We start from the raw sequence: 144179 nt of genomic DNA on the forward strand, positions 1-144179 counted from the left end.
CTAATTGGCTAATGAGATATTTAAAAGTCCTGAGACCTTTACCATTATTTACAAATCAGATTTCAGTTAGGGCTATATAGAAAAAAAAAATATTTCAGGCCAGAGCGTCTCAAACTTCTATGTTCATACAAATCACAAACCATCTGGATATCCTGTCAAAATGAAGATTCTGACTCATTCACTTCAGATGGGGTTGAAGGGTCTGCATTTCTAACAAGTTTCTGGTGATGCTTATGCTGCCGGTTCATGGACCATGCTTTAAGAACCAAGATTCTGGGTAACCCAGTGGTTTACAGCAATAGGGGAGGCTCCTGGGAGGCTCCTGAGTGGGGAGACCACAAGAAGTGTTGGGGCCATTGACTAGCAAGGGAAGGGGAAGCCCTGGACCATGAGTACATGGCTTAGAGAAGGAGGTAGATGCCCACCTGAGGAGTATGCACACTGTCCCTTTCTGTTTCTGCTCTATAAAATGAAAGACTATCTTCTGTTTAAAGAAAATATTCAACTATCAGCAAAAAGTGGGAGAAATATGGGAAGTAGGTGCTGAAATCCTATTATGGTCATCCATGGCTTTATCAGGCTGGGCTACACGGAGTGTGAAAGACCAGTCCCCTCCCCTTCTAGCACCTTCACAAGGATCCTCATTTTCTGGAAGAGAGACCTTGGCTACAAACAAGGAGGCCCATTTCTCAAGAACTTTGGAAACTGAGGGAGAATGCTCTGGCACAGATTGCCTCACACAGATTGCCCCCTCCCAGCTACCTTCTCCTACTCACTCCTTAACTTTAACCCTTCCTGTTGCGCTTCAAGTCTGGTAAGTACTGAGAATACAAAGATAGCTCACAGTCCATGTCCCCCACCTCCCCAACCCTGATGTGTGGCTCACCTTAGTTCTTCATCCGTGGATCACATTGATAAAGGAATGATGGCCTCAGATTGCCTCTCTTTCAAAAATATCATTAAGATGATATCATTAAATATCATTTTGAAAATACCATTAATACATTGAAAATTTATCATTAGAAAATCAATCAAAATATCAGAGTGACTGAATGTATTTAAATATGTTACCCATCCAGAGTCTAGAATCTGTCATATTAGTTCTTAATGTTATTTCCGAAGCTTGAGTTTTGCACAATTGCACATATAAAAATGCTTCAAGAACACAGAGATCAATATCTGGGGGAAAAGTTATGGTTATTTCTTGTTTTTTGCTCTTCACCAAAGATGTGATGGCTAATGGCTTCCTGCCTCCCCTATTAATACAGTAACTCATGTTGGCAGTGACAGGTAGTCACAAGCCCCACAGTGCCAATCTACAGGAGAGTAAAAACATGAAAAGTTGGAAGCAATTGTTGCTGGGCCACCATTCTCAGGCCAGCCTAACCCCAGAGAACATAATTTACTCAAGGACAAGTTGAAAGACTCCCACCACCCAAGAACTATACACTTCCACACTCTGGTAAGGAACCCTTGAGAGAACAGGACCCACAGGAGAGAATTGTAGAAGGTGGTATGTTTGAGGGCCAAGGAGAGAAAGTGAACTCCAGCTCAGTCTTATCCAGAATATTTCTCTGTAAGTCTATGTGGATAGCTATATAGTAACAAAGATGCTTAAATGTAGATTCTTCCTCAGGAAACTATGGGTACCATTTGTCAACTGCAAGAGAGCTAGGGAGGTTACTCCCTGGCTCTGTAAAACAGCACAAATTGTTCTCTCTCATGTAAACTAGCAAGCATTTTCCCCTAATTACCATGCTCTTTAGTAAGAACTATGCATGATATCAAATGAGTCAGGGTACCTTGTTGAGAGTCTTGTTTTATTACAACTTTTAGACTTTGTAGTTAGTATATCCATGTTTAAAAAAAAATTCTTTTTTGATTGGGAGGCCATTAGCCTGAGACAGCTCCAGACCCTTGACTTCCTACATAAGCAAACTGTAACCCAATATAAGCAGCGAAACAAAAACTTAGGCCTAACCAATCAGAAACTACCAACTAATCTCTAACTAGGAACTTTCCATTTTAACCAATAAATATATTTGCTTTGCACTGGCTCTGCAAACACCTTATAAATGTTTCCTCTTCTGGAGCACTGAATTATTTGTGGTCTGGGACTGCCTGATTCATGAATCACTGAATGCTCAAATAAACTCAATAAGATTTTAATGTACCTAATTTTATTTTTTTTAATATCTCCATACCTGAATTTAACAAATCTAGAGGGAAATTTCTATTTCATTGTCAACATAAAATGCATGACAAGGTGGAATGGTCACACATAAAGTAACTATCCAAAGATAAAAACTATAATGACTAATTGAGTTTTGAGAGAAACAAAAGACTGCAATAATCTTAATAAAAATAAGCAAAGTAAAATGCGTACTCAGTGCCACTGTGCTTAATCTCATTTAGTCCTCACCACAAAACTATAAAATTGGTACAATTATTTTCCCTACTTCTCCCTAAGTGAAGTAAAATATAAAGGTGTTAAGTAAGTTGCCTATGGCTATACACTTCCAATGGCAGAACTCAGCTGCAAGTCCAAGCTTTGACTACAGAACCCCAGCTTTTGCCACTCAGATGAATAGATTTCCTAGCACCCATAACAAACATTTACTTCTCTGTACTTGACAGTGAGCTGAGTATTAAATACATTATCTAAAGTATTAACATAAATCCATCATCATATTATTTTACTTCAACCAGTCTGGAAAAAAAATAAGACAATAAAAAAATGAGAAATATCAAGAAGTCTAGAAAATATGAGTCCAAAGAGGAAGACTTTCTTAGGGCTTATCAAGCAGAGCCCAGGGAAGGCAGCACTCTGGTCAAATGGTGTTATCAGTCCAAATAAGTTGGTCTTAGATAGGGATATTTCACATCAAGGCCATTCAACCAAACTCTCTTGCTCTGATACCACGATTGCCAAACTTTCTGGTTATAATTTAATGTCTTATGTTTCCCCCGGCCCCTTACAAGGAAAGAATGAAAAAAAAATTGGCTTTCTCTGAATAAATTAATGAACCGGCATCTGGTTTATACATCAGTATTTTGAGAGTTGGGATAAATCAGATTTGCCCATATGACTAAACTGTCAATGCTGAGTTTGTTGATCTAAAACGTGGTGACTATACCAAAGTACTGTCATCCTGAGACTCTGTTGGTAAGGTGGCTGACCTTTCAAGATGTCATCCCTACTATGTGTCTAATTAAATATATACATGCTCATTCTCTGTGTGCATTAATTCTTCAGGCCTATACAATGTTTAAGTCTAGGGGAATCATCTCTTGACTCCCGGAGAACTGCCATTAATGCAAACATACACAATTCAACAAAAAACATGGATAGGCATGTGAAAGTGAAGAAGTCACCATGCGTTAATTACCTGTGGGGGCACTACAGGGAGTGTAAATTCTGTGGGGAGAATAAATTTGAACCAAAATGATTCATGTTCCCAACAGAGGAAGTAGAATAGAAGTTGCACAAAATCAAGATTAAATAAAAGCCTTGAAGAAAAAGTCAGAATTCTGCGGTCGCCTCCTAATTTCCAGAAAATGCTTTTACAAATGGTCAGGCAACTGAGCATCTGAGATCTAATTGTGTCACGTCTAACAAACTAGTTTGATGTTCCCCTTTTAGAAGAGCAGATGGAGTCGTCTAAAGACTATGAGAAGCCCCTTAAGAATGATGTGACAGTCTGAGGGACAGACTTAAACTAATGTGTGTGTTTTTTTTTAAATAAATAAATGCTTTGATGAATTAGCAGGGCTTTTTCAACCCATATCTAAATGAGACTTTTATCATTCTTTAAACAATGCCAAAGTAATTTTCTGGTTTTAAAGAAGAAAAAGAGCAAGAATTTAGGAAGTTAAAAATCAGTTGATAAGAATTTAGTATGAATGGAACATCAAGGGATGTGGTTCAAGCCATTTTTCTACTGAAATGTCACAAAAATACAGGAAAATACAAAGAGTAATATTATAAAAACCTCTGAATCTACAAGATAGTTTTAACAAATGCTAATATTTTTGTCATACTTTTCTTCTAAAGAGATAAAACCTTACATATATAGTTGATGTTTTCTCTATTCTCCTTCCCAGTCTAACTCTACTTCCTTCTCTCCAGAAGCAAACATTACTATGAGCTTAGTGTGTACCACATCAACAATTACACATATTTGTAGGACAAAAATTTATAGCATTATATAAACATACTATATTCATGAAGTATAAGCAGTATTAAAATAGGGATGGGCTGGGGTTGTGGCTCAGCGGTAGAGCGCTTGCCTAGCACGTGCGAGGCACTGGGTTCGATCCTCAGCACCACATAAAAATAAATAAGTGAAGTAAAGACATCGTGTCCAACTACAAATAAATATATATATTTAAAATAGGGACTGAAAATATACCAAACTTATGTATCTCAGATAACACATATCTCATCCTTTCAAATGCATTCTTAAGGTTGTTACTAACAATGAGAAATTTTAGAAGACAAATTTCAGATACAGTTAATATGAATCAAGTACGGCTGTCACTTCTTCCTGAAAAATAATTAGGATACAAACAAAATTTAGAGCAAAACAAAAAACCCTTTTTTATAGTGAATCTTAAAATCTATATGATAAATTTCAAAGAAGATACTGAGAACAGGAAAGAATTTCTAAGATTTTAATTTCTATGATTTTTAAATGCTACCAAGAAACTCACACTTGATAAATTTAAAATCAGAGATGGGAAACCATTTCAAAACAGATTTCAAAGGTGAACTCAGATACTGTAAAAGACTATGATGGTTCATTGAACTCTTTTTCCATGCATGCCAAACTACTCTCTAGGAGTAACTTTCACAGCTTCAGAAATTAAATTAACTCTTCAAACCCTCAGGGTACTGTTTATTGATTATCTGATGCACAGAAAAAATTATTCTCACAACTCCAGCTATTCCCTGGGCTTCAGGTTTTTCCTCTGTTAACCATATAGTTTGCTAATCACTTAAGAGTTCATGTGGGCTGGGGATGTAGCGCGCTCGCCTGGCATGCATGCGGCCCGAGTTCGATCCTCAGCACCAAATACCAACAAAGATGTTGTGTCCGCTGAGAATTAAAAAATAAATATTAAAAATTCTCTCTCTCTCTCTCACTCTCTCTTTAAAAAAAAAAAAAAGAGTTCTCAAAAAAGTGCTCCATTCATTCACAGAAGTAATTTGGCCACCTAGGAAGTCCAACTAACCAAGTAAGATTCACTCTGATGTTACCATGTCCATGTCACTTCCAGACCACAGAGTGAAAGGTCAATCTGATATACTCAAACCGATTAAAGATATACTCTATTGACTGTATAGTCAGTCCAAATGGCCATTATGATTGGCAAGCAAAGCCAATTAAGTAAAGGATGGCTCACTTATAGGTTTTATGCAGTCAGAGCTTTAGTAAGAATAAATGCTCTGAAAGTCTAATCTTGGTCAGACTTCCTGTGATCATTAACAATCCCTTGGTAATTTTATTAAAAAGAGAGGTATCGATCTTGGCACTCCAGCCAAATTGTAACTTGCAGAATTATAGTCTACCTCCCTACATTCCTTCAAATTAGTGGCATATTCCCTGGGACAACACCTGAGCTTTTAGTAGGATTTTCCCAGACACAAGCATTTCCTGAGAGGCCAAAATAGACCCCCTCTGGCCCTACTCAATACAAAGACAATAGGTTTGCAGAAGAGTCTTTATCCCAGCATGCATGTATATATTTTAATCCTTTTCAGCAAAAGATGTGTCTTTGGTTATTCCATTGGCAGGATCAACTGAACGGGACTTCGACAGATGTTTATTTGCAATGGTCTAGTTTCTCTCCAGATCATTCCAAGAGGGAGAAAGGGGAGGTAAAGAGTGAGGAGCAAAACTGTGAGTTACAACTCCTACTGGAAGAAGAGAAAATGAATAATTAACTTTAGTGCTACTTGTAAACCACTAGTCCTGGTGCTTCAGAAATTAAAGACTGGAAGACACCAGACAATTCCATTATTTTAACCAATTCAGAAATATGTTCTTCTCTCTCTCTCTCTCTCTCTCTCTCTCTCTCTCTCTCTCTCAAAGAAAATATTCTTTACAAGGGTGCAAATTAACATGGCCTCAAGTGGCTGGCCAAGTGAGGTCGACAAGTACCATGACCACAGTCTGCAGTATAGTTGGGATGAGAACCATGCACTAAATGATTTTTCAAGTCATCCTGTCTTATGACTTTGTCAATAGGAAACTAAATAGTTGAGTGTTTTATTTTATTCGCAAAATTAGTCTATTCAGGGAAGAAGAAAATGAGCTGCTGCTCTGGTTTGATACCACGTCCGTTTTAATAAGCATCACACAGGCATTAATAGGTTGACAGAGTTTTAGTTTTTCATCTGCTTGCCTTGGTATGTAGTATGTAGCTCAAGCCCCAGCAAACTCTAGGGAGAGAATTGCTTGTTAATAAGGTTAGAGGAACTGTTATCATGGAAAACAATAAAAATGACCACAGCTCAAAAGCTTAAATGCCATCTAGATGCATTTAAACTACAGCAAAATTGGCTGCAAAAAATACATCTAGTTAACACATGAGCACATATTGAGGTCTAAAAAATCATCTTTTCTCTTTTTAAGCAATACTGACACTCATTAGCACCTTTGAATATAATTTCATGCAATTTAACTTTTTTATTTATAAAACTGTTTCCAGGTGTGATTATCATTCATCCATCACAAGATATATTTTTAAAAATAAAAAATGACAGCATTCAGTTCCAGAATTTATGTATGCTAGTAGAATACTCTAATTATACAACTAAGTAATTTTGTTAATGTAATTTTTTGGGGTAGTAGGTTACATTCTCTAAAGATGTTTGCAAGGTTTTTTTTTTTTTTTTAAAAAAAAAAACATAGTCTGGTATTTTCCATCAGCACTTTTTGTTATTTCCTTGTGGAATATAACTATGAAGCCTAAGGTGATGCTTGGTAATTTTCTTTCTCAAGTTCATTTTTTAAAATCTGCATAACCAGAAACTCCAAGGACGAGAGGAAATATCTTCCTTTCTGCTTCATTGTTACCAGAGAAAACTGTGGCAGCAGAGTATGAAAGAAGTATGGTCCTAAAGTTGAGAGAATTGAGGAAAAATAGAGACAGACTTCATGTACTTGGGAATCCTGGCAAGGAAAGGACAAGTTTCCCCTCAGTACTAAAGAACCTCAGGAAAATATTCCATTTGATATAGGAATACAATCAGGTAGAGATACAATTGCAATTGTTCATTCATTCCATGTTTTTTGAGCACAGGTAATGTAGGTGGTGGAGATTGACTGATGCAAAGATGGCTCTTCGTTGCAACCTGGAGGGGCAGACAGACACACAGGGATTTGCATGTGGTGATTAAGACTGAGTGTGAAAGACGAGCTTCTCCAGGGAATAAATGATGTACTCAGGAAAACATTAGTCAAGCCAACTCTGTAGGAAGATGGTTATGTTAAGGAACGACAAAGAACAAACGGTCTCAGGGATCCTCAGCAGCAGTCTGAGCCTGAGATTCTGTCCACAGACACCCAGTGGTTTCCAGCTTAAAAGTGCCCTACCCTTGGATAGTGAGTGCTCATGGATAAGATGATCTATGGGACACTCCATGCTGTGGGACTTTCTGCCTACTGCATTGTTTATTTTTCCTTTCTCATAATTAAACCTTTTTCTAATCCTATAAGGTAATAATATTTGCAAATGGATAACACCTGGCTATCCAACATGATGAATTTTCCAGGCTTCTGGGGAAAGAGTTTATTCAAGCCAAAAGAAATCTAACACACCCCCAGAAGTAACTTGAGCCCTTCATAATATGAATACATGAGTGCAGAGGTTAAATGTATATTCAACACAGAGAAATCATGAATATTTTTCCCTATGTGTATGTGTGTGTGTGTGTGTGTGTACGTGTAATCAAATGATTCTAAGCTTGTAGGGTGTGCTTTATATCTATATCATATGTTATCCAGATACCAGTTGTATATTATAAGCTGCATATGCAATACCATATGGACACTATAAAATATCACATGTGTTGTCAGGATAATTTTACATTTAGTGCATGATTAAAATGTCCTGTATTATACACCGATCTTTTCTGTGTGTACATGGATTTGTCTAACAAATTGCCTTCATTATCAAATTCAGATAAAAATCAAAGTTAAAGCCTCTTTACTTAAATTTAATAAAAAGCAATATGGAAACGTGAATACAGTTTGTTTTTTCTTCACTAGATTTTTCTGCCATGCAGCATTTAACACTGGTGCAGCTGTCAATACCCATTCATCTGCTATCGGGCAGCTTTTTCCTTTCACTCACTGTGACATTTTTAAAGTGGCAAAAAAAAAAGCTTAAAACAGCATATTTGTCACTTTTTTTTCTTTCTGGTGACCTTTTAAGCACTAGGGAAAATTACTCTATATGTACTAAACCCTTTAATCATTATACATACATTTCACAATAGTGCTTTATATAGGGGTACCATTTAATTAAATTTTAAAAATGTACATTGTACATACTGCTGTTCATTTAATTACTCAAAAATTTAAACATTAAAAAAAAACCTCCTATCTCCAGCTACAGCATCCATGTAATGCAACTGTAATTCAGATTAAAAATCATTTTTATAAGTGAAATTTCAAAAATAAATAATTACGTTCTCTTAGCTTCCAGCTTTTAAATTCACACAACTTGTTACATGAAATACATCTCTTTAATAAATAATAAAGGTATGCTGATGGTGAGGTGTGACAGGGAAGGTTTTGAGAAGGAAGATGTAAGCTTACATCTCACCTCTATTTTGGATCAGCTGTGTGACCTTGAGGTCACTGAGTAGCTCTAATTTAAACCTAGAATCTCATCATGTGTAAAATAAGACACTTCACACCGTGTGACTGTGAGGGCCATATTCGCAAACATTTGTGCATGTGCTCTGAAATCTATAAAAATGAACAATAACAGGACTTCTAGTTCAAAAGTATATTTTATGTTTTCTAGAAATGGTGAACAAGTTTCAAATTCTTACAATACACCAAAAAGAAGCCAAATTTTTAAAATAGGCTGAAATATCAATATTAGCAACAAATTATTTTAAATTACTGTGCTTTCTACATTGGGCATGGTGGCTCATACCTGTAATTCCAGCTGCTCAGGAAGCTGAGGCAGGAGGATTACAAGTTTGAGGCTATCCAGGGCAGATTGGTGAGATACTGTCTTAAAAGAAAGACAAAAAAAAAAGTACTCAGATATGGATGCCTCTGTGGTGAAGCATTTGCCTAGTATGCTTGAGGTCCAGGTTTAATCCCCAACTCTGCAAAAAAAATTATTTTTACATGTCCTTTCTAGAAACAGAAACACTGCTGCACCTGCTATGAAATGGCTTTTAAAATGACCAAGAATAATTGCCAATTTAGTCTCATTTTTATTCTTATCACTTTTAATATAATTATCATGTCTTTAAAAACAACCAGGTCTTTTCACTTCTGCCCTCTCTACACTATGACCTGTCATGGTGACCTGCATGGGTATCAGGTTAGCAGTCCTAGGACAACATATGAACTTCAACATTTACAAGCTCATCAACAAGAATAACTCAGCTCCACAAAGTAACAGCTTTCTCAGCTCTACCAAAGAGAATACAATATCTACCACAGAGGGGTCTTTGTGGCTCATCAATGCTGGGTAGTCAGTCCTGGTATGTAATGAGGCTCTTGGTAAGTGGTGTATATTCCTGTAGTTCTGGCCAGAAATCTCTCACCCTACTTTGTAATGAAGGCAACTTGGTGACCTTGTAGATTCTGCAGTTCAGTAAGAATCCAGGCAGGAATCAAGAGGCAGGTGTCCTTACCTTTCAAGTAATCCTGTTGGAGCCCTCCTCATCTGGCTTTGGCATTCTAGTGAAGCAGGACCTGGGTGGGGCAGCCCTGCCCTCAAGGCCAAAAAATCATTTTGTCTCTCTCCTCCTTGCTCCTTCTTCTCACATTGATAGGGTAGTAGAGAAGCAGAATTGGGGGGTGCCTGTTAGTATAGGACTGCTCTAATAAAGCATGCTATCATCATAATAAAAATGAGTACTAGGATCCTTTGAAACCATTTATAACAGAAAGATTTAGAATGGGAATTTGGGCTGGTCACAAAGAATGAGTAAAATTCTCCAGGCTGTCAGAAATGAGGAGAAAGATTCCTTAACAAAGACATTAAATAGCATGTACAAACCTCAGAGGAATGGAATGCATGAATGGTCAGGTCATTGTGCTGAAGCCTGTTGAGAGCGGGTGGAAATTGTCAGTGAGTGTCTTATTGCACCATCCCAAAGACTGGGTTTTGTCTTCTATTCAGTTAGGACCTAGTGAAGTCTTCAGCAAGGAAATAACATTCAGATTTGTGTTTGTGGAAGATCAATTTAACATTTATGAGGAGTGAAAAATAGCTCCGTAGCCTTTGGAACAGTTTAGGCAAGGAGTGTGAGCCTGAACTCAGGTGATGTAAGGTAGGAAAGGGAACTAGAAATTGGAGCCAGCACATCTTAATAAATGAGTGTCGGGCTGGGGATGTGGCTCAAGCGGTAGCGCGCTTGCCTGGCATGCGTGCGGCCAGGGTTCGATCCCCAGCACCACATGCAAGCAAAGATGTTGTGTCCGCTGATAACTAAGAAATAAAATGTTTTCTCTCTCTCCTCTCTCACTCTCTCTTTTAAATAAATAAATAAATATGAGGGATGAGGAGAAGAGAGGACCTGGGGATTATTCCTAGTTTCCTGTCTAGTTTGACTAATTGGATAGTGAAAAAGACTAAACACAATAAAATATTATTTCAATTTAAAAATGTTTGAAACAATTATACCAGAAGATAAAATAATACAGTCACATGTTTTCACTTAGTTGCCATAAATGTCTGTATTTAAAGAGATAGATTTCATTTATGTATTGTGAAATAAAGGGTAAATAACTATATTCCCATATACTTAAAATCACCTTGAAGCTGGAGGCAGTGTTGCATCCTGTAATACCAGCATCTTGGAAGCTGAGGCAGGAGGATCCCAAGTTCACAAGTTCAAGACCAGTCTGGACAACTTAGTCAGAACCTGTCTCAAAATAAAATTTTTAAAAAGCCAGGGATGTAGCTCAGTGGTAGAGCAACACTGGGTTCAATCCCTAGTACCACCACCACACACACAAAAAAAAAAAAAAAAAAAAAAAAAAATCACCTTGAATGTGTAATAGCTACTAATGCTAGCCATAATACTCTTAATACTCATAATACTCTACAAGCCATAATACTCTTCCAAATTGGGGGATAACTCTCAGAAACATTATATTATGCCTGATGATGTTCTCAACAAAACATATTATAATTTCTCCTTAGCTCACATGACAGTTGCATTCATAGAAAATTCTCTATATGTTTTGGGCTGGAGTTGTGGCTCAGTGGTAGAGCACTCACCTAGCACATGTGAGGCCCTGGGTTCAATCCTCAGCACCACATATAAATGCATAAGTAAAATAAAGGTAAAAAATGTTAAAGAAAAAGAAAATCCTCTATATGATTAAATGGTACAAACTTACTTTGTGTTCACAGGTACAATTGTTACCGCCTTGGCTCAGGAATTTGTAAGCAGCTTTTCTCCACCCACATGTGTGGCCCGTGGGAATATTTAAATGAAAGGACCAGAATACAGGACAAATCTTTGTGTGAGACTGTCCTGTGCAACACCTTAAGATGTTCAGCATCCCTGCCTCTGTGTGCCACTGTAATTCCTGATTCCTTGTGACACCTTAATCATTGAAATGATTAAAAATCTTCCTTGCAAATTCCCAACCATTCCCAAGAGATAATGTTACTCTAACCCCCATTGAGAACTAGCATGCTTGAGGAACATTCCTCTTTTCTCAACTAAGATAGGAATCATTTCAATTCAGAAATTTTTAAAAGTCAACTGACTTAAAAGGAACTTTGCTCCTCCTGAGAAATTCTTTTCAGTGTGATTCAACTCGTGTAATACATACTAATACCCAATCAGTAAGGATGAGAAGGAGAAAGAGAATGTCATATCCACTCTAGTTTTTAGGAAAAATCTCCTCTGTGTCTGAGCGTTTGTGTGACCTTCATCGATTCATGAACTGTCATAGACATTTCTCCTTACCTGTAAGTCGAGTTGGAGGTGAGATGTGAAGAATGGCCACATCTTTAATGGGTGAGTCTTACCCACAGGTTTGTTGGATCCAGTGTTGTGCTGGAGCTGGTTCATATCACCTTGTGAGAGCCAATCTAAATTTTCAGGAATTTTGTGAGCCAACTGACAATATGTTGGAAACTTGAAATTGACTATGGCGATAATATTTAAACCATAGAAATTGGCAAACATTAAAAATCAGGATCTTCCCACAATCTAGAGTCAGTTATTAAACATTTACCAGTACTCAGCTGATTGAAGCTTTCCTCATCCTGAAGCAAAAGGGAGAGATGGTCACTGAAAGGAATTTTACAAACACCCATCATCCTCCATGTCCCCTCTGGCTTCAAGGACTGCACACAACAAACTTAATGCTTGTAATAATGCCAACATTGTTGGTAGTGGACATGCCAATGCTCTTCTTCTGAGACACCCATGCAAATATTTCATTGGTGGAGTTGTCCCTGTGTTTGGCATTGATATAGACAGCTAAATTGGCTCACCTTAAATAGTCAGTTCTAGAAAATTCCAGCACCTCCTTCTGTCAAGGAATGCAATTCAGTCCTCTAATCACTGTAACTACATTTTTCTCAGATTCAACTTGGACATAAACACAGATTTGCTCACTCTTCAATCAATCTGCTACCTCTGCAAATCCAAGCCTGGGGGAAAACCCACCACAACCCCCAAAAGCAACCTGAAACTCACAAATCCCTGAGCCTCAGCTTATGGCCAAAAGGTAGCTGAGAGTTGTCAGCTTCAAGTCCCTAGAGGCTTCAGAAGTCAGTCAAATCTGCCAATTCAACACATTTTGCTTTAACTCAGAACGATGCCAACTGAAGGTGAATGGTAAGAGAGATTTCCAGGGACTGGGAAAACTAAGGAGAAGGCAGAAGAAGGGAATATATAGTAATAGTAGCAATTTCTACTTCAAACAATCTGACAGCACTTTTTCTAGCTATTCTGTGTCCTTTATCCACCTTGACCTCTAAGTTAGGTATTATTTTGGCTACTTTACAAGTGGCAAAATTAGGATGCATAAATAAATCAGCTACTTCCAGGACATTTAGAGAAATGAGAACTAAAAGCCTGGTCTCCTGATGTCTTTCACTCACCCATTTTTACTCTAGATACAAAATTCCCATTTGGTAACATGAAGATAACATAAGTAAAGGATCCCTGGAACCACATCTATGCTTATGTTTTTGTACACATGAACTTATTTTTTTTTAAGTTCAAATAGTCAAACATCCATTTAGTTCAATAGAATTCCAGCATTTAAAAAATCAATACAATCTACAATAACTCCATATGCTAATTGCTCTTTATATCTTCTTTCTTTTCCTTTTTAAAATAGCTTTCTTAAGGTATAATAGGCATACAATTAATACAGTGAATGTATAATAAATATAAATGTAAATGTATCATAAATTTTAATACATGTATATACCAGGAAACCATTACTACATTCAAGAGAGTGACCATATCTTCAACTCCAAAATTTCCTCATGCCCTTTGTGACCCCTTTCACTCCCACCCAACCTTCAGGCAACCATGCTTCTTTGAAAAAAGACAAGCTCTCATTTTCTATTTTTTTTTAGAGTTTTCCTTTATTTTATTTTATTTTATTTTATTTTTATGCAAATTTTTTACATATTTTTACATATAAACTTTTTACATATATACATTTTTAAATATATACATTTTTACTTATATATGACAGCAGAATGCATTACAATTCTTATTACACATATAGAGCACAATTTTTCATATCTCTGGTTATATATATAGTATATTCACACCAATTCGTATCTTCATACCTGTACTTTGGATAGAATGATCATCACATTCCACCATCATTAATTACTCCATGCCCCCTGCCTTCCCCTCCAACCCCTCTGCCCTATCTAGAGTTCATCTACTCCTCCCATGCTCCTGCTCCCTAACCCACTATGAATCAGCCTCCCTATATCACAGAAAACAAATATCTATTAATAGATGAATGGATAAACAAATTGTGGCATATTCATGAAATGGTATTCAGCAATAAAACAGAGGGCACTGTTGGTAGATGCAACAAACAAGCTCTCTTCTCTAACTATAACTTCCCTTTCCTTCCCCTCCCCCTACTCCCCCAGCCTCTGGTAACCACCACTCTACTCTCAACTTCTATGAGATCAACTTTTTATATTCCACACACACACACAAGTGAGATTATGTGTTATTTGTCTTTCTGTGCCTGGCTTATTTCACTTAACACTTATTTCACCTCCAGGACTTGGGGTGTAGCTTAGGGCACAGTAAATGCTTAGCATGTGGGAGGCTCTGAGTTCAGCACCACAACAACAACAACAAAAAAAAAAAAACCAGTGACATCAACTTCTATTCTTGTTATCACAAATGACACAATTTCATTCTTTTTATGGCTGAAGAGTGTTCTGTTATATATATGTACTACATCTTCTTTATCCATTTGTTAGTTGATAAGACACTTAGGTTGATTCCATTTCTTGGCTATTTTGAATAGTGCTCCAATAAACATGGAAGTGCAGATGTCTCTTCTACGTGCTGATTTCCTTTCCTTTGGATATACACCAGGTAGTGGAATTGTTGGATCACAATGTGTCTTATTTTTGATTTTTAAAAGGAACTTCACTCAGTTTTCTATAAGCTAGATTAATTTCTACTCCCACCAACACTGTGTAAGAGTTCCCTTTTCTCCACATCTTCTCCAGCACTCTTGATTATAATCATTTTAAATGGAGTGGGACGATATCTTATTGTGGTTGTAACTTGCATTTACCTGATGATTGGTGATATTAGCATTTTTTATATATTTGTTGTCCATTTGTATATCTTCTTTTGAGAAATGCCTACTTAGGTCTGTTCATTTTTAAATCAGATTGTTTGGTTTGGTTTGCCATTGAATTGTTTGAATACCTTACATAGTCTAGATATTAAACCTAGAATGATGATGTGAAGCATCTGTTCATGAGCTTATTTGCCATCGATATGTCTTTTTCAGTGAAGTCCTTTTAAATCTGCTACCCATTTTTTCTTGCACTATTTTCATGTTGTATTTACATTGTGGATATGCATCCTTTAATAGATATGTGCTTTGCAAATGTTTCCTCCCTAGCCTGTGGCTTGTCGTTTCATTCTTTTAACAATGTCCTTTGGAGAGGACCAGTTTTAATATTGATGATGTCTAATTTATGAATAATTTATAGATCATGATTTTGGTGTCATACCTATGAAGTAGTCCACTAACCAAGGTCACGATGATTATTACTTTTCTTCTTCTAGAAATGTCATAGTTTTATATTTAGATTTGTGATTCAAGTTAACTTTGAATTAATTTTTATATGTGGTTCAAGGCTTAATGTTTGTTTGTTGTTTTGCATGTAAATATACAATTGTTCTAGCACCATTACCTGAGTTGACTCTGAATCTTTGTCCAAATCCACGTATACATAAGCATATTTCTGTCCTCTATTCTGTTTTATGGATTCATTTATTTATCCTGATGCCTTTACATCATCTTATTCAGCTTGGGTTGCTCTAGCAAAGTGCCATAGACTGGGTACCTTAGACCCTGGCCAAAAGAAAAGTGTGTCTTTGGGTGAAATCTTTTTCACGTTCTGTGTCTCTCTCCCTGTGGGCTAGTGAGATGAGGACAGCATCTAGGACAGTGCATTTTTAAGTATGGGTCCCTGACCAGCAGCACCAGTGTCATGGGAAACTTGTTGAGAATGAAAATTGTTGGACCTCATCCCTTATTATTAAATCAGAAACTCTGGAGTTGGGGCCCAGCCCTCTGTGTTTTAAAAAGCCTTCCAAGTGCTGGGCGTAGGTAATGCCAGCAACTCAAGAGGCTAAGGCAGAGGATTTCAAGTTCAAAGCCAGCCTCAGCAAATTTAGTGAGGTCCTAAGCAACTTAGTAAAACCCTGTTTCAAAATTTAAAAAAAAAATTTTAAAGGCTGGGGATGTGGCTCAGTGGATAAGCACCTCAAGGTTCAATCCCTGGTACCAAAAAAGAAAAAAGTCCTCCAGGTGATTTTGATGCATGCTATGCTTGAATATAGATGCAAATCATCAGTTTCCATCTAGTTGTCTGGCTATGCTTGGGAGGAGTCACCCATTCTCCCAAGACCATCTGCCCAACCCTACCCTCTACTGTGTTGGAAAGATAAACTCTTTGTTTGAGATTTTGTAACTTTTGCTTCTTTGATGCACCACCTTAACCTATCTCCAGGGTGCCTCTACTATACTGACCTCCAGTCAGAGAAGATTCTTTCAGATGACGTTTCTCAAAAATGATATCAAGATTATCACTTCATGTTAACTTTTATTTGCTTACACTGAGGGTACATCATAAGAACTGGTAGTACCTTACCTATATAAACTTTGACATTTTTAAAAGTTGGGTAAGTAACAAAGTTATATAACATGCTATATTCAAAGTTATAAACTTATAAATTATCATATATGTTTTAATCAGCTTTGTCACCACTGTAACTAAAAGTCCCAAACAGAACAACTGTAGAGGAGGAAAAGTTTATTTGGGGGCTCATGGTTTCAGAGGTCTCAGTACATAGACAGCAGGCTCTATTCTTTGGGGCTCAAGGTAAGAGAGGACATCATGGTAGAAGAGTGTGGTGGAGGGAAGCAACTCACATGATGATCAGAAAGCAGAGAGAGGGAGAGATCTCCATTGCCAGACTCGAATATATACCCCCAAAGCCACACCTCCAATTCCCCATCTCCTCCAGCCACACCCACCTGCCACTCGATTAATTCCATTAGGTGATTAACTCACGATTGGGTTAAAGTTTTCATAACCCAATCATTTTTCCTCTAAACCTTCTTTCATTTTCTCACACATGAATTTTGGGGGGATTTCTCATATCCAAACCATAACAATATATGTCAGTCTTTAAAAATTATAAAACATATATTTTCTGCCATTTTTCTCTTTTTTGCATAATTTTTTCTAGTTTTAAAGAAAAAATATGAAATTTTTCCCCTCCAAACTATTCACTATCCATTCCATCACGTGAGTCCTTCAGTTGTCAGTAGCTGCAAGAATTACCCTAAAGACTTGTTCAAAGGAATTGAAAAGGAATGAGTAGCCCTAGCTGCTGCTGAAACTGAAAGAATGCTTTAAATAATATTCACAGTTGATTATTCCTCACACAGAAAAAAAATATTTATGACCCAGAAAAAAAATTATATTTTATGGTCATGTACAGAGATAGATCTATCTACATGACCTAAAATACATATATGGATGTATTTTACATGTGCACATGTGTGTAGAGTCTAATTACTCTTGGTGGAAAATTTTCAATAGCTCACCATGAAGGACATTTTATGATGCTTGAATGAGCCTGTCAAACTTGACTCAAGTTCTTCCTAGTGACAGGAAAACTCAAGTGTTCATAGCTCATTCAATATTCTACTTATTTGCTAAGTACCTACTCTGTATCAGGCAGCCTCCTCATTTCTGAGCAGTTGTAATTGTCAAAAAGTTGTAACTCTGGGGCTGGGGATGTGGCTCAGAGGTAGAGCACTCTCCTAGCATTCGTGAGGCACTGGGTTCGATCCTCAGCGCTGCATAAATGTAAAATAAAGATATTGGGTCCACCTATAGCTAAAAAATTTTTTTAAAGTTGTAACTTCTGTTAAATGAACCCCATCACCCCGTAAATAGCTTTATCATGGTTTCATTGCAGATACAACGTGCGCTAGGGTTATAGACATAATAGCCCTCAAGAAACTCACAGTGTCATTGGGGAAGGGACTGGGATTAATAAGAGCCAGGATGTGGATGTACAGAGCTGTAAGAAACAAAGAGGAAGCCTTGAGCTAACTCTGTTAAGGGACTGTCAGAGAAGGCCTCAGAGAGAACATGGTATCAGAGATTCCTAAAGATGAACAGAAATCAAGAGGAAGAACATTCCAGGCACCAGGAAACACATGGATACAAGCAGAGAAGCATTGAAAAACATGGCATAATTAGCTTCAAGTAATTCAGTATGTCTAAAATAAAAAATTGTGAGAAAGAAGCAAAGACAACCGAAAATCAGTGAGAAGCAGATTAACAAAAGATTTGTACACCACAATAAGGAGTTCAGACTTAATTGTCCAGGCAGAGGGGAAGCAGCAAAGAACAATACATGAGGGAGTAACATGATTAGTTTTCTGATTTGAAAGATTTCTCTGACTGAAGTATGACCTCCAACTTATAATTGTTTAACTTAAGATTTTTTTGACTTTATGACGGTACAAAAGTGACATGCATTTAATAGAAACCCTTGAACTTTGAATTTGGGTCTTTTTCCTGGCTATCAACATGCAATATGATTCTCTTGAACAATATTGTGTTGTGCCAATGAGAGCAGCTCCCAGTCAGCCACACGATCACAAGGGGCAAGTACAATGTACTGTGTTACTAAATTATGATGCTTGGTCAGTGACATGTATTAAGTGCATTTCCAATTTACAATGGGTTTATCAGGAACCCCATCTGAAGTTGAAGAGCATTGGTATAGAGAATGAATCAGAGAAAGGAGAAAACAAAAGAGAAAGGAAATGTGTAACATCTGTTAGTTTCTTCCCCATCTTTTCTCCTAGCCTCTCTGTTTCTTTCTCCTGTAATGAAAAATGTGGCTAAACTAAGAAAGTAAAAATGAGGATATTGCCAAGTGTGGTGGTGCATGACTATAATCCCAAACACTTGGGAGGCTGAGGCAGGAGGATTGCAAGTTTGAGACCAGCCTCAGAAACTTACTGAGACCCTGTCCCAAAATAAAAATTAAAAAGAGACGGGTTCTGCTCAGTGGTTAAGCACCTCTGGGTTCAATTCCCAGTACACAGAGAGAGAGAGAGAGAGAGAGAGAGAGAGAAAACATAGATGAATCGAAAAATTTGAGAGATAAGGAATACAATTTTCACCAGGTTCATGACATATTCAGTATGGGGAGTGAGAAAAAGAACTCTACTTTTGCTCTGTGAAGGGAAGACCCTATGACAATCCTTCAATTGTTTGGAATTATTATTGCATTCTTTCCCTCACCATTAAAAAAAAAAATCTCTTCAACCCATGAAAAGTAAAGGACCATTTCTTAGGCCTCCTATTCTCCAGAGTTATTTAGGTATAGAGGGTACCTGATCTAAAATTTCTCAACTCATCAGTTTACTCCACACCTAGTAAATAAATAAATGCATTCCATTTCAGTCCATAGGTATTTACACCAGTTGAGAGATCTCTCTCACTGCTCAGTTGTCAAGAAAATACATTAATGCCTCTAATTCAAGAACAAAAATAAAATACTCAGAAATAAAGTTTAACATTTCATATTTTTGGCACTTAAAATATTCCTCTATTTGTGCTATCCTAACATGAGCATATGACTTGCAAAGTGAAGTAGCCATAAATCAGGCTACTATAACACCCTCCCTACAGACATTTGTCAGGAAAAATAATTAGTATACTGGCGAAGAGAACACTAATAGAACATGCATTTCATTTCAGTTGGTCCTTATTCAACAACTGCAAAGAGTTCCAAAGAAATAGACAAAGAAAATTAGAATTATCATGATCCTCTCCCCAGCCCTAATGATGAAGCCCATTTCTTGATGCTGGCAAAACTCCTGGACCTAATCCTTATTTTTTAACCTATTGATCCTTTTCCATCAGTGGCAGACTTGTTCTGCTGCAAGGGATGGGTTTCCAAATTGGCCTGAGCGAGGCGTGTGGGTTAGAAACAATATTGTCATTGGCCTAATTTTGGCAGGATTTGTGGAAAGTCAGACAACTGTTATGTTTTGGAGTTGTGGGTTAATAGTGCCCTCTGTTTTCCATTTTTGCTCCCAGCAACAGAATTACCAGATGGCCAAGAAGCCACTAAAACAGAAGTGAAGTCCCAATACAATGGAAAAAGACCAACCCAGTAAACTCTCTAACATCTATTTAGTGGCTTAAAATAGCGATCTGAATGATCTAAAGATGTAAGGAGGGAAAAAGAAAAAAAAAGCAGAAACTAAGCCTAAATCCTTACATTCAAAAACTTGGTCTTTTTAGAGAATAAATTTTTCCCAGATTTCAGCACCTTCAAAATATATCCCCTGACCTCCCAAATGTCAAACTGTATAGACCCTGGACCACAAGTGCCTGAAGACTTCAAAGATTCTTCCCATCTTCAGAGACTCTCAGTCAGCAGACAGGGTGGAACTTAGGAGCAAATATTCATAAACATTTTGGTAGTATTTCTCTTCCTGTGAGCAGCCTGAGGTGATTTATGAAAATGGTCTGCTACTTTCTTGACCTGAAAAACCCCACAAAATTAGGCAAATCAGGAGGTTCAAATCTTGGCATTCACTGTAAGAATACCAGTGAAACTGCGCAGGCCATCAAGGGTATGCATATCCAAAAAGCCACCAAGTACCTGAAAGATGTAACTTTAAAGAAGCACTGTGCGCCATACAGGCGTTATAGGTAGAGATGGAAGGGTGTCCAGGTTAAAAAGTGGGGATAGACACAGGAACAGTGGCCCAAAAAGAGTGTTGAATTTATGATGCACATGCTTAAAAATGCAGAGAGTAGTGCTGAACTTAAGGGTTTAGATGCCAATTCTCTGGTCATTGAACATATCCAGCTAAACAAACACCTAAGATGTGCCGCCATATTTACAATGTTCACAGTGGGATTAACTCATACATGAGTTCCTCCTGCCAAACTGAGATGATCCTCACTGAAAAGGAAAAATTGTTCCTAAATCAGAAGAGGAAGTTGCACAGAAGAAAAAGATATCCCAGAAGAAACTAAAGAAACAAAAACTTATGGCACAGGAATAAATTTAGCATAAAATACATGCAATCAAAAGTAAAAAAATCTTTGTAGGTGATGGTGGTTGTGATCACAAACAAGACTAGGTTCTACCTGTGGGAAGAATTTTAAGATGAGGTGCTAGATGTGGAACTGATCAGTTGTGTAGCATTTCAGTTTACACCGGTCCTCTGCACTCACTCCCAAGTTTCTTGTATATCTCTTAGTGGATAGAGGTTACAGTACTGCTAGGGTTTGGATGTAAACCATTTTTGGAATCTTGGACTCTGATGTGGCAATGTCAACATGGTGGAACCTTTAAGAGGTGGGGTGTAGTGCAAGGTAACCAGGTCAAAGGACTTCCCCCTAGTGAATGAATTAATGAATGACCTGGAGTATGTGAAGTCTCATGTGAGACAATTTGTTTTCCTGAGAGTAGGTTGTTACAGGGCAAAGATACCCTATGCACTAGGCCCTTCTGTATGTATCTAATTCTATTTTCAATTTCTTTGCTATGTTGTAAAACAAGCAGAAAAAAAAAAAAAAAAAAAACCTCATCAGGATGCTGGCCCAGTGGCATGTGGACCTTCCAGCCATCAAAATCAAATACTTTATAAAGTATCCAGTCTTAGATATTTTGATACAGCAATATGAAACAGACTAGGACAAACACCTAATGAAGAAAAGACTTAAATTGAGAACCAGTCCTCTTTGGAAACTACCAGGAGGGAAAAAAAAGAAAGAAAGAAAGAAAGAAACCTCCCTCTCTGATTATGTGAACGTGAAGAACTAGTTGGGTACAACTACAAACCAGTTCCCTTCACCATTCATCCTAACCCTGGTTCATTCTCTAAGGCAAGTTCTTTCTCTGCTCCTGGAAGAAATTCTGGGTAGGTGAAATTGTTTTTTTCCAGGCATTCTCAAGTAAATAAAGTCACTTTGTCTGAACAAGAGTCATGTTAGAGCTAAAAGTCAAGTCAAGTTGTAAAGTTTAAAGTTAAACGTTTCCCTTTACGTCACTGGACACCCGTTCTCTCAAGTCTGGCTTTGCATTTTCAACCTTCTCTCAGTTCCTCTCTTGCTTCTCTCCTTCCTCCATCTCACTCAATCAGCTCCTCTCCCTCATGGAAGGTTATAAGTGGAACCAGAGGCTGGGGAGAAGAGGTAAGTTGACAGAGAGAAAGGTCTTGCCTGACCAACATTGATGCAATCTGACCCAGGTTCCCTCTGACTGGTTGATGTATAAAGTTGACTCTTGCTCATGAGATGCATCAAGAGTTCCTTGAAGTGCTCCTGCTATCACTGGAGACCTCTCACCTGCAGAACCTGGTGATTTTGCTTTCAGTTCCTCCCTCACTCCCTTACATCCACCATGTCCCTGCAGCCTTCTCTGCTGACATCTCCTCGCCCTCTCTGCCCACTGCAGGACCTACACCAGTTAAAGGAAGCTTTCTCCTCAGACATGGTCAACATTTTATCCATGGAAAAGACTCCGTGTCTTCCCTTTCCCACCAGCAAAACAGGCAGCTCTGGCCAGAGCTTCTAGCTTTTAGGTGCTTCAATCATTTGTCAGATATCAGTCTCTGGTGTCCCTCACAACAGAGAATCATGTTAGAATTTTCAGTTTATCCCATAGATCTATTTTCCCCAAACTGGGGTGAAGAAAAAGCCACCCCCCATTCCACCTCCATAAGTGATATGTATGAGCAGCATATTAAAAACTCTCTCTAAAAAAACCTTCTCTTTAATCTCCAACCAACATCTCTTTCTTACATTAGAGGCAAATGATCTGCAAAAACAGTTTATCTGCCATCTTCTCAAATGGGTATATGGTACATCTATTGCCTTGAGGCCTTACAAGAAACCAGGATTTGAAGAGACCCATTTTACAATTTGGTGGCTAAATTCCTGGTCATTTGGACTGCCACACCGAGTGGGTCAATGGATTCCCATTAGAGGATCTGAACATGCCATGCATTCAGTTGGCTCTTTGACATTTGAAGTCTGGGCAGTCCAGCAGGTCCCATTTGCCAAGGAGCAATTACTTCTGTAGTGATTAGGTCGGAAATCATGTTGCCTGTTTGAATCAAAAGCAGCTATCTGCACCAAAAAAAAGTCAGACCAGTACAGACACAGAAAAGTAAATAAACAACCTATGTTTCTTCCACCAAGAGCAGTACTGAATTGAATAGTAGTATTAAAGGTTCTGAGAGTATCAAAGATTACAAGCCAATAGTCATAAGAATGCTGAAGAGATTTGTTAATTTTTCCAATATTAGGAAACATAAACTAAAGTTATTGTTATTATAATAGAAAAAGAACAGTAAGATAGAAGGAGAATAAGAGAAAGAATCTGAACTGGAAAGAAAAATCACAAAAATTTAGATATAACAAGGATTATAAAATCAACTGGTTAAATACCTTCATTTTAAATAAAATAGTAACAACAGTACCCCTGCCACTCTATTGAACATTTACTATGTCTTAAGCACTGTATATGTGTTATTTCATTTATTCATCATATATGATTGTGGTATGTTACAGTCCTTGGGTCTTTACTCATTTCCTTCCTATGTTTACATAACCTACTGTGCACAGTACTGGGTAGAAGATATTTCCTCAGTCCATCAATGTTGGGCCTAATCATGTGACTTGCTTGGACCAATATGATGTTAGCACATGTAATAAATAGAGGTATTGGTTTTGGATTGTTCCCCTTTCATTTAACCTTGTTTTGTTTGTAATTTTTTAAATCGTGTAATTTGACTTTTCATCTTTCATTCTTGATATTGGTGCTGGCCCAAAGATCACAAGAAGTGTATAGAGCAGACCTAAATCCAACCTGAAGTCTGGAGCCAAGAGTAACAAACCAATGAGCATCCTGAAGCAGATATGTCCCAACAAAGTTGCAAGCCCATAAGCTAGGAAAACTAGTGCTTGTGGTAAACCACTGAGTTCTGTATATTTTGGCGTACAATATTTTTTTTTAACCAACAACTCATTAAAACAGAGACCAAGAAAAAGAGAAAAGAATTATTGCTCATCACTGGGACCAAATTAAATTTCAAAATATTGCCAGCTTTCCCATACTATTTGTCTCAATTGTTGACACTTTTTTTTTTAAAGAGAGAGGAGAGAGAGAGAGAAAGAGAGAATTTTTTAATATTTATTTTTCAGTTTTCGGTGGACACAACATCTTTATTTCATTTTTTTTATGTGGTGCTGAGGATGGAACCCAGTGCCCCACAAGCGTGTTACCACTTGAGCCACATCCCCAGCCCCAATTTTTGAGACTCTTGTCACAAAAGAAAATTAACAATTTTATTTGAAATGAGTTCTATAAAGAACTATAAAAATTCCTAATTACTCTTTTTGGTGTTTGCTTTTCCTGAAATACAAAGACCCAAATGGACATCTATATCTTAACTCAAGAAATATATTGGCTTTTGGATGGACAAAATTAAGCAGATTGGCAAGGGTTTTTCATGCAAAATGGACCATCAACTCACAGGGCTTGAAGAATATAAAAAGCTTGGCTTAACACCCATTGATGAGACACCATGGAGAAAAATATAATATCTATTAGAAGGCATAAAAGATGACTTAAATAAATGAGACATACCATGTTCATGGATTGTACAAATACATATTTATCAAAACAATGTCAATTGTCTCCAACTTGTTCTACATATTTGATTTAACTTCAATCCCAGTTCAATAGGGTTGTATGGGACATTAATAATTTTTTAAAAATTGCATGTACATTAATAAATGGATAGAGGCATAGATGTGTAACAGCAATGTAATAAAATTTTAATTATAGAATTGATGCAATGAGTTTGAAAACAATATGGCTTTACCCAATAAAATGAATTATACATATGCTTTGTGACCAAGCAAATCTATTTCCAAGCATACATGCTAGAAAAACTTTCTTTTTTTCTGGGGGGGGGGGGGGGGGTACTGGGTATTGAACCCAGGAAGGTTTATCTCTGAAGTACATTCCTAGCCCTTTTTAATTTTTATTTTGACACAGAGTCTTGCTAAATTACCCAAGCCAGCCTCAACCTTCAGGTCCTCTTGCTTCAGCCTCAAGAGTATCTTGGATTACAGGTGGGTACCATTCTGCCTGGCTTAGAAAAACTCTTATTTGTGACATGTGACATATGAATTTCACAGCAGAATTGTTTGAAATAATAAAAATGTAAAAAAAAATAAAAAAGTCAAATCAGTCAGGTGCAGTAGTACACACCTGTAATCTCAGTAGCTCAGGAGGCTGAGACAGGAGGATTGCAAGATCAAAGCCAGCTTCAGTCAGCAAAGGCAAGGCACTAAGCAACTCAGTGAAACCCTGTCTTTAAACAAAATACAAAATAGGGCTAGGGATGTGGCTCAATGGTTGAGTGCCCCTGAGTTCAATTCCCAGTACAAAAAAAAAAGTCAAATCAAAAACAACACCAATGTCTACTATAGTAGAAGAGATAAAATTGTCATTTATATACAATCATGTATCACTTAACAAGGAGGATGTGTTCTGAGAATTGCATATTTAGGCAATTTTGTCATTGTGCAAACTCCCTAGAATATATTTATAGAAACCTAGATGGTATATAGAGCCTACTACATACCAAGTATAGATTGCTTTTTTTTTTTTTTTTTTTTTTTGTAGTTCTGGGGATTGAACCCAGGGCCTTGTACATGCAAGGCAAGCACTCTACCAACTGAGCTATATCCCTTGCCCCTTAGTTTAGATTATATAGATGTATATATACACATTCTGTGCATGTGTGTGTGTGTGTCTGTGAGTGTGTGAGGAGAGAGAGAGAGAGAGAGAGAGAAATACACACATTGCTCCATAGGGTCATAGAGTCATGAGGAACAAAATAATATGAGGTTAAATCAATCACAAGATGTAATCAAGAAACAATGTTATATGTATGAGACACATATAACATGGCATACTATTTCTACTTTTTTTTCTTTCTTTTTTTTTTTTTTTTTTTTGGTACTGGGGATTGAACCCAGGGGCATTTTACTACTGAACTTCATCCCTAGTCCTTTTCATGATTTATTTTGAGACAGAATCTCACTAAGTTGCTGAGGTTGACCTCAAACTTGGGATCCCCCTTCCTCAGCTTCCACATTTGCTGGGATTACAGATGTGCACCACCATGCCCAGCATGTTTCTGAATTTTTCATAAGCAGAAGTACACTCTAAAATAATATTTAGAAAAATATCATTGCAAATCCATAAACCATGAACACAGTCATTTATTACCAAGTAATATATACTGTACATAATTACACGTGCTAAACTTCTACACAATTGGCAGTAGTAGGTTTATTTACACCAGCCTCACCACAAACGTGCAGGTAGTGCATTGTGCTAGGACAGTATGATAGCTACAGTGTTAGTAGGCAAAAGGAATCCTTCAGCTCTGTTATAATCTTATGGGAACACAGTCACACATGCAGGCTGTCATTGATTGAAAGTTTGTGCAATATATGATGGTAATTGAATATAATATAACTGGAATGTATGAACTATGATCCCATATCTCTCAAGAAATGTAATGCCAACAATAAAGCAAAGCACAGAAAAAATAGTGTGAGATAGAAAAATGTATGCCATGTGCATGAATAGATAGATCACAATAAATCCCACTGTTAACGTATAATTATAACACACCAATAAAATATATACAGTGAAAACATGACTATAAATGTTCACAACAGATAAGATTGAATAATACATTATTTAGTGATAGAAATGTAAAAATTAAGTTAGACATTATTAACACAAGAATTATGAAGTAAAGTTTGAGGATGCAATTTGGAATGAGCATATAAGGAGATGTAGGAGTTGTGATAGTGATCAATTTCTTATACTTGTTGACTTGTATCTAAATGTTCATTTTATTAATATCATTGAAACTAGACCTATGCATATTATTTTAGATATGACGTAACTTACTCATTAAAAAAAAAATTTAAGGCAACTACAGAAGGATGTCGAAAAGCCAAATGTGGCAGTAAAAAAATCTAAAGTCTATCAGAGTGGAAAGAAATGAGCTAATTCCTTTAGAAACCTTGATTTTTTAAAGCTCCTCAACCTTAAAAAGAAATAAGCCCATAAAAGGTGGCACACTTAAGCTATTCTGTAATGAATTTGATAAACTTCCCATAAAGTTTAATGTAGAAGCTTAAAAACCACAAAAGATTTCATGGAGACTTGCTTATTACTCTCTCGAAGATGTACAAATTATAGGGGCTGGGGTTGTGGCTCAGTGGTAGCATGCTTGCCTAGCATGCATGGGGCACTGGGTTCGATCCTCAGCACCACATAAATGTAAAATAAAGATATTGTGTCTACCTAAAACTAAAAAATAAATTTAACAAAAGATGTACAAATTATAAATTATGTCATCTGCCCAAGGAAACAAAACAAGGGAGTAGAAATTAGGACCAAGTATCCCTTTCCCTTCCTCCCTTTCTGTCCTTCCTTCCTTCCTTCATCCTTCCCTCCCTCCCTCCCTTTTTCTTCTCTTTCATTTTCCTTCTCTCCCTCCTTCCTTCAATCCTTCCATCTTCCTCTTTATTCACAGAACACTTCCATTCTGCTCTCTATATTGGTTTTCTATTACTGCATAATACAAATTACAAAACGCTTAGCAGCTTAAAACAAAACAATTTATTTTTCCACAGTTTCCATGGGTCAGGAGCCCAGGAACAGACTCACCAGATCAGGGTTTTACCAGGCTAGACACAAGGTGTTGGCCAGGGGTCTTATCTCACCTGAGACTCAGAGTGCTCATCCAAGCTCCTTCAGGTTGTTGGCAGAATTCAGTTCCTTGTGATTGTAGGACTAAGCTACAGTTGACAAACTGGCTGCTGGCTGAGGTTGCTCTCAGCTCCTAAAGGCTGACCTCAGGCCTGGCTACATGGTCCTGTTACAAGATGCAACTTGCTCCTTCCAAGCCAACAGGAGAGTCTCTCTCATGCTTCAGATTTTCTCACTTCATGTAAAGCCTTCAATTAGGTCAGGCCTCCTTTCATAGTCTCCCTTTAATAACACAAATCCAACTGCCTAGGGACCTTAATTACAGCCAGAAGCCACAAATTATTTTAAATGCCTTATGTATAGAGTGACAGGTGGCATCGAGTGGGAGAAAGCTAGAGAAATAAAGGCCATCACATAGGACTCTGTAAGGCACATATGGCATGTGGCCTTTATCCTAGCAACAGTTAGAAACCATGGGAAGATTGAAGGTTCTTAAGAATGACGACAAATGTTAGAATCAAATTTCAAATCTGCAATTTAGAACAATGACTCCAGGGGGCAGTAAGAAAGAGAAAGAAAAATGGAGCCGTTTACTTAAGCATCTACTTGTGGGCTGAAAAGAGAGGCTGTGACAAAATGACTTTAGACGCCACCCATCCAATACACTGTCATGTTCTCAGAAATTTTTTAATTTGAAAAGCATTACTGAATATCTATTGTATGCCTAGAAATAAAGCTTGTGATCAGAAAAACAAGTAACCTGGTCCTTCTCTTCCGGCCTGCCACAAATATACACACATGACTTTTAATAATTCAGTTAAGGCAGAGCCGAAATCAAAATGTAAGAGAGAATCAAATTGAGCACACCAAAATCCGGACCACTTCTTCTGTTGCTTTTGGTGAGTGTAAAACACCATTCTTAAATTTCTTTGAAATCAAAGGGATGCAAGAAACTTGGTCAGTTACAAAGTCATTTTATTCAAGGATAAATTATTCAGGAGAACAACAAACTCTCCTGACCGTGAGATTGAGCAAACCTTTTCCCATGGATCGTCAGTGTTATTTTAAGCAGTACACTAGGAGCAGGAAGAGGTCAAAACAGAGAGTAACCAGCACACAGTGGGGTTTGCCTAAAAAAGTCTCCTGGTGAAGGGAAGGGAGAAGGTGTGTCTGCAGAGAGGAGGAGCAAATACTAGTCATTTATTTCTCTCTTCATATGGTGTTTGATTACTATTCCTTCAGTTCATCAGAGGGCTTAAGGGGTTTTTTGTGATTGGATCATCCCACCTGTATAATAAATTTCCAACTTCATCTCTTGACTGACTTGTAAATCTTGGATCTTTTCAGGGATTAAGTACTTGCTAAATTCATTTATCAAAATTAAAACTAGGTTTTCAGAATGCTGCCCTACAAATCCCAAGAAACTATGAAAGATTAACCTTTTGCAGATCCTTCCAGGCTGAACACCAGTGGGTGACATCAACACCAGTGATTAATAGTAGGTATCTAAGGTCTGGGGGAGAGGCTGACAGACGTTTGCCCCACGTGAAGGCATAAATCAGCTGCTAATCAACCTAAGAGAACACACACCCTGAAACTCTCCATACTAATGAAACCTTTCCAAGTAATATTTACAGCATCCATACAAATTCTCTTTTGCCCTACTACCAGTGGATCAGACCTCCTAAATGTTGTAAAAAAGACTAACACAGCCTTTTTTTTTTTTTAATCCTTATGGGAGCAGCAGCAGCAACCATAGAATGAAACCTAAAATCCAGAGTCAATCAGTCATAGTTTTTCTGTGATGCTGTTTGGAGAAAAGGACGTTAGCTATCATTTTTATGCCAGGACCCTTGCACTATTTGAGTTGCACACAGTCTTGATACTTCTAGAGAAGCATCCTGCTCTTCTGTCTCCTTTCTTCTTTGTCTATTTAGAGTCTGTGGTGCTATCTTGGGGCCTGAGAGGCATTTCATCCAAATATCCACGTTCACACAAAATGTTCCTACACCTTCCCAGTACAATTCTTGACATTTTCTCTTCCCTCCCCTGAGAGACACATGCTGTGAACCTGTTCCTTCTTGCATCTAAAATGGCAGCTGGGCTCATTAATGGTCCCTTCAGATCCTCTACCTCCATTATTCCTCCAATACAAACTCTTTCTCTGTTCATAACAGGCCTGAGGATGCTCTAAATAAAGTGCCACCAAGACTTTGCACCCCACTAAAGGGTACAGGTTGGGCCCAGATGAAGACATAAAACAGCATGTCCCTGCTGAAGTACTCCCAGGTTCCCTTGATTATACTTTATGGAATTGTTCCCTTCAAATTCTCCAAAACAGTCATGAATGAGCTGTTCTTTTTCCCTTGGGGGCCACTTGCTTACAGTACAATCATTTAACTGGGGAATCATGAGAATATGGGTCATATCAGTTGTGTTCATTTTATCAGTCTCTGGTAGAGCTAGCATGACTGAGCCTTTCTGGTTAACCATGAACTGTCAGAAGCAATTTATTATCGTTATCAACAATCTTTACCACAAGTCTGTAAGATATGCTCAGTCACCAATGTCCTGAGAAGACTCAGGCACCGGGAAGTTAATTTGCCCAAGCTACTAAGTGGCAAGACCAGAAGTCAGACCCTGGTCTGTCTGGCCCCAGAGCCTGGGCCACACTCACCAATGGCTGCCTTCTCCCTCCCCAAGGCAAAGCCCTGTGCTGGACCTAAAGGCAGCTGGATGACATGGTTGCATCAGAAAACATTTCTGCCCCACACCCATCTGGGGCTTCAAGTCCAAGAAAAACACATTAAAAACTATTATAGAGCCAAGAGTATAGTGGTGGTTCAACATGGAGATGGGATAGCTAACTCTATTAAGAGGATTGAACAAAGGGTCCCCAAAGGCATGACATCCCAGCTTTGAATGTGATAGAGAGTCAAGACAGTCATACAGGAAATGTACTAAAGCGAAGTGTTAGAAGAGGTCATGGGGCAAGAAAAGCTAGAAGCTTGGTGTGACAGTGACAGAGGCCAGGAGAGTGGATGGAGGAAGGGAAGGAGAGTTATAGGAGAAAAAAGAGGCTAAGCAAAACTTTAATTGCAATGCTCAGAAGTCTAGATATTACTCTTTTGGTAAGAGAGCCTATTATTTTTGAGCAAAAGTATTGCATTACTAAGGTGGACTTTAGAGCTCTTTTAGGAATATTAGCCAAGTCAAGTGTGGATAATGGAGTGCAATGAGGACAAAGACCAAAAGGGAAGTCACCTGTTAGCAGGCCAGGGCAACACTGAAAGCAACACCTACGTAGGTAGAGAGGGTCTGAGCCAACCAATGGCAGTGCAAGTGGAAAGGAGAGGCCAGACGAGACCACATGAAAATTTCTCCATGCCACTTCCCACCATGTGTTTACTCATTAATTTGTTTATCTTCTGTCTTCCTCTAGATCGTAAGTTCTGTGAGGTTGGGGTTTTTGCTGAATCCCTAGTACCAAGAACATTGCCTCCCAAAACCCACAGAAATATATTTAGAATGATAAAAGTTAACATAAAGAAATTTGGAATTTGTTGTGTTTAATAAATCACAGAATGGGATGCCTGAAAAAACTAAAATTTCTAACTTTGAAAAGTGATTGGGGCTGGGGTTGTAGCTCAGTGGCAGATCCCTTGCCTAGCACATGTGAGGCACTGGGTTCAAACCACAGCACCACATAAAAATAAATAAAATAAAGGTGTTGTGTCCATCTACAACTAAAAGTATTTTAAAAAGAAAGAAAAGTGAATGGATGGGGACAGAAATCAGGAGTGTAACACAAAGAAGTTTTGAGGTATCTGCATGTTCTAGACTAACATATGGTTAAGGCTGTTCAAAGTCTGGGACTAGAGCGCAAGTATTGAGACTGGTTTCAAAGATTTTGAATTCACCAGCATACAGTCAGAAATGGCACTACAGTCATGGAAACCACTGAGCCTAGGAGGGAAGAGAGAGAAGATATGAGCAGACCAAACTGTACAAGAAAGAAACAATAGGGCTACCACCAGCTCAGGAAGAAACTGAGAAAGCTAAGAAAATCCAGAGAGAAAGGTGTTCCTGGAAACACCAAAGGAAGAATCTGGAAAAGCAGAGTCTGATGCATTTGGAGATGACGATAGACTTATCAAGCATGTACAGGTAAAAGAAAATGAAGACAAAAGAAAGGACATTTGTTTGAATTTGGAAGCTAAACGATCATTAGAATCTATAGAAAGAACACCAGAACATGGAGCAGGGAACCAAACTGAAGTTGTAGAAACTTACAGAGAAAGAATAAAATTACCACCAGCTCACATGTTAGGCACCAGGTACAGGGCCTGGCAGGTAGAGCGCCCTTCCCCATGAGCTGGCCCATCTGTGCAGGTGTAACTAGCCCGAATCATGTGGTGGCCCCTGGTAGGAATAAAGAAAGGAAGTATTTCAGAAAGGGAGACCAAAATGCAGGTACCAGTGGAGAAGTCAACTTAAGATAAAGGAGAGGGGATAGTAACTGGATTACAGTGTAAGGGGGAGACCAAAAAAAAAAAAAAAAAACTTAAGCAAAAAAAAAAAAAAATTATGATCTGACTCATATTGATAGTTCACTTGAGATTGGAGAAGCCCAATAAAAGAAACAAAGACAGTGAATGGTTAGATTCATCTTAAAATATTTTAAAATTTTAGAAAATTAAGAAATACTTCACTATCCATTTTGAGAGTTGACAGAAATCAGAAAAATCTAGACTGCGGGGAATTATAGACAAATAATTTGTTCCCTCAACAAATAAATTGAAGTGAAGAGAGAGAGAAAGAACAGGAACATATAGAATAAAAACTATTAATAGAGGAATCAACCAATCACAGTAAGTGAGCTTTACTTGATTTCAAAGAGAAAATTATAAAATCATTTTTAATTGACATTAAAGGGTCATTGGAAATTGGAATGTTAACTGGATTTTGTAATAAGAAGAAACTGTTGAGTTTTTGAAGCATAATACTAGACTTTTGGTTATGTTGAAGAGTGCTCATGAGTGACAGAGATGTACAGATATGTTTACAGATGAACTTGTAACAGAACTGGAACTTGCTTCCAAATAATAGGGTCTAGGAAGCAGGAAGGATTGTAGATACAAGTGAAATAAGAGGGTCATGAATTGACAACTCTGAAGCTGGATTTTGGGTACAAAGGGATTCATGATATTCTATTCTGTGCATTTTCGTAAGATTTCAGTTTTTCTATGATAAATTTTGTTTAATTAATGACAAAATGAAATTCCACCCAGTGAAGAACGGGAAAATTGTGTTTGTTCTAAAGGACAGTTAAGGAAATGGAGGAAAACATTTTGAAAGGAGGATACATAAATCAAAAAAAAAGGGATAGAAATTTAAAAAGACGGGAAAGCATAAATACAAACAGAAGCAGCAACCAGAGTGAAAGCAACACAGATTCAAAGACAGACTCGTGAAATTACATTACCACCTTGTGGTCTTTTAGGATATTGCCCCTAAATGCTCACACCATGATGTTTTTTCACACCTGTAGGCATTTGTGGGGGTATGGTGCCCATGCTTGCACCCACTGTAACTGCATTAAAGGCCATACCTAAGCTTCAGTCTGGGGTTTCTTATTTGTGACCTAAACTTTCTTGGCTTTCCTGATATTTTCAGACCCTATTTCCACTTGCTCTCACAGGACTCAGTATTTACTAATTGTCGTCCCAGTGATCCCACTTTATACATTCAGAGTTAACCCTTAAATTGTTATTTCAGGGTTTTATGAACAGATCCTCCGTTTGCCTTGTACAAACCCTTGTTGACCTCTTGTCTTTGGTTTTATCAAATCTTCTTTTCATCATTTTTTTCTCCATCCTGATTAATCTTCACTTTTTACTTTTCTATCTCTTTGAGCATTCTCTTCACCTTTCTCTTACCTCCCCCAACTCCATGGAACTTATCTTTCTTGCAGTATGTGACTAAGCAGCATGTTTTCAGAGAGTATGGCACCATAAGACAGGATAGCAGAATGTGGAACCAAAGGCAATCTGTGGCTAAGGGCCCCACTGTCCAACCAGATAACCCAGTCTGGAACATTCCATCTCTTATATGTAAGAAGTCCAAATAGTATTACTAATACCCATTATTGTTTGTTTTTCTTTTCTTTAAGGAGGAAAAGTTTTAAGAGTAGGGGCTTATGGGTTCAGAAGTCTCAGTCCATAGATGGCCGACTCCATTGCTCTGGACCCACAGTGAGGCAGAACATGATGGCAGAAGGGCATGCACTGTATTGTCTTTTAAATTCTCCCTCCTCTCCATCCACACACCTGTGTGAGTTCCAGCTGTCTTGATCTCTGGTAGGGCTGATGCGCAAGGCTCCTAGCTAACCTCCCTGACACAGGTCAGTAGTACCTCCAATTGACTCTCCACCCTACATGCAGTTACTTTTCCAAAATGTGTGTCTGATCATATGACTCTCTTTAACATCTTGCAGCTCTTTTTAAAACCCACAAGAAAAGAATCCTAAATGTAGACAGTCAGCCTCTCCATAACACTATTCCTGCAACTTTCTAGCCACATTTACTGTTGTTCCCTCAACTCACACCCCCTGCTTCAGCCATACCTGGCTACTTGCTATTCCCAGCAGGGTCACTGTGTGTTCACACTTCCTTATCTTTGTGCAGTTGGCATTCCTGTCTGAAAACCCACTTTTATGCCAGTTAACTCCTAATCTTGGTGTGTCTTAATTCAAACATATGGCTGGCCTCACTACCAAATGAGTGTTCCCCTAGCACTTTCACACCACTGCACATCATATCATAATGATGTATTTACCAAGCTCTCTCTAATCACCTGCCTGCAGCCCCCTTAAACGAAATCATAAGGTAGACTGGACTGTGGCATATTTATTTCAACGTTCTCAGAGTCTTGCACATTGGCCTGCCAGGTGTGGGTACGCAATGAAGATTAGCTGCCTTCTACTCTGCAGCTGTGCACGGGGATCTGACCTGCAAAAGATAAAGTGCATGGTCAGAGCTCTCATGAAGAAAAGAAGGTACCACTAGGGACAAGTATTTTTAATGATAATTAACCAGTATTAGAAAGAATTCTCTCTTGACCTTCACGTAAAACATTTTTCAAGTCTTCTGAAAAAAAAACACATCAAAACATACCAAAAATATATACATCATTAGAACCAGATTCCACTTGTAGGAACTGATACTGAAAAAAATATTTTGATATAAGAATGTTTGTCACCATAGTATTAATATGGGTTAAAAAAAAAGACCAAATGTTTTCTCTGATATGCAGATGCTAATTAACAATAAAGCAGGGAGGGGCTAGGGGAAAATAGAGATACTTTGGATTAGGTAGAGGGGAGTGAAGGGAGGGGAGGGGAATTGGGGGCAAGAAGGATAGTAGAATGAATTGGACATTATTACCCTCTGTACATATCCGATTACACAACCAATGTGATTCTACATCATGTACAACCAGAAGAATGAGAAGTTATACTCCATTTATCTATGATATGTCAAAATGCATTCTACTGATATATATAACTAATTAGAAGAAATTAAAGTATTTTTTTAAAAACTAGGAATCAAAAATGTTCAGAATAAAAGCTCCAAAATGAATTCTGATATGATCTATAGTGGAATTCTGGGCAGCCATTAAAAAGAAATTCAGTTATTCTTCTGAGAGCTTAGAATGTAGCTGAATAGTAGGGGGCTTACCTAGCAAGTGCAAGACTGTGAGTTCTAACCCTAGCACTGAAAAAAAAAAAAAAAGAAAGAAAGAAAGAAAGAAAGAAAGAAAAGCCAAATTCAGGTATAAAACAACTATGGTCAATTTCACAATAGTGTGTGTTAATTCCTATCAGGGACTAATGCAATAGACTTATGTACATAGATAATCAGTACACAGAGATTGAAAGATTGAAAAAAAAATATATATATATATATATACATATATGTTAAAACTAAAGTAGGGTTATAATTTAATCTTTGTCTTCTCCTTAACTTCTGGTTTTCCTCTATAAACAGGTATTGCCTTTAAATAATAGGTGAAAAAAATAAAGGTTATATTTTTAAAGGAACAGGAAAAAGAAAAGAAAGGAGGCTGAGTCCCTGAGGCCATAGAGAAAGGAGAGCAGAGAAAGTTGGCCTGGATTGAAAAGAGCAACCGAATCCTAGTAACAGAGAGACGCATGGAGTTTTACAGAAGGTTAAGCCAATTGGTCACATGTGCCTTAGTGTCAAGTGTTCAAATCAATATGTACTTGAGGTCAGTGTCAGTGAATGGAAATTATTTGGAGAAGAAGGAGGTGGGAGGAAAAGGTGATAATTGTCAATATCATGGGTCAGACTATTCACATAACCCTTTTTTCCTTTTTTGCCCCATCCCCACCACCATGCCTTGCTACAGGGACTTGGAGAATTTTAAATACTTCTCTTATTTGTGCAGAATAGGAAGTATGTCTATAAGAGGAGCACAAGAAGAATATCTATGCCACATGCTATAGCTGCATTATTAGACTTCTCGGCTTCCCGTCCCTGACCAGAGGACAGACGGATTTTTTTCCAAGATCTTGGGAATTTATTTAAAGTTAGATTTCCTAAAAATTTCCTACCAACAAATTTACCCACAAAAATATCCCCAATAAAAAGAATCTCTGGTATCATAAAAATGAATATAAAATATTTGTTTTGAAATTTCTTCTGGTTAGACAAAACAGAATATCAGAACCATAATAGATGAAAGAGGAGGTTGAGGCTGGGTGTAGTGGCACACACCTGTAATCCCAGCAGCACGGGAGGCTGAGGTAGGAGGATCACGAGTTCAAAGCCAGCCTCAGCAAAAGTGAGGCACTAAAAAACTCAGTGAGACCCTGACTCTAAATAAAATACAAAATAGGGCTGGGGATGTGGCTCAGTGGTTGAGTGCCCCTGAGTTTAATCCCTGATACGCACCCCCACCCCCACCCCCCAAAAAAGCCAGTCTCAGCAAATTAGTGAAGCACTTAGCAACTCAGGGCTGGAGATTTGGCTCAGTGGTTAGGCACCCCTGAGTTCAATCCCCAGTACCAATAATTAAAAAAAAAAAAAAGGAACAAAAGAGGAAGTTGAAGGTGATCAAATGGAGACAGCAAGAGTAAGTAGTTTTTTAAAAACTTCAGAGTAGATAAGAAGATGCAGATAAGGGGAAATATTTACTTATTGTTTAAGGAAAGAATAAACTTCAGTATCTTCATATCTTATGAGGAAAGTTATTAAAAGGGATATTTGAATATTTAAAGAGAAGTCACAGAGAGGCACTGGTAATGAATGGAATAAAGAGCATCACAACTTAGGAAGTTGCAGAAAAGTAGATGAGAATGATGTATAGTATTTGCAGAATGCTAAAAGTCAACTTATTTATAAACCAACACCCAAACCATATAACCTAAGTGACAAGCCTACTTGGACCACCACAGGGTCAACTTGTTGCAGAGGTCTTACCAGCTCCAAGCTGGTCTTCCAAACAATCCACTGCAGAGGCTGAAGCAGTATCCCTCCATGTGGAATGTGTTGCCTCTGGACTCAGAGAACTGCTAGGCATGTGAGCACTGCTTCTTTAGTCCATAAGCACAATGAAACATTATGTTTTACTTTGGAGATGTGCCAACATGTTCCTTACCACTAGATCCCTTAAATATTTAAGTCATTGTCCATGAATCTTATTAACATGTTTTTGCCAAAGTCTCTAATATGTTGGCTCTTTCTCATCCTGCTTGATTAGCAGGATGTCATTGAAATATTGAATTAATATAATGTTTTGTGGAATGTCTAGATGGTTTAAATCTATTTGGACTATATTATAGTGGATCATGAGAAACATAATAAAATCTTGGAAAAAAATTATGTCTATTTTCCCTTCTATGTGGAAGAATATAGTTTCTGATCCTTTTTTTTTTTTTTTGTGACTGGGTTAGGAGAAACTTTTTTTTTCTGTCAGATCTTTTTTTTTATTGGTTTTAGTTGATAACTTAGGAAAATTATGTCAGATTCATTGTACTCTTTCCTTTTCCTATCTTTCTTCCCTTCCCTTTATTCCCCATTATCTAATGTACTGAACTTCTATTCTTTCCTCCTCCTCCTCACCAGAGAAAACATGCCACCTTTGGCTTTTGGGGACTGACTCATTTCACTTAGATAATCTCCAGATCCATTTTTTATGACATTTACTGGCAAATGTCTTAAAGTCATTCTTCTTTATGGCTGAGTAATAGTCCCTTGTGTGTGTGTGTGTGTGTGTGTGTGTGTGTGTGTGTATATATATATATATATATATATATATATAATATTTTCTTTATTCATTCATCTGTTAAAGGGCATCTAAGTTGATCCATAGCTTAGCTATTGCGAACTGAACTGCTATAAACATTGATGTGGCTTCATCACTGTAGTTTGCTGATTTCAACTCCTTTGGATATATACCAAGGAGTAGGACAGTGGGTTATTTAATGGTTCCAATCCTAGTTTTTTGAGGACTCTCCATATTGCTTTCCAGAATGATTGTACCAATTTGCAGTCCAACTTGCAATATATGATCGAACATTTTTCCCCACATCCTCATCAATATTTATTGTTACCTGTATTCTTGATAATTACTATTCTGAATGGAGTAAAATATCAGTGAAAGTTTTAATTTGCATTTCTCTAACTCCTAGAAATGTTGAACATTTTTTCATATATTTGTTGATCCATTTATATTTTAGAATAGAAGACACTGAGACAAACCCACAAAAATACATTTACCTCACACTAGACAAAGAATGGTGCTGAGAAAACTGGAAATTTGTATGTAATAGAATGAAATTTAATTCCTATTTCTCAACCTGCACAAAATCCAAGTCAAAATGAATCAAGGACCTAGGTATTAAACCAGAAACCCAGCACATATTAGAAAAAAAGATAGGCCCAACACTCCAACATATCGGATCAGGAACTGATTTCCTTAACAAGCTCCTAAAGTGCAAGAAGTAAAATCAATAATAATAAATGGGATGGCATCAAACTAAAAAGCTTCTTTACAGCAAAGGAAACAAGAGTGTAGAGAGCAAGCCTATATAATAGGAGAGAATCTTTGCCACCTGTACCTTAGATAGGGGATTAATTTCCAGGATATATAAAGACCTAAAAAAAAAACAATCAATAAATGGGCAAAGGAACTGAATACACTTCACAGGAGGAACTTTTTTGTCCAACAATTTACTGCATAACACAAATCTGTGGCCATATGAATCTGCCCTGATATATACACCATAGTGGCATGGCCAATACTATTGAGATCATTACCCAGAAAAATTTGTGATAGTCCACTCTCTTACTTCAAGATCTACTTTCCACAGGGGTTAAACTGACAAATATAAAGGGTCCATCACTTCTTTATTCTTTATTCTTTAAGTCTTTAACAATGGAGCAAGCCAAGCATGGTTGCGTGTGCCTGTAGTCTCAGCTACTCAGCAGGCTGAGGCAGGAGAATGGCTTGGGCCCAGAAGTTCAAAGCAAGCCTGAGCAACATAGCAAGACCTTATCTTTTAAACAACAAAAAGAGGGTGGAATGCATCTCCACCATTCTCCTCAGAATGCAATACTGTTGTTTTTTTTATTGGCTTGAGAGAAGGCAGATTCAGGATTTCCCCATGGTTTTATCCACTCTGTTTACTTCTATCTCTTTAGCCAAGGACCCCATGTGAAAATGACTTCAACTCTGATATGTGAATCCTAACTACTCATTTGGGAACTGGAAAAATGACCATCAGAAAGGTTTGTGGACTCAATGGATACAATAAACCAGACTTGACTGGGACTTCATTTGAAGTCAAATCCTCAAACATCCCCAGCCTAACAGGGAAGCCATGATGATGCCAACTATAGTCATCAACGACAACATGGACATTATGTCTAACAGATAAAAAACTCCAGGCATTCCTCTTCCTCTGCATACAGCTTCAATAGCTAGAGGTCTCTTGGGGAAAGGCCAGTATTATCATTACTGTTTTACTTACTATGGGGATACACTGACCTTTTCCCTGAGGATCTTTGCAAATGGATTCCAGGCTTAAAAATTAGAACATGTTTGAAAAATTGTCAAGTAATTGCAACTTTTTATTAGCAAGACTTCCCTTGGGCTTCTGCTCCTCCATTCTTGCTCTTATTTACATATAACAGTACATGTGTACTCATCTCCTTTGCTGTGTTCGATTAACCATCTCCACCAAGGCCCAGTCCTTAGTTGTGTGTGGCTTAATTTTTTCTGGTGTACCCCTGTCTGTATAAATAATTTGACTTAAAATTCATGGCCCATGTATAATATAGTGATTTATCAATGAATATTTAGAATAATGAGTAAAGAAGAGGCAAATACATGTTTTTCTGTCCAATCAGTGCATGCGAAGATTCCTTGTATGTCCATGAACCATCTCTGTATTTAGCTCCAGCGATGGTCTTTTAATGTTTTGTTTTGTTTGGGGTACCAGGGATTAAACTCAGGGATGCTCGACCACTGAGCCACATCCCCAGCCCTATTTTGTATTTTATTTAGCCACAGAGTCTCACTGAGTTGCTTTTTGCTTTGCTATTGCTGAGGCCGGTTTTGAACTTGCCATCCTCTGGCCTAAACCTCCTGAGTCGTTGGGATTACAGGTGTGCACTATTGGGCCCCACTAATGTTCTTTATTCTCAAATGTACCATTAGTAATTTTGTGTCTCCCATTATAAGGAAAAGGTAGTAACACTGTTATTAATCATAATGCCATGGCTCTTCAAAATCTGCATAAAACATAAATATCTCTTGCCTCTAGCTGCAGTTGTCTCATAACATTCAATGCTTGTTAAATAATTATAATCCTGTATAATATTAGTGGTTTCCATGAATAATGGTTTCCAGTGACTCTCAGTGTTGTTCCTATGCTTTGTTTCTGATAACCATGAATGTAGGTCTTAGCCAGAATATGCAGGAAAATGTGAACAATAATTTGGTCTTGGGTCATTTGAATTTACAATTTGGAGTTTGTTTTTAATGTAGAATAAAATCCCTTCCAACCATGTCTTCTCTTAGAATTTGAGGACATAGTTCGCTACCTTCCTAGAATGTATGGCTCTCTTTTAACATTGACTGGCTGCTGCCTTCCACACACTACCATCAGCAGAGAGGATAGTGAGGCATCCTTGGGTGGCAGCCATGCATGGATTGAGCGTAGCAGGCTTGTTTGTACACAGAATATCTGTCCCTTCATTTGGCTTAAGTGTGACCCATATTAGTCATGAGCAAGAGAAGATATCAATCAGAAGGGGTCATGGCAACACAGAGCAAGAGCCTTAAAAGCCCTCTAGGAAAATAAGTACAGTCACCCTTGTAGAATTAACTGCCTAAGTCTAAAGAGGGAATGGAGTACCCCCAACTCTAGGTGCTGGCAACAGGCAGGAGGACACACAGACACAGAACAAAGGATGACTGAAATCATGCTACTGCCCTTGGTGCTATAGTACCAAGGTAGTACCATAATCAAAACATATTTTCATGAGAAGGCAAGGGCCTACATGGTGTTCAATCTCAGGATCATTAGGCCAGCTGGTCAGTCACTGGTAGCCAAACTCTCTGACTTATTCTGTGTCCAAAATAAGTAAGAGTCATTTCAATATCAGCACATCAGAACCATTCAGTCAGTCCATTGAATTCATTGATTTACTAGAGCCAAGTACCACCTTATGAAAGCCGTAGATAGCCCATATACTCTACTTTGCATTAAGTGACATCATATTAACAACTTGAAATTAGCCACAATTAAAGTGTTTATACCATGGTTTGGCAATGCTACAGGGATTTGGGGGGGGGGAGCACTCCACTGACTTGATCCAACAAGATACATACTGTGTTAACCAGCTAGAGTGTTCCACTCATCTGGCTGGTCTCCTGGGCCTGGGTCCTGGTCACAGGGTTCCAAGCAGGACAACACCATAAACATGAGTCCTTGAGTTTGTTGGAGTATCTGGTTGGTTCTATATGCAGGAGAGATGGTCAAAGAGGAGAAATAAAAACTGGAGCACATGAGGGTCCGGCCTCGTCTTGGGCACTGCCCTGGATGGCAGGCCTATTTCCTGCTGACCTCAACATCAGAGGAAGACTTTAAATTACTGAAAGATACTCCAAAGCAGGGGAGACCATGGCAGGAGCTAAGCTTGTTCATATCTAATGATAATGATGAGTTCCCTGATTTCAACTGATCAAGTTCCAAAGACTTTTATTATTGTTATTATTATTATTATTATTGTTATCTTATTGTTTTGATAACCAGGAACTCCTAGTTTCTGGCAGTTTGGCACCACCATCTGGCCTCTAAACTTCAGGGCACTTATTCCCATTGCTATAAATAAATGAGATTATTTCTATGATAGCATCTTCTACCACCAGCCATGGCTTACAGAGGAGTCATCTCTGAACATTTTGGCTGATGGCATTTCACCAGCTCATTCCCAATGGCCTTGGTGAATGATGTGTCCTTTGAACTGCCCTGTGAAACCTGATTTTATGAGTCTTCTGGCTTCATGTAATATATCTGATCCCAGCATCCACTTTCTGGACTTTATGATACTTTTTTCTAATGTCTGTCATAGCAATCTGATCATTTCAACCTTTCTCACATAGCTCATAGTTTTTGCCTGTTTCTAGGAACCCCAGTGATAGCAAGCTTATATCATCTCCTGTGGGAGACCAACCTTACATGTGACTGGGTTACACTCCCCGGCTGGGTGCTGAGGCGCTCAGTCGCAGAAATGTGGCAGAGCTTTCCCCACCCTTCTTGGGTTCGAGGGTCGGTGTCTCCTGCATGGGTGTGTCTTGCTACAGCCCCATGGGTGAAGCTATGCTCACCTGTTCCTTTGTAACATTACCCCTTGCCCTGTTTAGGGTAGAATCTTCCATGGAAGTGCCTTGTGTGTGTCCCCTTCTTTTACTGTGCCCTTGGGTGTGGCCTACCCAGGTGTCAGTCAACCTGCTGACAGTGGACATCATGAACGTAGACTCAGCCCCCTGAAACCTGGCCCCTTACATCATTTAAATAACTTCTCAATAAAAGGGGTCAGCGTGTGCTCTCGCTCTTTCTGCGGACCCTTAAGGTCAGAGGAGCCTTCAAAGCGACCCCAAAGAAAAAGGTATTTGTGTCTCTTGTGTGGTTATTTCGTGCAGCCCAGTTAGCCCAGTTTAACTGGAGTGACCTTTGAGCCTTTGAGTCCCGAGAACAGAAACCCAGCAATCTCCTAGAGCCATTACTAGGATGTTAAATTGTACATCCTAAGAGAATGCCCTCCTCTCAATACACTCATTTTGTTACCAAATAGACTCACTCTATTACTCAGTTTACCATTGTTTCCCAATTGATCTCAACTGTTCATTTCCTATCTTCAGGGTATAAATGCAATTTAGTAATAATATTCCAATTTGATTATCTTCACATTTGTCCTCTGTTTCTTCTGTTTGAAATTTTGAACTCCTGATTAATCACAATGGACCAATGAATTTCAATTCCCAGCACACCATTCCAGTTTACTAGCAGGAAAGTAGAGTGTATATATTATCATTTAAATTGCCATCTAGTGCCAGGGTCTCTCTGCACCACCAACCAGGTTGGAGTGGTGAGTTAATCAACTCCAATCCTATCTTAATGGTTTGCCTTCTTGGAACTTTTGTCACCAACTGCTGCATATTGGATTTTGGAAAAACAGATCCTAAGAGTTTAGAATCTAAAAGATCTATTGAGGAGTAACACATGTGAAAAAAGTGGGCAGGAGGCTTGCTCGGGGAGATATTCCAGATCATGAGGCAGACCCAAGAAGTCTGCAAGACCAATGAGGCGCTCCAAGGCAAAGAATGCCAATAGCAGGAGCCCCATATTGGGCAGAAATGACCAAGTTACTGTACCATTGGCTATGGGTCACCTGGAAAAAAGTGTGAAGTCAAGTTGAATGATTAGGCAAATCCTGAAAGAGCCAATAGCTGTAGCCTATGAACTAACCATACTCCACATGAAGCACTGTGGGGGTTTTGGAGGATTTTTATTTGTTTCTGGCTTTCATTTTTTAAATTGGTGCATTATAATTGTACATGACAGGACTTATGATTACATTTTTGTACATGCACATAATATAACAAGAAAATTTGGCTAATCTCACTCCCCAATACTTTCCCCTCCCTCCCTGCCTCCAATCCTTTCCTCCCTTTCCTCTACTAATCTCCCTTTGATTTCAAGAGATCCACCCTATCTTTCTTTTCCTTTTTCCTCTCTAGCTTCCACATATAGGAAGCTTAACCTTCTGAGTTTGACTTATTGCGCTTAACATAATGGTCTAGTTTCATCCATTGTCCTGCAAATAACATTTCATTTTACTTTATGGCTGAATAAAATTCCTCTGTGTACATATACCATATTTTCTTTATCCATTCATTCATTGATGGACACCTAGACTGGTTCCATAGTTTGTCTATTGTGAATTGTGCCACTATTAATATATATAGGGGTATTCATGTATCCCTGTAGTATGATAACTTCTTTAGGATAAATACCAAGGAGTGGCACAGCTGGATTATATGGTGGTTCCATGCCTACTCTTTCGAGGAACTTCCAAACTGATTTCTATAGTGGTTGTACACATTTACGATGCCACCAATAGTGTGAAGCGTTCCCCCTTCCCCCCACCCCTCAGAACTGGGAATTGAACTCAGGGACACTGAGCCACATCCCCAGCCCTATTTTGTATTTCATTTAGAGACAGGGTCTCACTGAGTTGCTTAGTGCTTCACTGTTGTTGAGGCTGGCTTTGAACTTGTGACCCTCTTGTCTCAGTCTCCCAAGCTGCTGGGATTACAGGCATGCACTACTGTGCCCAGTTAAAGTGTTCCTTTTCTCCACATCCTCTGCAGCCAGCATTTATTATTACTTGTACTCTTGATGACTGTCATTCTGATTGATGTGAGATAAAAATCTAGTATAGTTTTTATTTGCATTTCCCTAATTGCTAATGATGTTGAACTTTTTTTCATGTATTTGTTGGCAATTTGTATTTTTTCTTATGAAAAGTGTCCATTTATTAATTGGGTTATTTGCTCTTGTAAAATTTTTTGAGTTCTTTATATTCTAGATAATAATTATCTGTCAGAAGAGTAGCTAGCAAAGATTTTCTCTCATTCTATAGGTTCTCTTCACATTCCTAATTGTTTCCTTTAATGAAGCAAATATTTAACTGAAGGGGAATACAAGCAGCACATTTCCAAATCTGCCATAGATATTCATAGATACACAAAAATTGATAAGTTCAAGTACTTACCTTGTTAGGGTAAATAAACATAAGCATGTTTTATAAATTATGAGCATCCAACACAAGAAAAATAAAATGTTTAATTTTTAACTCATTGTAAATTTTACATATGTAATAGAAAGTAGGGAATAAAAAGAAATAGAACAATAAACAATATGAAATACTAAGACAGAACTAAGTTTTAATATAATTACAAAAAAGTAAATTCACCTATAGATGAAAAGACAGAATCAGACTGAATTTTTAAAAAGAATACACAATAATGTCATCTTCAAGAACCACCCACTTGGAGCAAAAGACATAAAAAGATTGAAAGTGAACAAGGGAAAAAGATATACCAGGCAAATATGAGCCAAAATAAAGCTAGGATATCTATAGTTAGCAGTTTTAATATCTGATATGTATGTTATATCTATACTACATATATTTTTTATGAAATTCTTATGTTAGATTTAATAAGAACATTATATACCCTGATAAAAGGAACATTAGAATAACTTTAGAGTAATTCAGCAGTATTTTGTACAAAAAAAATTATATGTACACCCTGTATCAGCAATTTTCCTCCTTGATATATCCTAGCAAATTATTACACAGGACCAGTAGTAGATATTATAATAAGAGCAATGGCTACTGTATCAATGTTTGTGGTGGCAGAGTGTTGGAAGCATCTAAGTGTCCACCACTGGGAGAAAGATGGGTGAAACATGTTGGGTGCACACTACATGTATTTTGCAGCTGACGGAAATAGTACCTTAGAGATGTGTATTTACATAACCACACAAGTTAATCTTTAAAATATAATGACTGTAGGAAAAGGTGAGGATGAGAATGTACTTAATAAAATCAATTATGTGCATTAAAAGATAAGTCACCACAAAACAATACACATATGGTAAAACTACAAATATATACAATGAAATGGTTACTTATGAGGAGCAGGGGAATAAAAATAGAGGATACGAGTAAATAAACTAGAAGTGACCTGCAAGGACCAGCAATAATCATCTGGCTTTAACACAGGAGTACAATTAACTCAGTCCTCAGTTCCCAAGCACAAAAAGTGAGAATGATCAGAACCCACTCCAGTGAAGAATTGCAGTGTACAGAGTGGTTAGTTCATAGGCTCTACTGTTGGTTCCTTCAGGCTCTGCCTTATCATTTAAATTCACATCACAACTTTTTTCCAGCAGCCCTAGCCAATGGTACAGTGACCTAGGCTTCAGGATATATCTGGGCCTAAGAACTGGCTGGATGGGGCTGGGAGAAAAATGGAGGCAGTAAGTTAAGCATGCTGGCAGCAGGGTCTGGGTCAGAACTCTAAGTCTAAGTTGGATAATAATGACAGACCAGAAGAGTGATACTTAGAAAGGAAAGGAAGAGATCTAAGTCCTAGAGGTCTGAAAGAGGTAAAAGGTGAGGGAAGAAAATTGAAAAAAAAAAAAAATACCAGATAAACAAGAAAGTTAAGCCAAATACTGGAATATTAGAAGATTTTACATTTCAGAGGTATGTGTTCAGGCATGACTCTGGACTATGACCATGCAGATAGGATGTTGATATGAAGTAGAAACACTAAAACATGAAGGGGCCAAGAATCTTGGAGGCTGAGTTGTTGCAAGGGGCCTTCTCAAGTACAGCTGAGCTGCATGTGACCTTTCTTGTGTGTTCACAGGGCCCTTCCTCAATGTGTGGGGAGTAGGGAGTGGGTTCTCTGATGCATCTTCTTATAATCACATTAATAAACTCAGGGCCCATATGTCTCTACCTAACCTTAATTACCTCCTTAGAAATCTCTTCTCCAAATATAGCCACACTGAAGGTTAGAACTTCAACATATGAATTTGGGAGGGAATAAACATTCAGTCCATATTGTCAACCAAATGCTAAGGTTGAAAATGGCACCTTATCAGGAAGGGCCTATAAAATATTTCAGAGAGAAAAGACTACAAGAAGTAAAATTGAAAGCCTTAGGATCACCAAACACAAGGTATCTCCAAGACAGTATTCAGATATAGTGGAGCCACTAAGATAGTCACTCATGTACCTTCTGGGTAAGTTGGAAATTTTAAGTAGGAAGCACAATAAAGGGAAAGACGTGATATTCCAAAGTGATAGAAAAATACCAAAAGGGCTTGATTTTTGTATTAAATCTTTCAAAAGTATTTTTGGTTACTGTATCTTAAGAGACTCCAGGGTAATCTTAATCTGATCATTTTCTAAATGAGACAGGCCCACAAACCCATGATCTTAATCAGGAGTTCTTCCTCCTGAAAATGGCCTTTCCATTATCCACCAAATTATCTCTACTCTTTTTGTCTGTCTCCAAAGAACTACTCTGGGAAAAAGAAGAGCAGAAACTAAACTCCATTCAACTGTCACAAAGACTGATGCAATGAGCAGTGCTCTGTTATCTTTCATTTTTATTACAAAAGGTAAATGAACTAATGTTGTCAAGATAGTACCAAGTAACATAGATAAAGGAGAAGAATTCCGTTTCTTCTAACCAAGGAGGAAACTCATTTGTCAAATGTGGTCAAGTAGTTACATGTCCTTTCTTGTTAATCATGTTTTTCTGGTTTAGAATATTTCAAAGGTGGAACTCAGAATCTTTTTGTGGCAGGATTGTTTTAGGTTCTTGTTAATGATGTCACCAAAACAGCCTTTTACAAAGCACCTACACAGCCTTCTGCTTTCATGGAGAGGGAAGCAGCACAATAGCATTTTAAATTCTTTCCACAAATCTCAGAAAAAAGAGAAGTTCGAATACCTTTTAAAATGTGGTAAGATTAAAAGCACAATTTTTCATCAACTAATTACTAAATATATAGTATTTTTATTTAAAAGTCTAATATTTCAACTATTAAGATTCATAAACTAGTTGATAAAATGAGAAATTTTAGTACAATCTGGGATGTTTGATTATGATCATGTGTTGAATTAAAATAATTCAAAAAAAAAGTGATATGTCAAATGAGTTTTAGGCAGATTTTTTGAGATTCTGGTTGTGTGAAGACATCAGAGGAGATAATCCAGTGCAACTGCCAAATCTTTTTTTTTTTTTTTTTTTTGAGAGAGAGAGAGAGAATTTTATTATTTAGTTTTCGGCGGACACAACATCTTTTTTTTTTTGTATGTGGTGCTGAGGATAGAACTGGGCCGCACTCACGCCAGACAAGCACGCTACCGCTTGAGCCACATCTCCAGCCCTGCAACCGCCAAATCTTTAGGGAGGAAAAATATTCTTGCCTGCATAACAAACTAACAAGGACTTTTAAAAAATAAATTTCTGGTAAAAGTCAATAATATGTGGTTTGGGTTTATTGACTTTTATGCATTAAAAGAAAAACAATTACAGGCTTTGGCTGCAACTCATCTAGAAGAGAAAAAAAATCATTTGCTGCTTATTTCAATGACATGGGCATACATTTTTAAAACGCTTATACACTAGTGGGGCTTCAAAAGCTGTTAGGATACTAGATTCTAAGAATACTTAATTCTGCTCACCTCTTGAGGAAATGGCAGTTAGTTAACAAAATATTTACATACTTTCCTCAACTGGGGTACAAATAAATTAAAACTAAACTGTTCGTAAAAGTAGACGGGCGTGGTGGCGCACACCTGTAATCCCAGTGGCTCAGGAGGCTGAAACAGGAGGATCACAAGTTCAAAACCAGCCTCCGGAACAGAGAGGGGCTAAGCAACTCCATGAGACCCTGTCTCTAAATAAAATACAAAATAGGGCTGGGGATGTGGCTCAGTGGTTGAGTGCCCCTCAGTTCAATCCCCGGTATTAAATAAATAAATAAGGTAAAAAATGATGAGACTTATTTCTTACTTACAAAGTAGTGAAGCACAAGTTCTCCAATGAAGCAGCTTTGCAGTTACCAAATCCAATACACAAAAATTTTTCTGGATAACTATTTCCAGACTTTTTAACCTCTGACCAAAATCAAATTCTGTCTTCCCATTTTACTTGTTTTTACTTTTTTGCTTGATTGGAAATATTTCTCAAAAAATACATCAGTGTTTTTATTCATTCAAGAAACATATATCCAAATTTCATTGTGTACCTAAAGTTCTGAGACTATAAAATTAATGTACATGTCAATAAGAAGCATGAAGTCTATGCAGGGAGACACATTCATGAATGAAGAGAATTTGATGAGTCAAGTTTATATGATACTTTATAGTATGAGTTTTATAAAATTAAAACATTTGCTATCTGGCATTTTACAAAAAAATATTTTTGAAGCCTTGCTCTAATCGATTCCTTAGAATATATACTTAAATATTATATTCTCTTGAGTACTTACACAATCAAATCATTTCTCTGACTTTGATGCTTAAAGCTTGACTGGTTATAACATTCCTGAAAAAAGTATTGGTGGTGATGGGAGGAGTGGGACAGAAGGGAACAACTGACCAAGGAGCAAGATGACTTTCTAGAAGTGATACTTCCTAAGAAATTTGAGCAGTCTTAAAAGTTTTAACAGTAAGAATTAGTCTGGTCAAGGGAATGAAAAGAAAAGCATGAATGAAAGAAAGCACAGATATTTGAACAAGATGGATATGTGCCAGACTGTTAACAGATAGATATCACTGTATCTCAAAGTATAAGGCAGGGGGGTTCCGAAGACATGAGGCTGAAGAGGAGATTGAAACCAAACATTGGAATTCTTATTTTAAAGATCCATATTCCTGGGCATATGAAGACTTCAGAGTTTGAAATTCAGATTTTTAAAAGTTAAATCATTGTAGAGGCCTGTGGAAGATAGATTTGAGGAGACAAAACTAATATCAAGATGAATAATAATAAAGGGCTGGGATGAACTAAGTGGTAAAGTACTTGCCTCACATGCAGGAAGTGCTGGGTTTGATCCCAAGTTCCAAAAAAAAAATAACAATAATAAAGAGAATTTTGAAAGAAACCACATGTGGGACAGAAGGAATAATTCCAAACCTATCTTGGAAATTTCAATTAACTTTGAAAGTATCCCAGTAAAATTATTAGACTTGAAGGATAAAGGAAAAAAAATCAAGGTTTACAAACAGAAAATAACAATGATCAAAATCAATAAGGATAAGAAAATTAAGACAGCATTAGAACTTTCAAATCAAAATTTTCAAGGAAAGTAATCACAAGTCAGGAATGTTATAACCAGTCAAGCTTTAGGCATCGAAGTCAGAGAAATGATTTGATTATATAAGTACTCAAGAGAATACAATATCTAAATGTACATTCTAAGAAGAATCTATTAGAGCAAGGGTCCAAAAATATTTTCTGTAAAATGCCAGACAGTAAATGTTTTTTGCAGGTAACTTATGATCTCTGGGCATATTCTTTACTTTTTAAAACAATCTTTAAAAATATAACACCATCCTTAGCTAAAGTGCTAGATTTGGCCCAGAGGCCACAGTATGCCTAAAACACTAAAAGATGTACTTTATCCAACCAAGAGAGAACAAAGAAACTTTAATAAAAGGACCCATGTAATTAAATATGTTCAATATATTTAAATGTGAAGCTAAGTCTAAAACAAGAGTTTAGGCATGGGTGAAAGAACAGTATGCAAATACTCTATGTTCTGACATGAAGAGAAGGTAAATAAAGGTGGAAGAAAGGAAAAGGAGAATAACATTATTGATTGTTCAACATAAATCAAGCTGGAGACAAAGAATAGAATTTAAAACCAAAAGGCAAAATAGGAAAAGCTAAGACAAAAGACTCCTTAAAAAAGTACACATAAAATAAATCACTAGAACAAAAATACAAACATAAATAAACAACAAAATAACAAAGTCACTAGAGGGAAAAAAATGATAAAACATAATACACTGTAATTTAACAGATTAATATGGCCAGAAGTATATCCAAACTTATCAGTCACATAAAAAATAAGAATGGATTTATTATTAAAATGCAAAAAAACTCAAATCTATTCATAGGGCAAAATCCAACTACATGCTGTATGTAAGAGCTGTATCTTAAACAGTCACTCAAAAAAAGCTAACGGGGTGAAACACAGATAAACCAAGCAAACAAAACAATAAGAACATTGGGTTAGAATCTGACATCAAAGTGGACTTCAAACCAAAAATAATTAAATAAAATTAATTCTAAAAGTCACAATATACAATGAAAGCATAAGTCAAGAACCAAATGACACAAAAACAATTTAAATGAAGCAGGAACTATAAGGGTTAGAAGAAAAATTGATAGAACCACACACTGGTGATTAGAGACTTTAACATATTATTAATTCCAAACAGGTTTTGAAGGAAGAAAAAGGATGAAAATCGAACAACTTGATCCATAAAGTAATCCTGAGGGCAGGCCACAAGTCAGAAGTGTGTAGGGCAATTAAAATTCAAAAATCTACAGTCTCACTTGAAATGCCAGAGGACAGACAGGGCAATCATAACAGTTTAGTTGGAAAGTGCATGCCTAGATACCTGCTTAAAAAAACAACAACAAAGTCAGTGCCTTTCAGATCATAATAGAATCAAGAGTCTACAACATATATCAATCACAATGTCTAGGATACAAATCAAAACTATATCACACACACAAAGAAACAGGAAAATATAAACCACTCTCAAAAGAAACCAAATCAATGGAGATGGCTCCTTGGATGACTGAGTTGTTGAAGTTAGTGAATAAGGATTTTAAAGAAGCTATTATAATTAAATTTAGATCTGGTTTCTAAATACTACTCTTCAAAAAATTTCCTTGAAAAATATTGAGAGTTGGAGCAAGGAAGGTACAAAATGAGCCTGAACATCTCATGTTATCAGAAAAGCAAGTGCTCAAAAATGATGTGAACATGTTCAAAAGATATAGAAGCCAACTTGAAGTATCTCCCAATTACAAACTGAAACAATCTGGGTAACACAATCATTGTAATGGATTATAGCCCATTATAATTAGATATCTGAATTCTTACTAATATGAGTAGTTGAATAACTAAATGTAAGGTTAAAACAGGCACAGCTCCTTTGAGCAGAAATCCAATTTATAAATATACAAGGAACAATGGAAACAGAAAATCAACATTAGGCAAACACAATAATTACTGCAGATAAAACTCATCAATAGATGGTAAAAATTGTGGTAAAAAAGATTTGCACAGTTTGAAAGTATTCCCCATCCCAAGATGTTTACTAATTAAAAGGGGAAAATCTGGTAGACACTATTTCAATCAGTAAGGGTAAGTCACTATAGGTTTAACATCTTTAATCTGAAAATCCCAAATCTAGAATGCTACAAAATACAAAGCTTCTAAAGAACATGAAAACACGAGTAGAAAACTCTATGCCATGAAACTTTGTTTCATGTACAAATTTAAAATACTGCACTAAATTATCTTCATGCTATGTATATAAGACCTAAAAACATAAATTTCATGTTTAGATTTTATTCCATCTCCCCAAAATATTTCGTTATATACATGCAAATATTCCAAAATCAGAAATCCAGAACCCTCTGTTTTCAAGCATTTTTCAGAAAAGGGATATTCCACCTGTAGTAATTTACAAGTTAACATCTTTCACACGTTCCTATGATACCGTGTTTTTTTTCTTAATATATTTTTTTAGATGTTGATGGACATTTATTTTATTCATTTATTTATATGTGGTGCTGAGAATTGAACCCAGTGCTTCACACATGCTAGGCAACAACTAAACTACAAACCCAGCTGCAAGCCTATGGCATTCTTAACACACACATATAGTGTATAATTTCAGTAAGGATAAAGGAACAAATATGGATAGCAAGGAAAAACTTCGCAGTTGAATAAGAGATATCAGTGATATCATTCTCAGCATTTTGGCTAAGATCAAGCATAGAAAATTAAAGTATCAGAATATACTCAATTTCTGAAATAGTATGCACTTATATATAAATGTTCATGTCCATCCTTTCTTGCTTGGTCAGCAAGAAGACCCTAAAGATAAAAGACCCTAAAGATAAATCCCAAAAGCCAGGAGCATACGGAATTCTCAAATCTCAGTTTCTAAGTACCATTCTTTTTAAAAAGAACCAGAATCCTTAGAGAAATGGCTGATACCAGGGATAAGGGCAGAGAAGGTACAAGATGAGTCTAGAATGCCTTGCTTGCAAAAAAGAAAGAAGTGCTCAGAAAGTGTTGTGGGCCTCATAATAAGACACAGTATTCATACTTTATAGGACTCTCCCAAGTCTAATCTCAGATAATTTAAAAATCAATATAGTAAAGATTATAACTCACTTTATGAAACAGAAATCTATGAGTCTACCCTTGAAATACAGTTTCATGGATGATAGCTAGCTAGAAAGATAAATAACAAGAGATCAATTCCTTAGAGTAAAATGCTGATAAACATGGAACACAATATAGAACTGAAATTTTTTTGCAATTATCATAATTAAGATTATTTTGAGATGTTTGATAAGGGGCAAAGTAACTACATAATCTGGAAGTACCTTCCCCAGAGATCGCCTATTAGTTGCAAGGAGGAAAACAGCTATACAGCAAAGACAGAACAACACTTTAACCAGGCAATCAAAATTAAGATAACAACCAGCTCCTCACCTCAGATGTGAAATCCTAACAACCCTGCCTTCACTTTAGTAGTATGTTGGTTGGGGGACATTTATCCTCAAGCTTCATTGGAAAATACCAGATAAACCAAAATTAGAAAACATCCTATAGAAAATCTACATACACACTAATTATTAATTATTTTTGTTATAGAGAACTGATCCACCTGAAGGCAGAAAGCATATCTTAAAAATCTTTATCTCTACCATCTCAATATCTGATTATTTTTAACAACTTAGTGAACACTGAAGACACAAAATATAATGAGATGGTTAGAATAGCAAATTTTGAAACTAAGTGAATAGAATTTTTCTTAAGTAATATTTCACACTCTCATTCCAAATTCCCAAAAGTAAACCTTTGCAAAACTTTTTAACAGTATTATTGTAAAATCAGAATATGTGAAATATAACCACTCCAAATATACATTTAAATAATGAGAAGTCTTATATATTCAGATACTCTACAAAAAGAAAAAATCTCAAATATGAATTGAATTAAAAAATTTATAAATACAACTGTAATTAGAACCCAACTTTATTGTTACAACCAATTTTTATTTACAGAATATAAATCTCTTCAAAAAGATACATTCCTTCATTTAATCAATGGTAAAAAGCCTTATTAATATGGAAATAAAGGCTAAACATCACTTATATTTAAACAGAAAAACAAACTGCTTCCATGAAAAGTTCTTGAACATATAGCAAAAATGTATTTTTACTTAAGCAGTTACATGAATGAGGCCGTTTTCATTTTCTTCACTGGCAATGCCATTTTTTCCACAGAAGAATTTTACTTAAATTAACAGTAGTAAAAATGTAAAAATTAAATTTTAAACATGAATTATGCAACAAAAAAAACAGGAAGTATCTCCATTAGCAAACAGACTAACAAATTCTCAGACACTCAGATACTTTCTGAGGCATATCAAAACACCTACATCAAAAGTTGCATTCATTTGAGAGGTATCAATACATTTTCAGTGCTGAGACTATTTGTAGCACTTACAGTATATACAAAGCAGCATTATACTACTATAGTTCACATTTGATAAACACAAATTTAAGCTTTATGCCACAATTTCCCAATTCAACAAACAGCTAATGCAATGACAATTACTCATTCCATTTTTTTTTTTTCCTTGCACATGGGATAGCCACATCTTCTTCCTTAGAATAACAGTATGTTTTAAAATTCAAATACTTTCTATCATGGAAACTTGACCTAACTGTACAAAGGCTCCTAAACACAGTAGAGTCAAAAGTTTCTTCTTTGTAAATTCCATAAACTTATAGTTATTTCAGTACAGTTAAATACAGAAAACTACTTCAGATTATTGGACAATAAAATTCTGTATGTCACTACCTGTATTTAAGTAGGAGCATACCACAACTAAAACCACGGTAAGTAAACACTCTCATCTCCTCCACTGCTTTTTCGGGGGGCCTTTTCCAAGTCATAGGAGCTAGTTTACATGGATACCACTGGATTTCAATCTATCTCTGATAGTTTCTTATTAAGAGTTTTTAAACTTAATTTTCAAAAGCCTACCATTCCAATCACCTAGGGTTTTTTTTTCCTTTTCTCTTCACTAACTAGATGAAATATAATATGTAATGCTTCCAAATTTTATAAACATCCTGTGTTTCATTAAAAGGATTAATGGTATCTAAAATACCATTAGTGGGTAAGATATTAACCAAAAAAATGAGATTAAGAATATTTTAGAGAGCACTGTTTTCATAACTAGAAAAGTTATAGATTCATAATGAATACAGATATACTAATATCTTAACCCTGCTGATTTATAATGTCAGTAGTACAGTAAGTGCATGCAGGAAAGAAAAAGAAAATTTCAGGAGAGAAGTCTACTAAAAAAAGTTTTGGATGATGCCTGAAACACAAAAGAATTTTATAGTGCTTATAAGCACCATCATTTTTTTTTTCCCATCCAAATAGTTCAGATTTTCTTCCCATATCAAATTTTGTTCTGGAAATAAAAAATTTTCAGTCTAAAAACTGTTAAAAAAAATTCATTAGGTAATACATCTTATTAAATTTCAGATTTCACGTATCAAAGCAATGTGAACCATGTGTTTTCTTTTATAGTAACATTTTTTTTATAGACTGAGTACAAAATTGGGGAAATATTCATTTAAAATAATTGATACACTTTTCTGTTTAAGACATCAAACCCAAAAATTAACACTGTAATCACACATGTGGTATGTAATAGAAAAAAAAGGTAGTTGAATATAACATTTAGCTAGGTTTTATTTTTAAGAAATGAAAATAAAACAGAGTGCCTTAATATGTAACTAAATTTCCCAGTAAAAGGACATTCTGAAATCTAATGGACCAAAGAAAAAACAAAGCTACTTTACCAAATACTTTAATTCTTTTTCCTCTGTGCATAATAATTACTAGTATTTGCCTTCTGTGTACAGTAGTACAAGTTGATGCCAGTAACAAAACTCTCCTAGCATAAAGCACTGTTTACTTTGTCTATCAACTGAATAAGTGATTAATATTAAATGTTGAAGTCTTTACTACTTTGGAATGCAGTATAAAATGCTTCAAAATAATTTAAAGCAAAAAAACAAATTGACAGTATTTTTATTTATATTATGAAGTAATGAACTAAAAAATGGTACTGAAGTCTTCTGTATAATGTAAAAAAGAAATATCTGAATAATTTTAAAAGTGGAGGTTTTTAACTTTTAATTGAGAGTGTTTGGGGGGACTTTTTTTAAGTCTGGAAGTTTTAGTTAAAATACTTATGAAGTTAAATATTTTTAGTAAAAAAAAATGGATATACTTGTCATTAAAAGATCACCTATGTCTTTTCTGTCTTTTACAATCCTACAATGAACAACTTTAGAAGTCACCTGAGAAATTTTTAAGTTGAACTAAGAGAAGTTATTTGCCATCTCTTTATGGGATTAAGATTCACACTAAACTTCAAAGGGTTTTTTTTGTAGAAAATATTAACAAAAATATTTCCACAAACAGGAAAAGGTAATACATCAGTATATAAGCATTAAACTATATTTTCAGTTTCCTTTAGTTTAGAATTGTGACTCAAAGAATGAAACTCTAATATTATAACAGTACATAAATTCACTGCTTCCAGGAAGCTAACCTTACAAAAATTGATGGCAAACTGAAAAATGAGAAAAGTCTTATTAGGCACTGAGAGGCTAAATAAATAATTACTGACATTAACCAAAGCTGATAAAACCCTATTTCCAGTTCCTGTCACCTCACTGTACAGCCATAACTGTTGGCTATTTTCAGTCTAAAAGCAATGAACTAGATTCATTTCCTGACAGGAAAAAAAAAAAAAAGTCTACAAAAGGGAAGAGAATGCAAAACAATACACAATCTCATATGCAAGATACAATTCACACTTATTTACAAATTTTTATTTACACTGCATTATACACATTCCAGGCAGACCTAGTTGATGAGTTTTGTGCTCATATTGATCTCATATGATCATGTCAACAGTATGATTTGCTACCACATCTCTTTGATTTCCAGAAAATGTTGGTAGCATGGGGTCAGGAGAGGAAAAAAAAATCAAATATCATTGGTTACAAGTATATAAGCGGGGATAAAAGAAGGGGGTGGAATTTTGCTTGTTAAAAGCATTGAGGCCACTATGGTCTATTGACTAACATTGAACATATATGAAAGCCACTTCTAACAACCATTTTCATATATACAAAATGAGCTTACTACCAATTGAGTGATTAGGTAAGGCATTCAAATTCCTTAGCTTAACATAAAAAGGCAACTGATATCTCAGCAAGCCACAAGACAAATTTTAATTTAAGAGGGATGATTTTAGAGTGCTGTTGAGATTTACTCTTCTTTAGAATCCCTTAAATGGCCAATATAAAGAGAAGCTATTTTGAACCCTATTGTTAATCTGCACCATGATCCGCAAAACCTGTACAGGAAGCAGGAGCATCACAATACCCTCCATGTAGCCAGAATGAGGGCAACAGTTTAAGTATCTTAACTTGTTCCCAAGATCCACTGAATACTTCTTCCAGGACTAAAGTGACAGCCTTTATTCCTGGCTACATTCAATTCTATATGAATCTCTCTGAATCACTTAGTATCACAGCTAGCAGCTATGCGCAGACTAACAACAAAGGCTCAGTGAATCTCTATTCAAAATAGTTTGAAGTAAGATTATGAAGTAAGGTAGAAAAATGATCTTCTTTCCTCCCATAGTACTATAAGATATATACTCTTGGACTTTAAAAGTCAGAGAGCAAAAAATCAAGAGTAACATTACATATTCTTCATCATTCTATGCTAATGTTCAACCACAGATGAAAATTCCACCAAAAACAACTTTTTTTGAATTTACTTTAACATTATAAAAAGCTACTCATTATTTAATTGGTTCCATTCATTTAATCAACTAGGCAAAATTTTATTGATCTTACAGTAATATGGTTTATAAAAACAAAAGTGAACATTTATAACATTGGGGAGGTAGAAACCAAATTTTGGTCTAACACTGTTACAGATACAAACATTTTAAGAGTCTATTTATGTAACTAGAATGTACCATTTTAAATGGCCTGTAAGTGTTTCTATTTACTTTATTATCTTGAGATAATCCAAGTAATTTTAAAGCACTTGTCTGAGAATATAAGTCATTTGGAATAATACATCAGACTCCCCAGAAGATTTCTCAGAGGATAAATTTGTAGTTGCATATCTTACAAATCTTTGAATATGCAGATCCAGTAAGCCAACTTTGTACATGAGCACTTACGTGACGAAAGTGCGAAGCCTGTCAGACTACTTTTCTAAGTATAGTTAACCATGACTGCTCAACTCCACAGAGCAGTCTTTAAAACTTGAAGCCTTCCTATCTATCCCAAAGATCTAACTTTCTTCCATAATATAACTGCCTCTCTCACCCCTAAACAAAATATATACTTAAACAAAAACAAGATACATAAAAACAACAGAAGCCCTCCTACCATAAGTATTTCTGCTAAATTCACATTTTGTTGCTTGTCAGATTTTTAAGTATACAAGATCAATGTCCTCAATGTTCCTTATTTAACTCATTCACTGCCTCAACATATTACTCTGAAATTAAATGTATCAAGTAATTATTTGCTATCACTCTAAAGACAGAACCAAAGTAAAACATGAAACCAAAAAAGGAATGAATCTGAACAGATTTTTTTTAAAAAAGAATCAATCTAAATGATATTTTCTTCTTTATAAGAATGACAATTTTGTGTGTCTGTTTGAAAATTAACAATACAAGCTATTAGGTAATAAACTAAAACATATAGTATCTCAATTAAGTAAAACAAAATTTGGGATTAGAAACAATTTGATACCATGAAATTTTAAAAACTGAACTGGTAACTTCAATGTCCACATTTAGCACTTGAAAACATTACTAACTACAGATTTTGGTAACATTAAATCATTATTCTTATTCCAGGGTTATGTGGCAAATATAAAGAGAATTTAGTTCTAAGTTGTAGTTCCCCAAAAGGAAATGTTTACCAATATTTAATTCAAGAAGATGTACCACCAACAGAGACATAAATGTATTCTTCCCTTCTAAGCAGATATTTTTATATGAATACCCTAAATTATCTATACCAATCAGTGACTGGTATTTCAAGGGTAAATAATTCATTTTACTTAAAATCAAGATTAAAAAAAAGTTACAATGAACAACCAGAACATTTTTGTAAAATTAATCTTACTAAGATAAAACTTAAATTTCTCTGGAACATTTTCATTGCATACACTCAACAAACAAATGAATCAGATGAAAGAAGTCACAGATCATGTTAAATTCATAATAAATAATTCACATGTAACAGAGTAAATTATCACAGAAAGGCTTAAACTGACATCTTTATACCTTTTGCAGATTTAACAAATATCTAATCCACCACATACTGATAGCAGTAGGTATACATTGTGACATCACTCAAGTCTATTTAAAAAATAGATTGGTTGTTTTGAGGCATAATTTGTAAAGCAAGATAACCAAATTAAGTAACAGAATTTTAACAAATATTGGCTTTTTGGAATTTCTTAAGAAAACAATTCACAAGCATTGCTCAGCTACTTGGGAATAATTAAATCTCTTCTTTACTCAGGCACTTTCAATGCAGTAACCTCAGGCTTCATTTTAAAGTACTGGTTAAAACGAACAATTGCATACCTAATGAGAAAAGAGAATAAATGACAAAATCAGTCAAAGTTAAAAAACTTAACCCTCACCTCCCGTCTTAATTTCCACTCTTCTAAGCTGGATTTTTAAGTTTTAAGAGTTTCAAAGGACATATTTTGAGTTTACTGCACCACCTACTGGACACTTCTAATACTGAGAGCACTTAACAGCTTCTACCAGATTTCTTTACAGACCAAATCATTAAATTCATGCAGCCTTTGTAATGACTGAAAATAATAACATAATAATGTTCCCTATGAGTTCTAAATATTAATTCAAAGAAAAGTAGAGACAAATGCAATACATTTAATAAAACTGAACTTACCCAAGAAAATCAAACTCAATAGTAGAATATTTGGCTTGAATCAGAGCCCACAATCCCCAAAAGAAATGAGAAGCCTTAAAAGGGGAAAAGAAAAATCAAGAATTACATTAACGTGTTTCTTTCTAAAACTAATATAAAAATGTTAACTCCATTCTCTTCATCAATTACATGCATGGTTCTTTCCCTCTCTCTTGCTGGGATTTAATCTAGAGTCTCCCCGGAACTATACCCTTCTCTGGCTCCAATTCTTTCTTACTGCTCTTTTTATATTATTTAAAAAACAGAGAAAATACTGAACAGTACAGTTACTGGATAGATGCAAATCACTTACTTGTCTATAATAGAAGAGGTTACAATAAATTATAATCCAATAAAAAATAAAGCCCAATTCCTATAACTTGCTTTGTATCAGCACTGTCAGATGTTGTCTAAATGTTTTTAATGGCTATTAACTCCTAACAGGCTTTCTTATAACACATATTATTAAGAATCTTTCCTTCTTGACATAAAAACACAAACAAAAATGAAAATGCAAACCTCAGAAATAACAAATATATTTAAAATGTGAGACTGTTCTAGGAGCAACAAACATTTGAAAATAACTTTATTGGCTCAAATCTGCACAACCAACATAACACAAAGTAACAAACTTTATGGCAGCAAAAAATTATGTTCAGACTTAAAGAGAAACTACAGTGTAAATAGTAACTATATCTGAAATCCATCTTCAATTAGACCTAATGGTACTTTAAAATTCTGGTAAGATTTTACTTCCTCAGACATAATAATTTATTGTAACTAGAAATACTCTAACAAAAACTCTTAAAGATAAGGTTTTTATTTCAGTTAAATTCACTATAGCAAAAGCAACAAAAGGCCTCTAAGAAAATATTACTTAATAGCTGTGAATTTTGTTATTTAAAAAAAATCTGATTTGGTATGTGAAGCAACACAGTGTACCAGAAAGAATTATTTAATTTATAAGGTGCACAGGTGCAAGTCCTAGTTCTATTACTAATTCCCTTGGTAACCTTTAAGAAGTCACAAATTTTTAACGTCAGAACTATCATTTTATGATGTTCATAATATCAGCCATTCAGTATTCCATACAGAATTATTTTAAAGATAAATGGAAAGAGTATCTGTTTTTAAAAAGTTTTCAAGCTAAAGTCCTCTATTTACTCTTGCCTTCCTCAAAAAAATATCATTAACAGGATAACTTCCTACCACAAATACAAGTAGAAAAAGAACAAACAATGTAACAACTCCAAGTAGCTAAAGTCACACAAACATGAAACAAAATTTTTTGAAAAGCTATGCTTTGAAGTGTGGCTTTGAGCAACCTAATTAACAATTCTTTGCCTTTGTATCCTCACCTGTAAAACACAGGTATAATAGTGTCTCTACCTGGCATGTAACAAACATTCAAGAGAATTTCAGCTATTGTTATTACACAAAATCAGAATGATAAAAATGATGAAGATTTTCAAAAATAAACTTCCAGTTTCTACCTAAGGAAGTATCTCAGATACTGAGAATTAAATAATTAGATGATATTCTTTTAAATATCTCAATCAGTGATTCTCAAACCCAGAGTCCCATAGGGATTGACACAAATGAAATATATAAAGAAAATGAACAACAAATGACACATACAAAATATAAATTGAGCAACTAGTGCATGAACCCATAGAAGGCTTCTGAGGACCAAAACTAATTCCTTAATAATATGTTACTTACCTTTTTCACTACCTTAACATCTGCACTTAATATTCAAAAGTATCAGTGGGGGTAAACAAGGAAAATAGATGATAGGTAAAATTGCTGGTATCATAATATAAGTGAAGACAATAGCAGCAAATACTACTATTACAGGTCTCACTCATTATCACCACACACAATAAAAATCTAATCTCACTCTTTAGTATATCCAATGATATCTAATATGAAGCCACTGAAACCAGTAATTTCATCAAATCTCTACCTCAGAGTGTATGTTCTATTATTTTGTGGGGTGAAATAAGAAATATACAAGCATAGGCTCTATATACCACAGTAAAATGATTGTTTCAAGAAAAGTACTTATGTATCTAAGCTAGGAGTTGAATTTGCACCTTTTTACCAGAACACCATTTTTACTTGGGGGGGAAAATGACTGACATTGTGTGTGTGTGTGTGTGTGTGTGTGTGTGTGTTTTGCTAGGGTTTGCATGCAAGTCAAGCACTCTATCAACTGAGCTACATTCCCAGCCCCATTTTCTTAAGTACAAAAAAAGAACTTGTCATTAGAAAGAAAATAAATGATAGTATTTGTTGCTAATGGAAAAACTTCAGCTTTCACCTTGAAATTAGAACTTGAGAAAAAACTTATTTGATTCTGAAAACAGCTTCAAAACAGTACTATCAATTTTCCTGAAAACAGTTATTTTTATCAAAGTACGATTTTTTTATATCATGAGATTCACCAACAGTTGGTAGTCCATATAATTCAATGAATCCATATTTTCTAAGTAACTAATGATGTTAAAATTACAAAATCACATACTGGCAAAAGATTGTACAAATAAACCAATGAATTTTAAGGTCACATTTTTTAAAAAAGTAAATTGATATGCACATAGTTTACAAGTTGCTATTAATCTTAAAAGAAACTGTTGAGTCTTTATATAATATCAATAAAGAACACATACAATTATCTGAAAAGGTAAAACACTCTTTTTTTCCATTTTACATAATATGTGTAAAACTATTTTCTTCATGTACTTCAACTGCAATAATATATCACAACACAGAATGCAGAAACGTGAGAATCTAGCTGTCTTCTATCAATTGAGAAAAGAAATTTACAAAAATGTAAAATAATGCTAACTCTTCTAACTAAAAGAAAACTTTGTTTTTGCTTTGGAAAAGTTATTTTTTATAAATGGTATTTATTTTAATGAGTTTTTACTTTTAAATTTTAATAAACACTTTAAATTTTGTTTTGAATTCTAATATGATAAATATGATAATTAGCTTACATAAAGAAAAGTTCATAGGGGTGTTCAAAATTTCTTTAAAGAGTAAAAAGGTTCTAAGACCAAAAAACTTGAGAACTACTAGTCTAAATTGCATTGGAGTATTTTTAAGTCATACAAAATTATCTGCAGATGGTATCTAATCTCTTCTAAGTTTGTTCTGTAGTGGAAAAGACTTAGAAATTAAGAGGTCATTCTAAGCCTAAAAATAACATCAACCTAGCACGTCTCACCATTTCAAGACTAGCAGGTAACTGAATTTCTCAAACACTTTTTATTTTTTATTCATATAGTGAGATGTATCAATGATTCTACACTAAAGAAGCACTATACATAAAACCTCAAAAAATCTAATGTTGATAGGCAGCATTTTTTATAGAGTGAAAATGCAAAATTTATATGTAAGATTAGACTCTAAATGGATAAAAGGAGAGGCAGAAAACAGCATACATTAATGTTTATTTGAGCTCAATTCACAACAGCCAAACAATGGAACGAAGGTGCCCTCAACGGATGAATGGATAAAGAAAATGTGGTATATATACACAATAGAATATTAGTCAACCATAAAGAAGAATGACTTTATGACATTTGCCAGAACAATCATGCTAAGTGAAATAAGCTAATCCCAAAAAAACAAAGGTCCAATGTTCTGAACTCTAGAGTATGTGGATGTTAACACACAACAAGGGGTTGTTCAGTGGATTAGAAAAAGAGAAGGGAGGGTGCCACTGGGAGAGAGGATAGAAATAGGAAAAGATAGTAGAATGAATCAAATATAACTTTCCTATGTACATATATAAATAATATACCAGAGTGAATCTCCACATCTGAACAGCTACAGGATGGGATCCTAATTAGAATAGATACACTCTGGGTTGTATAAATATGTCAAAATTGACTACTATCATATATAACTAAAAAGAATTAAGTAAAAAGAAATAACTGCCTATGAATAAAAGGTCAAAAAGATAATATACTGGATTAAATCACAAAAACAACTGGTTCTACCAATCTACTTTTATTGTGATAAGATTGAGATGTGAGGATTAAATATATTGTGGAAAATCTCATCTCCCATAAATCTTCCTTCGATTAAAAGCTTTTTTATAACAAAGAAAAAGAATCCATTCCCTGAGCAAATAATTGCTGAGCACTTGTTATATTTCCAAACACTGATCTATGGGCTGTAGATACAGCAGTGAAGGAAATGAAAAGTTTGTCCTCAAAAGAAAGCAATTTGGGTAATGTAAACTGTAAACAGTCAAGTTTTTTCATTATGTTGAACAAAAATTCACAACATTGAAAATAAATTGTTTTATAAGATGATTATATTAAGAATCTTTCATTTATTGTTTATATTTAATAAACTTACCAATGCAAACTGATTGACTTGAATGAAGAGTATTTCTACCTCCTTTTCAGTAACTTCAGTCCCAAACCCTTTATATTCCTTGTAGGCTTCAAGGTAAGAACGTAGCCACTGGCCCTGTAGTTCTCTATCTGGATAGAGACTATAGTCTACGTCACTTACACCTTTAGGGAAAAAAATACACTGAAGTTATTTTAAAAACAGACACTTTCCCACATACCTTAATAATCATTACAATCAATATTTTTTTCATAAAATGTTTTCATTTCTGTTTATAACACTAGACACTAAATAAATACTTATTTAAATAATAAACACTTTCCTGAAATGCCTTCCCTTATCTTCAATTTGTATATCCAACTTCTACTTAACTTTCAAGTTTAACTCAATTATATTTTCCACAAAATTGTTCTAAGATCACTGTGATTTTCTTTCATATCCACAGCATGACTATATGTGTTACTAACAGGGTGATATCTCATTGTATGCAGTTGATTTCCCCTCCTATAAGTACATATGAAAATATGTGTATATATATAGGTGAGGCTCTAGCATGTATATGATAAGCTTGGTGGAGAAAAATAACTGAAAATGTGTAAAAGAACTTTTTCACAACTTATTTCCCAGTCTGGAAACCAACAGTATATAAAAACACATGGATACACTAAAGTACACAAATACAATTCAATAATGAAATATTTCTAGTACATGTAAACCATCTAAGGAAATTTCCTAATTCTTTACTTTCAGGTCATTTCATATTTCTAAATACAGTCAGGAAATGAATTTTAAATTAAATCCATTACATTGAAAAAAAAGGTAAGCTTTTATATTTGATTACAGATTGAGTGTTCAGGAATACAAATGAACAATTCTTCAAACAGCCGTAACCAAGTTAAGAAAAGAAAATTCTTGAGCTTTTCAATTAAAAACATTTCAAAAGCCCAAGTTTACAATGGGGGTGTGTGTGTGTGTATGTGTGTGTGTGTGTGTGTGTGGTTTTTTTTGCTGCTAGGGATCAAAACCCAAGCCTCCCACATATTAGGCTAGCCTCCCACATACTCCCATATAGCTCAACCACTGACCTATACTCTCAACCCCAGGAAGTCTTTTAAATGATAAACAATACTAAATTCAAATTTCAGTTCTCAATATTCTACCACGACCTTGATGAATTATATATCCTAAATGTAAACAGGGAATACTGCCTTATAGGAGGAATATTGGGGAGAAAAAAAAATGAAATGAGATTTATGAAGCATCTTGTACCTTATAATATCATAACAGATACCACAATTATTATTTTCCTCCTGTACATTATTTTCTGATGGCAATTAAGGAAGAAAATCTGATAATCTCTTTCCTCCAATAACCAAGAAAAACAAAGAAAAAGGGTCAGCAAGAGGAAGAAAAACAGTGCTCCTATTCCCAGCTGATCCACATTTAAAAAAGCAAAAGAAAATTGTGAAACTACCATTTTAGAGGTAAACATGTTACTTCTTGGTTTTAAATTAGTTAAACCTTGGTTTTTACCTGCGAATTCATTGAAATGATTTCCAATATCATATGCCAGGTAGTTGTATCCAGAATATTCATAATCAATGAACTGTACATCACCTATATGAGACACAAAAACGAAGACATTAAGAAATCACATACAAAATCAGAAAATCCCTATGCTATTTGTAATTAAATAGCTTCCAATATTTTGTCTCATTGTATGTGCTTGGTTACTTGCACTTCTGAGACAATACAGGGTAAGGCTGTGAATTTTATGGCAATGAGCTTTACAAAATTCAAATTATATCTCTTAATCAACAGCTTCTTGTGAACACAAAGGTCCACTCTATTAAAGAAAAATGAAAATACATTCTCTAAATTCTAACAAAAACGGTATATTTTTCACCACATGGGGGCATCAGTAACTAAACATTCAAGTTTAATCAGAAATAACTTAATAACCAATGCCATTTTAACAAAAACTTAATCTATATTTCAACAGTAAACTGGCAAGCTTATCTCCATATGAAAATCAAATACAAACTTTAAAAAGACCTGAATTAATATTAACTTTTACATTCACTTTATAATATATAACATTTGATTAACTAATTTAACATCACTGATTTAATGAAGTTGACTGCTATCATACTCTCATATTTACCTAGAATTGCTATATGACTAAAGTTTTCATATCTGAGTAGCATTAAAGAGCAGCACTGCTCTTTTAAAAAGAGCAAAGATACAGTTTCTTTTAGACCCTTATAAAATTTAAGAAATCTGTAAGCTAAATTAAGATTCCTATTCTAAATTATCTTATACCTATATAAGTTATAGTTTTTCATTATAATACTCCAAAGATAATCCTGTTCTTCCTGTACAAGTGAAATACTCCTACTTAAGAGCTTTTAAATTTTGAATACTTATTATGGAGGGTTTGGATCAATAAGATACAGTTTCTGTACAGATAAAAGGGGGAAAAAAAGAAAAAGGTTTTAAAAAAAAATTAATGTGAGTCACTGTCTACACCAGAGAGAGGTTTTTAAAAAAAATAATATAAGTCACTATCTACGCCAGGGATCACAAACTTGAAAGTTTAGAGGAGCTTGGAGTTAAAATGGACACATGAACAGAGATGGCTGTAAGAACAATTTCTAAGCTACTTATATTGAGAAAATGTATAACAACTGCATAGTTATCCTCTCTTTTAAACTTTGAGAAGGTATAAAACAGATTCCTGAATTATAAGCACTGATATTTCCCAAATAAAAGTGTTTTTGAACTGTGCTGATATACTAACTTTATAAAGAAGTATGTTGATCATATTCAAACAGAAAAACAGAATTATATGACAAAAAAAAAAGAAAAAAGGCCAGAGCAAATGTAAGATTTCACATAAAAACAAATGCCTTTTGTAAATATAACTGTATTTAACATAATTTTAAATTTGTATAAATAATGGGTCTGGCGAATGTCACTCAATAATAGAGTGCTTGCCTAACATGTATAAGGCCCTGGGTTCAATTCCCAGCATAACCAAAACAAAAAGCCAATTCTAGAATAATAAGGGAGAATGATCAAAGTATCTTCCAGTTATCAAAGCTGAATATATACTGTTATAATAAACATAAGATTATAAAATGTTGGTGAGAATCATCACTGCAATTTAACTGCAAATATTATAATCTTGAATTCTCCAAATATTCCACAAAAGGTTTTAGTGTTAACTAAATCACTTTACTAAACTGCAGAAGGGGAAATCAAAACTTGTTTTAAAATTTCTTTTCTAGGAATCATGAATAAGAAGGTGAAAACCACCACCATGATAAAAATACTTGCAGCAATGTAAATAAATAGAGCCATGAAAAATTCTCATTTCTAAAAATAACACAGGAAAAAAAGATGAATAGAAACAAGCCAAAACAAAATGTTTTAGCTGCTTTTATTACAGGTGATAGACAAGTGACGTTTCTCCTTTTATTTTTAAATTCTTTATAATAAACTTTACTTTTTAAAGGGAAGTGTTATTTTTAAAAATGGTAAGATGAATTTTCCAAACAAAAGTATAAATAAATAAGAGCCTAAATACAATGATTCAAGAGATAACCAACCATAAACCTTCAAAGAAAGTCAGGATACAATATTTACCAAGTTGCGCAACTGAGCCAACAGTTTTCATATGTAATTTTTTTAAACTGCAGCTGTTGATTGCTTTAGCTCTTTAAAGACTAATTCTTGTAGAGCTCATATCAACTGTTACATGCCAATAAAAATACACAGCCCAGTCCTGCCACTTACTTTTGCCACATAAATAAAAGCTTCAATTTCAATTTTCAAAATTATATTTAGAATTTGGCGAATACAATTAAAATGGCAGGTAAAAACATGCCTGCTTGTAAAGTAAATACAAATTAATTAAAACATAGATCACTTTAACAAAAGTTAAATTCTGTTTCAGTATGAAAATTTTAGCAATGACTTTTTGTAGTAGCATTAATTCATTAACACTAGCCTTTATTTTTAAACGCTATGTTGAGTTTATAAATAATGAAATTTAAAAAATAAGAAAATGAAGCTAACAAGATACAGATGAGGCTGTTACCAGGCTCCGTGCATGTGAACAAGTGATGCGATAAACCTCCAGTCAGTGCGTTTAAGAAGCACGGGGTGCGCCGCCACATGGCAGCAACAATGGCATACCTAATCTGTAGCAGATGAAGAAAATTTGGCAAACTCACATTTTACAAGACACAAAGCTTAAAAGGAAAGAAATTAAAAAAAAAATCTGCATTAACTATTCTTTTTCAAGTTATTACAAACAAAGTGGAACTCAACCTTAAATTTAATCTTCTGCAACAAAGTAAAATTAGAGGCCTACTGCCTCATAGGGTGCCAGAAAAATCAAATTACAGAATTGGAAAATGCTGTCTTATCAACAGAAAACATTTGGGTTTTTTTCTTCTTATAAATTTAGCATTTGATTTCCACAATTTCCCATTATATAAAGGTACATTCATATCACTATTTATAATTAACTAACTTATATGGTGATCTTAATTCCTAAGACATGAATTTTTAATTGAAGCTCCAAGGGTTAAAAAGACAATGAGATTACTCCCTAAACTTTCATACAAAATTTTATGTGGATGTGTATTTCCTAAGGGAGGCAGGAATTCTCAATTTTCCAGATTCTCAAGGGATCTTTGACCTCTAAAAATGTAAAGAACCACTAGTTTAAGGCCTAGCACTAGTTTTTATTTATCTTTTGCAATTAGCACAATGACAAACACATAATGGGTAAAGCATGTTATTTACAGATAAATCTATAATTTGAATTTGCAAAAGTTACATTTTGTCTTTTATTACTGTAATCTTGCACATCTTCACTACAATAGTATATTCCATACACTGGGCTAAACTATCCAAATCTTAGTATATTAAAAATAGTCTTTCAATTTTCTAAGTACTTTAAAGCCAAAAGAATAACTAATTCCCTAGGGCTACACAATTACCACATGACACATTTGTCTGGATTGCTCTATCTTACTGTTAAAAATTTAAGTGAATAAAAATGGAAGATAAAACTGTCAATAAGGAAACTGAAAATCCTTTCAAATGACTACTTGTTCTGCTCTCTTAGGCAGGAGGAAGGAGAACAGTAACCTGTCAGACCAATGTTAACAAAATGTTTTTCTCTCATGCAGAAAAAGACAGGGAGTATTTTGGTCTGGGAAATTTTCCCTTCATCCCTCATGCTGGTGTCCAATAAGTATTCTGTATACGCCTTCAACACAGCACTCATCATTTTAAATGTTAAGTATCTCTTCAGTGATGTGACTCCTTCACTACATGATACGAACTCCTGGAGGGACAATAAGGTCCCTTTCATTTTTCACCAAGTGATCCACAGAATAATTCCCAGCATACAGGAGTAATCAAATGCTAGTGGAATAAATGGATGTTTTGCACAGAATGCTGACACATAATAAGAACACGTTTCAGATGGGGCAGGCAAAAAAAAATAAGCACAAAAATGGTGGAAAGTGTGGTATTTCTAGTATTTTTTTTATAAGTATCTGACTGAAGACAGTGGGCCTTAATGTATGAGTTTAAAAACAAAACAACCAAAAACAAAAGAAGTTTTTAAATCAATTTACACTTATTATTTGACTTAGGGATATTTCACTTTCTGTTAACTAGTGGTCTAGGAAAAAAAAACAGGTTTAAGATTATCCTTTATTATTGTGTGAGGAACCTTCTCAAATTATAGAAATATTAGGTGTCTGAGTCACAGGGGTGTACATATTTTTCAAAATTCATTGAATAATATGCTCAAGATTTTCCTTTTCTTAAGGTCCAGGATCTCACCACACTGCCTAGGCTGGCATCAACTCCAAGGCTCAAGTCAAAAAATTCTCTTGCCTCAGGCTTCCAAGTGGCTGGAACTACTGGCATGCACTATCATGTCAAGCTTTGTAAGATTAAGTTTTGAATATTACACTATATGGAAATATTGAGCTTTAATTAATGTTATGCATGCTGACATGCTTAGGCATGAAAATCACTGATGTCTATGACACTTTGAAATATATATTTTAAAAAATAAAGCTGCGCATAGTGGCATATGCCTATAATCCCAGGGACTCCAAAAGCTGAGATACGAGGAACACAAATTCAAGGTCAATCTGGACAACTTAGTGAGATCCTGTCTCAAAAAGAAAAAAAAATAAAAAGAGCTGTGGATATAGCTCAGTGGTACGTGATCACCCCTGGATTAAAGCTTCAGTACTGCAAAATAAATTAATTAATTAAAATATAAAAATAAGATGATCTTAAGCATGAATAGATGAAATGATATGATAAAGTACAAACTTGTCAACAAATTTTAGAATATAGGTGGCAGGTACGGGGGTGAGCACTGTACAATGTTTTCAATTTTCCTTGTATTTGAAAATTTTCACAAAATGTTTAAGAAAAAAAAAATAGATACGTATGTGCACTTTTTTTTGTAGTTGGACACAATATCTTTATTATTAATACTTATTATTATGTGGTGCTGAGGATTGAACCCAGGGCCTCACATGTGCTAGGCAAGTGCTCTACCGCTGAGCCACAACCCCAGCCCTGTATGTTCATTTCTTAGAAATACATGTATGTATTTGTCTTTGTAGACATTTGTATCAAATACTGTATGCATATATTTTATTCTGAGTGAGGACGGTTACCTATGTATAAGAATAAATTTGTTTTATACACAAATATATACGTATGATTATGTAAAGATTTCTACTTGTTCCATCTATTAATATATTTATATTTTCCTATAACATGAAAATATTTCTCTAACAAGGCTAGCTTTGCTGAGGGGGCCAAACAGGTTCTCAGGCTAGTATGATCCTCAGAAACATCTGCAAACCTTGTACCAGGGCTGATTTGTGTTTACCTAAACTTTAAAATAAAACAAAAGGAAAAATTTCTTATAAATCAATTAAACAACAATAACAATAGATGAGATTTAGAGCCAATAAAATTACTAAGAATGGCAATAGCCATTTACTATTTATATTTTATAAAACTCTAATAAACAAAATCCTGGTTTACTCTATAATTCCAAGAAAAATCTTTCCTTCTCTTTCACCTATTTGTATTTCTTTAAAGAGCAATAAATCAGCTTCTTCTTAGTTTGCTGACAGAGAAAACAGTGACTTCCTTTACTAAAACTTAAGTTTAATATCAGATAATTATATGAGCTTTCTGAAGAAATGAGAAAAGGGAGAAATATAAAATAGCCACCAAAAGTCAAACAAAAAAAAAAACTGTCTAACAAAGAGCATCAATGCATGAGAAAGCAATCCAAAGGCTTCAGTAATTATGGATGACAAGTCAATAGTTAAAAGATTCACTGAAATTAAAACATTCAATTTGAAGATGACAGTCAACAATAAGCAATATTCCAATTTGTTCACTTAGCATAAAGTCTATTCAGACAATAATTGAGTAATTTAAAAAGTGACTGTCCAGTCTTATTTTACTGCACTGTGACAAGAACCACTGCTTTTTGTTTTCTTATTTATTTCAAATTCTATCATAATCATTAAGTGTTCTTTTCCTATCTTTTTGGGCAAGGAACGGGCCACTGTTTATCAACCACCTAATTCCTAGCACTGACTTTTCAAAAATCTTGAGAGCTATCATCCATTTTAGAAATTAAGCTCAGTCTTCTCACATATTCCTCAGTCCTATCAGCTGACATGGTGAGAACAAACAGAGGCATCATTTCCTGTAACATTTGCACATGAAAAGGTCAAACTGCATGATTCTTACAGTCTTTGAATGCACTGTGTAAGAATGTTACCTATACACTTTTAAATTTTAAATTAATCATCCTAATTATAGTTAAGAAAGAATAGAAATAGGGATGGATCTATAGCTCAGTGGCAGAGCGACTTGCCTGGTATGTGTGAGGCACTGGGTTCAATTCTTGGCACCACAAATAAACAAATAAAAGATTGGGGGCTGGGGATGTGGCTCGCCTGGCATGCCTGCGACCCGGGTTCGATCCTCAGCACCACATACCAATAAAGATGTTGTGTCCGCCAAGAACTAAAAAATAAATCTTAAAAAAATTCTCTCTCTCTCTCTCTCCTCTCTCACTCTCTCTTTAAAAAAAAAAAAAAAAAAAAAACAAACAAATAAAAGAAGACATTCTGTCCATCTACAACTACAAAATTTTTTTTAAAGCATAGGAACATATATACTCCCATCTACACACTTTTTAAAAAATTTTAAATTAATCACCCTAGTTACAGTTAAGATAGAAAAAACTGCACAAAGATAAAACAAGTTACCATCTCACACCTATAAGCCATAAATCTACTAATCACAGTGAGTAATAAATTAGTGAATTTCACTTTGTCATAACCAGACACATGTTATAAAATGCATACTGTATAGATAATATACGAGTTGGCACATTGTTTATTTATGTATATACAGTGCCTATGACTATGTTCATGCTATAACATAGAGTTGAATATATTTAATGGAGACCACAGTATGATTACAAAGCCTAAAAGACATATTAAATCCTTAAGGGAAAAAAATCGCAACTGGGAGCTGCTAAGTGCTTGGTCTGTCTTATATATTTTATGTGCATTAAATCTAAAATTTTATCAGTAAGCATCTTAAGTCACATTATCTCTAAATTAAAAATAAAGCAAACACAAGTTCTATACTATCAATAGTAAAAGAACTGCCTGGGAAGCTGTTAAACATGCAGATTTTTAAGCCTACCTATAGAAGCTCTTGTTCAGTTTGCCTTGGATGGGACCCAGAAATCTGCACTTTTGCCAAATACCCCAGGAGATTGTGAAGTAAATAGTCAAAAATCAAACCTAAATACTTCTAAAAGAATAAAACAATTGGTCTATATACCATTTACTTCAAGTGACTGAAATATTCTTTTTCCAAAATCTATAACTTTTCTTGGTTGTAACTAAGCTTGAATACATCGTTTATTGGTGATTTTTCTAGTTAAAACAGAAAATCTGAACTATTATGGTTTAAAAATACATACAGAGGGGCTGGGGTTGTGGCTCAGTGGTAGAGCATTCGCCTAGCATTCCTGAGGCTCTGGGTTCGATTCTCAGCACCATATAAAAAAATAAAATAAAATAAAAATATTATGTCCACCTAAAATTAAAAAATAAATATTAAAAAAAAATACACACAGAGCCAGGCATGGTTGCCCATGCGCTGAGGAGACTAAGGCAAGAGGATCACAAACTCCAGGCTATCCTCAGCAACTTAGGGAGACCCTATCTCAGAATAAAAAAGAACTGAGAGTATATACGTCAGTGGTAGAGCACACTTGGGTTCAATTCACAGTACTGTAAAAATAAAAATTAAAAATACACACAGATAGAGATAAAGATATAGATATAGGAGACACAGACTTTCAAGATGGTCCTGTAAAAATTTTTTAAGTCTGTCTAAAATTTGCACTTCTGAGAGAAATTGTCTCAAACATTTTATGGAGAAATACTGAACTTGATGCCATCTAAGGACAGCCCCTTGGCTTTCATCTTTTGTGTTTTGGGAGAGAACAATGTTGCAGAGGCTCAAACTCAGGGCCTTAGCCATCTAGGCAAAAGTGCTCTACCACTGAGCTCTCATCTATTACTTTTTTATCTATTTGAATCTCACAAGGTAGGTAATAAAATAGTAAGGCCTTCAGGTCAAATCACACGAATGAGGTAAAGAGAACAACAAATCAAACATGTCTGTGAATCCAGTATACAATTTAATTAAGAATTCTATGTGGAAATTATCTCAATCTCAAAAGATTCAAATTGGCTCCTTAGGTAACCAGTTAAAAAAAGTAAATAACTTTGCAGTCCACATCTGTAGGTTTCTTTTTTTTTTTTTTTAAGTTGTTGATGGACCTTTATTTATTTGTATATGGTGCTGAGAATCGAACCCAGTACCTCATACATGCTAGGCAAACACGCTACCACTGAGCCATGACCCCAGCCCCATCACATCTGTAGTTTTAATAAACCTTTCTGAGATTGTTGCCATAACTAAATTATCTATACTACAATCACTTATGTGAATTAAACTTACTTAATTGTACATTAAGCTTACTTAATTTAAAGAATATGAGGCATGGTATCTTCTACTTACAACTAAAGACTCAAATAAATAATATGGTTATATTACCTCAAAATCATCAGCTCCTAATTTGAAATCTATTATTAAAGACTTGAATAAAATTCTTAATACTTTCTTGATATTTTAACTGACATTCAAATTATATTTTCTTTCTCAAAATCCATGTCCCATTGTCCTATTCATAGGACAGCTATAAAAACTTAAAATCAAGCAATTTTGTAAGTGTCCTATAAGATTCTGTAGAAGTTTTTTAATGTCCTGTGTATATCAATTAATTATATATGAACTGACTGCATTTTTCAAATGGATGCCACGAGGTCCAAATTAGCTTCCAAACAACATTATAAAACTGACTGCTAATGGGGGGAAAAAATACCACCTTTCCAAAACTAGCACACAAACATAACCACAAAGAAGAAACAAATGGTACAACATGGACTTCTGAAAAAGGGTGAGCTCTAATAATATGAATCAAAATAGTTACATTTGTGGAGCTGTAAAATTTATTCTGTGTAGCACAGAAAAATCAAGACACAAAATGATGATTCATTTAACTCTTTGTTTTTAAAAAAAATAAAATAAAAGACAACCTTGACCTCTTAAAAAACCAATTGAAGCATGAAGATTTTATTTGAAAATACAGGAATTTTCCATATAACTGAATAGTTTAGATATAGGCAACTATTAAAATTAAAATACCTAAGGCAAAGTAATCTGATTTTTTTGGTCCCTTATTTTTTGTTTTATAAACAAGTTTGTTCTATGAAATGAATATGCAAAAGAAACTCATAAAAACAAAAATATGAAAGGTGAAAATTATATTCCAAAGGAAATAATAGATCGTCTTTGATTAACTTGCAGTTAAAAATAAAGCTGAGTGTCCACTTCAAATGTAAGATGAGTCCCTCACTTGAAATTCTGTTATAAGGTGTTATTAGGTCTTGAACTGAACTTAAAAGCTAATACATTGCTTTAATGCATAACTAATGCTTTTTTCTCACAAACAGCATTGAGATTTGGTTACTAATAAATAATGTAATACATATATACTATGATAATCATATGTAATAATACAATAACTCATTAACGGACACTGTCACGTGCCCAATGTTTTAGAATGTACTGAAGTTTAAAATAAAAAAAGGATACCACATAAAAATTTTAAGATGCTTCAAGATAAAGATGTAGGCTCATTATGTTTTCAAAAGATATACTCTATAATCCATGATATCAAACATTGGGCTGGAGTTGTAGCTCGGTGGTTGGGTGCTTGCCTCACATGCGTGAGGCACTGAGTTCGATCCTCAGCATCACATTAAAAAAAATATATTGTGTCCATCTACAACTAAAAAAAATTTTTTTAAACATAACAAGCATAATATAAACACGTTCTTTAAAATATGTGCTTACATCTACCATCTTTGACAGTGTTGCTTTGGTTGGTTTTCACATTGAAGCCATCTATTAATATTAATAACCCTTATATTACAATAGTCTAAACTTATAATATGATAAGAAGGGTCATAGTAATAATTCAACATGATTTTGACCATGTTAATGAGAATTCTTTGGCTTTAGTATATTCACAACAGCACACTTTGGATTAAAAATATGGTCTTCCATCTAAAATATCTTTAAAAACCAGTTTCCTATGAAAAGCAATAGCTTCATAGTTTCAATATACTTTTAATTAATATTAATTCTTTAACCAAAATTGTATTTTTAACTTTCAATTTAGTATTTGAAGGGCATCTATTATTTAGCAACCAAACCTCAATCCACTTTACCCAATGATATAATACAATCAAATGTTTCTTAGATATGAAAACAGAGAAAATTCGAACACAGCAAGATATGAACACTCACAAAAAACATTCCACCAAAAAGTATCAATTTCTAACTCAAAAAATGTTAAAAGCTATTACCAAAGCTTCTTGATTATTACTTTAGTAGATATAAATTTGGACAAATTCAAATAACATTTTCTCCCTCTCTGGCTCTCTCCTTAGCATCAAAATGTCTAACAAATCAGCATAAGAAACAGGTAGTAGAAAACCTACAGACACACTTGTTTCTAATACTGCTGTCTTTAACAATACTGTGGGAAATTTTCTGTAAATATGAAAACAAAGCAGTACAATGTCAATTTGTTGATTTTCTACAACCCTCATTACAAGCAGGTATAATTTAAAATCATAAAACCTCAAACAGGTTTCAGAATTATATGTGAAAACAGTATTTAATCATTATACAAGTAAAAATCCAATAGGAACCATAAACTGTTTCTTACCAACCAATTTTTAAAAATATTTTACCATGACTTTATAACCTAAAAGAAATTCTTTAGAGGCTTTGTGAATGTTTTTAATCTTTACATTTGAATTGCATTTATTGTTATTAATACAAAGATCAAAGAACCATTAAGAACATAGAAGCAGTCAATTTTACTTACTGCTAATATCAAATACCTACCTTGTTTCTCATTGTAGATTATATTCTTACACAATAGGTCATTATGGCAAAGCACAACAGGAGAGCCCAGGTTGGAAAGAATTTCCTTCATCCAAGTCATCTCTTCCTTAAGAATCTGAGAGCTTGGGATATCACTTAGGAACCTTTTAGTTTTAAAAGAAGAGTTACACCTTGTTTATCTTAATGACATTTTTTTCAAGTTTAAGGATTAATATCTATTTTAAGTAAGTTATTTCCATTTAATTAGACACGATCCTGAATTAATAGATCAATGTATTCCAAAAGCTGAAATACAGAAGATCTTTATAATAAACTAAATATGCATTAAAAAGAAACAAAGCCAAAGTTAAAATGTAGGGCAGAGTTGGGCAAGGTAACACACACCTGTAATCCCAGCTACTTGGGAGGCTGAGGCAGGAGGATCACAAGTTCCAGGCCAGCCTCAGCAACTTAACAAGACCCTGTCTCAAAATAAAAAAATAAAATAAAATAAAAAGGTCTGGGGATGTTGTTCAGAGCACCCTTAGGTTCTATCCCTAGTACGACAAAAAAATAAAGTTGGGCAGAAAAATAAGATTTATAATTACAAAATTGGAGGAAAGAGTAACATAAATAGCTAACAGATAACATTTACTAAATATTATTCTAAATATTCTGCATTTATCTCCATTTTATGAATAAAAAATACAAAGAATTTAATAAAAAGTTTTAAAAGAATATTATTTAAAGTTATAAAAACTATTTAAAAATTAAAAATATCTACTTTAAGTAATGAAGAGTGAATGCAATATAAAGCAGGTACAGTTCCAAAAAAAATCAATTGATTATTGTCTACCATTAATAATTCAAGAAATATAAGTACATTCATATTATATAATTATGTGAACAACAAACTCACGAGAAAATGTCTTAAAATTGTGAGAGTAGAAAGGGCAGGGCAGCATGAGGAGAGAAACTAGAAACTGTGGCTTTTCATTCTATACTCTTTGATACTAATTATTATGCTACATTTGTATCAATTTGATAAAAATGAAATGACAAAAATGGGCTACTAAATTCCTCAACAGTATCATCAGGTGATGACTGCTGTTGATTTACTCTTTTCCTTCTTAATATTTGTCAAGTTCTCTTGATTCTTTCTCTATAATCTCTCAAATTATTCCTTAGTTTTCCATTTTACAATATACCTTTTTTACATTACTGAACTGTATGTATTTTCCCCACTACTGCACTGTTCTCTATAAATAACTTCTAAAAGTAATTCTTATAAGTTCCTTTCAAAATGGAATGACTATTCCAGAATTTCAAAAAAAAAAAAAAAGTACGGAGTTGAGTGGAAATAATAGGGTTCAAAGGATTATAAAGATTATCAACAAGCTGATTATAATCATTCACAAACAAAAGGGAATTTTAATTGTTTTTGTTCTAGATGTGTATTTTCTATTGAAGCAGAGTGTTTTCTCTCTCTTATTTACCATGGTACACTACTTGCTTTTCCAAAGTTTCACTAACCATACAGATTTTAAAGTGTACCTTAGAGAGTCTAGGAAATATAAGCTCAAAACCAACCTGAAGGGCTAGGTATATAGCACAGAGTCACAGAGCTCACCTAGGATTCCATCCTATTCTCAGTACCACATGCAAAAAAAGACCTAAATAATCCCTTTTGAATAATAATAATAGTTTTAATTTGGCATTTATGAAGCCAGGCATTGTTTTAATTAAGCACTTTATCTAAAACTATTCTTATTTCTATTTTATAGAAGAGGAAATGAGTTAAGATGATTTACCCAATGTTACACAGCAGAAATGCCTACTGGCAGAACTAGGATATGATCTCAATCTGGATCCAAGTCTTAGGCTCTTAATCTACATAATACTGTACTCTTTCAACTCTGCATTATCTTTAAAAATTAAAAAACTCTTGGTTCATCATCATCATTTACCTCTCTCCTTCGCACTCTGCTAAGGGATATACTATTAAGCTACATACAGCCCCAGAACATTTCATTTTTCTTATTTAGAGTAGAGCTAGGGTCTCACCAAGTTGCCCAGACTAGCCTGGAACTTGTGATCCTCCTATCTCAGCCTCCCAAAAGTAGCTGGAACAGGCATACACCACCATGCCCGGCCACCTCATTATTTTAAAACGGCTTCCCAAAAAATCTTTCAATAAAATGGCTATTTCAAGAAAGAATTGTCTATTTTTATGTGGTGGCTTCCATAATATCAACACACTACACATACTTCCAAAAGTTTGCCTATTCTAGCTTGAGGAATATAATATCCCTATGAAATTCCAACATTGACAAACCACTTACAAATACAAACACATATAGTTCTGTCCCTCAGTATCTGCAGGGGATTGGTTCCAGGATACCAAAATTCACAGATGCTCAATTCAAGTCCCTTACCTAGGCACATACTCTCCTATGTTTAAATCATCTCTAGATTACTAATAATACATAATAAGGTAAATTATATATAGCTATTATACTGTATTGTGTAGGGAACTATAACAAAAAAAATGTACGTCTTAGTACAGAAGTAATTTTTTTCAAGTATTTTTTATGTGTAGTTGCTTGAATCTGTGGGTACAAAGCCTACAGAAACAGAGGGCCAACCACACAGAGCAGATCAAATTAAACTTTGAAATAATTAAACTTGAGGACAATTTTTCCCTAATAAACTATAAAAATAAACAATGTGGGAGGCCAGCTAGCACATGACCACATCTTATCTCCCCTTCTGATTGGTGTGGCATTGTCGTAGGTCTAACCCAGAGGATAGCCCCAATTTTTAGGGTGTGAGCCACTGTGTCTTCCTGCATGGGCATGTCTTCCTACATTCCCATGGGTGGAGCTATGCTCACCTGTTCTTTTGTAATATTACCCCTTGCCCTGTTTAGGATAGAATGTTCCATGGAAACGCCCTTTGTATATTCCCTTCTCTTACTGTGCCCTAGGGTATGGCCTACCTAGATGTCAGTCAACCTGCTGACAGCAGATGTCATGAAGCTGAACTCAGCCCCCTGAAACCTGATCCCTTGCCTCATTTGAATAGCTTCTCCTCAATAAAAGGGGTCAGCACGTGCTCTTTCTTTCTTTCTTTCTTTCTTTCTGGGGATCCTTAAGGTCAGAGGTGCTGTCACAGCATCCCCAAAGAAAAAGGTATTTCTGTCTCGTGTGGTTATTTTGTGCAGCCCAGTTAGCCCAGTTCCCCTGGAGTGACCCCCTGAGTGTTTTAGTCACGAGCAACCTGGCAAATAGAGTCCCTAGGTGGGCGAAAGTCTGAGTGTTTATGTTGCCAGGAACGCAGCAAACAAGGAAAAAAATTTAAAAGTCCTGCTTGCCTACATGTTCTTAAAAAACAAAGACTTTCTAAATACAAAGATACAGCCTTCACATGTTTTAGATATAAAGAACATAATAAAAATTTCCAATTTTATCAGTAATAACCATACTATATAAAAATACATTCATATTATTTAGATTCTAAATACTGATATATAATTTTTTAATGTAGAAATCAAGGAAATACTGTAGTCAGTTGCAACCTAGGAAGTCAGTCTTACAAAAGCTGTGTAAGACTCCAACAAATGAATGTTAATATTCATTATCTGGCATTTAAGTTATCACAGTAAACTAAGACAACCCAAACTTATCCAATATTACCATACTGTTCCAAAGTAGATCTGTCTTTTCTCAAAACAACTTTGAATTAAGAAGAATTTTTTTAAAAAACTCTCTATGGAAAATTCATAGTAGGGAAAAATGTATGCATTCATAAGTGATCTTTATAATTATTTCTAAATATGTGCTCAATATTTGTTTCTTGCCCCTTTGTGTACCTTCCCCCTTCCGTGGGCAGGATCTTCAGGGGGATAGAGAGGTAGTTACTTTTGTAGTGTCATTTGAAAGTCAAAGAATCAAGCTTTTTTAAACTTCAACACAGAGATAAACAAAATCAAATTTTAATACATAGAAACACTGTAATTACCACCTTTTAGTCCCTATTATAGAGCAAAGCGATGAAAACAATTGCAAATATGAAAGTAGTTTTACCTTTTATTAATGTCTTCATCTGCAAATCCTGTGGGAATGAGAGAGAAATATTTTCCCATCTTGAGCCACAAATTAGATTTTGGGATCCAGCCATTATGTGCATGGATAGCATGGACTTTAGCAAGCTGGCGCGCTATCAGCCTATTTAAAACAAAACAGCATAAAAGAAAAAAATTAGCATCATAAAGTTTACATCTATTGCCATAGGTTTTTCACTTAACTAACCTTTAGTCAGGCTTCTCAAATGTCTCCTAGGTATTTCCATGCATTTCCTTATAAAATCCAGTTTTAGCAGACAAACCCTGCTAAGTCAGACACCCTGAGGTTTTTTTTTTTATCCCCTATCATCAGGTATGTGATGTCTGATTACCCTGGACTACCTTCAGTGAACCGTGTTGGGCTAGTTTAACCAGAATGCCCCTTACTCTTGATGTAACCTCAGCAATTTTTGATCCACCGACCTCACCCATCCTGCTCACTTGGCTATGAATTTCTACTAGCCTATCCTATATTTGGAGTTGAGCCCAATCTCTTTTCCCAAACTACTGTAAAATCCCACTGCTGTGGTCCCTATACCTACTATGATGGTAAAATCAACTTTATCACACTTAGTAAGTATCACAGAAGAATTTTGTTAAGTTATGGTGCCACAACTCAAGAGAGGGTCAGATTCATCATTTGACCTCTCAAGCAGGACCCTAAGTAACTTTGAAGCATTTGTCTTCACTTCTGACCAACTAATGGGCAATCCACTGGTGAATCAGACTCCTAAACTACTGCTCTAGACAAACATCCATTGAAGCTAGCAGGAACAGATCCTGATTCTTTAGATTTTCAATATACATTATGAAACTGGGCTTGAATCCCAGGCTTCATTTTTTTCTTCCTGGGTCTCCTTCCAGACTGGAGATTATTCCATGACTTCCTAAACTGTAAGTCCCTTCCTGGCTATGAGGACTCCCTGCGCTCCCTATGGGATCATGCTTCACCCACAGGAACTTCTCTGATACCCCTCTTATTGAACCCTTGCTAACTAAATACTCCATCAACTCTGTCCACCTCCTTCTTATTTGCATAGTATTGCTGAGGAATTTTATATTACTTGCAGAATTTCTGGTTTTACTGGTCCAGGGTACAGTCAGGGCATCGACCCAAGATATTTAAAAGCTTCCCAAATGACTTTAAAGTAATCACTCACTAACCTGCGATCTAATAGCATAATTTTATAAGATTTTTATACTATCATAAACACTATTGTTCTAATCTACCTAGTTTTTAGTAAAAAGAATCCTGACTTTCCTTAGAAGTTCCCATTTCCCTCATTTTTTGAGTTCAAATGGTTCTTATAGAGCTTACTGAAATAATTGTATCCCATTTGCACTACTACATTTAGGGGTAAACATATAACCAAGGCTTGCCCAGAACATTTCATCGCATAGGCCACAGTGACAACCCAACCTAAGCCAAAGAGAATTGATCCTGCATTCATTAATGCTATTCAGAATATAGAAAGAAATCTATTTTTATGTCAGTCTCATATGTGCATAGGAAGCAATGCACAACTGAACTTACAGTACTAAAGCACCGGGTAACTTGACAAAAAAGGCAGGTGGTAATAAAATCAAAACAAAGGAAAATATGACTACATATGTGCATACACATACACACACACATTTTAAGCTGTAATAACTGGTTTGAAAACTTGAAAGAGGGGGAAACAGGCAACTTAAAGAAACAAACAATCTGCATTACATAAAACTCAAGCAACCTCTGCCAACAAAATCTAATGTCACAGAACTATTTAGTGAACAAGTGAGACAGATAATTCAGGAGATGGGTACAGATCAGAAAAGGTCTTTAAATCCAACAAATTTTATTTGCTATGCTTTTTAAAAGCAAATGAGTAATACTGTTATTTTTCATCGTTTTACCCCCAAAGGATATAGAAGACCCTGACTTGCAAACTATAAAACATGATTTTAGAAGGAGTCCACTTGCTCATCTAGAGTGACTAGAATAACAATTCTAGTGTAAATACTTCAAAAAGGGATAAAATGGTATGGCCACAACTTCAAAAGTACTTACATGTGAATGGAATCTATTAAGTATGAATAGCCACTAACAGAAAATATCAATTAATTTTCAGTGCCTGGACTTTTCTGGCAGAAGGCTAACTAGGGCTGCGCCAGAATTTGAACTGATAATCTGACACAAAAGCCAAGTCCTTTCCAATATAGAATATACCTATAACAGTGCACAAAATTAGTTGGAGTTACATTGAGCCATTGTATTTGCGACCTGAACTTAAGCAAATAATTTACTTTCCCTGATTCCTTATAAGAAAAACAAAAGAGTTGGCCCAATTATATAGTTTTGAAGTTCTCCTTCAGATTTAATAGCACATGTTCCTTAGTACCAAGAAAAAACAACTACATAAAAACCTAATTTACAATAACTAAAAAAATATTTAAAAGGAGGGGCGACAGGTGGCTGTGGCTGTGGCTCAGTGCTAGTACACTTGCCTGGCACATGTGAGGTACTGGGTTTGATTCTCAGCACCACGTATAAATAAATAAAGGTCTATCAACAACTAAAATATTTTCAAAAAAATATAATTTAAACTTTTATATTCAATAATGACATGAACTTCACATTCAAAATTATATACAATACATCCCACAGACTAACATCCCATTTCACATCAATTTCCTCAGTTACAGTAATATAAAGAATAAATGCCTATAAACTATAAAGGCAAAATTTTTCAAATAGGTGATTGTGTAAAAAAATTTCTCAAATACAGTTACTCCTCAAAATAAATTTCAAAAATTATGGCTGGAATTCTGATATTTAGTGTTATATAACACCTTAAAAACATTTTTTGAATAAGGTGATACATGCCTAATCTAAAAGAAAAGGCTTATATTATCTGTGATCCTCATAATATAGCATAATTAACTTTTGCAAAAATAAACACCAAAATTTAACAACTACTGTTCAATATCTTCTATAAATATCAACATTTGCCCTAATTATAAATGCATTTTAAAAATAAAATTAATTACATAACATGCAAAGTTAATATTAAATAGTATCATGTGTAATGTGATTAGATAAAAATGTATCAGCGTGTTATTTGATATGCTAGGCAATATTTTACTATAAATTCAGAATAGAATAGCAGCAATAATATAACAGTAATAATAGTAACTTAATATTATTAATATTAAATAATAGTAATAATTATTATCACTGTTACTATTACTATATAATCTCTATTAATACACATACCATAATACTGTTACTATGTTAATCTCTATTAATAATAGATTGTTATTTTTACTATTACTCTAACACTATGATAAGTTATACTTCAAGAAGCAAAGACAATGTCTTATTATTCTACTTATTCTAACACTCAGCATTTAGAAGATACTTAACATAATGTCTTATGAATTAGAGCCAGTTATTCTGGCAACAGACTCGGCACAGTGCACTGAGAAATTTACCATGAGACCAAGGGATTCTTCCACTATCAGATTCATCGTAAGGTTGATTAAAACTTATTTTGAGGGGCTGGGGCTGGGGCTCAGCAGTAGCGCACTTGCCTGGCATGTGTGAGGCACTGGGTTCTATGCTCAGCACCGCATATAAATAAGTAAAATAAAGGTCTATTAACAACTTATAAAAAAAACTTATTTTGAATTTTTGTTATCTCTGGTAATATAGTTTCCTTACAGTCGTATAGTATATTTTCCTATACAAAATAATCATTCATTTGAAATACTGCTTATTTCTTATGTAAGAAAGCCACTTCTAGTTTTAGTTTTTTCTCAAAGTCTAGAATTTAAGTCAATTTCTACAGATTTCAGAACTACTAGTCTTTTTATCTTTTGTATAGCAAAATTAACAAAGTGTTTTAGTACTTTTAGGCTACTATAACAAAAACATCATTAAGACTGAGTGTCTTAAACAATAACACAAATAGTCAGGTACCTAGCAGATGCCTGTAATCCCGGCAGCTCAGGAAGCTGAGGCAGGAGGATCACAAGTTCAAAGCCAGCCTCAGCAACTTAGTGAGGCCCAAGTAACTCAGTGAGACCTGTTTCTAAATAAAATACTTTTTAAAGGACTGGGGATGTGGCTCAGTGGTTAAATGTCCCTGAGTTCAAACCCCAATACCAAAAAAAAAAAAAGAAATTTCTTTCTCATGGATCTAGAAGTTGGGAAGTACAAGATCCAGGTACTAGTAGATTCCACCATGTCTGGTAAAGGTTTTTGCCACTTTACTGCTGCACCTTTACATGGTCAAAGAAATGAACAAGCTTCCTCAGGCCTCTTTTAATAAGGGCAATAATTTCATTCAGGAAGGTTTCTCTACCATGACTGATTACCCCTAAAAGGTAAGGAGGATCATGAGTTTGAAGCCAACCACAGCAACTTGGAAAGGTCCTAAGCAACTTAGTGAGTCTGTGTCTCTAAAGTATAATATTTTTAAAAAAGAGTTGGGGATATGGCTCAGTGGTTAAACACGCTGGGTTTAACCTCTGGTAACTCTTAATACTATTGCTTTGGGAATGAGGCTTCAACAAAAACATTTTTGAGTAGAAACATTCAGACCATAACAGAAATGAAGGCAACTTATTTACAATAAATCTCCATATGTAAATAACAATTATAGGATCTAGAGATGTAGCTCAATGGTTACAGCACCTATCTAGCATGTATGTGTGTGGCCCTCAGTTAAATCCCCAGAACTGGGGGAAAAAAAATTAATTTTTAAACCACACAACTGAGTCCAATTAAACCATATTACCTACATATTTAAAACTAGGCTTTGGTAAGAGATTTTAAAAATTAAGTATGTCCTAATTCTAAGCACCAAACTCATTAAAATTTCTGGCAAACTGAGCTTAAGCAAAACATGCAATTTGTTAGGAAAGCTTCCATTACAAAAATTAATAGTTTTTACTAATAAACAAAATTCAGCAAAGCTGCAGGATACAAATCAACATGCAAAAATCAGTTGCATTTTTATCCTAACAATGAACAAAAAGAAATCCCATTTACAATAGCATCATAAAGAATAAAATATAAGGCTTTTACACCAAAAACAACAAAATGTTGCTTTAAAAAATTTAGTACATAAATTAATGAAAACACATTCTATGTTTATGGATTGCAAAACAATACTGCTAAACAACACAACTTAACCCAAAGAGATCTACAGATTCGATGCAATCGCTATCAAAATCCCAAAGATGGATCTTTCCAGAAACAGAAAAATCTATCCTAAAGTTCACATGAACTCAAGGTTCCCTGATTAGCTACGACCACATTGAAAAAAGAAGCATAAAATTGGAAATAGTACAATTTGTACTTTCAAAAATGTTTTACAAGGCTGGGGTTGTGGCTCAGCAGTAGAGTGCTGGCCTAGCACATGTGAGGCCCTGGGTTCGAACATCAGGACCACATAAAAATAAATAAATAAAGGTACTATGTCCAACTACAACTAAAAAAATAAATATTTTTTTTAAATGTATTACAGAGCTACAGTAATCAAAACAGTACGGTACTCGCACAACTACAGACATGTAGACAAACAGAATAGAGAACCCAGAAATAAACTCACACATATCCAATCAAAACGATACTCAACAAAGGAACTAGGGACCATTCAATGGAGAAAGGATAATAAATGGGGAAAATAAATATCTACATGCAAAAAAAAAAAAAAGAAAACTGAATCCATTCCTTACACTACATATAAAAATTAACTCAAGTACATCAAAGATCTAAATATAAGCCTAAAACTATAAAAACTCAAAAACATGAGGGAAAAAACTTATTGACAGTGAACATTTTACAATGATGTCTTACATATGACACCAAAAGCACAGGCCACAAAATTAAAATTGGTAAATTGGATTATATCAAAATTAAAAACTGTGCAAAGGACAACATCAAAAGAGTGAACAAGCAACCCACAGAATAAGAGAAAATATTTGCAAATGACATATAGAAAAACTCTGACAATACTTTCACACAGTGTGAAAGTGATAAACATTCAGCATAAACCATACTTCAAATTTTGACCTAGTCCCAGGATAGCAATATGCAATAGGATACTCTCATGCAATGCTGGGCAGCAGCAGCAAACAGATCCCTGTTGGCCACGTAATCACTAAAGATGAACAATCAATATTCCACCCTGAGCTGTGTTTGTTGACCTACAGTGTTTAGTAGGGTGGGTATGTTAAAGAATTTACAACTAATAATATTGTTTCAGCTTAATAATTATTTCATCAGAAATAATTAACTTCTTGTAAGTTTAGAAGAATCTGTATTTGACAAGGGATAATTATTCACAATATATTATAAACCCCAACTCAACAAAAAGAAACAATCCAGCCAGGCGTGGTGGCACACACCTGTAATCCCAGCAGCTCAGGAGGCTGAGACAGGAGGATCAAAAGTTCAAATCCAGCCTCAGCAATCTCAAGGTACTAAGCAACTCAGTGAGAACCAGTCTCTAAAATACAAAATAGGTCTGGGGATGTGGCTCAGTGGTTGAGTGCCTCTGAGTTCAATCCCCATTAACCCCCGCCAAAAAAGGAAACAAAAAATTGTAATTGGATGGTAACAGACATTTATCCAAAGAATAAACATAAGGCCACTAAGTATATGAATATGTGTTCAACATCACTAATCACTAGGGAAATGCAAATCCAAAGAACAATATGATGCCATCTCACACTCATCAGGATGGCTGTGATCAACAAAAAACAAAAGGAAGAGAACAGAAAACAACTATTGGCAAGAATGTGGAGAAAATGGAACGCTTGTACACAATTAATGAGAACATAAAATGGTGCAGCTACATGAAAACCAGTAAGATGCCTCCTCAAAAAATTAAATAGAATGACCACATGATCTAGTGATTTTAATTACAGGTATGTATTTTTAAAAAAACTTTTAAAAAGTAGGGCTTCAAAACTATAGCTGTACACCCCTGTTCACAGAAGTATTATTCACATTAGTTTAAAAAAAAAAGGAAATAATCCAAGTGTCCATTCACGTATGAATGAGTAAACAAAATGTAGCATATAATAATATGGAATATTTTTAATATTTTTAAGCCCTAAAAAAGAAAGGAAAAGCTGAGCTCGAGATATAAATCAGTGGTAGAGTTTATGCTTAGCATGCACAAGACCCTGGGTTCAATCCCCAGTACGTATAAATAAATAAATAAATAAATAAATAAATAAATATTTTTTAAAAAAGGAAATTCTGACATGCTACCACATAGATGAGCCTTGAGGACATCATGCTAAGTGAAATAAGACAGCCACAAAAATACAAATACTGTATGATTCCACTTACATGAGGTACCTACAGTAGTCAAATTCATAGAGATATGAAGTAGATGATGATTGTCAGGGTCTAGAGGAAAGGGGGAATAGGGAGTTGTTATTTAATGGATATAGAAATTCAGACTTGCAGAATGAAAAGATTCCTGGAAATTAGCTGCACAATAATGTGAATGTAATACAACTGAGTTGTATACTTCAAAAACGGTTAAGATGATAAATTCTGTTATGTGTATTTACCACAATTTATATTTTTTGAATAAAATAAAATGCTTATAAAAAAGAAACAGCTCTTGGGCTGGGGTTATAGCTCAGTGGTAGAGCACTTGCCTGACAAACGTGAGGCACTGGGTTCAATCCTCAGCATCATGTAAAAATAAGTAAATAAAATAAAGGTATTGTGTGCATCTACAACTAAAAAAAAAATTTTTAAAAGATATAGTTCTTTAAAAAATCTGACTAAGGCACTTTATTTTCTATTAGCAAATTTTATAAACAGCTGGGTGCAGAGGCACACACCTGTAATCCCATCTATTTTAGAAGCTAAGGCAGAAGAATCCCAAGTTCGAGGGCAGGCTGGGCAACTTAGCAAGACATGTTTCAAAAAAAAAAAAAAGGGCCATCTCAGTGGTAGAGGAACTCTGGGTCCAATCTCCAATACTGGGAAAATAAAGGTATAGACAATAAGAAAGAAAAAAATGGGGCTGGAGTTGTTGCTCAGTAGTTAGAGCACTTGCCTAGCACATGTGAGGCCCTGAGTTCAATTCTCAGCACCATATTAAAAATAAACAAACAAAAGTATTGTGTCCATCTACAACTAAAAAAATATTAACAGAAAAAGAACTGATATGATAAAAAGAACTGGAGAGGTAAAATTTTCTAAAAAAGAAGAACTGAAAAGTACTTTTATGAAAAAGAAAAAAAAATACTTTTATGTCTTAATTAAGATGTTTTCTTTAATGTTCCTCCCCTCACCCCCATTACCGGGGATTTAATGCAGGGCTTCACATATGATAGGCAAACATTTGTATATTGAGCTATACCCCCAGCCCTTATTTCCTACTTTTTATAATAAAATACAAAATATTAGAAAAATCCAAATCCAACAAAGTATAAAAAGAATCACAAATCATGCAAGGTAGAACATCCCAGATATACAAGACTGGTTCAACATGTGGAAATCAAATGATATTATCCATCACATCAACAGGCTAAAGGAAAAAAAAAGAAAAATCACATGAACATCACCTATTGAGAAATGCAGGAAAAAAATATTTCACAAAATCCAAAATCCATTTATCAAAAATTCTTCGGTAAACAGATATGAAAGGAGAACTTCCTCGAGTTGATAAAGAATACATATTTAAAAAAAACCCTTAATGGTAGAATGATAAAGAATATCTACACACTACTACTTAATGATGAGGAAACAAAACTTTCCTACTAAGGAATAATGCAAGCACATTCTTACCACTCCTTCTTAACTCTGTACTAGAAGTCCTAGCCAATGTAATTAAACACAATGCATACATATAATATTGAATGTGAAGAAATAAAACTGTTTTACTTTGCAAATAATGATTACCTATGAAGAAATTTTTTGATAAAAAAAAACTCCTAAAATAAGGAATTATAGCAAGGATAGAGGTTCATACACAAAAGTCAATCACTTTCCAGATTCAGGATGTGGCTCGGTGGTATAGTGCTTGCCTAGCAAGCACAGGGACATGAGTTTGATTCAGATTACCCAAAAGGAAAAAAAAAGTCACTTTCTATATGCCAGTATCACTTTCTATATGCCAGTAATAAGTGGAACATGAAAATAAAACGGAATTATCTTTTAAAGTTGCACCAAAAATGAAAAACTTGGATATAAATCAAACAAAATACAAGATTTTTGTACTATGAACTATAATGAAAGAAATCAAATAACTAAATAAATGGAGAGATAATCCATGTGCATGGATAAGACTCAATACTGCCAACTTGATCTACGGATTCAAACAAACTCAAATAAAAAACCCAGCAAGTTATTTTGTACATACCAAACGACTCTGAAAGTTTATACGGAGTGACAAAAGACCCAGAATAGGCAACACAATGTTGAAGGACAAAAAACAAAGTTGGAGAAATGATACTTCCTGACTTTAAAGATAAGATACTGTGGACTTCGCAAAAGGATAAGCAGATAAGGGACAAAACAGCTCAGAAACAGACCCACACAAATAAAATTAACTGATCTTTGACAAAGGAGCAAAAGTGATGCAATGAAAAAAATATGGTTTTTTCAACAAATGGTGCTAAATAACTAGATATTCAGAAGCAGAAAATGAATCAACATACACCTCATGCCCTCTATAAAAATTATCTCAAAAAAGGATTTAAGGAACTAAATATAAAATTTAAAGCTAAAAAACTCTTAGGGTAAAAAATACAGAAGAAAATTAGCAGAACTTCAGATTTATTGATGACATTTTAGATACATCAAAGACAAAATCCACAAAAGAATTGATAAACTGGACTCAGTAAAATTAAAACTTTGTTTTGTGAAAGATACTGCCAAGAGAATAAAAAGACAGAGAGAAAATATTTGTTTGGCTTTTTTGTTCGAGGAGGGGTAGGCACATTGTTTTGCAGTGTTGGGGATGGAACCCATGCCTTTTGATGCTAGACAGCACTCTTCCAACTGAGCTAAATTCAGCCATAGGAGAAAATATTAGTAAAACACATGCAATAAAGGATTATTATCAAAAATATACAAATAACTCAAAACTCAGCAATAAAGAACTTTTCATAATCTTTTTAAACAAACTCAAATAGAAAAAAACAGAATTTATATGATTATCCTTTGATATACTTAGATGGAATGGTTCCAGGAACCCTTGAACCTCCAGATTATTCAATTCAGTTTTTCTGGATGTTCAATTAAGTCCCTCATATAGAAAATGATGTAGTTATTCGTACATACAATCATACAGAATCACAAACATCATATACAATCCTAGCTTATACTTTAAGTTCTCTCTAGATTACTTATAATACCTAAAAAAACAATGTGAATAGCATATAATGGCCAATTTTACATGCAACCCACAATGTGACAGTTCCATGACAGTACCTCTAGCATGCTTTCTAATAAATCTGTAACAATTAATTCCAAACTACATTTCTTCCTTTACATCTGTCACTGGGTGCTTTTAATTAAACTTTAGTAAAGATTCCCCCAAAACAGGCAAATTTTTGAGAAAAACTGAAAAGTAATTTGGGAAAATTCCTAAATGCTTTTTAATTTTAAAAATTTTCTGAAAATCTCAGCAATACTTGTTACAGAAACTTTCAAACGAAACAGATCATGATAAATCTCCATTAATGAAATTACTAATTAAGCACTAGCTTAGTACAATTGCTAACTTGGTCTAACTAGTTATCTTTACTAATAACATTCTCTCACCTCCTCTATGTTCTGCCCCTGTTCTTTAAAATCCAGTTCAAATGACCTTAGTAAACCATTTCCTAGTTTCCCACATATACACAGTAAATTACTTGTACTTTTTTTAAAATTCTTTTCTGCTGTTCTTTGTATACTACATAGATTATTCGTTCCTGTGAGGTTGCTGTCTGTCACAGATGGTAAATTACTCAAGACAGTGGGGAGTAATTTCTTTTTCCTGCCCCAGACTAGGTAAACATATTCCAATGCCTTTTACATTATCCAAGCAGACAATCTTAATCATAAGTATATAACTATGCTCTAATGAGCCACAGAGTACTGTGGACTTTGAGTCAAAGCTCAATCAATCAGTCTAATATGCAGCCAACAAACTGGACTAACAACCAAGTTTCCTAAAAGTCCAAGACTTTATTCAAGCCTGAAAGCTCATAACAAGAGATCAAAATGTGACATAACTAACTCCAAATTGATAATAACCTATTAATAAGTCATGTTTCCTTTTATCATAAATATACAAAATTCATTTTTTTAAAGGAAAAAAAGCTAAACAATCACATAACAAATGTGCATCTCTATCTCTAACCTTTTCTTTGGGGCCTTGTAACCATGGTTTGTTCACTTATATATTTGATATTTTAAAAAAGTTCATCGTATGCCTAACATATACAAGGCTCTTATTTCCATCCCCAACACAAAACATTTTTTAAAAAATTTATCATAATACAGACTTGTTTTCGTTTTATTTAAGATGGGGTCTCACTATGTTGCCCAGGAAGGCCTCCTATGTACAATTCCCTCTTCCTTGGTCTCTCAAAGCATCTAGAACTACAGATGCATACCACACACCTGGTAACTTTAGTGTTCTTGACAAAAACTACAGTCAACCCTCTGTATTCACAAGCCTGCATCCACAGATTTAGTCCATCACAAATCAAACATATTCAGAAATAATTCCAGAAAGTTCCCAAAACAAAAACTAATTTACTATGTGGCAAGCACTATAATTCCACACATATAAAATATGTAGAATTACCCTGCTGTTACATTCCAAAATTCCATAGATGATCTTCCTCACTTTCTCTCCAGTTCTCTGAGCAGTAGTTGCTTAGTATCTTGTTTACATATTATATAGCAAGGCCTATGATGATTACACCTGTTCTAAACATGCAGACTTTTTAAAATCATTATTCCATGATTTTGTCAATAAATCATAACAACTATTTATATAGCAATAGTATATTACTATATAATATTACTAACACTGTATTAGATATTATAAGTAATTTAGAGAATATTTGAAATATATGGGAAAATATTGTAGATTATAATTTTATATAGTAAGACTTACTTGAGCATTCAGATTTTGTTATTTTGGGGGGGGTGTGGGGGTCCTGGAATTAGTCAACCAAGGACACAAAGAGACAACTATATAGTTATTTTTTCTACTTGAGGTTAAAAAGATTATGAAAAGATTTCTGGGGCTGGGGATGTGGCTCAAGTGGTAGCGCGCTGGCCTGGAATGTGTGCAGCCCGGGTTCGATCCTCAGCACCACATACAAACAAAGATGTTGTGTCTGCCGAAAACTGAAATAAATAAATAAATTTAAAAATAAAAAAGATTTCTGGTTAAGAAAGAAAACTCTACAATAGTCTTAATAATTACTACTTAATTATACAAAAAGGTAGGAAATCAATGGAAAAGTCTGCATTTACTTCTTGGTTATTCACTTTAAATCTGCAAATTTTTTTATTTTTAATAAGTGATGTTATATCACTTATTAAAAAATAAAAATATATATATATGAAGCCCAAATATTTCTCTTTATATTTGCTCAGTAACTTTTCTCAGTAACTAAAGCTTCAATTACTCATTGGTTTTCTTTAAGAATGTACTTTTACTACCCATATGATCATAGGCAAATTACTTAAAATCTTTGCAGCTTAGTTTTCTCATCTACTTAAATGTGATTATATTACCTATCTCCTAGAGTTGTTTTGCTTTGTTTATTAATATACGTAAAGTGATTATTAACAATGCACAGCTCATGTTATATTACAGAAATATTACTCATCTTCATATTTTAAGTCATTTCTCCGATATTTCTTTTTGGTGGTGCTGGGGATTGAATCCAGGGCCTTGTGCATGCTGAGCAAGCACTCTACCAACTGAGCTATATCCCCAGTCCCCCATTTCTCCAATCTTTACTGAATAAATTCTGACAACAATTAACAGACTAATAATAATATAGTCATTACCAACATATGTAGTATTAGTAAAAAATAAATCTTAAATTTTTAATATCAAACAATCTCTTCATTAAAGTTAAAATAAAGAAAAAAGAATAGACAAAATAGGACTCTAATATTCCCATGACTTAGGCACATAGTAAATTTTGTGTGGTCTTTCTCCTACTAAAAAGGCAAAACAAATTTCTCAAGGAGAGCAAGTAGTAGTAAAATTGCTTAGTTTGTGTTATGGTTTAGATGTTCCTCACAAAGTCACATGCTGAAGCTTGGCCCCAGTTGATGGAGCTGTTGGAGGTGGTGGAAACTTTAGGAGGTGGGGCCTAACAGAAGGAAGTTGGGTCATTGGGGAGATGCCTGAAGGGGACTTTGGGGACCCTAGCTCCCTTCCTTTCTCTCTCTGCTTCTGAGTCATCAGGAAATGACAAAAAAAATAAAAGTCTACACATGTTTAGTTTGCTTCTCTTTGCTCCATCACATGCTCCCTTGCCATGGCGTTCTGCCCACAGGCTAAAAAAACCAAGAAGCCAATTGACCACATACTGAAACCTCCAAAACTATAAGCCACAAGAAATCTTTGCTACTTTTGATTTTTTTCAGATATTTTGGCACAGCAATGGAAACCTGGCTAACACAGTTGGGAAGGATTCTGAGGTCTAATCCTGGCTAAAGAGGAAACAGTTCCAATACTAGTTAGTATTGTCTGTCTTAAACAAGGGAGAGGGAGTTAGTAGCAATAAATACTTGCTTTGCCACATGTGTATGCTGCTTTTAGCACTTCAGAACTTTATATGTGAAAGTAAATAATACCAAAAAGGAAAAAAATGGCTATGAATGAATTAGTTATTTCAGAAATAAGGTCTAGAGGGTATGTGGTTAAGTGGCAGAGCACTAGCTTGGCATGTATGAGGCCCTGAATTCAATCCCCAGCACTGAGAAAGAAAGCAAGTCTTGCTAATGTTGTCCAGGCTGACCTCAAACTTCTAGACTCAAGCAATCCTTCTGCCTCAGTCTCCTGAGTAGCTAGAACTACAGAGCATGCCACTGCATCTGGCTAAATTTCAACTTTAAATTGAAATTGGTGTGGTGGCACATATCTGTAATCCCAGCTACTCAGGAGGCTGAGGCAGAATTGAAAGTCCAAGGTCAGTCTGGGAAACTTAGCAAGACCAGGTTCCAAAATGAAAAGTAGAAAGGGCTGGGGATGTAGCTCAAAGGTAAAATGTCTATGAGTGAAATCCCCAGTACTAAAAATAAATAACTACAGTGCTTCCAAAAGCATAATAAATCCAAAGAACAAGGCCTAGCCATGATAATTTGCCTAAGTAATATTAATAATTTTTAAGTTACTATCTAAATTGTTAGAAGATCTGCAGAAGTTTAGAAAAATTTGAGAAGACATGGGGGAATATTACAAAAGTTAACACCTAGTACTTAACATATACCAAATGATATTTTAAACTTTTTAAACAGACAAGTGGAGTACCCCTCATCAGAATTTCCAAAATGCAAATCACCATTCCAAATTTGACACTGAAGACCAACATGACGCCACAAGTAGAAAATTCTAAATTCTACCATGATCTAACATGATGGGGGTCAGTCTGTCAAGTCAAGGACATTCTAAAAATAATATATAAAATTACCTACAGGGTAAATGTATAAGCTGTATATGAAACATAAGTCTAAATATGATATAACACAAAATTCATTTAAGTTCCATCCCCAAGGTGTCTCTTTATATATACGCAAATGTTTCAAAATTTGGAGAAATACTTCTGGTCCCAGATATTCTGGATAAAGGACACCCAACCTACACTTCTGTACTAATAAATTCAATCCTTACAACAGCATTATTATTCCAATTTTTTAGACAAGGAAATTAAGGCACACAAAGCTTAATACTGTGCCCAAATTCATTCAGCTCATAAAGCTGAGGCAATCTGGCTCTATAACATATATTTTTTTTTTTTTTTGGTGGGGAGGGGCATACCAGGGGTTGAACTCAGGGGCACCCAACCACTGAACCAAATCCCCAGCTCTATTTTGTATTTTTTATTTAGAGACAGGGTCTCATTGAGTTGCTGAGTACCTCACTGTTGCTGAGATTAGCTTTGAACTTGCAATCCTTCCACCTCAGCCTCCCAAACTGCTGGGATTACAGGCATGCGTCACCACACAGGCTAAAATGTACACTTAATTAAAGAGGTAAGCAACCTAATGTCGAATTTCAACATTTTATCTCATTCCACAAATTTCCACTATCATCAATGAAAGGGGAAAAAAATCTGTTCCACATATCCAGTTTCCACCATGAGACTGAGGAGTAAAAGGAGTAAAATTCTAAATCTGATCTCACTGGCAGATGGTATCCACCAGTTTAAACTGAAAGTTTAAATTTGATATATTAAAGACAATTCAGGAGTACCAATGTATAAAAAAAAAAAAAAGTGTGAGGCTTACAAAGGCAGTTAAGACTACCAGTAAAATGGTATTGGACTTAAGCAACTTTTTTTTTTTAATCTTTTGAACACTTTTTTTTCCACTGTCTGTAAGCAAGAAAATTGACAACATCAAAAATCAATATAGTGTGTAATCCCAGCAGCTTACAAGGGTGAGGCAGGAGGATCATAAGTTCAAAGCCAGCCTCAGCAACTTAGCAAGTCCCTAGGTAACTTAGCAAGACCCTGTCTCAAAATAAAAAGGGCTGGAGATGTAGTTCAGTGGTTAAGGACCCCTTGGTTCAATATCTGGTACAAAAAAAAAAGTAATATACATACAAAATTATAATTTTATGTTAAAGAGAAAATTTCTAGTATTGGTAACAGTTGTCTGCCAACTTCCAGCTGACATATCACTCCACCCCCTTGACAGGCCCCTGAAATAGAGAATATCAAAAAAAAAAAAAAAAAAGTAGTCCTGTTCAGATAGTATTCTCAGAGATTCTAGTGCCATGGTCAAAACTTCAGGGAAACAACTGGACATTAATTGGTGTGTTTTTTGTCACAGTGTGTGTCAAATGCAGGTGTACCACAGTCTTCACAGCCTGAGTTTCAGCAATGCTGTTCCTATACAACCATTTAAAGTGCTTGCTGGGTGTCCACTGACTGATGGGTGTCATATAGGCATTGGTCAAGGTTCATGTAGTTGTCCAGGCATCTCATGTTTAGCAGCGGTCACTTTTTCTCTATGCATCTTCCTTTTCTGCAAGGTAGCAGACCTTTTTGATAAGTTCCATATTGCTCAAGTTCAGTACTATTCTCCATTTGACTTGGTTTCCATCTCCTCCTCTGAGCCTTCTCTTGTGTATATCTAGTTCCTATTGCCATGTGGATGCTGCCCATACCTTTTTTAATGTGAATAACCTCTGTAGGAGTCCTGAGAGACCATGTAATAGTCAAAGAACTATTATATAGCTTCCTTATAAGAGCTCTGAGGAAGAACCAAAGGAGGGAGGGAGTACCATGGGGAACTGAAATAGTATTCTATGGCCTTCCTATAGTTCTGGTGGCTTTATATCCAAGGCACTGCTGGATATTAATGTTGTCAGTATCTTGCATATACCAAAACAGAATGCCAAGACTACCAAGAATACCAAGAACCTTTTGCTATTGATGCCTTTGCTGCCATCTCTCATGATAAAAATCCATATGGGAACTGAAACTTGTGGGCATGCAGCTTCTGGGCTGTGGGCAAGCAGGGACTTATTTTTCAGTGAATATGGGATTAAGGAGTAGGGGTATGGACAATGACCCTGAAAACATTTGTGTCTCTGCTTAAATGCAAAGGAAGCTCATGTGGCTCTTATCTAGCTACCTTACACAATGAGTATTTTTGTTTCTGAATCTAATCCCAGCTTTTCATTGGTCCAATGTATCTTTAGACTTTTAACACTGTTATACAGGTATTTCTCAACCATAGTGAACAAGACTAAAGATTTATAAATAATAAACTTATGTAAGCCTCAAGACCCAAAAAATTTGACACAAAAAGATAAGTCAGTCAGACATGGGGATGTGCATCTGCTAGTCCTATCATTCCAGAGGTTGAAGTAAGAGGAGCCCTTGAGTTCAAGCAGGAATTTGAAACAAGCCTATGCAACATAGCTAGACCCCATCTCAAAAAAAAAAAAAAAAAAAAAAACAAGTAATCACAGCCTGGTGTGATGGCACACACCTGTAATCCCAGCTACCCAGGAGACTAAGGGAGGAGAATCTCAAGTATGAAGCCAACCTGGGCAACTTAGGGAGACCCCATTCTCAAAATAAAAGGAAAATAAGAACAAGTACAAATTTATTAATCAGAATCCTTCAACACATCTAAAAGAGAATATACCTGATGGCTAATACCTAGGATTTGAATAACTTTCTATGACAAATTATTTTATTAGCTGATATGGGTTACCCAATAAACAAATGATACTGATCTGTTCAATTTTTATCAGTGTGTTAATTCAGCACTTCTTAAAGCATGCATGCCCCTGATACCCAATATCTTTCAGGATGTTAATAACTTTCTTTCATAAGACATTTACCATCCTCACTCTCATTCTTTCAAAGTATACAGTATTGTTTGGGAAGCTACCTGACATATGATAATGTCATTATACTGATGTTTAACACGATGTCCACCAGATATTCTTGTGTTCTAAAAATTTTAAGTTTGAATATTGTAAATACTGATAAATATAAATAAAACATTAAAATAAAAGCTGTTGTATTACTCAGTAACTTTTCAGAGTTATAAAAAATTGCTAAGAAAAAAATGAGAACTATGAATCTGCTACTTTAAAATCAAACCCATTTTCTAGAGTTTAAGAGCATCAAGTGAATTTTTAAAGATGATTTTAGAAAAATCATCAAATATATTAGAAAAACCATCATATATATATATATATATATATATATATATATATCTCAAATACATACATTTTCTTTTAGCAAATCTAAGATACTGAGTTCAATAATGAACAACTTAATAGCAAAAAGGGGATAACAATTAATAGACATTTATTAAGAACTATGAAAACATGAGCAATTAAGTAATAAGTAGCTTAAAATAAGAAATTTGCAACCCTTCAATTTCAAACATTTCTTTAAAAAACTAAGGGAAAGCCCTGACCCTACATCAATTAATCAAAAATCTCTTGTAGCCCTTTTGTGTAGTCAAAAATGAGAATTCTTAAGAAAAGAAACAAACAAAAATAGCTCTAAAGAAAGTTTCCAAGTAAACCAAATAATAGCTCAAAGAAAGAAAAGTAGTTTTAAAAAATATTTTCTTAAGTGCATTTAACATTCCTTTTCAAAGGAAAAATTTAGAAAAAGATATGTACCTGAAAATGGCTGGATTGCAGACATGCTTTGGATCCAATGCTTCTCCCTGTATAAATTCATAGCATAGTCCATTGTTGAAGGTACAATAGAGTTGTGGTGCACAGCCATGGGCCTGCAACACTCGAAAACTCTTCACTTCTTCATCTCGATCAACTAACAACTCAGTTTTATTGCCATAAATTCTCACCAGGACTACGTCTTCCATGGTATTACCCACGTAACAGCCAATAAGTTTATTTGTGATTCCATCTGTGAAGAGCTGTCAGAAAAAGAAAAACATGGGGGGGAAAAACAATTACATGTTTTATAAAATGCAATGCAAGAGAACCTGAATATAACGAGTAAATAAAAAGAAAAACAAAACACTAGGGGTTGGAGGCATAGCTCAGTGGTAGAGCAGGTACTTTGCAAGTGTAAGATGCTGGGTTCAATATCCAGCACCCAGGAGGGAAAAAGAAAAACACCTACTTCTTGATATAAAAGAATCTTTGGGTCTGACAATGTATTTGGCAGATTTTTTGATACCCTGACTCAAAAAAAAAAAAAAAAATTGAGTACAATGGTACACACCTATAGTCCCAGCTATTCAGGAGGCTCAAGCAGGAGGATCACTTGAGCCCAAGGATTCAAAGCTAGCCTGGGCAACATAGCAAGACCCCACTTCAATCAACCAAACTGTATTGAAAAGCATGTTGTTTTTATTACAATGCCATATCAATTCACACATGCTATTCTGTAACTTCTTCATGCATCATATAGAAAAAATATTTTAACTATTGTTATAAAGACTGAGAACTATTTAACATTTTGAAATGCTTATCATAAATGACAGTCTAGATCCTCAAATACAAGAAATTTCCAAGTTTTCTATATCTTCACAGCAAATAGTAGGTCCTTAATAAACACTAGAAGCCACAGTTATCAACATTAATGTCTTCATCTACCTTATAAAAATTACATGTTCATCAAATGTTTCAGGCAGTAATAGTTCAGAGGATGAGTTGCAGATCCAGACCATTTGAGACTGAATGCCAGCTCTGCTACATACAAACTGAGTAACCTCAGACAAGCCACTTGACCTCTATGTATGCCATCTCCTCATATGTAAAATCTGTATATTAGACTCTACTTTGTAGCACTGATTCAAAGATTAATGAGTTAATATACATGAAAGCACTTAGAACAGTGCTCCACACAAAGAAAGCTCTTAAACATAGCTAACTACATACTAAGATTTTTAACACGATTGTAAAGAAATTCATGATGAAATCATAAAGCAGTGATAATATTAAGACAAACTCAATATTACAACAATATTTGAAAACAATTATTTCCAAAATATTTCTCTAAAGAAAGTTTAAATCCATGCACCAGGCCCTGGGTTTAATCGATTACCTAGCACCACAAAAAAGGTGGGGGGAGCTTATATCAACATAATCAATAAATATTAATTATTATTGCTTCTGAGAAAATTCTTTTCATACCTAAAGAAGTAAAAAGCCTTTATTCTCAAAATGCCATTCAACATTGTCCTCTCAAATTAGTGCTATCTTATATATATTTGGTTTTGTAAGGCTAGTTATATTTTTAAACTTTAATCCCTAAAATTCATATTACTAGTCAGTGAATTTTGCTCCTAATCACCTCTAATCCTTAGTTTAAAAAATTTTTTAAATGGGGTCTCACTATGTTGCCCAGATGGGTCTGAAACTACAGGGCTCAGATAATACTCCCTCCTCAGCCTCTGAGTAGGTGGGAACTACAGGTACACCCACTGTGCCTAGCCTTAGTTAAAATATTAACAACATTTAAATACCAGGTAAATAATGTATTCTAAATTTGTTCTCTGTTTTATCTTATCACATATTTTTTTAAATAACATGTACATTTGTTAAAAACAGAATTTAAACTTAACTTTTTACAGACTCCAAAAAACGAGAGTACCTTTAAATTTGTTATTTTTTTTTTGCTTAATATTAATACAGGTATCACTTACTATGAAAACTGGCAATTAAAATCAATTAAGAATTTATCCTCACCAGGCCTGATGGCATACCTTTAACCCAGCCTACTCAGCCTGCTGTTGCAGGAGGATCCCAGATCCGAGGCCAGCCTCAACAACTTAGTGAGACCCTGTCTTAAAAATTTTTTTTAAAATGTTGAAATGGGCTGGGATGTAGCTCAGTAGAAGAGTGCTTGCCCTAGAATATGCGAGGTCCTGGGTTCAATCTCCAGTACTCCTCTAACTTTTTTAAAATAAAAAAGTATCCTGCATTTTCTATGAACTATACTTCATAATATCCATGTAGCCCTAATTTATAAGAAGAGTTCTCTAACAAAGAATACCAACCGACAAATGTGGAAGAAATAACAGAAGCAGAAAAATCAATATTTTACAATGAAAACATTTTGTTTCCAATGAAACAACTGTTCAGGCAACAATCTTTAATCTTTAATTGTCTTTAGACAAAAGACTGATAGGGAACTTTATGATAGGAAACGTCACCTCCTGAACTCACTAAACAAACATGTCACACTGCTTCACATGATACAAATACGAAATACACTGTACATCCATGACCTGGAATTGAATCAAGCTTCTAGATCTTTGGGGATTTGGGGCAAATATACAGATTAAGGAAACACCACAAAGAATCACAACAAAAAACATACAAATCCAGAATGTAGATCTGGCTATGCAAATGAATCACCAATAGTTAAAGGCATAAGCTAGAAACATAAAGAAGCTTAAGAAACATTAACAACCAAAGAAATGTATAGACTTAGTTTGTTTTCTGATTCAAACAAGTAAGTGCCAAAATATTTTTGAGGTAACTGGGGAGATTTGATTATGGACTGCCTACTAAAGGATGCCTAGAAATTATTGCTAATTTTTTTCAGTGTGACACAATAGCACTGTGATTTTGTAAGAAAACACCTAAGTTTTGTTGTTGTTGTTGTTGTTTGTTTCTTTTTCTTTTTTTTTTTTTTTTTTTAAACTCTGGGCCTCCCAAATGCTAGGCAGGTACCCTACTACTGAGCTACATCCCAAGCCATCTGTTTTTACTCTTATTTCAACAGATGCAGAAAAAAGATTTGACAAAATAAGCACCCTTTCATGTTCAAAACACTAGAAAAACTAGGGATAGTAGCAACATACCTCAACACTGTAAAAGCTATATGTAAACCCAAAGCCAGTATCATTATAAATGGAAAAAAAAAAAAATGGAAGCATTCCCTCTAAAAACTGGAACAAGACAGGGATGTCCTCTTTCACCAATTCTATTTAATATGATTCTTGAAACTCTGGCCAGAGCAATTAGACAAAAGAAATTAAAGGGATATGAATATGAACAGAAAAACAAAAACTCAAACTATCATTATTTGCCCAGGACATGATTCTATACTTACAGGATCCAAAAAATTTCCACCAGAAAACTTCGATTTAATAAATGAATTCAGCAAAGTAGCAGGATGTAAAATCAATATCCATAAATCAAACACATTTTTATACATCATTGATGAATCCTCTCAAAGAGAAATTAGGAAAGCCACCGCATTCACAACAGCCTCAAAAAAATAAAATAAAACACTTGGGAATCAATTTAACAAAAGAGGATGAAAGACCTCTACAAGGAAAACTACAGAACACAAAAGAAAGAAATTGAACAAGACTTACAGTGATGCAACAACATCAATGTTTATAGCAATACAATTCAATTTATACATCAATGTTTATAGCAATAAAATTTACAATAGCTAAATTGTGAAACCAACCTAGACGCCCTTCAGAAGAAGGAATGGATAAAGAAAATGTGGTATACATACAGAATGGAATATTATTCAGCATTAAAAGAAAATAAAATCATGGCATTTGCAAGTAAATGAATTGGATTATATAATGCTAAGTCAATTTAGCCAATCCCAAAAAAACAAATGCCAAATGTTTTCTCTGATTTAAGGATGCTGATTCACAATGGGGGTGTGGGGGGGGAGATTAGTTGAATTCTAGATAGGGCAAAGGGGAAAAGGGGGGGAGAGGAGAATGGAGGAGGCAAGGGGGTAGGTAAGACAGTGGAATGAGATGGACATCATTACCCTCAGTACATGTATGAAGACACAAATGGTGTGATTCTACTTTGCATACAACCAGAGATATAAAAATTATGCTCTATATATGTAATATGAATTGCAATGCATTCTGCTGTCATACATATATAACAAATTAAAATTTAAAAATCTAAAAATTGAAAATTAAATCTGAGTTTTTTGTTTGTTTTGTGTTTGTTTTTGGTGGTACTAGAGATGGAACTCTGGGCCCCCCACATGCTACACAGGCACCCTACTACTACTATGGTACATCCCCAGCCCTTTGTTTTTATTTTTTACAAATGAATATTAGAATACAGGAAGGCAGTTACTTGGGATCTGAGCTTTGCTTTAAAATACTTCAAATGGGCAGGTGAGGTGGTGCACACCTGAATTCCAGCGGCTCAGGAGGCTGAGACAGGAGGATGGGGAGTTCAAAGCCAGCCTCAGCAACAGTGAGGTGCTAAACAACTCAGTGAGACCCTGTCTATAAATAAAATATAAAATAAGGCTGTGGATATGGCTCAGTGTCCCTGAGTTCAATCCTTGGTACCAAAATAAAAATAAAAATAAAATACTTCAAATGGGTTAAAAAAACAAATGAATCAAATGTGGATTTTGGATAATGAGTATATGAATATTCAATTCATTCTCTCTGAGCATATTAGGAAATTATATTTTTAACTTTTATGATATAACTAATCAAAGCAGTGAGAAATTCCTTAAAATTTCCATTGGAGAATTACGTAATATAGCAATAAGTTCATAAGCATAAGTATAGATTCCTAAACAAATAAATAAAACATGAAGATAGATTAAAAAAGCAAGAGAAAAAAAGTTAAAAGATCCAAGTGGTAAGAAACTGAAAAATAGATTTGGCAATACATCCCACTTACTTTTACACACTAATTTCTTTCTCCTTCCCTTCCCAGCCAAGTTTCTTGAAAGAGATTTTATATTCAATGCTTCTGCTTTCAAAGCTACCATCTGTTTTTTTGTTTTGGTATGTGGCACATGGTTTTAAAAAGTTAACTAGCACTGAAAGTTTGATAGTAATCAACAGTGGAACTAATTCAAACTATTTTCAACTCCCATAGTATTTAACTCCTATTTTTAGATATCGTTCTTAAATTGCTTTTTTATATCAAAGTCTATACATTATTTAAGGGATTCTTATAAGACATCTTTCTTGTACCAACTACACATACACACTCACACACACACACACACACATCCCTATCCTCATTTACCCACAGGTATAAGAGGAATAAGTATATTCCACTTTTTGCTTTATCCATCTTTAATAACACTACTACATATACAACCATCCAAAAACCCCAACAAGAAGTGTACTATATATTTCATTTCCTGGATGGTTTATTTCCTCTTTAATAATTGCCTTGTTTTCTTATTTGCTTTCTTTTACATATCCTATTTTGTACTCCCTTTAGTAGTGTTTTTTTAGCTGGGATATAAAACCCTGAATGAATGGAATAGGAATACAAATGGGCAAAGCTTTGATATCTCCCCAGCATACACAAAGGCATGTAGACATGCACTACACTATCACCACATCTGTTCTCATCTATTTTACATATTGGACTTTGACATGTGATTTTATTCAAAGAAGAGCCTAAAAAAGTTGAGGATTGGGGATTTAGACCAGTGGTAGAGAGCCTGCCTACCATACACAAGGCCATATGTACAAAGCCCTATGTTGGGGTCGGGGTGGGGGATAAAGCTTCAGCTGACAGAAAACTTCCAAGATAGATAATCTGCAAAGGAAAAAAAAAAAAAAGAATATGAGGGTCAAAATTTTTCCCAAAAATTTGATGAAAAATTCTAATCTCAAAGATCTAAGAAAGAAGCTTGACAAGACTGTAGCCCAAAAAACATGAAGAAAACTACATAAGCATGCCATAATAAAATTTCTAAATATCAGATACCAATCCCTTTTTTTTTTTTTTTTTCCTGGTACTGGGATCAGGAGTAGCCCACTGAATTACATTCCCAGATCTTTTTATTTTTCATTTTGAAACAAGGTCTCCTTAAATTGCTACAGCTAGCCTTGAACTTGTGCTCCTCCTTCCTCCTGGGATTACAAGCAAATGCCACTGCACCAGTCAATTCATTCCTTCATCCACAGAGACAAAAATCAGGCAATCTTCCTTCAATCTTCTCTCTTCATCCACATACCTAAAAAGTTTCCTCCCTATGTACTTCTTGAATCCTCTTCTCTTTTTCTTTTTTTTTTTAATATATGTTTATTTACTTATTAGGTGTAGATGGACACAACATAATGACTTTAATTTTATGTGGTGCTGAGGATCGAACCAGGGTCCTGCCCGTGCTAGGCAAGTGCTCTACCGCTGAGCCAAAATCCCAGTCCCCCTCTTCTCTTTTTCTACCCCCACTCCCACCCTAATTAGGATCTTGTAAATATCCTATTTATAGTACTATATAAGTCTCATTTCCAGTTTACCCATCTCTCCCCAAGGAGGGAAACAAAATTCATTCTCTACACTGCCACCACAATATATCTAAAGTACAATTAGGAACATAATTGTTGGAAACCTTGAAGTGGCTCCACACTGCTTAAGAGATAAATTCCAAACTCCTCAGGGTAGCAAGTTCCTTGCTATCTCTAACCCTATCTAGCAATCTGACAAACTTTTCCTTCCTTTGCTTGACCTGATTAACTCATTATTAACTTCCTTGAAAATTTTAACACAGTACTTACCTCTTCTAGGAGGCAGGCCCTAAGTTTGTATAAGGCATAAATAATTCTCAGTGCTTGCTAGTACCCGACTCATTGCATTTCCTAAATTGTACTATAATTGCTTAACTATATTTACCATATCATATTACAATGTGAATTCCTCCGAGATTTGGAAAACATCAAAAGAAGGAAAAAGGAAGGACACAAATAGAAACATAAAACAGATGGGATAAATAGGAAAAAAAAACAGTAAAAAGAAAAAAAAATTATGTAAGTAATTAAATGCAGAACTCAATAACTCAATTAAAATACTAGTAAATGATGCTTTACAAAAGACATTAGAAATGAAAACTGATACAGCTATCCCACATCATACAGAACAGATCTTAACAAAATGACATAAAAAGGGACATATCAATACAGCTTCAAAATAGATCTAGCAAAAACTGATAGAACTAAACAAACCCCCAATAATTGCTGGAAACTTGAGCATACTGCTTAAGACCTCATTTTCAAAAAGAAAAAAAAAAAAAAAACAGCCATATCCAACAACAGAATATACATTCTTTTGAAGGCTGCATAAAATGTTACTAAAATGAACTACAGGCTTGAATACTGAATAAGTCTCAATTTAAAAATTGGTATTTTCATAAATAGTGGGTATGAGCTAGACAACAACAGTGGATGTGGCTAGACAGCAACAACACACAAAATAAAAAAGGTGAAGATGATAAATTTTGATTTTATAACTTTTTAAAAATTTTTTAAAACTTTTAAAAATCACAAATTCATTGGAAATGATTTGAATGCACCTCTAAGTAAACTGTGATACAAGAAAAATCACAATGGGAATTAGAAAACATTTTTAATTGAATGATAATGAACACATATTATCAAGCAAGTGGCATCTGTTGTCCATTATCAGTCAGGAGCAGAATAAGTATGTCAGTCCACTATATCTTGGTATCTGAGTCACCAAGGAAAAAAAACAATGAGCACTGCTTTACTCACAAAAAGAAGAGACAGAGCAAGACCAGCTTCAATAGCAGCTATCAGTCCCCCATAACTAACAGATTCCTCACAGAACCATATGCAGACATCTGATCTGTACACCCCCCTCTTATGCTTGAGCAAAAGGACCTCATCATCTCCCACAGAGGTCAGACACAGTAGTGAAGTTGGCCAGGTGACATGTGACATACATCTTAAGCAGAACAAAGGAGTACACACTGAGTCTGAAGCAGGGAAAGATATTGCCACATAATGTGACAAGTTCAGAACAAGCTGTGAGGACACTCTCTCTTGGTAAGGAAGTGTTTCAGGATCATGGTACATTCTTTTATATTGGGGAGGGGGATAACTAAGGACTGAACCCAGCAGCACTCTACAACTGAGCTATATTCTCAATCCTTTTATTTTTCACTTTTGAGACAGGGTCTTGTTAAGTTGTGGAAGTTGGACTTGACCTTGTGATCCTCCTGCCTAAACCTCCAAGTCACTGGGATTATAAGTGTACCATCTCATTCATTCTTTTTCTTTCTTTTTTTTTTTTTAGTTGTAGATGGACACAATATCTTTATTAAAGATATTGTGTCCATCTACAACTAAAAAAAAAAAAAAAAAAAAAAAGAAAGAAAAGTACCTGGGATCGAACCCAGGGCCTCACGTATGCAAGGCAAGCACTCTACCACTAAGCTACAGCCCTCATGTTCCATTCTTATGTTTTAAGAGACTATAAAGCCTGCACAAGAGACTTTAGGCTTTCTCAACACATATCAAAACTTGTGAGCACTTATAAATAATATATCAGAAATTTAAAAGATAAAATTATCAGATGCTGGGAGGGCAGCTCAGTAGTATGGTACATGCCTAGTATGAGTATGGCCTTGGATTCAGTCCCTAGTACTTACCCTGCAACATACACACAAAGGCAAAAAATTAGTAATCTAGAGGAGAGAGTAGAGAATTTTTAATATTTATTTTTTAGTTCTCGGCGGACACAACATCTTTGTTGGTATGTGGTGCTGAGAATCGAACCCGGGCCGCACGCACGCCAGGCGAGCGCGCTACCGCTTGAGCCACATCCCCAGCCCAGAAGGATTTAGAATTTTTAAATTAATTTATTTCTTCTAATTAGGTATATATGACAGCAGAATGCATTTTGAGTCATTGTACACAACTGCAACACAACTTTTCAATTCTGTTTGTGCACGACGTAGCGTCGCATCATATGTGCATTCACACGTGTACCTAGGGTAATGATGTCCATCTCATTCCACCATCTTTCCTGCCCCTATGCCCCCTTCCCCGCCTCCCCTTTGCCCAATCAAAATTCCTCCATTTTTCCATGCCTCCCCCCATTATGGATCAGCAGAAGGATTTGGAATTTTTACTTTTTATTTTATAGCCTTGAATTATTAAGGGCACGTGTTTGTCTTTTTAACAAAAATTAATATGCTTAGATAAAATACATGTATTTCTACTTCTTTACAGGCTAGAAGTTAAAAACCCAGTGTTACTGTTTTTCCTAGTGGTGCTGGGGAATGAACCCAACGATTTAGGCATGTTAGACAAGTATTCTACCACTGAATTACATCCCCAGACCGAAATGTCATTTTAAGAACTAAGTCATGTGATGTTTAACATGACTGAATACATCTGCAGCTACCAAAAATTAGAATCAACACCATACAAACATGGGAAAATGTTTATGAAAGGCCAGTGAAAAAAATGAATACAAAATTGTACATATAATTACAAATATGCAAAATGTTTCAGAAAAGAACAGAACATAACAACATTTGAGAACAGAATAGAAAATAGACAATAGGAAGCAGTTTTTTCCTTCTATTCAAAGTTTTAATCCTGTTATATATATATATATATATATATATATATTTTAAATATTTTTTAGTTGTGGATGGACACAATAACTTAATTTTATTTTTATGTGGTGCTGAGGATCAAACTCCATGCTTCACACAGGGTGGGCAAGCAACTCAACCACTGAGCCACAACCCCAGGCCCTGCAATATATCTTTTCATTAAAACAAAATGATTTTGTTTTTGCATAGTCTCTTATAAAAGGACCTTAACACATTTTGGCATATTATTTTCTCAGAGAATTTATTTGTGAAAAATTACTACTACAAAACATTCTATCTTGTTTAAAGAAAGAAAACCAATTTTGTGGTTACCACTAGAGGGAGGAAGAGATTAAGACCAAGGAGGGAGATACTCTGAGAATACTAGAAACATTTTCTTTCCCAGGGTTGAGGTAACATAGGTACAACTTATGTTTCATGAATATTTCTCAATGTTTGTTTACCTCACAATTTTAAAAGTGATATTAAATTTTCATTTATAGTCAATCTGGTACATCAAAGAATAAGTAATACCCTACAAAGCAAAATCAAGAAAAACAACCAGCCTGGGGTTGTAGCTCAGTAGTAGTTTGCCTATTATGTGAAAGGCCCTGGTTTCAATCCCCAATACTAATATAAGACTTAACAAATCATAGATTATATTTTTCTTGTCAAGTTTTCTATTACTGCCCTATCTTTGCTACTCACAAAACACACACAGAAACCCATTCCTTAAATCTTCCCTCTTTCCTCACCTGCAAGAAGTCCCACATTTATTTTCTAAAATGTCAGATCTGTCTTTTATTTCCATCTAAGGCTACTATCCTAATACAGCTTGTCTGGACTGACACAATAACACAATAGCCTCTCAGGTTTTTCTCCCTGAAATATTATTGTGTCCATCCACAACTAAATAGCCCAGATACTTGGGCTAGTCTTCTACTCCTGGACTCAAGGGATTCTCCTGCCTGCCTCTCAGACTCCAAAGTAGCTGGAGCTATGGGCACTCAACACCACACACAAGCTAAACTTTTTTTAAAGCAATACAACAGGAAGAAATACATTTAACAACTGATGTAATACAAAGATAATTCTATATAAAACTGAAACAAGTTAAACCAAACAATACTTACTTTAATATCTGCAAGGCTTTCTGATGTATCCTATCTTATTCTAAATCATCTTTTTAAACTGTAGTGGTCTCAATCTACTATATTAATATGGCATCCTATGGTAACCATCATTTTAAAATCCATGTTCTTATGTTCAATTTTTTCGGGGGAGTGGGGGAGTGCTACTGGGGATTAAACCCAGGGTGTTTAACCACTGAGTGACAACCCCAGCCTTTTTATTTTGAGACAAGGTCTCATTAAGTTGAGCCTTGCTAAATTGCTGAGGCTGACTTTGAACTTGTGATCCTCCTACCTCAGCCTCACTGGGATTACAGGTATGGGCCACCATGCCTGGCCTCAAAACCCATGTTCTAATTAACCACTTATTCCCCAATTCCAAGAATTATACTTCCAGATTCCCTGATGAAATTTATCCTCCCAGCTGAGAAGGTTTTGGCTTTACTGGGGAGTAGGGATCTAGCCCATTCAGATTATAGGTGACAAGAGGAGGCCAATAATGTCAAAGACTGGCAAAACAAGCTACAGATGAAGATTTTGGGAAGTATAGTATCTGCGCCTTCAGAAATAGCACTGAAGCTTTTTTTTTTTTTTTAACTAGTGTCAAGAAAGAAAACACAAGCTCTCTTAGCTATATAAATATAGTATTTGTTACTATCTACCCTAATACTTTATTATCCTGAGACACCAAAACCAGGGAATAGGGAATAGAAAAACTGGATTTAACCACTGATATTAAGTTACATTGAAAATAAACTACAAAAAAGGAAAAGAAGGGGGGTGGGGGATCTTGAAAAACGAAGGGAGATCACTAGTGGAAAGGGACCAGTGGGGAAAGGGGAAATAATGGTGAATGATACTGGCCAAATTATATTGTTATATAGTGTGCATGTATGAATATATAACAACAAATCCCACCATTATGTACCATTATAATGTACCCATAAAAAAAGAAAATATGACCTCTTAAATATATAACTAAAGATTCCTAAAATATTATATCCTCTCCTTGCACATTTAATATACTAGTTTAATTTACTTAAGACTTTACAGAAACTTCTACTGCTCAAAGTAAGGAACAAACTCGTCTTTCTGGAAACAGAAAAGAAAATGAATTATTAAATTAGAATGCTAGGCTAGGAGTATAGCTTAATGTAGAACCTTGACAAGCACTTCTGAGGCCCTGTATTAGTAACAGAAGAGTAGCAGGAGAGCACTTGCCGAGGCCTTGGGTTCGATCCTCAGCACCACATAAAAATAAATAAAATAAAAATATTGTAACCAATTACTTTAAAAAAATAAATAAATGAATGAATAAATTAGAACACTAAAGGAGACACAACTTAAAAAAGCAACTGTACAGATCTAGTCATTTATTCTTCACTTAAGGAACTATGTAATATTAAATATCAATATTAAAATAAAATAAAAGTGATTGACTGGAGATGTAGCTTAGAGGTAGAGTGTTTCCTTGGTATATGCAAGGCCCTAGGTTTAATCCCCAGTACCACAAAAAATAAAAAATAAGATGGGTTGTGAATTTTTAATAGAATATTTAGGTAGCTACCTCAAGAATGATTTAAAAAAAAAAAGGGAAGGATAAATGCACTCTAAAGATTAGTTTTCAATCTAATTATATTAAAAAAATAGGAGATTTAGAAAACATGCATAGTTCAGTGGGAAAGCACTAGCCCAACATGCTGCAAGATCCTGGGTTTGATCCCCAACACTGAAGGGGTGGGGGGACAGAAACAAAAACTCAAGTATGGCCAAAAGAACAGTACACTTAATAAAAATGTTCTTATGGGGGCTGGGGATGTGGCTCAAGGGGTAGCGCGCTCGCCTGGCATGCATGCGGCCCAGGTTCGATCCTCAGCACCACATACAAACAAAGCTGTTGTGTCCGCCGAAAACTAAAAAATAAATATTAAAATTTTTTAAAAAAATGTTCTTATGGGCTGGGGTTGTGGCTCAATGGTAGAGCGCTCGCTTAGCACGTGCAAGGCGCTAGGTTCGATCCTCAGCAACACATAAAAATAAATAAATAAAATAAAGATATTGTGTCCAACTACAACTAAAAAAAATACTTAAAAAAATGTTCTTATGTAATCTTTGCATATGAAAACATTTGACTATTCATGTAAAAAGGACTTTTATTGTATTTTCTTATTTGTCTTCCCCTTCCCCATCAAACTGGGAATTTCAAAGAACAGATATTTTTAATTTAAGCATCTAATACAGAGTAGGTACTCAATAAAAATAATTTTCTTGAGAGTATTTATTGCCCCCTCACAACCACCTGCAGAGGTAGAGGATGTTATTGAGTCCATTTTACAGTCAAAGATACTGAAGCTTAGGAAAGTTAAATCAAGTACTGAGTCCAGACTCAAAATTAGCATTACATTCAAACTCCATTCTCTTTACCACTATTAAAATTTTGCTATTGAAAAATTAAATGGAGGGGCTGGGCATGTGGCTCAAGTGGTAGCGCGCTCGCCTGGCATGCGTGCGGCCCAGGTTCAATCCTCAGCACCACATACAAACAAAGATGTTGTGTCCGCCAAAAACTAAAAAATAAATAAAATATTTTTTAAAAAATTAAATGGATAAAATGTACCTTAATAGTAAGCAATCTCACTGGGATCCTAAGCAGAAATAAACATTAGTTTTACAATGTTACATAATACTGGTTTTACTAATCTAGCAAACCTTTGCCATTTTGTCCTATAGGTACCAAGATCATGAAAAAATTTACAGAGATGAGTCAATGAGAAAAATAACATTGGTCAATATGGCAAACAGAAAGATCCTAAAACAACATACAGTAAGAATTTATTAACATTTTTACAAGGAAAAATAATTTTAAGAGTTTCATAAGAATTATTCTGTTACTGTCGAGAGTAGTGGTACACTCCTATAGTCCCAAGGAATATGTCCCAGCTAGGGCAACTTAGCAAGACTTTGTCTCAAAATTTTTTTAAAAAGATTATAAAAATGATTAGGGACGTAGTTCAGTAGTAGAACATCCCTGGGTTTGATTTCCAGTACCAAAAAAAAAGAATTATTTTGTTGGACCTAAGAGTCTTGATTCTTTTTTCCTTTATACAATGACTACCCAAAGAAAGAAATGCAGAAAAGTCAAAAATCCAAACTCAAGTAAGTAAAGGAAAGAGTTTTTACATAAGAAAAGGAATCACTATCTGAAAGGAAAGTTGAAATAATCCCTTTTCTAAAATAGTGACACATATGGGAAGAGGAATGCAAATTTATGCTCAAGGGAACTTAAAAAAAAAAGCCGATTTTTTCCCTTAAGAAATTAATTTTATACAGACCTGGCTTCCCTGCCTTAATCATAATATATCAACATAACCTTTTCTTGGTCAAAGAGCAGTCATTCATAAAATGGGTTCTTATTCCAGATTTGCCATTTACAAACCACAAGTTCAGTTTCATTATCTAAAATACACATTAACAATATTTGTATACATCCACCTCAGAGGGCAGTTGAGAAAGAGCATGTTAAAGTGTTCTATAAACAATAAAGTATTATTAAATGCAAAGCATGATGGCTGATATTATTGTCTTAGATCCTTATTCCAGATACTATAATCCAAAAGTCAAAATCCACCTTTTATACTTTACTCTTGTAAAGACAGAAATTCTATCCAAAAATGAGATTTATTATTCCATGTACCCATAGTTTGAGCAAAGATTAGGCCTTGTATCATTTTGACTGCATTCAAATCTTTTTTTTTTTTTTTTTTTTTTTTTGCTTCTTTCTGGATTTTCTGATAGTTTAGTTATTAGGATTGTTCTGGATAGTCCAGTCTGCAGAACTAGTTTACAAACTAAGTATTACTTTCTACAGAAAGTTTCTAAAGTAGTTTAAAACATTTTAAATGCACACCACACACACACACAAAAAAAAACATATATATATATATATATTTTTTTTTTTAATTATTTTGGAAAAAAATGGGCTAGAGCTGGAAGTACAGCTCAGTAGTAAGCACTTGTTTAGCATGCATAAGGTCCTGGATTTGATCTTCATCACAGGAAGAAAAAAGAAAACAGAAAAATCACAGGCTATATTACTGATACCCAACTGTCCTAAAATTACATTATAATCAGTTGCTTATGTGATACATGCTTCCTCTTCTGAAATATGAGGTCTGATTTTTGACCTTATACTTCAAGGAAAATAAAATCTCAAAAGAAAATATTCCCAATGAGATTGACTAAAGAAATCCTGAAGCATCATTAAAGTAGGAGTTGCAATGACCTACAATGTGAGAAAGCAGATCTACTGAGTTAACAGATGAACAGTGATCAATTCATCTTATGGACGTCCCAGCTTCTTAACCAAATGCTTTACTTGCATGTGGAAGGAATGTATTTCTAATAATCATCCTTAGAACAAAACAAGCCATAGTGTTTACCATCACTTACAAATAATTATATTAGAAGATCAAATTATGAATAAAAAGATCTAAGCTAAAAGTTACCACAGCAAAAACAAGATTCAATTGTAATTAGTTACTTTCCAACAATCAAAATCAGTTTCATGTTACTATTACCTTTCCTCTTTTTTGTTTACCTATACCTTAGCTTTATTTCACGAAGTTTCACCTAAAAAAAGAAATCGTATCTATCTAATATCATTTTGGTTTGGACAATTTTTTTTTAAATATATCAGTCTGGCACAGAGCACTTCACCATAGCTATTATTATTGTATAGACAAATACACCAAAGGAAATTTCAACCTTCAAAACTTTCAATTTTAAAGTCACTATTTAAAAAGTAACATGATTTGCCAGTACTAGAGTTTATAAGAAATAGCACTACCTTTAATAAAAGATATTTAATTTACAATTGCCATAAAATATATCATTTTAATAAATTTTAAAAACTTCTAAAAGAAACTAAAAAGAAGTTAATATATAACAAGCATATATGAGAGCTATGTGGTAGAGCACTTGCCTAAAACGCTCTCTGCACAGCATTCATAAGGCCCTAGGTTCAATCACCAGCACCACAAAAGATTTAAAAAAAAAAAAAGAAGAAGTTGTTTTAATATGGAAGACATTTCCTTAAAGGAAATATGTGAGTTTTTTTACTTATGTACAAAAATCATTTTGGATTCACTATTCATTTATACTTGGACAAAAAATACTCCCTTAAAAATTTCGCAATTCTTTGTCTAACTTTTCTTCTGAAACATATGGTTTCTTTTAATCTGCTCAAAACTCTCCTAGGCAATAAGAACTGAAACTAAAACTAATGAAAGCCCAAGCGTTAGGAACCATTCTTGGAACTAGTCACTGATCATATTTTTATTTATCTTTGTATAGGTAGCTAGCTCCTTTAGCGAAGAATTATATCGATAAACATCTCTGAATATTCAAATTCAACAATTTATTGCATGCAGTTATCAAAATGAAGCAGATGATTTGGCTAATTCAAATAAATGTTCTTACATTATTGCTCAGATCTAAAAACCCCAAATATCACAGCTTTTAAGTTATTGATTAATTTTAATTTGCAAGGAAAAAGGACAAAAGGAGCTTCATTTTCAGGTAAAATATCCTAAAACTCAAACTGTAAATACTAAAAACAAATCATTGAAAATAAATGTTACACGTAGGAAATCGTAATTCCCATGTTATTAGAAAACTCCTAGATTCTTAGGGAATTCTTTCGGTTTTTTTGTCTATGAACACAGTGGTTCAAGAAAGGGAAATATTCCCAAACCACTGCTCATTCTAACATCAAATATTAGGCAACATTAAAAATATAAATTTAGAAATATAAATTCAAACAAAATAATGTACACAGTGCCACTAAAAAACAGATCTCGAATGCATGACTATGGTTATTACTCTGGAATTGAGAATTCTCGCCAATCTAAAGACTGGGGAAGATAAATGCAGGATAAAGCATCAAAGGGAGTAAATAGCGGGGGAAGGGAGGAAAAGATCAGAGAGGATTAATTACTGCATTATTTATGGGAGGAGGTTGCTTGAAACGACAGACGAGTACCCGAAGCAAAAGGAGTGAAAAAGGTTCATTTTGCAGAGAGAATGGTCAGGGGAGTGGGAGGAGGGGCAAACTATGAACAGGAATCTTCCCGGTGTGTAAAGGGTGCGTCACTTACGTAGCGGCTTCGAGAAAAAGAAAAATTGCTCTCAGGGCAATCTTAATAAGCAAAGATGAAGAAAAGGGGAGTGACCTTCCTAGGTGTGATGGAAGAAATACAGGGTCACCTCCCAAAAGCCTGGGAAAGAGATGTTCCGAGGGTCCTAGGGATGTGCGAAAACCTCCAGGGCCGCATCCGGGATGTGAGAAATCAGGGCTGCGGTGTGGGCGTTACCTGCAGGGTCACCTCCTGAGGGTCCCAGTGCGGCCGCAGGTGTTGCAGGAGGCTCAGGGCCCCTTCCCGGCAGCGCTGTTCTTCCTGATCTTGAACCGTGACGTTCAGCTTGGGCACCTCCGGAGAGCCGGGTGGGACGTGGATGTAATTGGCCATGGCCCAGGCGACGGCGGAGACTACCACAACGACGACGGCGACGGCGACCACGAGAACGGCGGGCGCCGACAGGCTGGTGGTTCCTTCCGTCCCGGGGCGCCCTCGCGGGAGGGCTGGGGGCGCTCGAACGGACGGGAGGGCGGTAGGAGAAAGGCTGGAGGCGACACTATCGCCCACCGGGGTCTGGACAGCTGCTGAAATGAGCCCGGGCCGCTCACGGGGAAAATTCCTCTGCGATCCACCGCGGTCGACCGCGGAGGCTGCCGGGACTGGCCTGACGCTGGCGTCACGCCCGGGGCGGAGCCTCCGCTGCGTCAGGAGCCAGCTGGGTTTCTAACCTCCGGCACAATGGGATGGCTGCTCCGCCCCAGGGTCTCAAGCCGTGGAGATGGCACGAGGCCCCCAGAGCGCTGTTAGTCTGGAATACACCGGGCTTCTCCCCCCTCCCCGCCCCCGACCCCCGGCTGGAGTCGGAGCCCTGCCAAACCCTGCAAGGCTTTAAAGCTTTGGTTCCCCAGATCAGGAGGGTCATGAGGGTTTGAGGGGTGTTAGGGCTGAGGGTTTGAGGGGTGGGGACGGGGGGGAGCAAGGGACACGTCCTGAAATAACCCCAGGATAAGGCTGTGAACTTGGCCTGAGTCTAGGCAGACTGGATTAATTTGGTCGTTTTGATCCTGGAGCTGCTGTGTACTTGGGATCACATAGTTTGCGTTAACAGCTGATTTCCCATTGGCAGCGTATGGAGATCATAATATTAGGGACAGATTTAGTTAAGATATTTGGGTAAAACAACTACAACATTTAAAGTGTTATATATAGTGTCAGATGTTTGACCATACTGAGAGTTATTCAAAGTCTGGAAGAACAGGTTATTGTCTGGGATGAAGATGAAAGGGATGGAAGGAAAATTAGTTTTGAGATTCAGCAACTCTTAAGACTGTCGTGGCATCCCTGAGTGGGTCCTGAAAGCTCACAGAATGCTACCATGAAACCTTTAGTGTCAGTATCATTCAACAGCTATATCTCCTGGTAAAGGAACGCTGGAAACTGGATAATCTACAAGTAATGTGAAAGGACTTACTAGTTTTATTTTACGATGGAATAAAGTAGACTAGGATTTGATTTCAGACTTTGACCTTAGTTCACAGTGAATACATTTGTTAGTAGTAAATTAAACCCCTAACTGGACTCAATTACCATTCAAAATGTTTATCTCATTGGCAAAAATTTATATTCTGATTGTCAAAAAACGAACCTACTTACCTTCGTAATTCACAAAACAAATACTTCAAGGATAACATTAAACTTCCTAAACTAAAAAAAGAGGAGATATGGAGTTGTACAATAATGGTAGGGAAGTTGGTTCAACGTTTTCCCTACTTAGGCATTTTTTTTAATCACATGCTATGTGTGGATGGCCTTGGGATGAATCCCCAACACAAAAAAGAAAACAAAATTATGTACTCCAGGGAATACTAGATTATGCATTCCTTCCAATTAGGGGGAAATAACATCTAATACTTCCAAAATTTGAACTATTAGGTGTCTATGAATAAAACTAACAAGGTATAAGACATTTAAAGATGTAATTATATTAATGGAAAAATGAACCATATTCATAAATAAAATAATTATTACAAAGATCTCAGTTCTCCCTGAACTAATCAATACATACAATGCAATGGCAGTTAAAATCTCAACAAGATTTTTCACGGAACTTGTTAAGATGACATTGAAATTCATACCAAAACTTAAGGTCAAAGAAATGCTTCCACAGTTTTTTGCAGAATGCACATAATGTTGGAGATGAAGTTGGAAAGACCTGTCTTACCAGGACTTATTATATAATTGGTTTAGGAATGGATAAATACACTAGTATGGACAAAGATGCCAGGGAAAAAATCCACATACCTATAAGAATTTTTTTTATATGAAGAACATAATGTTAAAAATTAAAAAGATGGGGACTGGGGATATAGCTTACTTGGTAGAGTGCTTGCCTTGCATGCATAAGGCCCTGGGTTCAATCTAGCACCACAAAATTGCAGCAACTTGTGAGGCTGAGGCAGGAAGATCACAGGTTCCAGGTCAACCTGGACAACTTATTTAGAACCAAAGAAACCACAAAATTAAATAACAAGTTATAAAAAGAGAAGATAATTTCAATGTTTATGATCAAAGATGTATTTATATTCAAAATACTCGAAAATAAGAAAGTCAAACCACTGTTAAAAAAAACAGGCAAAGAATATCAGTACTCAGAAGAGGAACCCAAATATCCAATAAGCTTATGAAGATGTATCTCCCTAATAACCAAGGCAATATAAATCAAAACAATGGGGGGCTGGAAGTATAGCTTGATAGAGCACTTGCCTAAAACAGCAGTGAGATACCATTTTGTACCCATTGGATTGGAAAAAAAATTTGAAGTCTGCAGTGCCAAGTGGACTTTTTTTAATTATTATTTTAAAAAGCAATGAAATTAGGCATTGTGGCACATATCTATATCATCAGCTATAGGAAATTGAGGGAGGAGGATCACCAATTTGAGGCCTACCCGGGCAACTTAGTGAGACCCTGCCTCAAAATAAAAAATAGAAAGGACTGGGGTTGTAGCTCTGTGATAATGTGCTCATGGTTTCAATCCCTGGTATCAGAAAAATAAACAAACTTTGAAAAATAATTTAGCAATATTTAATACCAATGATGATAAGCATCTTTTTCTACCTAACAATTTCAATTCCAGGTAAATACTAAAATCCCACACATATATCTGAAAACATGTGTACAAGAATGTTCACGGCAATATTAAGGAGTTTAAGAACTGGCAACAACAATCTGTCCCTCCGTATAGAAATGACTGGATGATGGGTAAATCCATAGATAGATCCTACAGCAAAATAAAGATGGCAGCTAGAACATATATGTCTGCTTATGCATATATTCAGGAAATAACAGGGATGATACAAGTCAGACTCAAGAAGTAGTTTTGGGGACTCACAAGTACTTCTTGTTAGTTGGCAAAGTGTTCACGTCTCTGTTTTTATTTCTACTCTGCTTCTGAGGTTTTTTCCTTCATGATTTCTGCCTACTGGTTTCTCTCCATGTGTCTTTTCACTGAAATCTAACTCAAAAGTCATCCCTACTGGCCCCTCCCATTGCTTCCCTTATCAAAACAACCAGTTTTATATTTTACGTATCACTTATCACAATACAAGTTGTCTTGAAATCAATGTGTTCACCTTTTTTAGTGTTCAGCTTTTATACTAGAATGGTGGCCCCAAGAGAGCAGAGTTACAGCTTATCTTATCTATTGTCACATTTCCACTGCCTAGAATAGTGCCTAGGATATAAAAGATACCCAATAAATAAATGCATAAGCTAACCTAATTAGTTGTTGAAACTCTGCTAGTCTCCCAGAAGAATATCCCTCAGCCAGAGGTTGTATTAGCTGATCACCATAGAGTATTCTATAGTGAAATCTTCTGTTGACCAGCTTGTTAGTCTAACAGGCTGCCACTGGCCAGCCCGTTAGTTATATTTGGGTTTAGAACAAATCTTAGCTTCAGGATGTCAATAAAATTATTTAGTAGCTTGCAACACGTATCTAGAAGATGATTATAAAAATATAACATTATAATGAAGTATCCAATACATTTTTGTGTCTTTCCTGCATTTAACATGATATTGGGATCCTCCATTATCTAGAATGGCTTGCCTCTTATGTGCTTCTTGAAGTCCTACACATTCCTCTTCACTTAAACCCACAGCAGTCTTCTTCATAGAGCTAATATGGATTTTCCTAGTGCAAACTTATTTCCCCCTTTTAGTTACTTATTGTTTTTCTTTTTATGGTGCTGGGGATTGAACCCCAGTGCTCTGCCCATGCTAGGCCAAGGCTCTACCACTGACCCACATTCCCAACTCTACTTCTCCCTTTAATACATCCGTTAAAATGCCTAAAAATGGCTGCCTTATTACACCTAGATTGTGCATTTAAGTCATAATAATTATACCACATAGAAGGGACCAGAAAAATAATTTATAACTTGTTACATAATAAACATTTTATATGAAGGAATGAAAAGATCCCTGAATATAAATCTGGGGGCTCTGGTCATAAAGGTTTTAATTATAACTGTGTTAGATTTAGTTTCCAGAGTAACCATATAAAGAATTTGCAGAAGAAAAGAGTCTATGAAATAAAATTACTTAGGTATATCTGATAGCTAGATCATTACCCAATTAAAAACATGTCTAAAATGAAATCAATCCTGTATATCTAACAGAAAATTAGTTAGTGTCATAGTATAATAAACTGAAATTTAAGAATTCATAACATCAGTAATTGCAGACATCCAAGAACAAGAAAGTTCTGCCCACCACCACCCCCCAAAAAAAAGAAAGAAAAAGGAAGAATTCCTAAGTGTTTAGTTTTCAGAGACACTATATCAAAATGAGGCTGCACCTGTTCTATTCTTTACAACTTTAAGATAGCCTAAGGGAACTGGTTGTCTGTAAAACTACTGCAACAACCTCATTAAACACCTAAGAGAGGCCATGCTACTTCTTGTATGTGTGCTCAGTTTTAAGACCTAATAAATATTTAACTGTATAATAAGGTGATCAGTATATGTTCTATCTTGCCTCCTTTTCCTGTTCTGAGAATTAGATTATAAATCTATTCCATACAATCAATCACCATCTGAGAGCAGGAATTTTGTCATTTTCTTGTCTATATTCTCCATGATCTTAAGTCAGTGTTCTTGTGATTATAAATCACAATTTGGGGCTTAATTAACAAAAAACATAAGCAATTCCTAATTTTCATCATCTAAAATATACATGGAGAACAAATTTTTTTAAAAGATCATTGAAAGATGTTGTGTCTGCCGAGAACTAAAAAATAAATATTAAAAATTCAAAAAAAAAAAAAAAAAAGATCATTGAATGGATAATGAAAGGGGATGTACCTTACCAAAAGTCAGATCACATTTTAAAGCCATAAATTATGGGGTTGGCAGCAAAAGAAACAGATCAATACATAAGAAAGATCCAATAAAAAGAATAATTTTTATTACTTAATATGTAATAAGGTAACAGAGTTTGCCTATGTTGCTCAGGCTGGATGAACTCCGGGGCTCAAGTGATCCTCCTGCCTCATTTTGCTGGGACTACAGGTGTATGCCACTGTACCTGGTTCATAAAGGTAATTTGGGCGTGGGGGGAGAGTATTGGAATTTGAAGCCAGGGGCACTCAGCCACTCAGCTGCATTCCCAGCCATTTTTATTTTCTGTTTTAAGATAGGGTCTCACTAGTTGCTGAGAACTTTACTTCCTGAGGTTGGGTGGAACTTGCAATCCTCCTGCTTCAGCTTCCCAAATTGCTGGGATTACAGGCATAGGCTGCATACCCAGTTGAGATTAAATTTTTAATCTCTCTAGTTTATGCCTATTTGATCCTTTGTAACAAGTATTTGAAACAACATTTTGATATTTTGAAGAAAATATATTTTGGTAGAAAAATATATTTTGGTAGAAAAATCTAAGTAATACAAAACATTATAATTAACTATAAAAGAAATGAGAAGTGTATATCAGAGAAATTGTGTGTGCACACACAAAAAAACTAATGCCTACTATTTGTGTCTATAGTATCTGCAAAGCACACAAGAAAGGGCCATTTTCTCTAGTTTCAGATTCTATTTGGCCTTGCTCAAAAGGATACAAAGTTGGTTTCTTATTCTTTAAGACTATCAAATTAATGAAGGAGATTAAAAGAATTTGAGCTTTGTAATTAGTCCTGCTATAGAATTTGAATATTTTAATCTCTTTTAATCTCAGTTTTTTCATTTGCGAAATGGTGATAATAATAGAATTGCAGAGACAATTTAAATACAGAGATGAAGGCCAGGAGTACAGTTTAGTATAGAATATGTGCAAGGACCTGAGTTTGATCCCTAGTATGCACACAAGCACACACACATGCACAAACATACATGATTGTTAAATAATTAAAATAATGCCTTGTCCTAATAAGGACTCGCATATGTTTGAGAGCTTATTATTAAATTTTATCCAGATTAAATAAAATGATACTCAATAGGCTATTAATAAATGAGATTTTGTTGTTATTATTATGTAGTAAGAAAAGGTAAAATATTTGCTTAACACAATCCAAGGGAATTGTTCCAGTGTTTAAACCCTAGTTCAGTAAAGGAACTTTGAGCCAGGCACAATGGCACACACCTGTAATTCCAATGACTTGGGAAGCTGAGACAGGAGGATCTCAAGTTCAAGGCCAGCCTTGGTAACTTAGTGAAAACCTGCCTCAAAATAAAAAAGGGCTACGGTGTAGCTCAGTGCTAGAGTGCCCCTGAGTTCAATCCCCAGTACTAAAAAAAAAAAAAAAAAAAAAAAAGTGAAAGAAATTCAAAATCCAGACTTGAGTTATAGATTTAGGGTTTGTCTAACCTAAGGACACTTCTTTCTTCTTTCTTTGAGATAGAAGACTTTATCAGAGGCTAGAACAGTATATTCTGGGGAAAGGGTAAAGAGAATATCAAGGACCTACTTTCTGTGGTCCTTTGTAATCTACCAAGTCTACTCAAGTTACTCTCCTTTTCTTCCCATTGTATTTTAAACCAGTAACATGACCTGGAAAGAGCACAATGGCAAGGAATGAGTATCAAAATGACTGGTGGCTCTTTTATAATGTGTGCAAGTCACCTACAACAACAGTAGTCGCAGGATGATTGGCTGTTTGAAATTTGACAGATTTATGGATGTGAAAACTCTGGATATTACTAAAGAGTTAAACAAAATTCTAGTTTTTTTTTTTAATTCATACAGGCAGAATATAACCCTATTAACTATAAGTTCACTCTGATGCCTAGGTAACAGCTAAACAGATTGCCAGGCAATCCAATAATAACCATTCAGTAGAGCTTAAAGTACAGTGAGGCAAAATCTCCATGGCTTTACAAGAGCACATCCTACTACACTATTAATTGACTTTTATGGTGATGTGAGGCCATTAGAGATAATGAGGAAACACTGGATTCGATCTATTTGGTAAAATGTAATTCTTGGGCTAAGGATATAGTTCAGTTATAGAACACTTGACTAGTATGCTCAAAACCCTGGGTTTGATCTTCAGCACTACAAAGGCAAAAAAAAAAAAAAAGTGATTCTTTCTTATAAACACTAAATTTATGTGATCTAGAATCCAGCATTATTAGAAAGAAAATTGATGGTTAACCAAATGGTTAACAAGTATCACTGCTGCTGGAATGTACCAAATGGGGCTATTTAAGGATCAGTCCAAGGGAGTTTTAATATGTAACAAGGATAAGACACTTTATAAAAGCCAGTAGCAGTTTCTATTCACTCCCACACTTCTGAGTCACGGTGCAGAAACAGTAATTTCTAAACTGAGGTATACCTTCTTGAACCAAATATATGAGGTGGTCAGTACAGAGGCCCTCAGATGGAAAAATAAGAAGGTAGAGGAGAAAAGGGGAAGAGACAGAGTGGTAGAAAAATCTAAGTAATACAAAGCATTGTAATTAACTATAAAAGAAATGTGAAGTGTATATATATAAACTGGTAGTAAAGCTCAGTAGTAATGAGCTTAACTAACATATGCAAGACCCTGGGTTAGATTCTGTTCAGCCCCCAGGGCTGCAAAATTCCCAGCATACTATTTACTGATCCCAAAGAAAAATCTTGGAGAACTCCAAAGAGAAGGTTTGAACATTTTATTACTCAGGTGCTCCTCAGAGATAGCAGACAGGACAAAATAGAGGACTGCCCTGCATCTACAAGTAGGGGGAAATAAATACAGGATAGTTGGCATGCCAACTGCACATTTGGATTTCTCCAGATGTTTTATGAGTACATGTTTTACTTCACAGCCTAGGTTGTTCTGCTTTGATCCCCACCTAAATATTGGAGATAAGAGAAGTTTCCCTCCTCCTTGTCTCACCAACATATTCTCAGGAGTCCTTCTGAGTTCACATGCAGGAACAAGACTTTCTAGGCACTGACTTGTCTTTTGGCATTGACCCAATAGATCACCAGTATCATTAAAAAAAAAAAAAAAAAAAAATATATATATATATATATATATATATATATATATATATATATATATATATTAAGAGGCTGGCAGTATAGCTTAGTGATAGAGCACTTGCATAAGCCCTAGGTCGAATCCCCAGCACTACCAAAAAAGAAAGAAAGAAAATAAAAACACATTTACAATATTTGGAAAATAATTGGAATAAAACAATATGTAGTAGAAGATGGGCCACTGCTAAATTGGTACTGAGACTTGTAGGCAAATTCTTCAATTTAGATGTTTTATCAACAAAAATGGAAAAGCGATAATAAGCACTGTACTTATCATTTTAAAAATAACCCAGGGAAAGGATGTGGGAAGAGCACAGGCTCCATAAAATTAATCTTTTTTTTTTTTTTTTTAGCTCAACCAAGACTTATACCTTATCTATAGTAGAATACGCAAATATAAATGGGGGCTGAGAATATGGCTCAGTGGTAGAGTACTTGTCTGGCATACATCAGGCCCTGGGTTCAATTCTTAGCACTGCAAAAAAAAAAAAAAAAAAAAGGAAATGGGATTCTTATGTGTCAATAATAACTAGTTTGATTAAATATCATTATTAGTCAAAACAACAAAATAGTTAAAACATATTCCCAGTATCTAACTTTCACATATGATATCCCATTTTTTAAATTTTTTTTATTAGTTACACATGACAGTACAATGATCTTGACATTTCATACATTTGAATCAAATGGGGTACCATTTCTCATTTTTCTGATTGTACAGGTTGCAGAATCACATTGGTCATACAGTCACGTATATACATACAGCAATAATTTCTCAATCTTTACATACAGTTAATAATTTTTGTCTATTTTCAGAATTTTTTTCAGGTTTTCTTTTTTCAGAAATATTTTCTTGGGGCTGGGGATGTGGCTCAAGCGGTAACGTGCTCGCCTGGCATGCGTGCGGCCCTGGTTTGACCCTCAGCACCACATACAAACAAAGATGTTGTGTCCGCTGAAAACTAAAAAATAAATATTAAAAAAGAAAAGAAAATAAATATTTTCAGTGAATTCTACTGGCCTAAGCTATGTGACTTTTTGTCTTATAAATTGACAAATTATGAAGTACAAAGTGATGTTATGTTCTATGTATACAGTCTGGAATCATTAAATCAAGCTAATTAACATACCCATCACTTTCAATATATATCTTTTCTTTTATTGAGAACATTTGACATATATATATATATATTTTTTTTTTTTGAGGAGCATTCATACTGTTTTCCATAATGGCTGTACTCACATTCTTACCAAAAATGTACAAGTGTTCCCTTTTTGCCACATACTCATCAACACTTGTTATTTGTGTCTTTTTGATAATCACCATTCTGACATATATGAAGTGATATCTCATTGTGATTTTAAGTTGCATTTTCCTAATGGTTGGCCATTTGTATGTCTTCTTTTGAGTCTTTTGCCCATTTTTTTAAATTTATATATGACAGTTGAATGCATTACAATTCTTATTACACATATAGAGCACAAATTTTCATATCTTTGGTTGTATACATAGTATATTTTCACCAATTCGTGTCTTCATACCTGTACTTTGGATAATAATGATCATCACATTCCATCATCATTAATAACCCCATGCCCTCTCCCTTCCCCTCCAACCCCTCTGCCCTATCTAGAGTTTATCTATTCCTCCAGTGCTCCTGCTCCCTCTTTCACTATGAATCAGCCTCCTTATATCAAATAAAACAAACGGCATTTGGTTTTTTGGGATTGGCTAACTTCACTTAGCATTATCTTCTCTAACTACATCCATTTACCTGCAGATGTCATGATTTTATTGTCTTTTATTGCTGAGTAATATTACATTGTGTGTATATGCCACATTTTTTTATCCATTCATCTATTGAAGGGCATCTAGGTTGGTTCCACAGTTTAGCTACTGTGAATTGTGCTGCTATAAACATTGATGTGGCTGCGTCCCTGCAGTATGCTGTTTTTAAGCCCTTTGGGTATAGACCTTTTGCCCATTCTTGAATGGAGTTATTTGACTACTCCTCCTTCTCCTTCTCCAAGATGGACTCTAACTATATTTGTTACCTGAGTTGACCTGGAACTTCTGAGCTCAAGCTATCCTCCTACCTTATTCTCCCAAGTACGTGGGTGCACCTGGCATTGTTTTCTTCCTGTTGAGTTGTTTGAGTTAATTGTGTATTTTGGATATTAACCCCTTACCTGATGTGTAGCTGGCCAATATTTTCTCCCAAACATAGGTTGTCTCTTTACTCTGCTAATTGCTTCCTTTGCTATGCAGATATCTAGTTTGAAGTAATCCCATTTGTCTATTTTTGTCCTTTGTCTATTTTGCCATTTTTTTATTCCTTGCCCAGATCAATTTGCATATTTTCCAACTGTTTTCTTCTACTAATCTTATAGTTTCAGTTCTTATGTTTAAGTCTTTAATCCATTTTGAGTTGGTTTTTATATATGATGTGTGATTAAGACTTCAATTTCATTATTCCAATTTTCCCAGCACATGTCTTTGAAGAGACTGTCATTTTCCTTTTGTATGTTCTTGGCAACTTTGTTGAAAATCCTTTGACTGGGCTGGGTGGATAGCTTAGTGTTAGCACACTTGACTAGCATATGCAAAGCCCTACCTGGATTTGATCCCCAGCACAACAAAAATTAAAATTAGCTGTAAATGTGTAGGTTCATTTCTGGGTTCTGGGCTCTGTTCAGTTGGTTGGTGGGTCTGTTTTTATGCCAGTGCCATGCTATTTTAATTACTATCAGTTTGTAGTTTAGTTTTAAATCAGGTAGCAGAATATCTTCAACTTTATTCTTTTTGCTTAAGATTGCATTGGATATTTAGAGTTATTTGTGGTTCCAGGTGAATTTTACAATTATTTTTCCATATCTGTGAAAAATGACATTGGAATTTTGATAGGGAATCAATTGAATCTGTAGATTGCTTTGGATAGTATGAACATTTTAGCAATGTTATTTCCTCCAACCCAAGAACATGGAATATCTTCCATTTAATTTGTCTTCAATTTCTTTCTTCAATATTTTATAGTTTTCAGGTATAGATTACCTTCCCAATTCAATTTATTTCTAAATTTTGTTTTGCTTTTGTAGCTATTGGCAATAGAATTGATTTCTTTCTCAATTTTTGTAATATATAAAAAGTTTATTGATTTTTATGTATTGACTGGTATTCCACAACTTTAATTAAATTTATTAATTCTAACGTTATTTGGTGAAATCTAAGTTTTATATATATAAGATTATGTTGGCAGCAAACAATGACAATTTCACTTCCTCCTTTCTGATTTAAACTTTTTGTTTGTTTGTTTAATTTCTCTAGGTTAATTGCTCTGATTAGGACTTTGAGTACTATGTTCAATAGATTTAGTGGGAATGAGCATCCTCGTCTTTTTTCTGGCCTTAAAGGAAAAACTTCAAGTTTTTATCATCAAGTATAATGTTAGCTGTGAGCTGGTCACATGTGGTCTTAATTATGTTGAAGTATATTCCGTCTATCCCTAATTTGTTGAGTTTTTATCACAAAAGAATATTGAATTTTTGTAAATGCCTTTTCTATATCTAATAATATGTTCATATGATTTTTGTCTTTCATTCTGTTAATGAGATGTATCACATACATTGCTTTGCTACGTTGATCCATCCTTGAATTCCATGGAAAAATCTCACTTGATCTTGGTGAATAATCCTTTTAATATGCTGTTGAATTTGGTTTGTTAGGTTCTTGGGGTTTGGGGGTTTTTTTGATTGATTGTTTTTGTTTTGGGTACTAGGGATTGAGCCCAGGGGCACTTTACCACTGAACTGCATCCTCAATTTTTTATTTTTTAATTTGAGATCAGGTTTCTCTAAGTTGCTGAGACTGGACTTGAACTTGAGATGCACTTGCTTCAACCTCCTGAGTAATTGGGATTACAGATATGTGCCACCACACCCATCTGTATTTAGTGGAGTGTTGGTATTGTTGGTTTAGTGGAGTGTTTTTATATTTATATAACCAGATATTTTTGGCCTGTAATTTTCTTTTCTTGTAGTGTACCTGACTTTGGTTTTAGGGTAATTGTACCTTGTAAAGTGAGTTTGGGAGGTGCTCCCTCCTCCTCAGTTTTTTGGAAGAGTTAGAGAATTGGTGTTGGTTCTCCTTTAATTGTTTGGTATGATTCACCTGTAAAACCATTAGGCTTTTCTTTGATGGGAGACTTTAAAAATAGTAATAATAATAATAACTGATTCAATACCTTTATTCATTACTGGTCTATTCAGATTTTCTATTTCTTTAAGATTCAGTCATGGCAGATTATGTTGCTTAAGAATTTATCCATTTCTTCTTGTCTATCCAATTTGTTGATATATTACCATTTATAGCAGTATTTCATCATTGTGTAATTTGGGAGTATCAGTTGTAGTGTCTCCTCTTTCACTTCTGATTTTATTTATTTGCATCTACATTTTTATTCTCATTCTAGCTAAGGGTTTGTCCATTTTATCTTCTCAAAGAACCAAGCTCTTCATGTCATTTATTTTTTGTAATTTTTTAGTTTTTATTCATTTATTTTTGCTCTGATCATTGTTCCCTTCTTCCTGCTCACTTTGGGATCAGTTTATTCTTTTTCGAGTACCTTTAGGTATAATATTAGATTGAGACCTTTTCTCTTTGAAATAGGCATTTCTTGCCATAATATCCCCCCTTAGAACTTTTTTTGGTGCATCTCATAAATTTTAGTATGCTGGGTTTATATTTTTAAATTCCCTTTTGGTTTCTTCTTTGAGTCTCCATTTGTTCAGGAAGATGTTATTTAATTTCCACAAATCTGTGAATTTTCCAAGATTTATTATTGATTTCTAGTTTCATACCATTGTAAACAGAAAAGCTATTTGACATGAATTCAATTCTCTAAAATTTGTTAAGACTTGTTTGTTGACCTAATGCTAACTATCTTGGAGAATGGTTTCACCTAATGCTAACTATCTTGGAGAATGGAGAATGGTTCTGTACAGAACCATTCTCCAGGATAGTTAGCATTAGGTCAAAAATGTAGACTCCAATAAATAAAATCAGAAGTGAAAGAGGGGACACTACAACTGAATCATTTTTCTTGAGAAAAAAGTGATCTATTGTTGAATAGAATGCTCTGTATTGTCTATTAGGTACTTTTTTTTTAATTGTTGGTAGTTCAAAACATTACACAGTTCTTAATATATCATATTTCACAGTTTGATTCAAGTGGGTTATGAACTCCCATTTTTACCCCTTATACAGATTGCTGTATCACATCAGTTACACTTCCATTGATTTACATGTTGCCATTCTAGTGTCTGATGTATTCTGCTGTCTATCCTATTCTCTACTATCCCCCCTCCCCTCCCCTCCCCTCCCCTCCCCTCTTCTCTCTCCACCCCCTCTACTGTAATTCATTTCTTCCACTTGTATTATTCTTCTCTTACCCCTCCTTTCCTCTTATATGTAATTTTGTATAACCCTGAGGATCAACTTCCCTTTTCATGCAATTTCCCTTCTCTCTCCCTTTCCCTCCCACCTCTCATCCCTGTTTAATGTTAATCTTCTTCTCTAGCTCTTCGTCCCTACCCTGTCCTTAGTTACTCCCCTAATATCAATGAAGTCATTTGGCATTTGTTTTTTAAGGATTGGCTAGCTTCACTTAGCATAATCTGCTCTAATGCCATCCATTTCCCTCCAAATTCTATGATTTTGTCGTTTCTTAATGCAGAGTAATACTCCATTGTGTATAAATGCCACATTTTTTTTTATCCATTCATCTATTGAAGGGCATCTAGGTTGGTTCCACAATCTTGCTATTGTGAATTGTGCTGCTATGAACATCAATGTAGCAGTATCCCTGTAACATGCTCTTATTAGGTCTTTAGGGAATAGACCGAGAAGGGGAATAGCTGGGTCAAATGGTGGTTCCATTCCCAACTTTCCAAGAAATCTCCATACTGCTTTCCAAATTGGCTACACCAATTTGCAGTCCCACCAACAATGAACAAGTGTACCCTTTTCCCCACATCCTCTCCAGCATTTGTTGTTGTTGGACTTCCTAATGGCTGCCAATCTTACTGGAGTGAGATGGTATCTTAGGGTGGTTTTGATTTGCATTTCTCTGACTGCTAGCGATGGTGAGCATTTTTTCATGTACTTATTGATTGATTGTATGTCCTCCTCTGAGAAGTGTCTGTGCAGGTCCTTGACCCATTTGTTGATTGGGTTATTTGTTATCTTATTGTCTAATTTTTTGAGTTCTTTGTATACTCTGGATATTAGGGCTCTATCTGAAGTGTGAGGAGTAAAGATTTGTTCCCAGGATGTAGGCTCCCTGTTTACCTCTCTTATTGTTTCTTTTGCTGAGAAAAAACTTTTTAGTTTGAGTAAGTTCCATTTGTTGATTCTAGTTGTTAACTCTTGCGCTATGGGTGTCCTATTGAGGAATTTGGAGCCTGACCCCACAGTATGTAGATCATAGCCAACTTTTTCTTCTATCAGATGCAGCGTCTCTGATTTAATATCAAGCTCCTTGATCCATTTTGAGTTAACTTTTGTGCATGGTGAGAGAAAGGGATTCAATTTCATTTTGTTGCATATGGATTTCCAGTTTTCCCAGCACCATTTGTTGAAGACGCTATCCTTCCTCCATTCCATGCTTTTAGCCCCTATAACAAATATAAGATAGTTGTAATTTTGTGGATTGGTTTCTGTATCCTCTATTCTGTACCATTGGTCCACGCGCCTGTTTTGGTACCAGTACCATTCTGTTTTTGTTACTATTGCTCTATAGTATACTTTGAAGTCTGGTATAGCTATCCCGCCTGATTCACACTTACTGCTTAGCATTGTTTTTGCTATTCTGGGTCTTTTATTTTTCCATATGAATTTCATGATTGTTTTATCTATTTCTCTAAGAAATGCTGTTGGGATTTTGATTGGCATTGCATTGAACTTATAGAGAACTTTTGGTAATATCGCCATTTTGATGATGTTGGTTCTGCCTATCCATGAACAGGGTCTATTTTTCCATCTTCTAAGGTCTTCTTCTATATCTCTATTTAGGGTTCTGTAGTTTTCATTGAATAAGTCTTTCACCTCTTTTGTTAGGTTGATTCCCAAGTATTTTATTATTTTTGAGGATATTGTGAATGGAGTGGTTGTCCTCATTTCCATTTCAGAGGATTTGTCGCTGATATACAGGAATGCCTTTGATTTATGCGTGTTGATTTTATATCCTGCCACTTTGCTGAATTCATTTATTAGCTCTAATAGTTTCTTTGTAGACCCTTTTGGTTCTGCTAGGTATAGAATCATGTCATCTGCAAATAGTGATAATTTAAGTTCTTCTTTTCCTATTTTTATGCCTTTAATTTCTTTCGTCTGTCTAATTGCTCTGGCCAGAGTTTCGAGGACTATATTGAACAGAAGTGGTAAGAGAGGGCATCCCTGTCTTGTTCCAGATTTTAGAGGGAATGCCTTCAATTTTTCTCCATTCAGAATGATGCTAGCCTGAGGCTTAGCATACATTGCTTTTACAATGTTGAGGTATGTTCCTGTTATCCCTAGTTTTTCGAGAGTTTTCAACATGAAGGGATGCTGTACTTTGTCGAATGCTTTTTCCGCATCTATCGAGATGATCATATGGTTCTTATTTTTAAGTCTATTGATGTGGTGAATAACATTTATTGATTTCCATATATTGAACCAGCCTTGCATACCAGGGATGAATCCTACTTGATCATGGTGCACAATTTTTTTGATGTGTTTTTGAATCCGATTCGCCAGAATTTTATTGAGGATTTTTGCATCTAGGTTCATTAGAGATATTGGTCTGTAGTTTTCTTTCTTTGAAGTGTCTTTGGTTTCGGAATCAGGGTGATGTTGGCCTCGTAGTGTGAATTTGGAAGTTCTCCCTCTTTTTCTATTTCCTGGAATAGCTTGAAAAGTATTGGTATTAGTTCCTCTTTAAAGGTTTTGTAGAACTCTGCTGTATACCCATCCGGTCCTGGGCTTTTCTTAGATGGTAATCTTTTGATGGTTTCTTCTATTTCCTCAATTGATATTGCTCTGTTTAGGTTGTCTATATCCTCCTGACTCAATCTGGGCAGATTATATGACTTAAGAAATTTATCGATGCCTTCACTATCTTCTATTTTATTGGAGTATAAGGCTTCAAAATAATTTCTGATTATCTTCTGTATTTCTGAAGTGTCTGTTGTGATATTGCATTTTTCACCCCGTATGCTAGTAATTTGAGTTCTCTCTCTTCTTCTCTTTGTTAGCATGGCTAAGGGTCTGTCGATTTTATTTATTTTTTCAAAGAACCAACTTTTAGTTTTGTCAATTTTTTCAATTGTTTCTTTTGTTTCGATTTCATTAATTTCAGCTCTGATTTTAATTATTTCTTGCCTTCTACTTCTTTTGCTGTTGTTTTGCTCTTCTTTTTCTAGGATCTTGAGATGAAGTATGAGATCATTTATTTGTTGGTTTTTTCTTTTTTTAAGGAATGAACTCCAAGCAATGAATTTTCCTCTCAGAACTGCTTTCAATGTGTCCCATAGATTCCAATATGTTGTGTCTGTGTTTTCATTTAACTCTAAGAATTTTTTTTTTAAAGAGAGAGTGAGAGAGGAGAGAGAGAGAGAGAGAGAGAGAGAGAGAGAGAATTTTTTGATATTTATTTTTAAGTTCTCGGCGGACACAACATCTTTGTTGGTATGTGGTGCTGAGGATCGAACCCGGGCCGCACGCATGCCAGGCGAGCGCGCTACCGCTTGAGCCACATCCCCAGCCCCTCTAAGAATTTTTTAATTTCCTCCTTGATGTCTTCTAAAACCCATTGGTCATTCAGTAACCTATTGTTCATTCTCCAAGTGATCCATGATTTTCCTTCCTTCTTTTATCGTTGATTTTCAGTTTCATTCCATTATGATCAGATGAGATGCATGGTATTATCTCTACTCCTTTATATTGTCTAAGAGTTGCCCTGTGACATAATATATGATCTATTTTTGAGAAGGATCCATGTGCTGCTGAGAAAAAAGTGTAACTGCTTGATGTTGGGTGGTATATTCTATATATGTCAATTACGTCTAGGTTGTTAATTGTGTCATTGAATTCTATAGTTTCCTTATTCAACTTTTGTTTGGAAGATCTGTCCAGTGGTGAGAGAGGTGTGTTGAAGTCTCCCATGATTATTGTATGGTGGTCTCTTAGACTCTTGAACTTGAGAAGAGTTTGCTTGATGAACATAGCAGCACCATTGTTTTCGGCATATATATTTATGATTGTTATGTCTTGTTGGTGTATGATTCCCTTGAGCAGTATGTAGTGTCCCTCTTTATCCCTTTTGATTAACTTTGGCTTGAAATCTATTTTATTTGATATGAGTATGGACACTGCTTGTTTCCGCAGTCCATATGAGTGGTATGATTTTTCCCAACCTTTCACCTTCAGTCTATGTATATCTTTTCCTATCAAATGCGTCTCCTGTAGGCAGCATATTGTTGGGTCTTGTTTTGTGATCCATTCAACTAGCCTGTGTCTCTTAATTGGTGAGTTTAAGCCATTAACATTTAGGGTTATTTTTTTTTTTTAAAGAGAGAGTGAGAGAGGAGAGAGAGGGAGAGAGAGAGAGAGAATTTTTTAATATTTATTTATTTTTTTTTTTAGTTCTCGGTGGACACAACATCTTTGTTGGTATGTGGTGCTGAGGATCGAACCCGGGCCGCACGCATGCCAGGCGAGTGTGCTACGGCTTGAGCCACATCCCCAGCCCCATTTAGGGTTATTATTAAGATATGGTTTGTTCTTCCAGCCATATTTGTTTATTAATGCTACTAAACCTGATTTGTTTTCCTCTTTGATTATTTTCGCCCCTTTACTGTCCTACCTCCCACTGTTGGTTTTCATTGTTGTTTTCCATTTCCTCTTCCTGTAGTGTTTTGCCAAGGATTTTTTGAAGAGGTGGTTTTCTAGCTGCAAATTCTTTTAACTTTTGTTTATCGTGGAAGGTTTTAATTTCATCTTCCATCCTGAAGCTTAATTTCGCCAGATACATGATTCTTGGTTGGAACCCATTTTCTTTTAGTGTTTGAAATATGTTATTCCAGGATCTTCTAGCTTTCAGAGTCTGTGTTGAGAGATCAGCTGTTATCCTGATTGGTTTACCCCTAAATGTAATCTGCTTCCTTTCTCTTGTAGTTTTTAAAATTCTCTCCTTATTCTGTATGTTGGACATCTTCATTATAATGTATCTAGGTGTGGATCTCTTATGATTTTGCACATTCGGCGTGCTGTAGGCTTCTAGGATTTGGGATTCTGTCTCATTCTTCAAGTCTGGGAAGTTTTCTTGTATTATTTCACTGAATAGATTGTTTATTCCTTTGGTTTGGAGCTCTGTGCCTTCCTGTATTCCAATGACTCTTAAGTTTGGTCTTTTAATATTATCCCATAATTCTTGGATATTCTGCTCATGGTTTCTTAGCAGACTTGCTGAGCTGTCTATGTTCTTTTCAAGTTGAAATACTTTGTCTTCATTGATTGATGTTCTATCTTCTAAGTGATCTACTCTGCTGGTAGTATTCTCAATTGAGTTTTTAAGTTGGTTTATTGCTTCCTGCATTTCTAGGATTTCTATTTGTTTGTTTTTTATTACCTCTATCTCCCTGTGAAATTGATCTTTTACTTCCTGGATTTGTTTATGTAATTCTTTGTCAATGTGATCTTTCATTGTCTGATTTTGCTGTCTCATGTCTTCCTTGAGACTCCAGATCATCTGAAGGATGTATATCCTGAACTCTTTATCTGACATTCCATCTGTTGCAGCTATTACCTCTCCTAAAGTTGAGTTGACCTGCATTGCTTGTGGTCCTTTCTTTCCTTGTCTTTTCATACTGCTGGCGTTTCTTTCTGCTTAGTGAAACTGTTGTGTTTTTGAAATTTTCCCTCTATTTATTTATATGGCTCTTGTATAGTTGAAAAATCTCCCTTGCAGGGCAGGTAGTGGCTGTGATCCTCCTCCAATTGGGGTGATCTGTCTACCACGCTGGCGGGCCACTAGGTCTGTTCTGCCGGTGGGTCGAAGGTCTGCCTACCCAGCAGGCGCGTGGGGCACCTCTGTCACTCCGCAGGTTGCTGGGCCTGACCTGCCCGTGGGTCGCAGATCCGCCTACCTTGCAGGTGCGGTGGGAGGGGACTTCTCCGCCCCTCAGGAGGCTGCTGGGCCTGATCTGCCGGTGGTCACAGTCCCGCCTACCTTGCAGGCACTGGGGGAGGGGGCGGGCCTGCCCCTCAGCAGGCCACTGGGCCTGATGTGCCGGTGGTCAGAGTTTCGCCTAACTTGCAGGCACTGGGGGAGGGGGCTGGCCTGCCCCTCAGCAGGCTGCTGGGCCTGATGTGCTGGTGGTCAGAGTTCCGCCTAACTTGCAGGCACAGAGGGAGGGGGCGGCTCCACCCCTCAGCAGGCCGCTGGGCCTGATGTGCTGGTGGTCAGAGTTCTGCCTACCTTGTAGGCCCTATTAGGTCCTTTTGATTTGAAATATAGATACAATGTTTCCTCATTAATTTTCTGTGTGGATGATCTGTCCATTATTGAAGTGGGATATTCAAGTCCCATCATTATTATATGGCAATCTACTGCTTTCTTCAGGTGGTTTACTATTTGCTTTCTAGATTTAGATGCTCCACTGTTGATTGCATATAAATTTATAATTGTTTCATTCTTTTGATGAATATACCCCTTTATCAATATATAATAATCTTTTTTTCTGTTTTTACTATTTTAGACCTCAAGTGTTTTTTTAAATCAGATATAAATATAGCTATCCCCCTTTTTTTTTCCTAGTTTTTACTTATGTGAAATATCTTTTCCAATTCTATCCCTTTCAGGTTTATTCTGAAAAGTGAAGTGAGTTGTAGGTAGCACATAGTCATGTGTTAATTTTATTTCTTTGTTTCCCATTCTGTCACTCTATGTATTAGAGAATTTAATCCATTACTTTAGTCTTAGTCTATTTAGTGCTGCTATAATAGAGTATCTCAGACTGGATAAATGAACAGAAGTGTATTGACTCAAGGTTCTAGAGGCTAGAAAGTCCAAGGTCAAGGTGCTAGTATTTGGTGAGGGCTTTCTTGATGCATAACATTGTGGGGGCCATCACATGAACAAGAGGGAGAGGAAGAGAGTGCTGAATACATCCAGTGAATAGACATTCACTGCCCTCAGGAGCCTAACACCATCCATTAGCCTGCATTGCCCAATACTGATGGCTTGGGAAGCAGGTTTCCAACACTTTAACTTTGAGGGACACATCTAAACCATAGCAACAAAGTAATTATTGACCGGTAAAGACTTGCCACTGCTATTTTCTAATTTGTTTTCTGGTCATTTTGTGGATGCTTTGTTTCTTCTCTTACTGTTGTCCCCTGTGGTCTGGTGGGTTTCTGTAAGTGGTATGCTTTGAATTATTTCTTTTTTTTTAAATCTACTATAGATTTTTTGCTCTATGGTGCAAAAAATATAAAACATCTTAACATTTATAAGTTACTTTTAGCTGATAACAATTTAACTTTGATTTTATACAAGAACTCCAGTAGACCCTCACTATTTTGTTTAGTCTGAATGAGCCAGCTGCTGACAACCCTGGGAAGTCAGAACACTCAATTGGGTTCTTTAACTGTGTATAGTAGGCTCAGCTGTCTGGTAATATCACTAAGGTTCTGTAATCAGGCAGACCTACTACCTGGTCATGGCAAATGCTTCTCATCAGACCAGATCACAGGGTATATTCCCAAGCCAAATAGTTTCCTAGTTGAGTTCTCTATTTGGACAAGGCTTCAGGTTGAGCTCCAAGGTTAAGATGAATTGAACCAGTGTGTGGTCTCTGTAGAAATTCATAGTTGAGGCTTACTCCTTGCACAGACAGGGCCTTGGAGTGTGCTCTGAAGTTGGGAAGAGTTGCCATTAAGCTATGCTGATCATCCCCCCATGCTTCTAGGAGTGAGGAGCTGGGCTTTGAAGGTAGGCTGAGCTATTGCCTGGTATATCATATTAGACACTATCACTACTGATAGAAACATGGACCCATTACCAAGACTTAAACAGGTGGTTACTGGGATCTCCACCCTCTATTTCTGTTTCTGCCTGGTCCCAAGCAGTCTAATCTTGCCTTATCCCCAATGATCCTCATGAGGTCAGACTGGAATGAACTTCCTGGAAAGTATCTTGGAATGTTAGGGTAGCTGATTATCTGTCTTCTATTCTCATTTATCACCGTAGGAGCCAGGGAAATCCTCTCTGTGGGTCATTGTTCTGACTTAGGAATATGGTCAAATTGAGAGTGTTAATTTTACCCTATTAATGTGTTCTTTATTTGGGTCTGTGGTCCTTGCAGATGTCTTGTCTCAAGTTTTGTAAATTTCACAAAGTTACTCTGGTCTGTGGATTGCTGCTCCTTGGACATTCTGGGGTGGAAGGAATGAAGCCTGGAACCTTATCTTGTTTTTCTGATTCATCAGTTATAAGTGTAGGAAATATGAAAAATAATTATAATAAAAGACAATGAAATGTTAAAACAAAATGCTCGTGGATTTGAGCCAAATGAACTTTTGTTTTCAGCTTTTACTTTTCACTCTATAATTTAGCTATTATATCTCCTCATCCTTGTAGGCAATGTTTTTATTATTGTTTTTTCTTTTTCTCTTTTCTCTTTTTGTCTTGCTTTTCCCCCAGCTGATCAAAACCAAATTATTCTAATTAGCAGTTCACAATTTTGTCTTTTTTCAAGACTACATCCCAAGTCTGGCTAAAATATATTTAGATGTATAAAGTAGAGGAAAAGAAATCTGAAAATGTATGATAATCAGTATGTGAAAACTAATGACTAGAAAAATTGTTTGAACAAAATTTTTTCAAAGAATTATTTTACTATATGTAGCATACAGCCATAAGATTGTGATATATGTACTACATATACATATACATAATTTTACACACACACACACACACACAACATATATATATATATATATATATTTTTTTTTTTTTTTTTTTTTTTTTTTTTGGTGGTGTTGAGGATTGAACCCAGGGCCTTGTGCATGCGAGGCAAGCACCCTACCAACTGAGCTATGTCCCCAGCCCAACATCAATATATAATTATGTAAGATATATATATATATATATATATATATATATATACAATATGATATAAATTATGTTATGATTTATATCATATTGTATATCAGGTTTTAAATATAAAGATTTTTATTAATATGTCATGCATTCTTTATGTGATTAAACTCAGGGTGAGCATAAATTTGATGACTGCATACATTCTATCATAAACCTTCCTTCTTTCTGTCATGGTAAAAAAACAATGTGAAATAGAACATCTTGATTTTTTTTTCCTCCAATACTAGGGATTGAATCCAGGGGCATTTACCACTGAGCTACATAAGGTACATTCCTAGACTTTTCATTTTTTTATTTTGAGACAGGATCACACTAAGTTGCTGAGGCTGGCCTTAAACTTGTGCTCCTCTTGCCTCAGTCTCCCCAGTTGCTGGGATTACAGGCATGCACCACTCTTCCTGCCATCTCTTAATCACATTTTAAGTGTACAATAGATTACTGTTAATTATATGCACTCCATGGCTCTAATCAGTCAATTTGTTGCCCAGCTGACTTCTGAACTGGAGTTCAGCACTTGTTTATCAGGTACATAAAATTAAGCTAACTTAATGACCATTCTCACTCAGTTTTCTCATTGTAAAATAGGCATAATATTATAATATTACTATCTCATCAGTAGTATCTAGATTAAATAAAAACATGTAAATCACTTAAGGTAGCAAATAGAGCTACTCAATCTGTCTTTTGTTGCTAGTATAAGTCAACCTAAATTGTCAATCACAATGAGGAACTTGAAATACTTAGTTGCAACTTACATAATTTAGATTGATTTTGCCTCAGTAAAAAGAAAATGTTCTCTTTGGACTACCTAAGATCATTTTTTCACTTTTTAAAATGTAGCATATCAGTTGGGTGCAGTGGCATAGGAACTGTAGTCCCAATTACACAGGGGATCACTTGAGCCCAAGAGCTCAAGATTCTCCTATCAAAAAAAAAAAAAGTGATATATCCAAATAAAATCTTTTATTTCCCTCTTTGTGGTTTGACCTATATAACACAATGCCTGACACAGAGTAGAAAATCAATAATGTTTTTCCTTTTTTTCCCTTTCTGTATGTATGTGTGTGTGTGTGTATGTGTGTGCGCGTGCCCTCACACATGCATGTGCATGCTGGAGATTGAACCCGGGGTTTTGCATATGTGTACTACCACTGAGCTAAACCCTCATGCTTCACAATGTAACTGTTTGTTCTGAGTCTACACGAGATATATCATTGAATCCTTGGTTAATAGTGGTAGATGATAAAACTTTTAATAAGTTCACTGACTTCACACAAATAAATCACAGAGCCCATTACCCTTTTGCTGAAGAAGATACTACCATACCTACCTGCCAACAGATCTGACCGGGAGGGAAAAAACACGTTTTCCTACCCATTTCATGTCCCTCACACTACTACTGGCTAACATTGTTGGGGAGAGGGGCACTTATGTGAGTAGAAGTAGGTCAAACTAGACTGAATTTTTCAATAACTAAATACAATTGGAAATCTGTGGGATCTGCCTAAAATGTCATAAAGGATAATTCAGAATAGATAGGCATAGCGGCGCACACCTATAATCCCAGCCTTAGAACCAAGAAAGAGTTAATGCTACTTATGATATGAGATATTTAAGTGCATGTGCTGCTGAAGCAAGCACTGATATATTTAAGAAGACAATAATTTACAGTATATGCAAATCATAGCTTGGGAGGCTGAGACAGGAGAATCATCAGTTCAAAGCCAACCTTAGCAACAGAGAGGTGTTAAGCAACTCAGTGAGACCCTGTCTCTAAATAAAATACAAAATAGGATGTAGCTCCGTGGCTGAGTGCCCCTGAGTTCAATCCCTGGTGCCAAAAAATAAAATAAAATAAAAATTTAAAAAATAAAAAAATTTTAAAAATAAAAATATATGCAAATCATCTGATAGTAACAGTAATAGTATAATAAATATGTATCAAAACTGTTTTATTATTTGTTTTAGTCAATTTTATCATGTTAAAATATCACTTGGGAAGTATTTTAGTAATTTATAATAAAGACAGTAGAATTCTCAAAGCAAGTGCCTCTAGTTTGCTGTTTGACAAAAACTCCTACTTATATTTAAAGATCAGTACATTTGTAACCTCTAGGAAAATTACAAATATTATAGTTCCGCGCCAATTTAATTATCTAATTATGTTTCTTTTTTCCTAACTAGATATGTATTTTGTTATTATTTTTTTGCAATGTTGGGTATCAGACCCAGGGCCTGATGCATACTAAACAAGTACTCTACTGCTGAGCTACATCCCCAGCCTCTGGATGTGTGTATGTGGTTGTTTTGTTTTTGTTTGGGGTTTTTTGCTTTGTTTTGTTTTTTGGGTTTTTGTTTGTTTGTTTGTTTGTTTGCTTTAGTATATTGGACATCCTTCTAATATAAACTATGAGAAAGCAACTCTGATTCAATGGAAGAGATGCTGAAAGATTCAAGATTAATGTCATCCATTATTAGCATGTAAAACTGAGTGAATTGTGCTCATAGAATTTTGCCCCCATGGGAGATGTAAGTGTCAAGTCCAAAGTCATCAATGGGAAAGATGAAGAACAATGGACTCACAGAGCATGGGTTTCCACCTGTAATCTGTTCATTACTCACTATGTCAATTTTTTCTCCCAGCCCCCTCAGGCTGATTCTCTAGGTTAATATGGTGGTAATCATGTTTGCTATAGTAGGGAAAGGAAGTGACAGACTGAACCCAGTGGTAGTGCTGAAAACCTTCCCAAGTCACACTTGGTCCAGGATTTTCCAGGGAAGATGGAAAGAGGGAAAGGAGGTGCTGGCACCAAGTGAGGGCTTGGCACGGGGCTCTGGAAAGTTCAGAGGAGCTAGAAGCCAAGGTGGCAGGACACACATGGATAGCAATGAACTCCTATGGCCATGAGAGTCTGCAATACCGGTACAAGGGACAGCAGTCCAAACCCTATCATGCCTAAGCAGATGGAGCCTTATGGGGGATGACAGACTTGCCCTAACCTGTCTCCCCTATGGGACTGACCCAGCCTCATTTAAGCCCATGGTGGGCAGTCTGAGAGAGTGGTGGTCAGGGTAGCCCAGTGTTGGACAGGACACCCTAGTAGACACTCTATCTAGTTTCTGGTTCATCTCCATCCCTCAAAGATTTTGGATATGCACACAGCTGAAGGAAGTCTTGCTGGCTGAGAACTCTGGAAAGCTCCCTCTAGTAAGACTGGGCAGGGGTGGCAGGGTGGGGGTGGGGACTGCTTTCAGAAAGCCGCTTAGTAAAGGATGGATGGGGATTTCCTAGACTTCAGAGATGATGCCTGTTCTGATAGGAACATGATTCAATGCTCCAACTTGGGGCTAATTTGCCAAATGAGGTAGTTCCATCCTGACCTCTCTAGGCAGGGTTGGTCTGGGAAAACAGAAAACAGGCCTTCCCAAGACCCACGGGGATGAAAAGTGGCCAAGAAAAGCCAGATTTGGCTTCCCAGAATGCAATGAGAAAAATAGAGAGGGCTGTAAAGAATTCTAGGTACAGGCTGAGCTAATGGTGACTTCTATTTATGATTCTGATCCTGCAATTGGCTTGGGTGGATGTATTTTTAAGGATAGGAACTACATTCTATTTGTTTTCATATCCCCTACCTAGCACAATGCCTGACACATAGTAGGCATCTAAAAAGTGATTGAGGCAACAGATTAAATAAGTGACATATTATTCATCATTGAAAAGTTGAAATTAAGTTGTTGATAGCAAGCACATTTTGGCAGTCTTTGATGTTATTAAGCATGAAGTGCTAAATGTGCTAGGTTACGAAGACCTATTTCCATAAGGTTATAGACTTACTGAGCAGAGCTGATAATTGACTTTATTGCTCAACAAATTGCCGACACAAACATAGGCATTATAATGATGAAAAAAATATAAATTGTGTTGGCTTTTTAAAAGTCACTTCATTTATTTTAACCTGTGATGAACTTATTACTGTGAACAGTTTGAAGGAGTTCTTAATTTCCCAGTAATGTGATAGTGAGCTGGAAGGTGGAATATGACCTAAGGGTTGCAATTCCACAAGGGTATTTAACTTCTTCAAGTAACTAATTAACTATTTGTATTACTAATGCAAAGTGCATGATGATTCTGGAATAAGTAAATAGACAAATGCTTTTGGAAATGGTAAATATTTCATGATTTTATGCTGTAAGATGCTCTCTGCTTTGTGAGTTGTCTTATATTCACAGAGATATTGCATCAAATTTATTGCTTGCTGTGTAACTTTTCACCCTCAAATGTGGTGCAGAGTTGTAAAGCTTTCACTTGAACTGTGTTTGTGATTCATTTCTCATAATAATTACTTGCAAGTTGGCACATACTCAGATACCTGCATGGAAACTTTTTTCAGAAACTATAAACAGTGGTGTGGTGCTGAATTTAAAGATACAGTCTATTAAAAAGGCAAATTTAATATCATTTTGTTTATATCCTTAACTGTGATAGTCTACCTCTTAGGTTCTAAACCATAGTGATATCTGTATTAATGTGGCTATTGTCTTAATTTTACAAGCCTAACCTTGTGTTTTCATATCTGTTGACTTCAGTAAAACATTGAATGTAAAGATGAAATTTCTTAAAATAAAGATGAAATATTTTCCTAAATACTACCAAGTGAAAACCCAGCCCACCAACAATCTAGACATTTA

The 144179-nt window shown here is 35.3% G+C and overlaps 1 protein-coding gene across 1 annotated transcript; it reads right to left on the reverse strand.

The window, feature by feature from the left end:
* Positions 1-54290: 54290 nt before the first annotated feature.
* Positions 54291-117400, reverse strand: Etnk1 (ethanolamine kinase 1). Its single transcript, XM_026392337.2, has 8 exons — positions 117004-117400; positions 99830-100089; positions 81433-81573; positions 77369-77511; positions 66257-66340; positions 64727-64887; positions 60335-60408; positions 54291-60000 (listed from the first exon to the last, which is right to left on the reverse strand). The coding sequence occupies exons 1-8, from the start codon at positions 117157-117159 to the stop codon at positions 59928-59930; spliced, it is 1092 nt and encodes a 363-aa protein (XP_026248122.1). The 5' UTR covers positions 117160-117400; the 3' UTR covers positions 54291-59927.
* Between the last annotated feature and the right edge of the window lie 26779 nt (positions 117401-144179).

Source organism: Urocitellus parryii, chromosome 5 (genome assembly GCF_045843805.1).
Source record: "Urocitellus parryii isolate mUroPar1 chromosome 5, mUroPar1.hap1, whole genome shotgun sequence".
Lineage (NCBI taxonomy): Eukaryota > Metazoa > Chordata > Mammalia > Rodentia > Sciuridae > Urocitellus > Urocitellus parryii.

Bases quoted from the DNA above. Each gene is read 5' to 3' on its own strand.
- Etnk1 (XM_026392337.2), bottom strand. From the start codon at position 117,159: ATGGCCAATTACATCCACGTCCCACCCGGCTCTCCGGAGGTGCCCAAG. The intron at 66,341-77,368 runs GTAGGTATTTGA...TGTCTCATATAG, and splicing joins AATCTACAATGAGAAACAAG to GTGATGTACAGTTCATTGAT. The intron at 64,888-66,256 runs GTAAAAACCAAG...TTTTCCCTAAAG, and splicing joins TCATTTCAATGAATTCGCAG to GTGTAAGTGACGTAGACTAT.